Raw genomic sequence first — 144,179 nt, 5'->3', positions numbered from 1 at the left:
TCTCCGTATCTCTGCAGATTGTTTATTTTGTCATGTGAGAGAACCTTTAATAAATGGGCGTTAATGAATGGGTGCGTATGTAAATATCTGTAGTGAGAGTACCTTGAAGAAATGGGTGTTTACTACTGCAGTGATGTCAGAGTGTGGGTGGAGCTGGGCTGTCTGTCAGCTTTTTACTTTTGTTTTATGCTGTTTGCTGCAGGGTGTGTTTTAGTTTCGTTTTCAGTGTTGGAGCTGAAGCCAGACCAAGCAGGTGTACTCTCTGCCATCAAAAGACTATCTCTTGATCATTTGGTGAATTCAGAATTATAAATGTTTTCAGTAGTGATTTTAACCTGATGTGCTTCTGGTAAAAGGTGTTTTAAGTCGTATGGATGTTAAAAGGAAAGCTTAAAGGGTTACTTAGTGTTGTAGTCTTTAGGGGTTGTATTTGAATTAATGGTTGCTAAGATGTTCGCTGTATGTTTTAAAAAGGTTAACTTGAGTTCATAGAATAAACAGTGTTTTATTTTTTTAAATACTTTTCCATTTCTGCTGTACCACACCTGCAGAGTGGGCCGTGTGCTCCCCGTACCACAATCTATTAAAAGTTGTGGGTCAGGTGAACTCCATGATACACTTTGGGGTTCTCTAAACCCTGGCCCATAACAATTTACAAATAGTATTCTCATTCCTTCTTGAATACCTGGATTGAACCTGCTTCCAGAACAGTCCCAGAAGTGCATTCCGGCACCAAACCATTCGCTGCATGAAAAAGGTTTCTCTCACCTTGCTTTTGTTTTCTTCTGCCAATCACTTCAAATCTGTGCCCTCTCATTCTCGATTCTTTGCGAGGGGGAACACAGTTTCTCCCTGACTACTCTGTCCGGACTACTTGTGATTTTAAACATCTCTATTAAACTTCCCCTTAGCCTTCTCCTCTCCAAGATCTCAGTCCCAACCTCTCCAATCTTACATGGGCAGCACGGTAGCACAGTGGTTAGCTCTGTTACTTCACAGCTCCAGGGTCCCAGGTTCGATTCCCCGCTGAGTCACTGTCTGTGCGGAGTCTGGACGTTCTCCCCGTGTCTGCGTGGGTTTCCTCCGGGTGCTCCGGTTTCCTCCCACAAGTCCCGAAAGATGTGCTGTTAGGTAATTTGGACATTATGAATTCTCCCTCTGTGTACCCAAACAGGCGTCAGAATGTGGCGACTAGGGGCTTTTCACAATAACTTCAGTGCAGTGTTAATATAAGCCTACTTGTGACAATGAAAGATTATTAATTAAAATTTCATAATCTATAGTTCATATGGAATCGTTCTCGTAAAGCGCATCTGCGTTCTTTCCAATACTTTCACATCCCCTCTATAGTGTGGCGCCCAGAACTTTAGGGCAGCACGGTAGCATAGTGGATAGCACAATTGCTTCACAGCTCCAGGGTCCCAGGTTCGATTCCCGGCTCGGGTCACTGTCTGTGCGGAGTCTGCACGTCCTCCCCGTGTGTGCGTGGGTTTCCTCCGGGTGCTCCGGTTTCCTCCCACAGTCCAAAGATGTGCAGGTTAGGTGGATTGGCCATGATAAATTGCCCTTAGTGTCCAAAATTGCCCTTAGTGCTGGGTGGGGTTACTGGGTTATGGGGATAGGGTGGAGGTGTGGTCTTGGGGAGGGTGCTCTTTCCAAGAGCCAGTGCAGACTCGATGGGCCGAATGGCCTCCTTCTGCTCTGTAAATTCTATGTAATCTATGTAAACTGTACACAATCCTCCAGCTGAGGTCTGTGGTATCATCATAACTGTAAGAACTGCAAGGGTTAATGAAATGTCTAGAGTAGCCACTAGAGGGAGCTACAGATACGTGCTGACGGAGTCTACTAAGATGCAGGGGCAAGACCATGTGGGATTTGAAAGCAGAAATGTGAATTTTAACATCAAGGCATTGCCAGGCTATGAGTCGGTTTAGGTTAGCGAGCACAGGGATGAGTTGGGATACGGAGAGCAGAGTTCTGGATGAACTGAGGTTTGGCGAGCCTGAAAGGTGAGAGGCCGGCCAGGCGTGCATTGGAATAGTTGTCCAGGGGTAGCAAAAGCGTGGATAGGTGTTCCACCCGGGGACAAGCTGAGGCACCAGGTCTCAGTGATGGCGAGGGATACGGGCCCAGCATGGACTTGCCCCCTGCATCTTCGTAGACTCCGTCGGCACGGCAACACTCAAAAATCTCTGCGCTCCTTCAATTCTGGCCTCTTGCACTCCCCCGATTTCCATCTCCTCCCCCATTGGCAGCCATGCCTTCAGCTTCCTAGGCGCTAGGCTCAGGAACTCCCTCGCTAAACCTCTCCACTTCTCGACCCCGGTCTCCACTTTTAAGTCCCTCCTTAAAACCTAACACTTGAACCACTCACCTCTCCTGATACTTCCTGAAGGGAGGGGGGGTTCAGCGATGATACCTCTTAAAACTTTATAGTTAGCATGCCGCTCGAGTAGTTTTACATAAGTTACTTTATTAAGGATGGAGATGAATTATAGGACTGAGTAACCATTATTAACCATTAAACATGTATTTTTAGGACATAGCAGTAATAAGTAATCAAATGGGATTTAGGAGAGCTAACATGCACAGAAGGATGTCACTTCTGATATCTTGGCTGGGATTCCCCGGTATCCGGCGGGGCAGGCCCTACCGGCGCCAAGGAGTGGCGCGAACCACTCTGGCTCGAGCCGCCCGGAAGGTGCGGAATCCTCTGCACCTTTGGGGGCTAGGCCGGCGCTGGAGTGATTGGCGCCGCGCCAACTGGTGGCGAAGGGCCTCTGCCGGCTGGCGCCAGTATGTTCCCAGAACCGCTGCCGTGAATACTGCGCATGCGCAGGGGGTTTCTTCTCCGCGCCGGCCATGGCGGAGCTTTACACAGGCCGGCACGGAGGGAAGGAGTGCCCCCACGGCACAGACCTGCCCACAGGTCGGTGGGCGCCGATCGCGGGCCAGGCCACTGTGGGGGGCCCCCCGGGGCCAGATCTCCCCCCCCCCCCCCCCGAGGACTCCGCAGGCCGCCCTCAGAGCCAGTTCCCGGCGGTACGGACCTGGTCTAATCCACGCCGGCGAGACTGGCCGAAAACGGCCAACGGCCCCCGACCGGCGCGGCACGATCCCTGCCCCCGCCAGAAATCCGGCGCCGGAAAATCTGGCAGCTGGCGTCGGAGCGGCGGGGCGGGATTCACGCCCCCCCCCCCCCCCCCACCCCCGGCGATTCTCCGACCCGGCAGGGTGTCGGAAAATCCTGCCCCTTGTCCTTGTGAAACAATGATGTGGAGATGCCGGCGTTGGACTGGGGTGAGCACAGTACGAAGCCTTACAACACCAGGTTAAAGTCCAACAGGTTTGTTTCGATGTCACTAGCTTTCGGAGCGCTGCACCTTCCTCAGGTGAATGAAGAGGTCTGTTCCAGAAACACATATATAGACAGATTCAAAGATGCCAGACAATGCTTGGAATGCGAGCATTAGCAGGTGATTAAATCTTTACAGATCCAGAGATGGGGTAACCCCAGGTTAAAGAGGTGTGAATTGTGTCAAGCCAGGACAGTTGGTAGGACTTTGTGAAACAATGCAGGATGCGGGGTTTGCCGTCCTGCTTCTCACAGACAATGAATGCACAGCACATTACTCGTCAGCATAGATGTCAGAATGAGGATCAAGCATGCGCCGCTTGCAATTCTATTGGGTGTTGTTTAAACATTCCTTGCAATTCTATTGGATAAGATTAAACATAGCAGCTTCAGGGATTGGATCGCGTCCACCTGGGGTGGGCTATTGATTTTTGAAAATTGTATGAGTACTATGTTCTGACCTTTGATCAGCGGAACAGATCTTGGCAGATATCCAGGTCTGTTCTCCGTGTACACGTAACAAGCTTGATTAAATAGCCATCTTGTCCAGGTTGTCGATGTGTTTTTTTCCCTCTCTGTACTGAGTTGAGCCACAGGGAATAACCCCTCATGGAAGCTGACTCAATACACAGGTCTTAAAACCGCACCTCATGTCCTTATGTCAAATTTTGTCTAATAATCACTCATTGATGGTTTATGAAGTTAAAGGCGTTATATAAATGAAAAATGTTACTTGGATGCTTGTAGGATCTTATCCGTCCCTCTGCTTCTGTTCAAACGTTAGACACCAGAACCAAATTGGCTGCCTCGACATCTTGCGAGGGCGAAGAGAGAGAAATCCAACGGAGACAATCATGTATCCCTCATTTTAATAGAGTTCCCAAACTCCTCCAGTCTGCTGGTAAGAAAATGGACCCCGAGGTCCTGTTTGCCCCAGGTCCCACCAAAGAACTAGTGCAGGATAGGCACAGAATGCCAGGCCAGTTAATCTCAAGCTGCACTGACATGTGCAATAAAATAGAAACAGCCAACGGCACGTCAAGGGGAAACAAATGAGAGTGAAAAGACATAAAGAAAAGGAGCAGGAGTAGACATTCAGCCCCTCAAACCTGCTCCGCCATTTGACAAGATCATGGTTGACTGGATCGTGGCCTCAACTCCACTTTCCTGCCCTTCCCCTTTCCTGCCCGTCCCCTTACTTTTGACTCCCTTGTCCATCAAAAATCTGTCAACTCAACCTTCGATATATTCAACGGCTCAGCCTCCAATTCACCCTGGGATAGAGAATTCCAAATGGCCATGACAATCTGAGAGAGGAAGTTAAGTGGCGTTACTGGGTTGCGGGCATGGGTGGAGATGTGGGCTTAAGTGGGGCGCTCTTTCGAAGGTGCAGACTCGATGGGCCGAATGGTCTCCTTCTGCACTGTAAATTCTATGATTCTATGATCCTCATCGCCATCTTCATCTCCATCTTTATTTTGCAATTTTGCCCCCAGCACCCCCAGTCCTAGAGTCTCCCCCAAAAAGAAAGGAAACATCTTCTCAGCGACCACCCTGTTAAGCCCCTTCTGGATCTCATCAGATCACCTCTCGTTCTTTGAAACTCCAATGAGGACAGGCTGAACCTGTTCAACATTCCCTCATCAGGCTTTTTCCCCAGGATTCAAATTAGTGAGCGTTTTCTGAGTTGCCGTCAGTGCGAGTATAGCCCTCCTTTAGTAAGGAGATGCGAGGCCAAACTTACCCCCAAGTTAGTTGCCTCTTGTCTCCAAGAAGAAGATGGCAGGGTTCAGAAGCGTTTCGGGCACCGAGCAGTCCCAATTTATTGGATAAGTGCAACTAACCGTCGTTTTTTCTTTTTAACACAAAGGAAGTCCCTATGCTCCGAAACCCACTGTGCTTCCTTTCCCAGACACCGGAGGCCTTTGAAACTCTGTGCAGAACAGAGGAGCTTCACAGTGTCTTGTCCGACTCCCCTGCCTCGTTCATTCTGCTGTGAGGGGAAAGGGCGTGAACTCTCCTCTAAGGGGACATTTCCTTATTGATTGCAGGGTGGCTTACCGAGGTTGGATAACATCAGTAATATTGTGTAACCCAGCAAACAATGAGATGCCACGGCCATTCCGAACATTCCAGCAATGATTCCAGACAATGGCCACTCAATTCCCTCAGGGTATTCCCAAGATGTCATGGGAACCGGCAGCCTATTCTCATTACAGCAAGGTTCTCATGATTATTTTTGGCAAAGCATTTTTAAAAATATATGTATTTATAAAATAAAGCTGTGTGGTAGGTCAGCCTCAATGCCACAGTAGATAGCGATGTTGTAAATTTACCCTCAGCCCTGACAAGGCAAGCTGCAGCCGCCAATCAGGCGTACTACAGCAGCTTAGCCGTGGGGGCCTTAGTAATTGCGCTTCGCAAGCCCTGGCGAGGGCAAGGAGCTTCTGTTGTCCAGGGCTGAACGGGGCTCAGGAACCTAATTTTATTACTGGAACAACAAGGCCAGTGCTCAATCCAGCCGTCTTAAATAAAAGGCCTCCGGCAATTTAGCAGTGGCCCCGACTATAAAAAAAAGATGTCATAAAAATGATATCGAGGCCATGGTGACTGGCTGGGAAGATTCACAAGGATAATACCAGAAGTGTAGGTTTTGACTATCACCAAACAGTCTGGGGTCTCGTTTCTCTTGAAACAAATAAGACAAAGGGGTGGCCTAAATATAGGTCGTAATATAGCGCTAGTCCACCCCCAGCTGGAGTATTGTGTCCAACCCTTGGTCACCACACCTTTGGGTGGATGTGAAGGATTTAGAGAGGATGTGAATAAGATTTACGCAATTGGTTCCAAGGATGAGGGATTACAGTTATATGGGGTGTGATTTAATGGCCTCATCCCGCCCAGCTTGGTGACACGATGAGGCTGGTGAATCTTGCGAGGGGCCTCTCGCAAGATTCAGGTCGCTCGAAACGCCCCGCAAGGTTGAGCAAAATCTTGCGCGACATCGCGATCTGGATCTCGCCCTACAGGGCCTTACCTGGGGAACCTCGTCATGGCGTCGTTTAGCACTGGTTTCACAAACGTGGGCCAGGTGTAATGGCACCTGGCCGGGGGGGGGGGGGGTTCTCCTAAGCCATTAGAGACCCCTGAGTAGTCGGGCTCTGGGTAAGTAGGGTGGTACCCTCCCACTCCCGCTGACAACTGAGCATCTTGGCACTGCCAGGTTGGCAGGGGCACTGCCAGGGTGCCAGGCTGGCAGTGCCAAGGTGCCTGGGTGTCAGGTTGCCCCCGCCAGGGATCGGGCCCAAGGGGTGCCTTGCCCGTAAGAGGAGTGAGAGGGTGCTCAAGGACTTCGCAAGAGATATGTTGGGTGCAGTAGGAGGGTCCAGAAACTGCAATGGGGTGGCTGAGGGGGTCAAAAGATCGGGAAGTCAATTAGAAATGGCGCCCCCATCCGTGACTGCTCTTCAGTGCAGGAAACGAGGTAAGTGCGGCCATGGCAGGGCATTCCACACCGAGGCCAAAACATGAGCAAATTGCCATTAAAAAGCAATGTTGTTCTCGGCGCCTGCCCTGCCAAAGGTGCCCAAAATGGGACTGTTTTTTGCCCATTGAATCATGCCCCTGGACAATGTGGAAAGCTGGTGTTGTTCTACTTAACGCAGCAAATTTTGAAAGAAGTGTTTAAAGTTCTGAAATATTCAGGTCGAGTAAATAAAGAGACACTTGCATTGGAGTGGGGGGTGGTGGTGGTGGTGGGGGGGGGGCTAGGGTGGGTGGAGACTTACCCAGACTTTTCCCAGTTTGGAGCAGGCTCTGAGGCAAGGGGGTGGAAAAGTCCCAGAGAGCAGCATCGGATTCGGATCCTATTTTGATCCCGCCCGCTTGCGGCATTGCCGAAGTTGGGATTTAAGGAGATGAGAGAATTCAAGTGGGTCTGATGATAAGTTGTTGAGATTGTTAAGAAACCACCTGAGAGGTCATTTAGCACTGGAACCCCCATGTCCCAACTGTGTTTCCCGATCTGGAACCCCAATGTCCCAACTGTGTTTCCCGATCTGGAACCCCCATGTCCCAACTGTGTTTCCCGATCTGGAACCCCATGTCCCAACTGTGTTTCCCGATCTGGAACCCCCATGTCCCAACTGTGTTTCCCGATCTGGAACCCCCATGTCCCAACTGTGTTTCCCGATCTGGAACCCCCATGTCCCAACTGTGTTTCCCGATCTGGAACCCACATGTCCCAACTGTGTTTCCCAATCTGGAACCCCCATGTCCCATCTGTGTTTCCCAATCTGGAACCCACGTGTCCCAACTGTGTTTCCCGATCTGGAACCCACATGTCCCATCTTTGTTTCCAGATCTGGAACCCACATGTCCCAACTGTGTTTCCCGATCTGGAACCTCCATGTCCCTGCAGTGTTTCCAGATCTGAAACCCCATGTCCCAGCCGGGTTTCCAATGTGAAACCCCCATTCCCCAGCCGTGTTTCCAATATGGAACCCCCATGTCCCAGCCGTGTTTCTTGATCTGGAACCCACATGTCCCAACCGTGTTTCCAATGTGGAACCCCCATGTCCCAGCCGTGTTTCCAATGTGGAACCCCTATGTCCCAGCTGTGATTCCAATGTGGAACCCCCATTTCCCAGCCGTGTTTCCAATGTGGAACCTCCATGTCCCAGTCGTGTTTCCCGATCTGGAAGCCACATGTCCCAACCGTGTTTCTCGATCTGGAATGCCCATGTCCCAGCCATGTTTCCTGACCTGGAACCCCCATGTCCCAGCTGTTTTTCCCGATCTGGAAACCCCATGTCCCAGCTGTGTTTCCCAATCTGGAACCCCCATGTCCCAGCCGTGTTTCCCAATCTGGAACCCCCATGTCCCAACTGTGTTTCCCGATCTGGAACCCACATGTCCCAACCGCGTTTCTCGATCTGGAATGCCCATGTCCCAGCCATGTTTCCTGACCTGGAACCCCCAAGTACCAGCCGTGTTTCTCGATCTGGAACCCCCATGTCCCAGACGTGTTTCCCGATCTGGAACACCCGTGTCCCAGCCGCGTTTCACGATCTGGAACCCACATGTCCCAACCGTGTTTCCAATGTGGAACCCCCATGTCCCAGCTGTGATTCCAATGTGGAACCCCCATTTCCCAGCCCTGTTTCCAAATGTGGAACCTCCATGTCCCAGTCGTGTTTGCCGATCTGGAACCCACATGTCCCAACCGTGTTTCTCGATCTGGAATGTCCATGTCCCAGCCATGTTTCCTGACCTGGAACCCCCCATGTCCCAGCTGTGTTTCCCGATCTGGAACTCCCATGTCCCAGCCGTGTTTCCCGATCTGGAACCCCCGTGTCCCAGCCGGGTTTCCAATGTGAAACCCCTATTTCCCCACTGTGATTCCAATGTGGAACCCCCATGTCCCAGCTGTGATTCCAATGTGGAACCCCCATTTCCCAGCCATGTTTCCAATGTGGAACCTCCATGTCCCAGTCGTGTTTCCCAATCTGGAACCCCCGTGTCATTGCTGTGTTTCCCGATCTGGAACCCCCATGTCCCAGCCGGGTTTCCAATGTGAAACCCCCATGTCCCAGCCGTGTTTCTCGATCTGGAAGCCACATGTCCAAACCGTGTTTCCAATGTGGAACCCCCATGTCCCAGCCATGTTTCCAATGTGGAACCCCCATGTCCCAGCTGTGATTCCAATGTGGAACCCCCATGTCCCAGCCATGTTTCCAATGTGCAACCCCCATGTCCCAGCTGTGATTCCAATGTGGAACCCCCATGTCCCAGCTGTGATTCCAATGTGGAACCCCCATTTCCCAGCCGTGTTTCCAATGTGGAACCTCCATGTCCCAGTCGTGTTTCCCGATCTGGAACCCACATGTCCCAACCGTGTTTCTCGATCTGGAATGCCCATGTCCCAGCCATGTTTCCTGACCTGGAACCCCCATGTCCCAATCATGTTTCCCAATCTGGAACCCCCATGTCCCAGCCGTGTTTCCCGATCTGGAACACCCGTGTCCTAGCCGTGTTTCTCGATCTGGAACCCACATGCCCCAACCGTGTTTCCAATGTGGAACCCACATGTCCCAGCCGTGTTTCCAATGTGGAACCCCCATTTCCCAGCCATGTTTCCAATGTGGAACCTCCATGTTCCAGTCGTGTTTCCCGATCTGTAACCCACATGTCCCAACCGTGTTTCTCGATCTGGAATGCCCATGTCCCAGCCATGCTTCCTGACCTGGAACCCCCATGTCCCAGCCGTTTTCCCGATCTGGAACCCCCATGTCCCAGCCGTGTTTCCCAATCTGGAACCCCCATGTCCCAGCCATGTTTCCCGATCTGGAACCCCCATGTCCCAGCCGTGTTTCCCGATCTGGAACCCCCATGTCCCACCCATATTTCCTGATCTGGAACACACATGCCCCACCGTGTTTCCTGATCTGGAACATGGGAAACCCATATGGGTTTGGGAGAATCCCTGAGGCACCATTAAATCCCGGTGCGCTCTGGCGTAATGGCCTTTGAGTAACAATGAGCCATAATTAGTCAGCGGGTGGGTTCCCTACGTCAACCCAATCTCAATACTGATTTAATTGGTGGGTCAATTTTCCCACCAGCGGGAATGGGATGCATCGCTTCCCATCGATTATGAAATCCCACCCACCACCGAGTCCACTTGCAGAGAGTTCCGTTAAATCCAGCTCCACAAATCAACATAAAAGCTCGTCCATCATTCAGCCATGGGAGGATGGGGGGGGGGGGGGGAGGCGGGGAGGGGGGGGGAATTACAGCCAAATCTATTCCTGACTTTGTCGTATGGTCGGCTGATCCCTGGATCAGGGTGAGCAGTGATTCATCACGAGCCTCAATGCCGAGGTTATGAACCGACTAATATTCTGACCTGAACATTTGCTTTGACTGCCCTGCCTTAGATGCTAAGCCCACGTGTGTGACGAGCTGTCACATGCATGTAACGTCATCATAGAGTTTACAGTGCAGAAGGAGGCCATTCGGCCCATCGAGAATATGGAGTTCGGCATTGGTCCAGCACTCTGTGAGAGAGGCAACAGCCAGCGACAGAAAACTGCCAGCCCGAGATCTTCCTCATCCACTTCATGATGTGGAGATGCCGGCGTTGGACTGGGGTGAGCACAGTAAGAAGTCTTACAACACCAAGTTAAAGTCCAACAAGTTTGTTTCAAATCACTAGCTTTCGGAGCACTGCTCCTTCCTCAGGTGAATGAAGAGGTATGTTCCAGAAACATATATATGGACAGATTCAAAGATGCAAGGCGATGCTTTGAATGCGAGCATTTGCAGGTAATTAAGTCTTTACAGATCCAGAGATGGGGTAACTCCAGGTTAAAGAGGTGTGAATTGTCTCAAGCCAGGACAGTTGGTAGGATTTTGCAGGCCAGATGGTGGGGGATGAATGTAATGCGACATGAATCCCAGGTCCCGGTTGAGGCCGTACTCATGTGTGCGGAACTTGGCTATAAGTTTCTGCTCGGCGATTCTGCGTTGTCGCGGGTCCTGAAGGCCGCCTTGGAGAACGCTTACCCGGAGATCAGAGACTGAATTCCCTTGACTGCTGAACTGCTCCCCGACTGGAAGGGAATATTCCTGCCTGGCGATTGTAGCGCGATGTCCGTTCATCTGTAAAGACTTAATTACCTGCAGATGCTCGCATACAAAGCATCGTTGACTTTGTCTACATTCACCTGAGGAAGGAGCAGTGCTCCGAAAGCTAGTGATTTGAAACAAACCTGTTGGACTTTAACCTGGTGTTGTAAGACTTCTTACTGTGCTCACCCGCCTCACACTGGGGGACATTCATTCCCACACTTTCTATGTCGCTGCATTCCTGGGCTGAACCATTCGGTCCCCAACGATGACCGGATAGAGCAAAGAGGAAACAATTGGGGAACAGCTCAGCCAGGTCCAGATGCTCCGTGTTGTTTTCTATGGAGGGTGGCACCAGGGAGAGAGAGGAACCTAAAGCATTCGTGTTCGCGTGTCGGCGCATACGTGCAGCACTCTTGCTATACGCCTCTTTGCTTGGGAAATGCCTCGACCATGGCTCAGCGCTCTTGCCTCCGGGCTCGAAGATTGTGGGTTCGACTCCCACGCCTGACACTCGATCACAAAGTGGAAGGTGATACTCACAGGGAATACCGAGGGAGTGCTGTACTGTCGAGTGTGACAACCTGCAGCGGGGATATTAATCCAAGGTTCTGACGACCCTCTCTGTTGGATGTAATAGATCCCATGGTTCCATTTCAAGGAAAAGCAAGGGTATCCATCTTGGTGCCCTGACCTATAATCTTCCTTCAACCAGCATCATTAAAAAATGGACAAATCATAACAAACCATACAGTGCAGAAGGAGGTCGTTCGGCCCATCGGAATCTGCACTAACCCTCCAAAACAACGCCCTACATCGGCCCAATCCCCAGCCCTATCCCCACCTAACCTTTGGACATGAAGGGGCAATTTAGCACGGCCAATCCACCTAACATGCACATAGAATTTTTCTTTTACAGTGCAGAAGGAGGCCATTTGGCCCAACGGGGCTGCACCAGCCCTTGGAAAGAGAATCCTACTTTAGCCCGAGCCTCCATCCTATCCACGTAACCCAGTAACCCCACCCAACAGTTTTGGACACTAAGGGGCAATTTATCATGGCCAATCCACCTAACCTGCACTTCTTTGGGCTGTGGGAGGAAACCGTAGAACCCGGAGGAAACCCACGCACACACGGGGGGAAAGTGCAAACTCCACACTGGGAGGAGTGGGATCAGTGAGTGGGGGAGGGGAGTGGGGTAAGTGAGTGGTGGGAGTGGGGTAAGTGAGTGGGGGGAGTGGGGTGAGTGAGAGGGGGGGAGTGGGGTACGTGAGTGGGGGGGTGGGGTCAGTGAGTGGGGGGGAGTGGGATAAGTGAGTGGGGAGGAGTGGGGAAGAGAGGGGGGAGTGGGGAAAGTGGGGGGAGAGTGGGGTAAGTGAGTGGGGGGGTGGGGTCAGTGAGTGGGGGGGGAGTGGGGTAAGTGAGTGGGGGGGAGTGGGGTGAGTGAGTGGGGGGTTGGGGTCAGTGAGTGGGGAGAGTGAGGTAAGTCAGTGGAGGGAGTGGGGTAAGTGAGTGGGGGGAGTGGGGTGAGCGGGGTGTGTGTGCGGGGGAGTGGGGTAAGTTAGTAGGAGGGAGTGGGGTAAGTGAGTGGGGGGGGAGTGGGGTAAGTGAGTGGGGGGCAGTGGGGTAAGTGAGTGGGGGGCAGTGGGGTAAATGAGTGGGGGGCAGTGGGGTAAGTGAGTAGGAGGGGAGTGGGGTAAGTGAGTGGTGGGAGTGGGGTAAGTGAGTGGGGGAGGAGTGGGGTAAGTGAGTGGGGGAGTGGGGTAAGTGAGTGGGGGGCAGTGGGGTAAGTGAGTGGGGAGGAGTGGGGTAAGTGAGTAGGAGGGAGTGGGGTAAGTGAGTGGGGGGCAGTGGGGTAAGTGAGTGGGGGGCAGTGGGGTAAGTGAGTGGGGGGAGCGGGGTAACTGAGTGGGGGGCAGTGGGGTAAGTGAGTGGGAGGGGAGTGGGGTAAGTGAGTGGGGGGAATGGGGTAAGTGAGTGGGGGGAGTGGGATAAGTGAGTGGGGAGGAGTGGGGTACGTGAGTGGGGGGAATGGGGTAAGTGAGTGGGGGAGTGGGGTAAGTGAGTGGGGGGGAGTGGGGTAAGTGAGTGGGGGGAGTGGGGCAATGAGTGGGGGGAGTGGGGTAAGTGAGTGTGGGGCAGTGGGGTAAGTGAGTGGGGGTAGTGGGGTACGTGAGTGGGGGGAGTGGGGTAAGTGAGTGGGGGGCAGTGGGGTGAGTGAGTGGGGGAGGAGTGGGGAGAGTGGGGGTGAGTGGGGAGAATGGGGGAGAGTGGGGTAAGTGAGAGGGGAGGAGTGGGGTAAGTGAGGTGGGGGGAGTGGGTAAGTGAGGTGGGGGGAGTGGGTAAGTGAGTGGGGGGGCAGTGGGGTAAGTGAGTGGGGGAGGAGTGGTGTGGTGTGGGGGGAGTGGGGTAAGTGAGTGGGGAGTGGGGTAAGTGAGTGGGGGGGAGTGTGGTAAGTGAATGGGGGGAGTGGGGTAAGTGAGTGGGGGGAGTGGGGTAAGGGAGTGGGGCAATGAGTGGGGGGAGTGGGGTAAGTGAGTGGGGGGCAGTGGGGTAAGTGAGTGGGGGGAGTGGGGTAAGTGAGTGTGAGGAGTGGGGTAAGTGAGTGGGGGGAGTGGGGAATGTGCGTGGGGGGCAGTGGGGTAAGTGAGTGGGGGGGAGTGGGGTAAGTGAGTGGGGGCAGTGGGGTAAGTGAGTGGGGGGCAGTGGGGTCAGTGAGTGGGGGGCAGTGAGGTAAGTGAGTGGGGGCAGTTGCGTAAGTGAGTGGGGGGGAGTGGGGTAAGTGAGTGGGGGGAAGTGTGGTAAATGAGTGGGGGGCAGTTGGATAAGTGAGTGGGGGGAGTGGGGTAAGTGAGTGGGGGGAGTGGGGTAAGTGAGTGGGGGGAAGTGTGGTAAATGAGTGGGTGGCAGTTGGATAAGTGAGTTGGGGGAGTGGGGTAAGTGAGTGGGAGAGGAGTGGGGTAAGTGAGTGGGGGGGAGTGGGGTAAATGAGTGGGAGGGCAGTTGGGTAAGTGAGTGGGGGGGGAGTGGGGTAAGTGGTTGGAGGCAGTGGGGTAAGTGAGTGGGGGAGGAGTGGGGTAAGTGAGTGGGGGTGGAGTGGGGTAAGTGAGTGGGGGGTGTGGGGTAAGTGAGTGGGGAGAGTGGGGTAAGTGATTGGCGGCAGTGGGGTAAGTGAGTGGGGGGAGTGGGGTAAGTGAGTGGAAGGAGAGTGGGGTAAGTGAGTGGGGAGGAGTGGGGTAAGTGAGTGGGGGGCAGTGGGGTAAGTGAGTGGGGGGGAGGGGGGTAAGTGATTGGAGGCAGTGGGGTAAGTGAGTGGGGGAGAGTGGGGTAAGTGATTGGGGGCAGTGTGGTAAGTGAGTGGGGGGAGTGGGGTAAGTGAGTGGGGGGGAGTGGGGTAAGTGAGTTGGGGGGAGTGGGGTAAGTGAGTGGGGGGGAGTGGGGTAAGTGAGTGGGGGGCAGTTGGGTAAGTGAGAGGGGGGAGTGGGGCAAGTGAGTGGGGCGGAGTGGGGTAAATGAGTGGGGGGAATGGGGTAACTGAGTGGGGGGGAGTGGGGTAAGTGAGTGGGGGGAGTGGGGCAAGTGAGTGGGGCGGAGTGGGTTAAATGAGTGGGGGGAGTGGGGCAAGTGAGTGGGGGGAGTGGAGCAAGTGAGTGGGGGGAATGGGGTAACTGAGTGGGGGGGGAGTGGGGTAAGTGAGTGGGGGGAGTGGGTTAAGTGAGTGGGGGGAGTGGGGTAAGTGAGTGGGGGGTGTGGGGTAAGTGAGTGGGGGGAGTGGGGTAAGTGAGTTGGGGGCGGAATGGGGTAAGTAAGGGGGGAGAGTGGTAAGTAAGTGGGGGTGGAATGGGGTAAGTGAGTGAGGGTGGGATGGGGGAAGTGAGTGGGGGGAGTGGGGTCAGTGAGTGGGGGGAGTGGGGTAAGTGAGTGGGGGGAGTGGGGTAAGCGAGAGGGGGAGTGGGATAAGTGAGTGGGGGAAGTGAGTGGGGGGAGTGGGGTAAGTGAGTGGGGGGAGTGGGGTAAGTGAGTGGGGGGGAGTGGGGCAAGTGAATGGGAGAGGAGTGGGGTAAGTGAGTGGAGGGAGTGGGGTAAATGAGTGGGGGGCAGTGGGGTAAGTGAGTGGGGGGAGTGGGGTAAGTGAGTGGGGGGAGTGGGGGATGTGAGTGGGGGGGGTGGGGTAAGTGAGTGTGGGGAGTGGGGTAAATGAGTGGGGGGCTGTGTGGTAAGTGAGTGGGGGGAGTGGGGTAAGTGAGTGGGGAGAGTGGGGGATGTGAGGGGGGAGTGGGGTAAGTGAGTGGGGGGAGTGGGGTAAATGAGTGGGGGGCAGTGGGGTAAGTGAGTGGGGGGAGTGGGGTAAGTGAGTTGGGGAGTGGGATAAGTGAGTGGGGGGTGGATTGGGACAAGTGAACGGAGGGGGGGGGGGCTGAAACTTGGGGGTAGGGTTTGCTCCAATATTGTTCTAAACAGGTTGGTCCTTTTTAGCAAACTTGAGTTAACATTTAGTTCCACCACACCTTGGCATTGATGATAGTGTCTGATTGGTGGCAGTCTGTGGCTCCAGGTAACCACAAAAACCAGCGGCCTACCAGGTGGATTGTTCCGAGCTGGTTTGGTATGCTGGCCAGTTTAACTAGTTAGACCGGCTCTTTGACCCACCCTTGACCCCTCTGATTTGATCCATTGCTGCCGTTTCTGCTGTTCCCTCTGACCAGATCCTTCCATTCGTCCCAAACCTGTGGTAGCGAGTTTCACATTCTAACCATTCTGTGAGTAAAGAAGGTTCTCTTTACTGATGATGTGGAGATGCCGGCGTTGGACTTGGGTGAGCACAGTAAGAAGTCTTAAACACCAGGTTAAAGTCCAACAGGTTTGTTTCGAAACACTAGCTTTAAGAGCACAGCTACTTCCTCAGGTGAAGGAGCAGCGCTCCGAAAGCTAGTGATTCAAAACAAACCTGTTGGACGTTAACCTGGTGTTGTGAGACTTCTTACTGTGCTTCTTATTGATCAGTGGCAAAAAGACTTACATAGAACATAGAACAGTACAGCACAGAACAGGCCCTTCGGCCCTCGTGTTGTGCCAAGCATTGTCCGAAACCAACATCAAGCTATCCCACTCTCTGTCATTCTGGTGTGCTCCGTGTGCCTATCCAATAACCGCTTGAAAGTTCCTAAAGTGTCCGACTCCACTATCACAGGCAGTCCATTCCACACCCTAACCACTCTCTGAGTAAAGAACCTACCTCGGACATCCCTCTTTTATCTCCCACCCTGAATCTTATAGTTATGCCCCCTTGTAACAGCTACATCCACCCGAGGAAATAGTCTCTGAACGTCCACTCTATCTATCCCCCTCATTATCTTATAAACCTCTATTAAGTCGACTCTCATCCTCCTCCGCTCCAAAGAGAAAAGCCCTAGCTCCCTCAACCTTTCCTCATAAGACCTATCCTGCAAACCAGGCAGCATCCTGGTAAATCTCCTTTGCACCCTTTCCAACGCTTCCACACCCTTCCTATAATGAGGTGACCAGAACTGCACACAATACTCCAAATGTGGGGCGACATTCTCTGACTCCCCGCCGGGTCGGAGAATGGCCGTTGGCCGCCGTGAATCCCGCCCCCGCCCCCGCCGAAGTCTCCGGTACCGGAGATTGGGCGGGGGCGGGAATCGGGCCGTGCCGGTTGGCGGGACCCCCCGCTCAATTCTCCGGCCCGGATGGGCCGAAGTCCCACCCAGAAATTGCCTGTCCCGCCGGCGTAAATCAAAGCTGGTATTTACCGGCGGGACGAGGCGGCGTGGGTGGGCTCCGGGGTCCTGGGGGGGGCGCGGGGCGATCTGACCCCGGGGGGTGCCCCCACGGTGGCCTGGCCCGCGATCGGGGCCCACCGATCCGCGGGCGGGCCTGTGCCGTGGGGGCACTCTTTCCCTTCCGCCTCCGCCACGGCCTCCACCATGGCGGAGGCGGAAGAGACTCTCCCCACTGTGCATGCGCTGGGAAACTGTCGGCGGCCGCTGATGCTCCCGCGCATGCGCCGCATTTTCGCGCCAGCTGGCAGGGCAACAAATGCCATTTCCGCCAGCTGGCGGGGCGGAAATCCCTCCGGCGCCGGCCTAGCCCCTCAATGTTGGGGCTCGGCCCCCAAAGATGCGGAGCATTCCGCACCTTTGGGCCGGCGCGATGCTCGTCTGATTGGCACCGTTTGTGGCGCCAGTCGGCGGACATCGCGCCGTTGGGGGAGAATTTCACCCGTGGTCTCACCAGGGTCATGTATAGTTGCAGCATAACCCCGCGGCTCTTAAACTCAAGCCCCCGTTAATAAACGCTAACACACTATAAACCTTCTTCACGGCTCTATCCACTTGAGTGGCAACCTTCAGAGATCTGTGGACATGAACCCCAAGATCTCTCTGTTCCTCCACATTCCTCAGAACCCTGCCGTTGACCCTGTAATCTGCATTCAAATTTTTTCTACCAAAATGAATCATCTTGCACTTATCAGGGTTAAACTCCATCTGCCATTTTTCAGCCCAGCTCTGCATCCTATCAATGTCTCTTTGCAGCCGACACCAGCCCTCCTCCTCATCCACTACTCCACCAATCTTGGTGTCATCAGCAAATTTACTGACCCACCCTTCAGCCCCCTCCTCCAAGTCATTGATAAAAATCACAAATAGCAGAGGACCCAGCACTGATCCCTGTGGTACACCGCTGGTAACTGGTCTCCAGTCTGAAAATTTTCCATCCACCACCACCCTCTGTCTTCTATGTGATAGCCAGTTACTTATCCAATTGGCCAAATTTCCCTCTATCCCACACCTCCTTACTTTCTTCATGAGCCGACCATGGGGAACCTTATTAAACGCCTTACTAAAATCCATGTGTACGACATCAACTGTTCTACCTTCATCTACACACTTAGTTACCTCCTCAAAGAATTCAATCAAATTTGTGAGGCAAGACTACTGTTCTTGACCGGCCCTACCCTCACCCTGGTCATTCTTTTATTTCTCACATAAAAGAGTAAAAAGCCTTGGGGTTTTCCTTGATCCGACCCGCCAAGGACTTCTCATGCCCCCTCCTAGCTCTCCAATTCCCTTTTTTCAGCTCATTCCTTGCTACCTTGTAACCCTCAAGCGACCCAACTGAACCTTGTTTTCTCATCCTTACATACTCTTCCTTTTTCCTCTTGATAAGACATTCAACCTCTTTTGTGAACCATGGTTCCCTCACACAGCCATTTCCTCCCTGCCTGACAGGGACATGCCTATCAAGGACACGCAGTATTTGTTCCTTGAACCAGCTCCACTTTTCATTTGTGCCTTTACCTGACAGTTTCTGTTCCAATCTTATGCTCCCTAATTCTTGCCTAATCGCATCATAATTACCCCTCCCCCAATTATAAACCTTGCCCTGCCGTATGGCCCTATCCCTCTCCATTACAATAGTGAAAGATACCGAATTGTGGTCACTATATCCAAAGTGCTCTCCCTCAAACAAATCTAACACTTGGCCCAGTTCACTACCCAGTACCAAATCCAATGTGGCCCCCCCTCTTGTTGGCCGATCCAGGAAACCCTCCTGCACACACTGTACAAAAACTGCCCCATCCGAACTGTTTGACCTATAGAGGTTCCAATCAATAGTTGGAAAGTTAAAGTCACCCATGATAACTACCTTGAGACTTCCTCACCTATCCATAATCTGTTTTGCAATTTCTTCCTCCACATCTCTATTACTATTTGGGGGCCTATAGAAAACTCCTAACAATGTGACCGCTCCTTTCCTATTTCTAACTTCGGCCCATATTACCTCAGTAGGCAGATCCCCTTCAAACTGCCTTTCTGCAGCCGTTAAACTATCTTTGATTAACAATGCTACTCCTCCACCTCTTTTATCACCTTCCCTACTCTTACTGAAACATCTATACCCCGGAACTTCCAACAACCATTCCTGTCCCTGTTCTAACCATGTCTCCGTAATGGCCACAACATCGTAGTCCCAAGTACCAATCCACGCTCCAAGTTCACCTACCTTATTCCGGATGCTCCTTGCATTGAAGTAGACACACTTCAACCCACCTTTCTGTCTGCCGGTACACTCCTGCGACCTTGATACCCTCCTCAGTACCTCACTACTCTTAACACTGGCTTATGGACTACAGCTTGTTTCCCAGCCCCCTGACAAATTAGTTTAAACCCCCCCGAATAGCCGTAGCAAATTTCCCTCCTAGGATATTGGTGCCCCTCTGGTTCAGGTGCAAACCGTCCTGTCTGTACAGGTCCCACCTTCCCCAGAATGTGCTCCAATTATCCACGTACCTGAAACCCTCCCTCCTACACCATCCCTACAGCCACGTGTTTATCTGCACTCTCTCCCTCTTCCTCACCTCATTAGCACGTGGCACTGGCAACAAACCAGAGATGACAACATGGTTTGTCCTGGCTCTCAGCTTCCATCCTAGCTCCCTAAATTCCTGTTTTAAATCCCTGTCCCTTCTCTTACCTATGCCCTTGGTACCGATGTGTACCACGACTTGTGACTGCTCCCCCTCCCCTTTAAGGATTCTGAAAACACAGTCTGAGACGTCACGGACTCTGGCACCCGGGAGGCAACATACCATCCGTGAGTCTATTTCGCTGCCACAGAACCGTCTATCAGTCCCTCTAACTATCGAGTCCCTAATAACTATTGCTCTCCTGCTCCCCCTCCTTCCCTTCTGAGCCACAGGGACGGACTCAGTGCTGGAGATCCGGTCACCGTGGCTTACACCTGGTAGGTCGTCCCCCTCAACAGTATCCAAAACAATATACTTGTTACTGAGGGGAACAGCCACAGAGGATCCCTGCACTGACTGCTTCCTCCCAGCCCCTCTCACCGTCACCCATCTATCTTGATTCTTCGGGGTAACTATATCCCTGAAGCTACTATCTATGACCACCTCTGCCTCCCGAATGATCCGAAGTTCATCCAGCTCCAGCCCAGTTCCCTAACGCGGTTTCTGAGGAGCTGGAGATGGGTGCAGTTCCCACAGGTGAAATCAGCAGGGACGTTGACGGCGTCCCTCACCTCAAACATTCTGCAGGAGGATCATTGCACTGCCTTCCCTGCCATCCCCTCTAGATAAAAAAAGAAAAAGAAAGAAAGAGCTTACCTGTTATTCACTCCACCCCTTAGGTTAAAGGAGGTGGATGGGTGGGGGACACTACAAGTGTAGTGTCTAGGGTTTAGAAACTGCCCAACTTAAACACAGGTAAAAATAAAACACTTAACCAGCAACCACTGCGCCCCACATGAGAACAGCAATCAGCTGTTATGGGACTGCGCAAACAATTTAAATCTTTACTACATACCCAGCAGTCACTCTCTCCTCACTCCAACTGGATTCAGCTGGAAACTCCCAACATTAAGTTTAAAAAAAATTTATTCCCCTTCTCAGCAAGCACTCACTCAGCAATCACTGCGCCCCGCACAATAACACCTCAGGGAAAAGAAAAACTACTTACCAGTCACCAGCCAATCACTTACCTGCAGGCTGTGACATCACGGTTCAACTTCTTTCTACTTCTACCTGCCCTCGAGTCTCCCTCTGGATCTTTACTCGGCTGGGATCCTTACAGTGATTGTCTTTTTCTTTGGTTGGAGGAGGCAGTAGGGAGGGAAACACTGAAGAAGTGTTTCGGGTTTAACTGTCACTTGACAACAGCTCCTCCACAAACCACCTTCAAGATACGGTGACCGCAAATTTTCCCCGCAACAGCCAATCAGCAGCTCCGCTCTACTGCCCTCTGCTGGATGCTTGCCTTCACTTGAACACCTAGGGTGTCTTGCTCAGGTACACTTTCTGGATGCAGTGACCGCAATGCACTGATGCAAATTTTCCCCACAACAGCCAATCAGCAGCTCCGCTCTACTGCCCTCTGCTGGACTTGCATTTATGTTGCACCTTTCATGATCATCAGATATCTGAATATCCACGACAGCTAATGAAATACTTTTAAAGAGAAGCCATTTTTGCGATGTAGAAGTGTTTGATTTATTAGTAATTGTCTCTTATTTAAGTCTCTTAATTTTGATGCCCCATAAGTGGGAACATATCACTATAGCTGCCCTACCATGGTAGCACAATGGTTAGCACTGTTGCTTCACAGCGCCAGGGTCCCAGGTTCGATTCCCGGCTTGGGTCACTGTCTGTGCGGAGTCTGCACGTTCTCCCCGTGTCTGCATGGATTTCCTCCGGGTGCACTGGTTTCCTCCCACAAGTCCCGAAAGATGTGAATTGGGCATTCTGAATTCTCCCTCAGAACCAAATGCAATACTCCAGTTGGGGTCAGACTCGGGTTTTGTACAACTGTATCATTTTTTCCTCCACCTTTACAGTCTAGCCCACTTGAGATAACGTCCAACATTCCATTAGCCTCAGGGTCACTTTTTGTACCTGCCCACTAGCTTGTAATAATTAGTGTTGAAATGGTTACCAAACCTCTTTGGTACTCTAAGTTTTCTTCCAGTTCGGAAATTCCTAGAACTCGCTCCGGAAGTCACAGAGGCCACACTGCCAGATTTCTCGAGGGGTATCAGGAATCCACAGATTTCCTCAGTTTAACGCAGCACTCTTACATCAAGGGTTTGATTCCCCCTAGTGCAGTTCTTGAGCAGGCAACCTGGGCTGAGAATGCTGCGTGATGGCGCTGAGGGAGGAAGCATTGTATTCTCAGAGGTGTTGCCCTTTGAACGACACGCCAAGTTAAGACTCCGCCTGCCTGCTCCCGTGCTACAAGATGGACATTATAAATCCCCAGCTGCTTGGAGATGAGCAGGACTTTCTCATGGTGTCCCAGCCAACATTCCTTCGACAAGGAGAAAAACATAGCATAGATTCTCTCATTTTATGGCTATTCGCAGTCTGAAGCTAGGGTAACAGGACAACAGTCAATGTCCTTCAAAATAAATTTACGGTGTATAAAGGCTTTGATCTATGTGAACAGCCTGGGTTATTGAAACGCACGCATTGTGTAAATGTTGGGGGAGAATGTCCGTAAACGCAGGAGGAAATTACATAGATATCTGTCAGAGAACGACCAATGGGAGTACATTTTTCCAACGGAGGTAAGTCCATTGGCTGATTGACTGTGTCCTCCGTTTGGAAAGCAGTGGTGTAATCAGACAAAGTCAGCATGGATTTACAAAAGGAAAATCACGCTTGACAAATCTACTCGAATTCTTTGAAGATGTAACTAGTAGAGTTGACGAGGGAGAACAGGTAGATGTGGTTCATTTAGACTTTGAGAAGGCTTTCGACAAGGTCTCACATAGCAGATTAATATGTAAAGTTAAAGCACATGGGATTACGGGTAGTGCCTTGAAATAGATAGAAAGCTGGTTAGCAGACAGGAAGCAAAAAGTTGGAATAAATGGGTGTTTTTCTAATGAATGATTTGGACGAGGGAACTAAATGTATTATCTCCAAATTTGCAGATGAGAGTGGAAGGGTGAGCTGTGAGGAGGATGCAGAGATATTCCAGTGGGATTCGGACAGGCTGAGTGAGTGGGCACATGCATGGCAGATGCAGTATAATGTGGATATATGTGACATTATCCGCTACGATAGAAAAAAATAGGAAGGCAGATTATTATTTGAATGGGTGCAAATTGAGAAAGGTGGGTACTCAGCAAGATCTTGGTGTCCTCGTGTATTAGTCGCTGAAAGTAAGCACGCAGGTACAGCAGGCAGTAAAGAAGGCAAATGGTATGTTGGACTTCATAGTGAGAGGATTTGAGTATAGGTATAGAGTGGTTTTACTGCAATTGAATAGGTCATTGGTGAGGCCACACCTGGAGTATTGTGTGCAGTTTTGGTGTCCTTACCCGAGGAAGGATGTTCTTGCTCTAGGGGGACTGCAGTGAAGGTTTACCAGGCTGATTCCAGGGTTGACAGGACTGTCATGTGAGGAGAGACTAAATTGGTTAGGATAATATTCATTGGAGTTTAGAAGAATGAGGAGGTGACCTCATAGAAACTTACAAAATTCTAACAGAATTAGACAGGGTAGATTGAGAACGAATGTTCCCGATGAGGGAGTCCAGAACTAGTTTGAAAATAAGGGGTAAATGTTTTGGGACTGAGGTGAGGAGTAATCTCTTCACCCAGAGAGCGGTGAATCTGTGGAATGCACTCCCACAGAAAGGAGGTGAGGCCGAACATTGTGTAATTTCAAGGATTTAGGTATAGCTCTTGGGGCTAAAGGGATGAAGGGATATGGGGGGGAAGGCGGGATCAGGGTACAGAACTTGATGGTCAGCCATGATCAGGCTCAAAGGGCTGACTGGCCTCCTCCAGCTTTTATTTTCTAATGTTTCTATGATAGCTTGTCCATTTACGGGGAAATCGCTCTGCTACTCTTTGAATAGTATCAGGCAGGCACGGCCTTGATTTAACGGTCCCTGAGACAGTGCAGCATTCCCTCAACACCTCATCTGGGCCTTGAAATCTCAACCTTCTGATCCAGATGTGACAGCACTCTTAATTTCAGTCAAGGTAGAACTGTTCCCACTCGCCTAAGCCAGCTTCAAACTGGGCCCCAGAAAGCAGACTCTCATTGTTAGTTTGCAGCTGTTGTTATTTTTGTGAATGTTCCCATCAAACGCTTATCTGTACCTTCCTCCGGCCTGCAGAGACCTCTGCGTTCCTCCATTTATGGCCACTTGCACGTCCCCGATTTTAATTGATCCCCCCATTGGTGGAGGTCTCTGGAATTATCTCCCATACACCTCTCCACTCTCTGCCCCCTTTTGTCCTTCTTTAAGATGCTCCTTAAACTCCATCGCCTTCACGAGGTGAAGCACATTGGGACATTTTCCCAAATTACTCCCACTGTATAAATGCAGCATTGATGCCTGTGAGTGAAGTGACACAGAGAGTGAGTTGTAAAGGGTTGGGGAAGAGGATCAAGGTGGTCAGTGCAGAGAATCTTGGGTTGGCTTCAAATCCACGGTCAACCTAGACCATTTCTCTGGGCTGTCCGTGCATCATTTTGACAAACGACCAGGACACATTCCAACAGGAATTCAACCCCCCTGTCCATTGTCATCTAAATAGAGAATCATAGCTTGGTTACCAGTGGTCTTGTGGCGCAATGGGTAGCATGCCTACCTCTGGACCAGAATCTCATGGTTGACGTCCCACTTCGGGACCCGATGACCACCGAAGGTGCATTTGTAACTTGGCCAAACAGCCTGTTCATCAGCCCGTAAATCCTTCCAGTATGCCTGACAGAAGGTGGTAAATGCAGGAGAGTTCCTGGTCAGCCAGACTGCAGACGTCAACGGTAGACCACTGCAGTACTTTGGATCAATCCAAAGGAAGTCCATGGTTGCCGATGCCCTCTTCGGGCAGGGTACACGAAGGAGAAGCGGAATAGCCACAGCACAGAGAAAGCCCATTTATGTCCATTCTTGCTCTCTGCGTGGGCAATTTAGCCGGTCACTTTCCCTATGACCGTGCAATTTATTTTCTGTTCAGGTTTTTATTCAACGCCCATTGGAAAGCCACAATTGAATCTGCCCACACCACAGTGGTCAGGCAGCGTGACCCAGATCCCAACCACTCACTACTCAAAAAACAAATTTCCCCCATGTTGTTTAAGCGTTCTTCAGCAAATCAATTTTGATCAGTGTCGCCTCCGGCTTTCGAGCCTTCCACCATTGGGTACCTTTTCTTTCCATCTACTCGGTCTAGACCTCTCATGATTTCAAACACCTCGTTTATGAGTCTGCGTTGGAGTTCACACAGAACTATTTTACTTTACAGAATGTAAGCTATATCACAGACTGTCATACAGGGTAGAAGGGCTTCTACACCGGGACATTGAGCTCGATCTGTTTACATTCCAGGGTGTGCACAATATTTTAGAATACGCTAACAGAGTCGATGACCCATATTGTCCCCTCGTGATAAGAGTTCGCACAGTTGATACTTGCGTCAGTGTCTTAATATAAGCAAAATGCCCATGAGCTGATTTCACACCATCCAGAAAGCAACAATGCACGCTCATGAGGATTTGTACCCGCTGGCGAGGAATAATATTGTCGGGAGAAGAATGCTTTTGCAAAGAAATCTTGTCACAATATCCTGCTAAACAGCCCTGTTGTCTGATGGCTGATTGGTTGACAGACACGGCCATGCCATACCAACATAGCTTTGGTTCTTAAATATTTTTGATGGAAAAATGCACTCAGTCTCGGCCTTTGACATTTTCTCGCGGATCTTCCAGTCGCTTGATGTTTGAGATTATTTCCATCTTTGCGTTGGGTCTCGCATATTTGTTTGAGGGATTTGCAGGAGCAGGCAATGTCACTCTTGCGGCCTCAAATTCCCTGCACAATATTTACATACGCAAGGCTTGGCTCAGCTCCTAATTGGTATGGGTTCACGACGTTATAAAATACCTAATTTGACCACAATCATCACACAGATTAACACCCACAAAAATGTCAGCCTTCGACCCTTGATGTCTGGGACTTGCCTCGGTTCCCTTCCTGCGGAGGATATGGTGCTGTGGGTAACATGGATAGAGAACTCAAGAAGAAGAACGTTGAGCGTGTGCTGGGAGATATTTAACGGGTTGTAAATGAATTAATTTTCAGTTAAGTTTGCACATTGCTATCCCTTTCATTTGATCATGTACACTCTATTGCGGCCTACTGGGAGTGCAGTCAGATTGTCCGCATTCAGGCTCTGCCGATGCGGCTTGAACATTTCCAAAAACCCACATTCCCGAAGACACTGCAGCTTAGCGTCTCTCAAAATAGTTCAGGCCTCCCTGCGGAGTTTGGGCCTGGCCTCTCTCAGCACCTCCCCACGTCATTGTAACCAAAAGCCAGAAAACATCCCGTGGTAAACTTTATGCACAAGGGGACTGGGGTGAATGTCCGAGGCCAACAGGGTTGAAGACTAGGAGGGGAAATAGAAACACATGAAAGGTGAAACTGCGGAACAAGCTGGTAGAGAATCAGCAGGTTTTATTTTCCTACGACTTGGAAAATGTTGATATGATTTTTAACTTAAAACCAACAGTGAGACTACGAAACATGTTTGCAAAAAAAGTTTGAACTAGTTTGAAGTAGCATTTGAAAAGAGTTTGAAGAGCGTAAACTTCATAGAAATTAAGTTTGATGCAGTGAAAAATTGTCTGTCGATTTGCGGCAAACCCTTTTCGTAACATTAGCGTGGACCAATTTCACCCTAAAGAATTTTAAAAGACCATTCACCCCTGCAATCATGCCTTGTTTCAAATATCTCAACCCTGTCTACTCACCTTCTAAGCAAATCCCTCAAAGCTTTTCCCTCCAGAAACATGTTTTACCAGTTAAATCCTCTTACATTATCCGCATCTGTAACTTTCCTGAGTATTTTAACTCTCTGTGTGAAAATTGCCTCCCTCTTGCCCCTGCCTTCATCGTTTTAAGATTTAACCCTTCTCCACTACGGACAATTTCACTGAACCGTTTTGCCAGTTCCCTTCACATGTTTGAACATACCAACATAGTCACTTTAAAATCCCTTTCCTTTCCAAAGTTTAAAAGTATCAACTTCCCCAAACCTCCCTCACAACTTACACTCCAGATCTTTGGAATCATCTTTCTGGTTTTCCTCATGAGTCTCACAAGGACAGTGTGACATTATACAAATGTACAGCATGCGAAGAGTTAATGTTATGTTAAGCCTAGCCACTAGAGGGGGCTAAGGGTGTTGCTAATTGCGTTTCTCTTAATTTGGCTCTGAAGATGGTGGCCAATTTCATTTCATATGGTCGCCTTCCTTAATTCTAATTACGTTTTGCTCTAGAGTCGCCAGGTATCTCTCGATACCGCCACAAGGTTCAAAACCGAATACTGATCAAAGACTTGATACACCAGTTAGTAAGTTCAAACTCAATGCTCATTTATTTACACACAGTCAAATATACTCATGCACAAAATCTACAGACTAAACTATCACTACTGCTAAAGCCTATACTTAGCTTCGGGCGCCCACTCAGTCAGAGGAACAATGGCTGTTGTTCGGTCCTGCGGCTGCTGGGGTTGAACTGGTATGGAATAACAGCTAGGAGCGTCTGTCTGGTAGCGTGCGTTGACCTTGGACTTACTTGTTCTGTTGCAGCTTTGGCAGGTCTCTCCATGGTGAGAGCTGGAGCCAAGAGAGCGATTCTCGCTTGGGGGATTCTTCTTATACCCAAAAGGGGCTTTGCGCGCTTTTGGGCGGGCCTTGAACTTGGCTCCAATTAATTGGGCCATTTCCCAATCGTTCCTATCGATTTCCTCCAATAGAGGGGTGGGTGCCCTGATGGCTGGGCGTGTCCTAGGTGGCCGTTGCCCTGCTTTGTTCTGGTCTCCTCTGGCGCCGGGGTGTCTGCCTTGGTATCGTTTACTTAAATGTTACTCTTTTGTCCCTGGGTTTTGTAAGGGCCACGAAGAATCCAGCACGAGTTTTAAGGATACAAAGTAATAACATTTATTTACTATAACATGTATACATAACAGTAGCAGTAACTTCCCTTGCTACATACTCCTTCCTGCTGGTTCCTGAACTGGCCAGCTTTATTTATACTAGGAGTTTACTAGTGGTTTCTCCGCCCCCCTCATTGGGGAAGCTCATACTCCCACAGGATTGTGGGATAGTCATTAGTCCCCAGCCAATGGTAAGTAGGCAGGTTATAACACCGGGGATGGCTCATTAGTATGGTAATGGCTTTGCAGTTTCGGTCTTGTCTGGGAGCTGCGGCCCCAATCAACAGACAAACCCTGTACCTGCTTGCTTTCTCAGTATTGTCCATTTTCCCTGCAATCTTGTAATCGGGAAGTGGCCATCCCAGATGGCTACAGGGACAGTACTATAAATTGCACTGGCTCTTGGGTTTGGGGGAGGAGATTAGACTGGAGCTGAAGAAGACAAGACTCATAGTGTATTGCAGAGTTAGTTAAGATATAATAGTTATAGTTAGTAGATAGAGATAGTGTCAGTGAGTGGAGTTTAATTCTTACATGTATGTTTGCTATTTAGAATAAGTGTTGAACTCAAATTTAGTAGTGTTAATAAAATTAGTTAAGTTCTTCAAAAGAGCTTTGTATGTCTTTGTGATCACTATGCCTTCCATCCTGGAAATCCCTTACAAAGATCACCACAGACAACACTAAATCTTGAAGGTACTACTTCCTGTTCTGTGTCAAGATGTAATTGGTGCAAAGGTGAAGAATCGTAGCACCCAGAGGTGACATGGGAGGGAACCTTTTTATACAGTGAGTGGTTAGGACCTGGGGTGCGCTGCCTGAGACCGTGGCGGAGGCAGATTCAATCGCGGCTTTCAAAAGGAAATTTGGATAATTAACCAAAGAGAAAAGAACTGCATGGCTATGTGGAAAAGGTGCGATAGTGGAACTAGCCAACCGCACACAACGATGGGCTGAATGGCCTTCTTCTGTGCTATTCCCGGTTTGGGTCACTGTCTGTGAGGAGTCTGCACGTTCTCCCCGTGACTGCGTGGGTTTCCTCCGGGTGCTCCGGTTTCCTCCCACAGTCCAAAGATGTGCAGGTTAGGTGGATGGGCCGTGCTAAATTGCCCCTTTGTGCTCAAAAAGGTTAGGAGGGGTTACTGGGTTAGGGGGAATAGGGTAGAGCTGGGGGCTTAAGTTGGGTGCTCTTCGCAAGGGCCGGTACAGAATCGATGGGCCGAATGGCCTCCTTCTGCACTGTAAATTCAATGATTCTATGATAACCATACCATGATGCAATGGTTCTACCGAAGTCAGGACGTAGCAGGGACTGGATCTCGGATTTTCTTGGTCTATATGAGACGCACTATCTCGGGATGTAGCAAGGATTGGGTCCCATGCAGTATCACCCTGTGCCTTCCATTTATCAACTGAGCTTTTCCGGGTGAAGGAAGTTGCCTAGTTTCAATCCCGGTGATATATCGGCCCGGAAGGTATTAGCTCGTTGGAGCTGTTGGCCATGACCCATATTTGGCAGATTGTTGATTTGGGATATTAACTGAGGTCACAAAATGATTAGGTTGGTGGGCGAAGGATTGGGGGCAGGATATAGTGGGAGTGCCACTTGCCCCATTCATCTATAATTACACTTCAATCCCCTTCACCACGGCAACCAATGAACCTCCGAATGCTTCCAGTGTTCTGAACACCCAGGCCTCCACTATTCTAATGGAGGGAATCTAATCCACGTTTTAGTCATTCCAGAGACATATACAATGATACAGGTGATGGTGAGTCAGCAGCTCCATCTCACATCTCTCTCGGATTTAACCTCCACACCGGAAAAGGGAGGGAGGAGGAACTGACTATCATCCATTTTACCCTAGCCCACATCGAGCTGGAGGTCAGTCCCTGAGTCGCAATCTCGCTGCCAAACTGAATCCTGGGCTGGGAACCCAGAAGTGGCTTTGCCGCGATCCGAGAGGGGATTCGAGAGATATAGCGGCCGCCTGGGGGAGCCCTGTCCAACTAAGAACCATGGGTGGGTCCCGCAGCTGGGTGGGCCGACGAGAGTACCCGGGGCTGTGGGCGGCCAGTCGCGAGATGGAGGTTGCCGCAGTTGGTGGGAAACCTAGAGGGCGGCTCAAGGTGGAAGCTCCCTCCGGACACTTGGAAATGTTTCAAAATAATACGGGGACCATAGTTGCCTGTCCGTCCTTCTACTGGCGACCTTGCCCATGCTACCTGCAAGTTGCATCCACACCAGGGAGGCCCGATTACCAGAGAAGTGCCCACAGTTGGCACTCTCATTGGCCTAATCGGTTATCTGCGGCTAGCAGGTGGGTAAACATTACCAACCCCCCACCCCAAAAGATATCTCCTTGAAAATAGGTCGGAAGTGACTAGATGCTGGGGCTGGTTTAGCTCTGGGGCTGGTTTAGCACAGGGCTGAATCGCTGGCTTTGAAAGCAGACCAAGGCAGGCCAGCAGCACGGTTCAATTCCCGTACCAGCCTCCCCGAACAAGCACCGGAATGTGGCGACTAGGGGCTTATCACAGTGTGGTATTGTGGTATAATTAATAATTATAATTATTACGATACTTGAGAGGCTAAAGCACCATTGGTAGAACCTGTGTGCTTGCTATTGGCTAGAGTGTATAATAGCTCCGCCCTGATAGGCGGGGTATAAGAACCCATGCCGCCCCAGCAGCCCTCATTCTGTACCTGAGCTGCTGGGGGAAACATCTAGCTTATTAAAGCCTTCAGTTGGACTACAACCTCGTTTTAGTGGCCATTGATCGTGCATCACACAGTAACTTCATTTGAAGCCTACTTGCGACAATTAGCGATTTTCATTTCATGCTGACAAGACTGGCATTGCCCACCTCTGAACCCACCGCGGGCGCGGAATTCCAGCCCAAATTTATCCCTCCTTCCTTCCGTGATATGAAGCCAAAAATGTGAAAGAGAAAATGAGGAGAAAATGTAGAAAAAAATAACTTTGCTGTTACAAAAACAATAACTGCCTGGCAATCAGTCACTTTCTGTCAACGTGCTTGGAATGAACGTATCGGATTTTGCCAACCCACCAGTATTCGGAAGTGCAGTGTCCGCAAATTCTTCAACTTCTAGTTTTGTGCAAATGGAAACTTTGTTTTTCTATTCATTCCCTTGCGACATGATCGCTGTCGGAATGTTTTCCTAAATAAATGTACAGCAGCGCAGGAATTCAGGAAATGAGAATCTCTGAAATTGTTTGAAGTAGGTCTAGAGGGAGCAGACTCGATTGGACAAGCCCAGCCCAAACAAGGCCTCGCATCCAGGCCAGGCCCGGGTCAATCACTCCTGTGGGCCAGAGATGTTCGCGCACCCACCAAGGACCACTTACCTCCTCCGCCCATCCTTTAGCTCCTGCGGAGGTTCTGCCTTAGTTATGGGAATGATTTTCTTACCAGATTCTTAAATTGGCAGCACGTTCGCCTCTGGGGCAGAAGGTGGTGGGTTCAAGCCCGACTCCAGGACTTGTGCGCAAAAATCAAGGCAGACCCTCGGTCCTGCTGTCTTTCAGATACGAAGTTAAACCGAGTGACTTTCAGCCCTCTCAGGTGCCTGTAAAAAATTCCATTGCTTTGTTTCAAAGACGAGCAGGAGACAGTGGGTTGTATTCTCCGTTCTGGAGACCAATTGCTGCCATCGGAGTAGAATTGCAGGGACTGCGCGTTCTCGCTGGGAGCACGGCCTGGAGAAATTCAGGTCACGTGACGTCCACCTGATTCCTGGCCCCATTGGCATCTGATTTGCGTTGTACGCCTGACAAGCTGGAGCAGCGATTAAGCGCTCCACTCACCACAGACTGTGTCATTCCAGCCAAGACGGTGGCTGCACGAAGATCTTCACCAAGGTCCCGGGAGTCGGAGATCGACCGAATGCTGGATGCCATTGAGGAGAGGAGCGAGACCCTCTTCCCCAGGGTGGGGTGGAGACTCAAGCCCACCCTTCTCAACAAGGCCTGGCATGAGGTGGCAGGGGCGGTCAGTGCTGCCAGCCTCACCAGGAGGACCAGCACCCAATGCTGAGAGAAGATGAACGACCTCCTTCGAGTAGCTCAGATGAATCCTGCCCCTGTGTCCCTGGAATCATTCCCCTCCCTCACCGCTCACATCAGTTAATTAAATTTTAAATTTAAATTTACAATCCTGGGGACTGCAATGATTGGGCAGCCGAAAACCTCGGGTATTTTAAAATAAAAGTTCATTTCAACCACGCTGTGGCTCCTGGTCAAATTGGGCTGGAGTTAACTGCGGACTGTCCCAGGGGGTCCTGACAACCTAACATTTCCTACAACAGTGCCGACACGTTAAAAAAGTACCTCCTTGATTGTGAAGTGCCTTGAGCTGTCCGATCATCATGAAAAGCTCCACATAAACGCAAGCCTTCTTTTTCCTCCTCTGTTTTCACAAACATTGGGACAGCAGCAGCCTGTCCTGCTGACCAGGCCTCTTAATCCCATTTCACATCCCCTAATACCCTGACCTAACAAAAATCTATCAATCTCAGCTCTGAAATCTTAAATTCCAACCCTCCCCATACCCTCCCCATTCCGCGGAGAGAGTTCCCGATCCTTTGTGTGAAGGAATGCTTTGTGATATCCCCGAGCAGCCTTACTCTAGTTTTAAGGTTATGTTCTCTTGTTCTAAATCCCACCCCCCCCAACCTAACCAGAGGAAATAGATTCTCTTTATCTGCGCTATCATTGCCTTTAATTGTTTTAACAAAGACTAAAACATACGGTTGAAGTGTTTTTTCTTAAAGCGATAGTTGATCTCATAGAAAAAATAGAATACCGGATTTAAGGATTTAAAAAAGAAAATTCTGAAAACCTATTTCCCCTTACGAAATGGGGAGCTCCTCCCTTCAATCACGCCATCAATCGTGCAGATTGCCTATTGTTGCTGGCATCAGACACCAACCCCTAACGCCAGGCCTGCCAAACACGACAGAATTAGGCTACACAGGACATCCCAACTGGGATAGAGGGCATAGCCTGATATCGAGTGAGCCTTGCATTTTGGAATGAGTTAGAAATGGTCTTCCGTCAAAGCACTCAAAGTTTGCCAGCCACTTGTTGGATTTTTTACACACTGGTTTCTCGTGTTATGTACTCTGGGATAACACAGGCTGCAACTGGACGCAGCTTTAACCAAAAGATGCTCCAGATCTTGAAGTTAGTTCAATCTGATTTATTGAACCAGTAGCACAGTTAGCACAGTTCTCTATGAGTTCGACTCTCTGCTAACCTAAGTGTGGTTACTCTGTCTGACTGAACCAGACTAGCTCTTAGCCACGTGCTGGAGGTGTGATACTGTACATACACCCTGACTCACTCTGTAGATGTTCATCAGTGGAAAGAGGTGGAGTGTGAGTGCCTCGTGCCTTTTATAGTGAGATACCACCCCTGAGTGTCCTGCCTGCTCATTGGTCATGTCCTGTTCTCTGTGTTCATTAGCTGCTTGTCTATGCCTGTCTGTATATAATTATCTGCATATCATAACATGGTTCATAGCCTGCACCTCCCCTGCACCCATCCTCCTCCCCCACCAAACCAACCCCCCCCCCCCCCGCCACCCCGCCCCCCCCCCCCAAAAAAAGCTTTTCCTTCTCACAGGGTAGTATTGCACAAAGTGAAAAAGAAAGCTTCAGCTGTGAAGGTAGATTGGAGAGGCTGTGACTGTTCTCGGTGGAGAGAAGAAGGCTGAGAGGAGATTTGAAAGAGATGTTCAAAATCACGAGGGGGCTGGACAGATTAAACGGGGAGAAATTGTTCCCGCTCGTAAAAGGATCGAGAACGGGAGGGCACAGATTTAAAAAGTGATTTGCAAAAGAAGCAAATGCGATGTGAGAAATAAGTTTTTCCCACAGCGGAGGTTGGGTTTGGAATGCACTGTCTGATAGCGCGGTGGAGGCAGGTTCAATCGAGACATTCAGGATGACATTAGATGATTTCTTAAATAGAAACAATGTACAGGGGTACAGGGAAAAGGCAAGGGGTTGGCACTAAGTCATTCTGTGCAGTAACAATTCTGTGAATCTGTGAAAGCAAAATCATCAGCCCTGCCTGCTGGTTGAAGCAGAGATATTGGGCTAGAAACTGGGAGAACTCCCCTATTCTGCTTCCAGATAGCACGCTGAGAACCTTTGCAGCCAATTGGCTTCCCTCTCTAGATAATTGGGCACAGTACCTTACTGAGAGAGTGTTGCACTGTTGAAGGTGCCGCCTTTCTGATGAAACATTGAACGGAGGTCCAGACTGCCCTCCCATGTGGCCATAAAGGATCTCACAACACTATTTCGAGGAAGGACAGGAGTTTAATGCAGGAAAGTGCGAGGTGATACATTTTGGAAGGAATAACAGGAAGACAGAGTACTGGGCTAATGGTAAGATTCTTGGCAGTGTGGATGAGCAGAGAGATCTCGGTGTCCATGTACATAGATCCCTGAAAGTTGCCACCCAGGTTGAGAGGGTTGTTAAGAAGGCGTACGGTGTGTTAGCTTTTATTGGTAGAGGGATTGAGTTTCGGAGCCATGAGTGTCATGTTGCTGTACAAAACTCTGGTGCGGCCGCATTTGGAGTATTGCGTGCAATTCTGGTCACCGCATTATAGGAAGGATGTGGAAGCATTGGAAAGGGTGCAGAGGAGATTTACCAGAATGTTGCCTGGTATGGAGGGAAGATCATATGAGGAAAGGCTGAGGGACTTGAGGCTGTTTTCGTTAGAGAGAAGAAGGTTAAGAGGTGACTTAATTGAGGCATACAAGATGATCAGAGGATTGGTTAGGGTGGTCAGTGAGAGCCTTCTTCCTCGGATGGTGATGTCTAGCATGAGTTGACATAGCTTTAAATTGAGGGGAGATAGCTATAGGACAGATGTCAGAGGTAGGTTCTTTACTCCGAGAGTAGTAAGGGCGTGGAATGCCCTGCCTGCAACAGTAGTGGACTCGCCAAGACTAAGCGCATTCAAATGGTCATTGGATAGACATATGGACGATAAGAGAATAGTGTAGATGGGCTTTCGAGTGGTTTCACAGGTTGGCGCAACATCGAGGGCCGAAGGGCCTGTACTGCGCTGTAATGTTCTATGTTCGCGGTCCCTGGTCCAATATTCATCTTTCTGAGCAGCATGGCTGAAAGCACACAGATGATCTGCTCATTATCACAGTGTTGCAAAATTTACTGCATGAATACAGAGACCGAAAGTATTTAGCTGACGAGTACGTGCTTTGAGAGGGGCGGGATTCTCCGTTGCCCAAAGCCGATATTGTAATTGGCGATCAGGCGGAGAATCGATTCTGACGCTGAAATCGGCGCCGGTTTGACGCTGGTCAGCCATGCTCCGAAATGGCATCATTGCATCGGGCGCCATTGTAACGGCGTTGGCGCGTCATTGGCCAGCCCTCCCGCGATGCTCCGCGCCAATGGGCCGAGTTCCTGATGCCGCGGGACACATGTGGTCTCAGCTGTGTAGGAACCCGGCGTGGCAGCTGCGGACTGTGTCCAGCGGCGCCGTGCACGGCCGGGATCCATGCCGCTGACTGGGGGGAGGGCTTCCGTGAGTGCTGGGGGGACTGGTGGTCGCAGATGGTGGGTCGGGTCCGCGCAAGGCCGGCGCCGTGTCGTACATTGCGACCACCGCAGGTCGTCAGCCGTGCGCATGCGGGGCCAGGGACCCGTCCATTCTCCGGCCGTTTTCAGCGTGGAGGCAGGAGTTTCACACGGGGCGGGTGCTAGCCCCTCACCGGCCCCGGAATCGGGATTTGGGGGTCATAAAGGACCACACATATTCTGCTGGCGTCAGCACGTAGTCGCTGAAACGGAGAACCCAGCCCCTGAGGTTGGGAAAGGTGCTACAGAAGTGCAAACCTTTCTTTATTTCTTTTTTGTCTGTCTTTCTTTGTCAAGAGGAGCAGTAAAACTGGACAAAAAAAAATCTATCAGGTGCTTTCCTCTCTCTCCCAACATGTTGTTTGACAGGCTGGGCCGTCGGAGGAGAAAAGAGTTCCACTAGCTCATTGAAGCAAGGTAACGCTTTTCACATTTGTCTGCCGCTGGAACTAAATCTTTCTGTCCGGGCTTCAGAGCATGGATCAAAAAGCCATTAATAACAGGGGAGCAAAGAGGGCTTGCAATGTTCCATTTGCACTTTCTTCATAAAACTGATTTATTTAGCCAGTGGTTGATTGACAGTTTTACAATGTGCTCGCACATTAATCAGTCTGTGTCAAGGTGGGAAAATTATCGTCTGGCTTTGCTAACCATTGTTTCAATGTCCCATGGTCTGAAGTGTTTGATTAACACCTGTGCAGTATCGCTCAGTCGCTCTCATTCTTGCACGCGAGCGGTCGCTGTGGCTTAAACCTCTGGAATTTGAGTTCCAAACCAAGCCTTAACTGATGGGATGGACGAAAAGCTGTTTCATCAGCTGGTTGCAAGATTTGGCAAAGCGTGATCTCACTCCAAAAATTGAAGTATTAACTAATTTGACAAAGGCTTCCAACCTAAAACGCCCCTCAGAGAATTTTCTGCCCTCCCTACCTCCGACAATGTAAGGGCTTGATCAAACTGGACACCACTCAAGGAGCACCATGTCCTCCTTGACCCAAACCCCTGTCCTTTATTTTTCATGTGGTTTCCTGCACTAAAAACAGGCTTCTCAGTAATAAAACAAAGCCTTACAATAATTTGCCATGTTTAATGTTGGTCCCTTTGTGATTTTGATGCTGGTACAATCTCTTGTTCATTGGGGATCACCCACTGAAGATTCTCACAGTGGGATGTGTCATGGGTACCAACGAGTCTTATCTATTTTTCCCCACGGTGACGGGATTATCTCTCAGGGCCTCTGAGGTAGCTAGTTTAACTAGTACGCTGAGGTAACTAGCTTAACCTACGTTTAACTAGTCATCTGAGGTAACTAGTTTAACCTACATTTAACTAGTAATATGAGGTAACTAGTTTAACCTGGGTTTAACTAGTCATCTGAGGTAACTAGTTTAACCTAAGTTTAACTAGTAATATGAGGTAGCTAGTTTAACCTGAGTTTAACTAGTACTCTGAGGTAACCAGTTTAACTTGCCTACCTGTGCCGAGGCTGTTGTGAATATTGAAATCCGTGATGTTCGTTTTGGGAAAAAGACTGTGCACTTTGGCCAGTGGGCATTTTCCACATTGAGGGAGGGGTCAGAATCGACAGGGATTGGGATAGACAATAGCACATTGTGTGAGGGAGTTAATGTGTCATCTTCCGGGGAAAACGTACTGCTGGAGATGTGTGGAAGGGAAAGATGTCAGACTTAAGAAAACTGAATTCATCACAAAATCGCCTCCGTGCTTTGTCAATGGAGCCATTGTGGGGCCCTTGTCAAAACAAATATATCTGCTCAGCTTCGGTGAACTTTATGAAATGTTGGCTCAAGCTGAAAGTCAGTGTCTGCTTCATAGAAGAAAAAGGCAACGTTTTAAAATTGGCAGAGTTCCAAGGATTGTTATAAACTAGAGGTAGCAGGAAGGGACAACACAAGAATCGAAAATAAGAACATCACTGCAGAAGGAGGCCATTCGGTCCATCGAGTCTGCACTGACCCACCTAAGCCCTCACTTCCACCCTATCCGAGTAACCCAATAACCCCTCCTAACCTTTTTGTCACTAAGGGCAATTTATCATGGCCAATCCGACTTTGGAGGGAAACCGGAGCACCCGGAGGAAACCCACGCAGACACGGGGACAACGTGCAGATTGTTAGGGGTACGGCATCTCCTCCAGCTGCCTGAATCACTCAGTGGGAAGATGGCGACTCCGACAGTGCGGCACTCCCTCAGCGCTGCGCTGGACTGAAGCATCAATCTGCTAACGCGCTCACTTCTTCGGAGTGGAGGTCAACCCACAACTTTCCGGCTCAGAGGTGACAGTGCCGTCCACAGAGGGGTTGGACGGGTGTGTGGGTTGGCTATGGAAAAGATTTGCATGTACAAATCTCATCCTCAGAATCGCTAGCTGGTCTGCAAGCGCATATTACCTCACCCATAAAACAAAGTCAGCTCATCAATACAGATCTGCTCCAGCAGTGTCCAGTGTACCCAAATTGAATGTAACAAATTAAAATTGTTCATAGGTGTTGATATGTTTGATCTGGAGCTAAGGTTCGAAGCCCATAGGTGTGATTCTCCCAACCCCGCGCCGGAGAATCGCCGCAACCGCGCCACGCCACCCCGACGCCGGCGAGCGATTCTCCGGGGTGCGGAGAATCGGCGGCATTTGCGTCGGCGTGTTTGGCGCGGCGCCGGTCGCGGGCCGCTGTACGAGGCCGCCGATTCCCCGGCTCGTATGGGCCGAGCGGCCGGGTGGAAAAAGCAGAGTCCCGCCGGCGCTGCTGGCGGGAACTCTGCGCGAAGGGTCGGGGGGGCGGCCTGTGGGGGGGGGGGGGGGAGGGGGGGCGGCCTGTGGGGGGGGGGGGCTCCGTCCCCGGGGGCGGGGGGGGGCTCCGATGGGGTCTGGCCCATGATTGGGGCCCACCGATCGGCGGGCTGGCCTCTCCTACCCCAGGCCCACTTTGTTGCCCCAGGATCCCCGTGCCATGTTGCGTCGGGGCCGGCGCGTTCCGTAAAGCCACCGCGCATCCGCGGGTTGCCGCCGCCCCCAGTGCGCGGCAGGAAGTGAGGTTGGAATGGCGTGAACCGCTCCAGTGCCGAGCTGGCCCCCTGTGGGGGACAGAATCGCTAGTGCCCGCCCCCGTTTTGCGCCGTCAGGACGGCACGGACACTCTGTCCCGTGATCGGAGAATCGCGCCCCATGTCTATCTCTGTCACAACAAAAGCCTATTTCTACCTCGGTGGCAATGCCCACTGTCATATCCTGCATACGGAGTGCGAATGATTATCTTACCCGTGGTTTTCGCGGGGTACAAGCTCCCTCACTGAGGGGCGGGAGAACTCCATTCAGCTGCGTGTAAAAGATCAGCCAGTAAGGCACCCACCAGGGGAGTCCCGGTGGGGATCTACCGGGAGTGGTATACACACTAACTGCAAATGAACCAAAGTTCTTTGTTCTTATTCGGCACGGACCTCCTGTGTCCATATTAAACCTACATCCACCTCTAACCCAACCCACCCCTTGTTGAAAGTCTCATGCGTCTTTCCATCACCTTCAGAGTTAAAAAGCAGGTTCAGCTGGAAGGCAAGTGGACAGAACGCGCTGGAGATTGACCCGACCTCTGACCCTGGGACCCCCACAAACCAAGGTCAGTCTCATTGCTGTGGGGGCACACACACACAAGCAGGTAGATCCTAACCAGGCGATGTGAGACAACAGGTTAGAAAACGGGCTGGTCGCCTGTTTCAGATTTGCGCCCCCACACCCACCACCACCACCACCCCCACCATTTTTATCCACCACTGGGACAAGTGGTGAATTGTAGAGGGAAGGGGTCACGCCTCCATTGCTGCCCTTTGCTGACCACCCACCCGGTGGTCGCACAAGGATAATGGCAGAGGCTGAGCGAGCGGTTAGCAATGCCCGTTCTCCGGGCTGGGAATAATGTGTGGCACAAAGAATAAGTGAAATAACGGGCACAGAGGCGTAAGGACAGTCTGGCGGAGCAGTGGGTGAGTGCCCCCTGCCTCTGAGTCCCGCCCCAGGACCTAACGGTCAAGGAAGGTGGTCCATACGCGTCCGAACAGGTTGAATGTCAACGTGCAAAATCCTTCCACCACACGGCAGAGACACGAAGAAAGAGCGGGGGAGATTCCTAGTCAGCCATGTAATGGAAATATAGTCTACCATCACTATCTATAGTCTACCATCACTATCTATAGTCTACCATCACTACCTATAGTCTACCATCACTACCTATAGTCTACCATCACTACCTATAGTCTACCATCACTATCTATAGTCTACCATCACTATCTATAGCCTACCATCACTATCTATAGTCTACCATCACTACCTATAGTCTACCATCACTACCTATAGTCTACCATCACTATCTATAGCTCCAGGCTTCGCCATGCACCTAAAAATACATGCTCCCACAGCAAATCAAACTTCCTGAGTGAACTGTAACACAGCACCACGGTGATTACATTACTGGACCCATAATCATAGAATCCCTACAGTGCAGAAGGAGGCCATTCGGCCCACCGAGTCTGCACCATCCCTAGGAAAGAGCACCCTCCCTAGGCCCACTACCCCACCCTATTCCCGTTACCCAGTAATCTCACCTAGCCTTTTGGATTCTAAGGGGCAATTTAGCACGGCCAATCCTCCTAGCCTGCACGTCTTTGGACTGCGGGAGGAACCCGGAGCGCCCGGAGGAAACCCACGCAGACACGGGGAGAACGTGCAGACTCCGCACAGACAGTCACCCGAGGCCGGAATTGAACCTCGGTTCCTGACACTGTGAGGCAGTAGTGCTGACCACTGTGCTGCCGTGCCACCCTGAAGCCTGGACTAATGATCCAGAGACATGTATTCAAATCCCACCATGAGAGTTGGGGAACCTCAAGTTCAGTTATTAACTAAATCCGGAATAAAAGGTTTGTATCAGTAATGGCAGCATGAAGCGACCAGACTGTCATTAATAGTCATGTTCTTCAGGGAGGGAAATTTGCCACCCTAACCTGGTCTGTCCGACAGTGACTCCAAACCCACAGTAATGTAGTAGACTCTTTAACTTCCCTCTGAAATGGCCCAACTAGCCGCTCAGTTGTATCAAGGTGACAAAGAAACACTTTAATCCAGCCGACTGCTATGGCTCTCTGCCATCTCCTCTTAGAGACGGGTAAGAAAAACCAGTCCCACCATCCTTATGAATGAAGAATACAAAAACCAGGTCCGAATCCAATCGATTCTCCCTTCCCACCGAACCCCTGGAAACATTTGAAGAGGTGGGGTGGAAGGAAATTCAGGTTAGAGAGAGGCTTCTGGTAGACTTTTGTGGGTGAGGAGTATGAAGGGAGGCGGGTTTAGGGCGGACAAATGAAGTTGCGATGCAGCTCTGTCATGGCGTAATCGAGTGAAGGAGCAGGCTTGAGGGGCTGAATGGGCTGCTCCACGATGTGTTATTAGGATGAGGGAGGAGAATCGAAGACGTTGAGCTGTCGGATGAAAAGAGAGACAGCGAAGACAAGAAGAGCAAAGAGTGAAGAACTGAAACACAGGGCGGGGCTTTACGCCACTGTCACAGCAGGGCAGGGCTGAAAAATGCGGCGATCTGTGCAAAGCGTCCATTGGCGGGACTGGGAGACCCTGCCAGTGGGACAGGGGGGGGGCGGTAAAATCCCGCTGGGATGCCTCATATGATCTGAAGCACTGTGTTGCCATGGCAGCTCCTTGAACAAAGCCATGAACTAGACAGGAAGCAAAGCTGCAACAATCGACCGCTGAGATTCTGACCTACGTGTGGCCTGGCTGTCCCGATTCGCTCACTAGGTGACGGATGCTGCAATTCCAGATAAGTCCTTTTAAAAATGTTAAACCGTGCAGGGCTGTGACAGGACATGTCAACGCTCAGGGGGGGGGGGGGGAGATTACGTGTCCATTCTGCTCCACAGGTTACAGCACCAGAGAGTGGATATGTAACCTCTGACCCCAGCGAGTGCCTTAGCTAGCTTCTCTTAACCCTCTTAAAAGTTGCCGGGAGCTTAACAGACAGAGAACATTTACCCTCCTGAGGCTAATCCGTCATTCAATAGGATCATTGTTGATCCGTGGCCTAAATTGATAGAGCCACCTTTGCATCATATACCTTTCGTTAACAAATATTTATCAATCTCCGTTTTAACATTAGCAACCGATCTAACATTCATTGCCCTTTGCAGAAGAGAATTCCAAACTTCTACCATCCTCTCTGTGTAGGAATGTTTCCAAATTTCACTTCTGAAGGATTTGAATCTATTTTCTCGATTGCTTTCCCAAGCCCGGTGCTCCCCAAAGAGCAGAAATACTTTCCCCACGTCTAACCCAACAGCTCCCCTTGAAATCTTTGGTCAGGTTTTCCCTTAACCTTCTAATCTCTGAGCAAAAAGGAAAACCTTGGTTTCCTGGCAGCCGCAGGGTTTATGGGATGTGCATCTAAGTCCTGGTAACTCTCGATCAATATTCTGTGGGTCCGTTAGAACAGTGTTTTTCAAACTTTTTTACCCGAAGCCAATTTTAAAAAAATATAAATTTAGAGTAGCGAATTGTTTTTCTTTTCCGATTAAGGGGCAATTTAGCGCGGCCAATCCACCTAACCAGCACATCTTTGGTTTGTGGGGGTGAAACCCACGGGGAGAATGTCCCAACCCCACACGGAGAGTGACCCAGGGCCGGGTTTCGAACCCGGGTCCTCGGCGCCACAGTCCCAGTGCTAACCACTGCGCCACGTGCCACCCTCGCCCAAAACACATTTTTACCAACCACCCGAACTTCACGACCCACCATTTTCGCTGACCTTTAATGTGACAGGTGAGCTGCTCGGTCCTCACGATCTCACTCGCTCTGATATTCAATGTTACATTTCTGGTAATGGCTTCAGCTGGTGATTTAAGTTCTCGCTGCATCCGTTGAAAAAAATCAGGAGGTTTGCCCTTGAACTCGCCATGCCTATTCTTCAAATGCCTTTGAAGTTTTCAGGGTCCTAAGTTTTCATTTGCCAGTGCTTCCCTGCACCTAACACACATGGGCTCTGCACCCTGATTTACAGTGGCACAATTAATAACCCACATTCCAAGTAATGATCCTCATGCTGCTTTGTTCCTGTTTTCAGATTCTTCTTCATGGGCTGTTCACCAGAGGCCCTGGAGCTCACACCAGCGCTGCTGGCAGCTTCAAAATGGAGGAATCTCTCTCAGAGCACCTTTCCCAGAGCAAGTGACACCAGTCTACGGGGTGCGTGCCCTGCTCTCTGCCGCCGCTCCAAGCGGGAAGACTCCAAAGATTGAATTTAAAAACCTGCCCCTGGGTCAGCGTGCTGACCTCAGGAGAAGGCGGTCTGCCCCGCTGGGCTCCGGGCCTGTGCTCTGTGAAAGGGGAACGCACGCCCGGAACGGCCAGCATTCTGGAAGCCGGCATTTTAAAAAAGCCGTTGGGCGCTGTTTCCCGCGATCGGGAACATCTCGAGGTATGGCCTCGCGGTCGGCAACGCAGCGACGCAAGGCCCCGCAACCCTCCCGACAGTCCCCCCCCCCCCCCCCCCCACCCCACCCCGACCCACCAGCGGGTCGCAACCCCGGGTTTGAAAATGACTGTGTTAGAACGACGGTATGAGATGTTCCGCAGTGTTAGTACACATAACCGCGAGTCAGCTGGCTGCAGGTTCAAACCTCACTTGATGCTTATTAGGGCACGGCATTTGAGCACAGTAATTCATGTTTTGACTCAGACAGTAGTTTTCTCGTCTCTTGTGAATTTAAGTCCAACTGCAGAGACATGAGCGTGTGTTCTAGACTGTCACTCCGCTGCACTACTGAGGGAGTGTTGTTCTGTCAGAAGTGTGCAGCACGGTGGAACAGTGGGTAGCATTGCTGCCTCACAGCGCCAGGCACCCTGGTCGATCCCAGTCTTGGGTCACTGTCTCTGTGGAGTCTGCACGTTCTCCCCGTGCCTGCGTGGGTTTCCTCCGGGTGCTCCGGTTTCCTCCCACAGCCCAAAGATGTGCAGGTTGGGTGGATTGGCCATGCCAAATTGCCCCTTAGTGTCCAAAAATCTGCAGGTTAGGTTGGGTTATGGGGATAGGACAGGGGTGTGGGCCTAGGTAGGACACTCTTTCAGAGGGTTAGTGCAGACCCGATGGGCTGAATGGCCTCCTTCTGCACTGTAGGGATTCTATGAAGTGCAGTCTCGGCACGGCCTGCCCTCCCTGGCGGACATTAAATATTCCACGGCACTATTTGAAGAGAAGGGAACCTTTCCCTGGTGTCCAGGCCAATATCTCACTGAAGGTAGCCAGATTATTGGATTACTGTCACATTGCTATTTGCCGTATATTCAGATCCAGTGTTCTGAAAAGGGGTGGGAAGAGTCATTGTTAGTTATTCCAATGACAGGACAGGTGAAAGAAGGCGTCTCAAAAAGTGACACCACATGATAATTGGTTGAATCCTTTCTGGAATCATTGCTTCAAGGTTGGCACAAGTTGTGGAAAAGGACCCAGTCCCGATAGCGCCTCGGGGCCACTGCATGATCCAGATGTTGGAATGTGCCCTGTCTGTGCCCGCCGCCAGTAACCTTGTGAGGTTTACGAGTCAGGGATGGGACCAAGAGGACTTCCGGTTGCGGCAGGGATGAGCTAGCCACACGTTTCGGCGGCTCCAGCTCCGACGGAACTTCAGGCTCTTTTAAGAGCCCCAACGGGGACTTGGACGGCCGTAAAACCCGGTGCGAGGCGCGAGGGAAGGGAGTCCCCCTCGAATGACGGAGGGAAAAACCGGCGCCGGCGGCTGCAGCCTGAAGAATCTGCAGCCAGAAGATCAGAGAGAGAGAGGGAGTGAAACAAAATGGCGGCGGAGAAACCACAGGTGACATGGGGGCCTGAGCAGGACGAGGTGGTGAGACGGTGCGTGGACCTGCTGAAGAAGGAGGTAATGACCCCGTTGTTACAGGCAATTGAGGGGCTTAAGGAGACTTTAAAGACCCAGGAGACGGAACTTCGCGTGGTGGAGCAGAAGGTGTTAGGTATTGAGGACAAGGTCCTGGGCCTGGCGGTCAAGACTCAGACGCACGAGGCACTTCATAAAAAGTGTGCTGACAGGATTGAGGCCCTTGAAAATGGAGCGCGAAGGAAGAACCTTAGGGTACTAGGTCTCCCGGAGGGTGTGGAAGGAGTGGACTGTGGCGCGTACGCAAGTAAGATGCTGAGCTCACTGATGGGTGCTGAGGCCCCTGCGGGCCCCATGGAGGTGGAGTGGGCAAATCGGATCCCGGCGAGAAGACCAAAAGCGGGAGAACCACCGAGGGCGATAATCGTGCGATTCTACCGCCTTAAGGACAGAGAAGAGGTCCTGAGATGGGCCAAAAAGGTGCGGAGCAGCAGATGGGAGAATGCGGTGGTAAGGATCTACCAGGATTGGAGTGCGGAGGTGGCGAGAAGGAGGGCGAGCTTCAACCGAGCCAAAGAGGTTTTGCACAAAAGGAAGGTGAAGTTTGGGATGCTGCAGCCGGCAAGACTATGGGTCACGCATCAGGAGAGACATTATTATTTCGAGACGGCAGAGGAAGCATGGTCCTTCATCAATGAAGAGAAACTGGACCGGAACTGAGGGACTGATGCTGCAGGGAACTGTTATTGTTGTTATTATTGTTTTTGTTAATGGGATGGTGAAAGTTAAGCGAGAAGTAAACAGGGAAGGGGGGGGACACTGGGGAAATGTGGGCGCCGGTGAGGGGGGAGAGGCGGGACATAGTCAGAGAATGGGGAAGGAGAGGGGGAGGGGAAAGGGAGCTGCGCCATAAGAGGCGGGACAGGTAAAGGGATGTTCCCGCGTCAGAAAGAATAATGCGGGAAAACAGGCGCAAGGCGGATGGGAGTTCCCTCACACCGAGGGGGCTGAGGAGCGAGCAGGAGTAGCCGGGGTCAGTTGAAGTCAGCTGACTTACGGAAGTGATATGGGGGGAGCAATCAAGCTAGATAGGGATCTAGCGGGGGGGGGGGGAACAACTGGGTTGCTGCTGCGGAAATCCAAAAGGAAATGGCTAAAGAGAAGGTGGTCGGGGGCGGAATGCGACGCTGGGAGAGCGAGCGGGAGCGCGGAGGCGGGATATGGGACTGGCCTAGAGAAGGTAATGGCTAGTCGACACGGGAGGGGGGCAGGTAGCCCCCCAGTGAGGCTGATCACGTGGAACGTGAGAGGCCTGAATGGGCCGATAAAAAGGGCCCGAGCGCTCGCGCATTTGAAAGGACTAAGGGCAGACGTGGTTATGCTCCAAGAGACACACCTAAAGGTGGCGGACCAAGTTAGGCTAAGGAAAGGATGGGTGGGACAGGTGTTCCACTCAGGACTGGACGCAAAGAACAGAGGAGTGGCCATTTTGGTGGGGAAACGGGTAGCATTTGAAGCAAAGAACATCGTAGCAGATAGTGGAGGTAGATATGTAATGGTGAGTGGTAGGCTGGAGGGAATGGAGGTCGTGTTGGTTAATGTGTATGCCCCAAATTGGGACGATGCGGGGTTCATGAGACGGATGCTGGGACGTATTCCGGACCTGGAGGCAGGAAATTTGATTTTAGGAGGGGACTTCAATACGGTGCTGGACCCGGGGCTAGATAGATCCAGCTCAAGGACTGGAAGAAGGCCGGCAGCGGCCAAGGTACTTAAGGGGTTTATGGACCAAATGGGGGGAGTGGATCCAAGGCGATTTCTTAGACCCAGGGCTAGGGAGTATTCCTTCTTCTCCCACGTCCGTAAAGTGTACTCCCGGATAGATTTTTTTGTTCTAGGAAGGTCGTTGATCTCTAGGGTGGAAGAAGCTGAATACTCAGCCATAGCGGTTTCGGATCATGCCCCACATTGGGTGGACCTGGAAGTAGGAGAGGACAGGGAGCAGAGAACACTCTGGCGATTAGATGTGAGACTGATGGCGGATGAGGGAGTGTGTGCAAGAGTGAGGGGGTGTATCGAGAGATACCTGGAGGTCAATGACGACGGCGAGGTCCCTGTGGGAGTGGTCTGGGAAGCACTAAAAGCGGTGGTCAGAGGAGAGCTGATTTCTATTGGGGCCCACAAAAGGAAAACAGAGGCCAAGGAAAGGGATAGATTACTGGGGGAGATTTTAAGGGTGGACAGGGAATTTGCAGACACCCCTGAGGAGGAGCTGTACAGGGAGAGGAGACGACTCCAGACCGAGTTTGACCTTCTGACCACCAGAAAGGCGGAGGTACTGTGGAGGAAGGCACAGGGGAGGAGGTATGAATATGGGGAAAAGGCAAGTCGCCTGTTGGCGCACCAACTGCGAAAGAGGGCAGCAGCGAGGGAGATAGGAGGAATTAGGGATGAAAGGGGAGACACCGTGCGAAGGGCAGGAAAGATAAATGAGGTGTTTAAGACCTTTTATGAAGAACTGTATAGGTCTCAGCCCCCAGAGGGAGAGGAGGGGATGCGGCAGTTCCTGGATCAGTTGAGGTTCCCAAAAGTGGAGGAGCAGGCGGTGGCAGGCCTGGGGGCGCCGATTGAGGTGGACGAGGTTATTAAGGGACTGGGAAGCATGCAAGCAGGGAAGGCCCCGGGGCCAGACGGGTTCCCGGTGGAATTCTACAGAAAATATGTGGACTTGTTGGCCCCGTTGTTGGCGAGGGCGTTCAATGAGGCCAGGGAAGGGGGGACACTACCCCCAACAATGTCGGAGGCGACAATATCGCTAATTTTGAAGAGGGACAAAGATCCGATGCAGTGTGGGTCCTATAGACCTATTTCACTATTGAACGTGGACGCCAAACTGCTAGCAAAGGTGCTGGCATCGAGGATAGAGGACTGTGTCCCAGGGGTGGTGCACGAAGACCAGACAGGTTTCGTAAAAGGGAGACAATTGAATGTTAACGTGCAACGGCTATTAGGGGTGATAATGATGCCCCCAGTGGAGGGGGAGGCAGAGATAGTGGCGGCAATGGACGCTGAGAAGGCATTTGATAGGGTGGAGTGGGAGTATTTGTGGGAAGTGTTAAGGAGTTTTGGGTTTGGGAACGGATTTATTCGCTGGGTTAGACTACTTTATGGGGCACCAACGGCAAGCGTAGTTACAGGTCGACATAGATCGGAGTATTTCCGATTATATAGGGGAACAAGACAGGGATGCCCGCTGTCTCCATTGTTGTTTGCGCTGGCAATTGAACCTCTGGCCATGGCGCTGAGAGACTCCAGGAAATGGAGAGGGGTGACTAGAGGGGGAGAAGAACACCGAGTCTCGTTATACGCGGATGACCTATTGCTATACGTGTCGGACCCAGCGGGGGGGATGATAGAGGTTATGCGAATCTTGAGGAGGTTCGGGGAATTTTCGGGGTATAGGTTAAACATGGGGAAGAGTGAATTATATGTGATACATCCAGGGGACCAGAGTAGAGAGATAGAAGGCTTACCGCTAAGGAAAGTGGAAAGAAACTTCCGATACTTGGGGATTCAGATCGCTAGGAGCTGGGGAACCTTGCACAGACTTAATCTGACACGGCTGGTAGAACAAATGGAGGAGGACTTTAGGAGGTGGGACATGCAGCCTTTATCGCTGGCGGGCAGGGTGCAGGCAATTAAGATGATGGTCCTCCCGAGGTTCTTATTTGTATTTCAATGTCTCCCTATTTTAATCACCAGGACCTTTTTAATAAAATAGATAGGAGCATTACGAGCTTTGTGTGGGCAGAGAAAGTTCCGAGAGTAAGGAGGGGGTTCCTGCAGCGCAGTAGGGACAGAGGAGGACTAGCACTACCGAACTTGGGAGATTATTATTGGGCCGCCAATGTGACAATGATACGTAGATGGATGATGGAGGGTGAGGGAGCGGCGTGGAAAAGGCTGGAGAGAAGGTCCTGTAAAGGGACGAGTCTAGAGGCGCTGGTGACGGCGCCGCTACCATTCTCACCGAAAAAGTACACCACGAACCCGGTGGTGGCGGCAACACTGAACATATGGGGACAGTGGAGGCGACAGAGAGGGGTGCGGGGAGCCCTGGTGGGGTCCCCTATCAGGAACAACCATAGGTTCGCCCCAGGAAGAATGGATGGAGGATTTCAGAGCTGGTACCAGTTGGGAATTAGGAAGGTGGGAGATTTATTCATAGATGGGACTTTTGCGAGCTTGGGAGCACTGGAGGAAAAGTATAAGTTACCCCAGGGGAATTTCTTGAGATATATGCAGGTGAGGGCGTTTACTAGACAACAGGTGAGGGAATTTCCGCGGCTCCCGACACAGGGGATACAGGACAGGGTGCTTTCAGGGGTGTGGGTCGGAGAGGGCAAGGTGTCAGAGATTTATAGAGAGATGAGGGAAGAGGGGGAGGAGTCGGTGGGCGAACTAAAAAGAAAGTGGGAAGAAGAATTAGGGGAGGAGATAGAGGAGGGTATGTGGGCTGATGCCCTAAGCAGGGTAAATTCCTCTTCCTCATGCGCCAGGCTTAGCCTGATTCAATTTAAGGTGCTACATAGAGCACACATAACGGGGGCAAGATTGAGCAGGTTCTTTGGAGTGGAGGACAAATGTGGGAGGTGTGGCGGGAGCCCGGCAAACCATGCACATATGTTTTGGGCGTGCCCGGCACTGGAAGGGTATTGGAAGGGAGTGACGGGAGTGACTTCGCAGGTGGTGAAGGCCCGGGTCAAACCAGGCTGGGGGTTAGCTCTATTTGGAGTTGCGGAAGAGCCGGGAGTGCAGGAGGCGAAAGAGGCCGATGTTGTGGCCTTTGGGTCCCTTGTAGCCCGGCGCAGGATCCTACTCATGTGGAAGGAGGCGAAACCCCCGGACTGGAGGCCTGGGTAAACGATATGGCGGGGTTCATTAAACTGGAGCAGATAAAGTTTGCCCTGAGAGGATCGGCTCAAGGGTTCACCAGGCGGTGGCAGCCATTTCTCGACTACCTAGGGGAACGTTAGAGGGAAGACAGATGACCAGCAGCAGCAACCCAGGGGGGAGGGGGGGGGGGGGGCGGTGGAGGCAGTTGAGTATAGGGCAATAGAGTACGAGGTTTTGTTACTTGTATATTATTATTGTTAAAAAGTTTAAACATTTCTGTTTTGTTACTGTTATCGTTTCGCTTGTTTTGTAAGCGGGAAAAATGTTGCTCAGGGAAAAAAATTTCAATAAAATATATTTTTTTTAAAAAGGGATGGGACCAAGAGGGCCTCTGATGACGTGAGGCAGCCTCCTGTCAAAGGCTGGAAAGTTCCGGAACTAGCAAAGGGAATAGTTCAAAACCTTCCACCCTCTTCACTTTCCTAACCTCCCCCTGATGTGTTGGGGACTCTGGATCTGTGGCGAGTGTGTTTGCCTTAGCAGTAACATAGACAGGCTACCAACACTTGTAATAGTACAACTCTATTTTATTTAACGAAGAGCTGTTAAACATACTTGCACTGTGGGTCGACACTATGTTAGATTGACTGAAGACCTATGCCTAACCTGACCAGCCTATGCTGCTAGCACATGGTGGATGTTTGTGCTACTGACTGCGGGTTCTGTCTCTCTCAGAGGCTGCATCCCGAATGAGCGGGAAAACTAGTGCCCTCTGTCTTTATAGTGACCGTGCCCTAACTGGTGATTGGCTGCTGTGTTGTGTGTGTTGATTGGTCTTGCAGTGTGTGTCTTTGCACCATCATATACTGATGTGTATATTATGACATCCCCCCACCCCCCCTTCCCTGGCCAGTTTAAATTCCTCCTCATAACATTCCGCACATCTCGGGGCTCCAAATCCCAATCCTGCCCTTTACCCTCCGATTGGCCTGGCTTCTAACCCAGTGAAACTGGGGCTACCCAATCCAACTGAGCATTAGAATGCAGGAGAAGGGCCTAAACACAAGGCCAAATCTAGCTCCATTTCCTAACCTTGAGGGGGGTTCAATAAAGTCTCTGTTCCCTTGAGTTTCTTTACTGGAACCATGATGGAAGTTTGCGACACAGGAACTTACTGGAGTGCCTGTCGATTTTTACACCCATTATGTATCAGCCTTGATGAAATGTTTGAGATGCTGTTACCAACGTATTGAAGATAGACCAATGTCATGTTGTACATATCGTGTATACCTGAAAGGACGTTTGACCATAAACACATCCTGAATAATGGACTGTATAATGGAAGAAATCACTGGAGCATTTATATGCTTCACTTATTTCATCAACGTTATATGCCATGATTGACATTCCTAATTATAATTAAAGGTTGCTGTGGTGTGGAATGCTGGGAATAGTCTGCTGGTCTCCTTTCCAAAATGGTAACCGTGGGAAACAAAAGGGAAACGGAAAGAGGAAAGACTTGCATTTGTATGGCACCTTTCCCGACCCAAAGTGCCTCGGATAGTCTGCTGGTCCGGAGTCGCCTTGCTAAAATGTGACCATGGCAATGTTGGGAAAGAAAAAGAGGAAAATAATGATAATAATCAAGATAATCTTTATTATTGTCACAAGTAGGCTTAAGGAATAATAATAATCTTTGTTGTCACATGTAGGCTTACATTAATACTGCAATGAAGTTACTGCAGTGAAAAGCCCCTTGTCGCCACACTCCGGCGCCTGTTCGGGTACACAGAGGGAGAATTCAGAATGTCCAAATCACCTGACAGCACGTCTTTCGGGACTTGTGGGAGGAAACCGGAGCACCCGGAGGAAACCCACGCAGACACGGGGAGAACGTGCAGACTCCGTACAGACAGTGACCCAAGCTGGGAATCGAACCTGGGACCCTGGCGCTGTGAAGCAACAGTGCTACTGTGCCATTTCACGCCAAGTTAGGAAACTACAGTCTGGACAAGCAGTTTGAATAGTGAGCTGCGGTGATATGAATGGACAAGTTAAAGTGTTTCTACAAAATTGCGCCATTCGCTATTTGAACTTGGTTAGGTTGGGAAGGCCTTTACTGAAATTGTAGACAGAGTAATGACATAGAACATAGAACATAGAAAAATACAGCACAGAACAGGCCCTTCGGCCCACGATGTTGTGCCGAACCTTTGTCCCAGATTAATCATAGATTATCATTGGATTTACAGTGCAGAAGGAGGCCATTCGGCCCATTGAGTCTGCACCGGCTCTTGGAAAGAGCACCCCACCCAAAGTCAACACCTCCACCCAACACTAAGGGCAATTTTGGACACTAAGGGCAATTTATCATGGCCAATCCACCTAACCTGCACATCTTTGGATTGTGGGAGGAAACCCGAGCACCCGGAGGAAACCCACGCACACACGGGGAGGACGTGCAGACTCCGCACAGACAGTGACCCAAGCCGGGAATCGAACCTGGCACCCTGGAGCTGTGAAGTAATTGTGCTATCCACAATACTACCGTGCTGCCCTTAAGAACAAATTAATCTACACTATATCATTCTACCGTAATCCATGTACCTATCCAATAGCTGCGATTTACATGCATGCCTTGCCTTAGCCAGTACCACTCAATGCCCTGCCAGCATTTTCAAACCAATTGGCTTGAGGGTGAAGAGGTTTGCAATCAACCACCATTGCAGCAAGTGAGAGACCGTGGGGTGAAAGTTCCCACTGGGTCGCTGCTTTTAACAGCGCATTTCATCAGAAACCGGCTGAATCAGCACAAACGATTGGGGAATCCAAACCGGAAATTAGCGCGATTAAGGCTTCACTAAAATCTGGCCTGGGTCACAAAAGTAAAAATACCCCCACGTAATCACCATTAGGGGCTGGTTTAGCACAGGGCTGAATCGCTGGCTTTGAAAGCAGACCAAGGCAGGCCAGCAGCACGGTTCAATTCCCGTACCAGCCTCCCCGAACAGGCGCCGGAATGTGGCGACTAGGGGCTTTTCGCAGTAACTTCATTTGAAGCCTACTTGTGACAATAAGCGATTTTAATTTTTCATTTCATTGCAACTTTCAATGAAGCGTATTCATTTGCGAGTCTCTTGAGGAGGCCTTTAAAAGCTAAGCTTCCTTCTCCTGGCCCAAAAGCACAATTTTGTACCTTTACAAGGTTTAAAGTATTACACTTTAAAAATTTTTACGAAGAAACTGACTACCATCCTCCAATGAAACTGCTGAGAGCTTCTGTATGGTTCCTTTTTAAAGTCATTTCGGGCTATTCCAAATCAGGTTTCTCACAGGTGGCTTTTATTTTCCATTGACTTGGAAAAGCTTGCCAAGATATTTAGTTCAAAAACCAAGTAAAGCAAAGGTGAATTGAGGAAATGGGTCCCCAGCTGGAGCTACTGCTGGAGGATCATCAACTCGCTGAAAGACGCACCTTGATCTGCCCGAAACCTGTTGGTCACCCAGAGCAAAGACTGGACCCTGACCGAGTGTTGCACATTTCCAAAGGCCAGGACTACATGCCAGAAGGGACGCAGTGAAGTTTGGGCCAGCCGCCACAGAGGCACAAAGGGGGAAGGTCTAAGACCTTTTTGGCCAGTGAACTGAGGGACTGGGAATCGTATAGAACTCCGTTGGACTGTACGACTCAGATTGAATCTATAAAGTGAATATTAAATGTGTCCCAATTGTGTTGAAGCGCCTCAGAGTGCGACTTGATTGATGTGGAAAACTTTCACTTTCTGTGAGGGCCAGTTTGGAATGTTTGCAATGTTCTGGTCAGAAAATCCTACTCCATCTCCAATCCTCCTACCATCTCAAACTTCTCAAGAACAGCAACATTTAACCAACTAAATGAAAGGAAAGATCAGCCAAATTCATTTCATCCTGTCCTCAAACTTGAAGCTGCTGGCTCATGTTATCCCCTAAGCTCCACATACCCCCTCCCCTCCCAATCACCAATTCGACAAACTCACCGTCTGCCCCACTGTGTTGAAAGCATCAGGACATTCCCTGGATCATTCTACCCCAAGATATCAAAGCCTCCTCAACAGCCTTGGCCTTCCCTTCCTCCTGCAGCCTGCAGGCAGTTCAAATCCCAAACTTGGTGCCCTCCTGGTCATTGCTTCCCGATGTGTGGTCTTCAGCTCAACCTTGCTGGAGCCCCAGTCCTTGATCCAAGTTTCTCGATTAATGCTGGGGAAGGTTTATCTGAAATGCTGTAGATAATAAACAGAGCTTAAAAATGCCAGGTGTTGCAAATAGATTATTGCAAGGAAAATAAGCAAGTAGTCTTTGTTAAAATTATTGATATCTCACAGCTAAAATTATAGTAAAACTGCATTGTCAATTCATTGATGATGATTTCAGGCATTTGTGATTCTACGGCAGAGGTTATGGTGAATATTTCAGACTGAGAATTAATGTGATGGGTTGTTTCATAAATAAGACAAAAATACTTGTGTGTGACATGCTGGCACCAGGAAAGTCAAGACGGATTGTCCATTAGGGTGGAAGAAAGATTAAACCTGACAACTGAGTCGTCTCTGTTACTTCTTCAAACGGCTATTTTGGAACGAGCTGGGGCGTCTACAGCCAGCCCAGAACATGATTTACACGCTGCCATGTCCGAAGATGGATCAGCCCTTCTTCAGGGAAGTTCAACTTCTGACCCAATTTGGTCCAGCTCTCATGGGCTCTTTCTTTCTTTCTCTCTCACATTAGGACTGATACGGCGAATATTTTTATACCCCCGGTTCTGCGACATGCTCAATCCAGCTGTCTCAAACATGCTCAGCCCATCTCTCTCACATAGGTTCTCACACTCAATCCATCTTCGAAGTGCGACACTCACACACACATATTTTCTCCATCTTTCATGCGCACTGATATAGACCCTCTGTTCATCTCTCTTTATCAACATACTTGCACACAAATCTTCCTTAACCTGCACGTATTCCGTCCACAAGGTCAATTCTTGCTCCTCTCCATTTTCAGAGGCGCCCGTTTGGTCTATCCTTGACAAATGTGTTGATGGTCCCTCTCTCACATTGTGTAAACAAAGCTTGGGGAAGTCTTTTTTATCTAACCCAAGAGGCACATGGATGAGCTAAGAAAGATTGCGTAGCGGGCTATCAGATAGCTCCCGAGAAAGAAAAGGTAATTTGTAGTTGTGGCTGAATGGTTAAGGCGATGGACTAGAAATCCATTGGGGTTGCTCCGTGCACGTTCGAATCCTGCTTACTACTTGTCTTGCTTTTATGGGCAGCATGGTAGCACAGTGGTTAGCACTGTTGCTTCCCAGCGCCTAGGTCCCGGGTTCGATTCCCGGCTTGGGTCACTGTCTGTGCGGAGTCTGCACGGTCTCCCCGTGTCTGCGTGGGCTTCCTCCGGGTGCTCCGGTTTCCTCCCACAAGTCCCGAAAGACGTGCTGTCAGGTGAACTGGACATTCTGAATTCTCCCTCTGTGTACCTGAACAGGCGCCGGCCGGAGTGTGGCGACTAGGGGATTTTCACAGTAACGTCATTGGAGTGTTAATGTAAGCCTACTTCTGACAATATCCAAAACTATTATTAAATTAATTTGTGGCAGGTGGAATACCAAACATCTCTCTCCAAGCACTGTATGGGAAAACCAGTGCGTGAGAGTTCAATAATCTGACCAGGGCAGGTAAGGTATCTCTCTGGCACTCCTGGTCCACCCTTCACCCTCTGAGAGTAACAGCTGTGACCAAACCTTGGGTAATCATGGGAATTACTGATTATCATTTGGAATTACTAAGTGCCAGTTGGAATCAACTCGCTTGGTTTCAGCTTTGTCTCTGATCTGCTCTTTTCCAGATCATTCTTTGATTCAAAGTTCTCCTCCTTCATTCCATGGTCCTCACAGGTACAGGTGCACCCATGTTGAGAAGCAGCCACGTCTCCCACGCCGCTCACTCAGATGCCAGCTGGCCTTCCCCCCACTCTTTGCCTCCTCCATCGCCATGGATGGGGCGTGAGCTCGGTGAGGGGCGTGGTGGTGGAGAGGTAGTGGAGGGGGCAAAGCTATTGAGAATCTTGAGAGGAACTAACTTCTCAGGCGTTTAAGGCTTGTGAAAAATGGATGAGCCATGGAGGAATGTGTCTGGCTTCATATTTGGAGGAAGAATCCAGTGTTGTACTGACACCCTGTGGTAGGTGAATGTAATTGTTCTCTTCATGTTTCCATAGGTTGAATTCAAACAGTTTCTCTACAGTATTGGACTCCGCCCTCCTTCCCCCTTGATCACCCCTGTTGCTGAGTGACAGGAACCATTGTTTTTCTTTAACGGGATATGGGCATTAGTGGTAAGCCCAACATTGGTGCACGTCCTATGTTATTCCCTAAGCCTGACTAAAGGTTGTAGACTTCCAGTTAACACAAATACTTTATTCAGTAGGTTTGTTCTGTCTCCAGAGCTCAACCAGACGTAATACAGTCAAGAGGCAAAACAAGAGGAGCTAAGGTAAGCTGCCTATGCTGAGCTGTCTCTGTGTGCTGCTGCTCACTAGCCCTGTGCTTCTGAAAGAGGCGGATCCTCCCTTGGGTCTGACCCTTTATACCCGCCTCTGGTGCTGCCCTCTAGTGATGCTGTGGCTGTTACATCTGTGCTGTAGTCCTTGGTGTATGTGCAGATATACAGATCACTACATCCTCCCCTTTTTATTTGACATTAATTCATTGCCACAGGAAGTCGTTGATGCTGAAACTTTGAATATATTCAAGAGGCGGCTGTATATAGCACTTGGGGAGAATGGGATCAAAGGCTATGGGGGGAAAGCAAGATTAGGCTATTGAGTTGGATGAACAGCCATGATCGTGATGAATGGCGGAGCAGGCTTGAAGGGCCAAAAGGCCTCCTCCTGCTCCTACCTTCTATGTATCTATGACATGCTTTCTGTGCTGGTATCAAGAAAACTGTACATAAGAGGTTGAGTAGGAATATGCATATCTGTACACTTTGAAAACAATAATGGTTATACTGAGCCAATTAACTGTGTTATGAGTCCATTGTGAGAAATGTCCGTTGTCTTGATTTTGTTTTGCATTTCCTTTATAAATCTAATTGGTCGGGTGCCTTGCTGCTTGTGCATCTTAACGGTTGGATTGGTGATGATGGTTTGATGTCGTTGAGAGTGTTGTCTGACATTGTGTGGTGAGGGACGTCCTGTTGACGAATGGACCCATTCAGGTCCACTGTAGGAAATACCGGTGTTTGGGGTTGAACCTTTAATAGATCCCGATGGTTGCGCCAAAAGAGTATTCCCGCTGCCGACTTGACAATGTAGGACCGCGCTGCCGCCTGTCTGGTCACCGTGGCTGGATCAGACCATCCTCCTTCTGGGTCCCTGATTCTGATGGTCTCACCTATTGCCAGTGGCTTTATGGGATCGCGTGTTGATCGTAGTATCGTTTTGGTTTGAAGCGTAGTTCCCGCACTTTGTCGAGAACCGGTGCGTTGCCGGGGTCTCGGAATTGCATTGCTGGTAGGGTTGTCCGGATGTCTCTGCCGAAGAGCATTTGTGCTGGCGACAGTCCTGAGCTCAATGGGGTTGCTCGGTACGATAGCAGAGCGAGGTTGATGCCAGAGCGTGAATCGGTTGCCTTGCTGATGAGTCGTTTAATGATGTGGACACCTTTTTCCACTTTCCCATTTGACTGTGGGTAGCGCGGACTGGATGTTACATGCCGAAAGCTGTAGCTGTCTGAGAACTCTTTCCATTCCCAGCTCGCGACGCAGGGACCATTATCCGACATCACCGCGTGCGGGATTCCATGTCGCGAGAATGTCTCCTTGCACGCCTTGACTACAGATGAGGATGTGAGATCAGGGAGTTTCATTACCTCCGGATAGTTTGAGTAATAATCCATGATCAGGACGTAATCGCGACCTGTGGCATGAAATAGGCCGTTGCCCATTTTGTCCATGGCGATGTTGTGAGTTTGTGTTGCTGCAGTGGTTCTTTGACAGGTGTCACATGTCATGACCATTTCAGTGATGCCTTGTTTCATGCTGGGCCAGTACACAGCCTGTCGTGCTCGCCTTTTGCATTTTTCGATTCCGAGATGGCCTTCATGAATCTTGCATAGCATCTCAGTGCGTAGAGTGGACAGAATGACAATCTGCGCAGCAAGGAGGCCACCAGCCGCAGTCAGCTCGGACTTGACATTTTGATATTGTGGACATTATCCCCTCGTCCAACCATGCTGGAGTAGGTGCAGCACTCTCCGTAAGGTTGCGTCTTTCTGCGTCTCCTGTCGAATTAGTCGGAGCTTCTCATCGGAAGCGGGAAGATTTTCCGTGCATAGCTGTGTTTGGGCCTCGATTTCTCTGATGAATGCTGGTGGTGAGCTGTCTGTGTCGATTGATCTGGACAGTGCGTCGGCAATGGCGAGGTCTTTTCCTGGGGTGTATACTAGGGTGAAGTCATACCTTCGCAGCTTCATCATGATGCGTTGCAGACTAGGTGTCATGTCGTTCGGATCCTTGTCTATGATGTGGACTAACGGTCGGGGGTCTGTTTCCACTATGAATGTGGGAAGGCCGTGTCCGTAGTCATGGGACTTCAGAATCCCCGTGAGGAGTCCGAGACATTCTTTCTCGATTTGTGCATAATCTGCATTCTGTTGCAGTCATGGCCCTGGATGCCCTGGACCGGGACCCAGTCAGACTGATCGTTCTGTTGGAGAAGAACGGCGCCAATCCTGTCCTGGCTGGCATCAGTGGAGATCTGGGTCTGGTTGTGTTGAAGAAGGCGAGGGTCGGTGCCTTCATCAGTTGCTGTTTGAGATCCACCTATTCATTCTGGTGACGTTGCGTCCACTCAAAATCAGCGGTCTTTCGTATGAGGTTGCGTAAGGCGTCTGTCCGCGTGGACAGATTTAGAACATAGAACATTACAGCGCAGTACAGGCCCTTCGGCCCTCGATGTTGCGCCGAACTGTGAAACCACTCTGAAGCCCATCTACACTATTCCCTTATCGTCCATATGACTATCCAACGACCATTTGAATGCCCTTAGAGTTGGCGAGTCCACTACTGTTGCAGGCAGGGCATTCCACGCCCTTACTACTCTCTGAGTAAAGAACCTACCTCTGACATCTGTCTTATATCTATCTCCCCTCAATTTAAAGCTATGTCCCCTCGTGCTAGCCATCACCATCCGAAGAAAAAGGCTCTACTGTCCACCCTATCTAATCCTCTGATAATCTTGTATGCCTCAATTAAGTCACCTCTTAACCTTCTCTCGAACGAAAACAGCCTCAAGTCCCTCAGCCTTCCCTCATAAGCGGCAAAATTCTCTGGTATCAGTGCGATGTCCGCCGACCGGCGCGAAAAACGGCGCAAATCAGTCGGGCATCGCGCCGCCCCAAAGGTGCGGAATCCTCCGCATCTTGGGGGGCCGAGCCCCGACCTTGAGGGGCTAGGACCGCGCCGGACTAATTTCCGCCCCGCCAGCTGGCGGAAAAGGCCTTTGGTGCCCCGCCAGCTGGCGCGGAAATGACATCTCCGGGCTGCGCATGCGCGGGAGCGTCAGCGGCCGCTGACGGCATTCCAGCGCATGCGCTGTGGAGGGAGTCTCTTCCACCTCCGCCATGGTGGAGACCGTGGCGAAGGCGGAAGGAAAAGAGTGTCCCCACGGCACAGGCCCGCACGCGGATTGGTGGGCCCCGATCGCAGGCCAGGCCACCGTGGGGGCACCCACCGGGGCCAGATCGCCCCGCGCGCCCCCCCCCCCCCCCAGGACCCCGGATCCCGCCCGCGCCGCCTTGTAAGGTAGGTGGTTTAATCCATGCCAGCGGGACAGGCATCCTAGCAGCGGGACTTCGGCCCATCCGGGCCGGAGAATCGCGGGGGGGGGGGGCCCGCCAACCGGCGCAGCGCGATTGCCGCCCCCGCCGAATCTCCGGTGCCGGAGAATTCGGCAACCGGCGGGGGCGGGATTCATGCCAGCCCCCGCCGATTCTCTGACCCGGAGGGGGGTCGGAGAATCTCGTTCCTGATCTTCCCTCCATACCAGGCAACATCCTGGTAAATCTCCTCTGCACCCTTTCCAATGCTTCCACATCCTTCCTATAATGCGGCGACTAGAATTGCACACAATACTCCAAGTGCGGCCGTACCAGAGTTTTGTACAGCTGCAACATGACCTCATGGCTCCGAAACTCAATCCCTCTACCAATAAAAGCTAACACACCGTATGCCTTCTTAACAACCCTCGCACCCTGGGTGGCAACTTTCAGGGATCTATGTACATGGACACCGAGATCTCTCTGCTCATCCACACTACCAAGAATCTTACCATTAGCCCAGTACTCTGTCTTCCTGTTATTCCTTCCAAAATGAATCACCTCACACTTTTCTGCATTAAACTCCATTTGCCACCTCTCAGCCCAGCGCTGCAGCTTATCTATGTCCCTCTGTAACTTGTCACATCCTTCCGCACTGTCCACAACTCCACCGACTTTAGTGTCATCTGCAAATTTACTCACCCATCCTTCTACTCCCTCCTCCAGGTCATTTATAAAAATGACAAACAGCAGTGGCCCCAAAACAGATCCTTCTGGTACACCACTAGTAACTGGACTCCAGTCTGAACATTTCCCATCAACCACCACCCTTTGTCTTCTTCCAGCTCGCCAATTTCTGATCCAAACTGCTAAATCACCCGGAATCCCATGCCTCCGTATTTTCTGCAGTAGCCTACCGTGGGGAACCTTATCAAACGCTTTACTGAAATCCATATACACCACATCCACCTGTTTGGTCACCTTCTCAAGGAACTCAATAAGGTTTGTGAGGCACAACTTTGTTGACTATCTCCAATCAAATTATTCCTTTCCAGATGATTATACATCCTATTCCTTATAAACCTTTCCAAGACTTTGCCCACAACAGAAGTAAGGCTCACTGGTCTACAGTTACCGGGGTTGTCTCTACTCCCCTTCTTGAACAAGGGGACCACATTTGCTATCCTCCAGTCTTCTGGCACTATTCCTGTAGACAAAGATGACTTAAAGATCAAAGCCAAAGGCTCAGCAATCTCCTCCCTAGCTTCCCAGAGAATCCTAGGATAAATCCCATCCGGCCCAGGGGACGTATCTATTTTCACACTTTCCAGAATTGCTAACATCGCCTCCTTATGAACCTCAAGCCCTTCTAGTCTAGTAGCCTGAATCTCAGTATTCTCCTCAACAACATTGTCTTTTTCCTGTGTGAATACTGACAAAAAATATTCATTTAGCACCTCTCCTATCTCCTCAGACTCCACGCACAACTTCCCACTATTGTCCTTGACTGGCCCTACTCTTACCCCAGTCATTCTTTTATTCCTGACATATCTATAGAAAGCTTTAGGGTTATCCTTGATCCTACCTGCCAAAGACTTCTCATGTCCCCCCCCTGGCTCTTCTTAGCTCTCTCTTTAGGTCCTTCCTAGCTAACTTGTAACTCTCGAGCGCCCTAACTGAACCTTCATGTCTCATCTTTACATAAGCCTCCTTCTTCCTCTTGACAAGTGTTTCGACTGCTTTAGTAAACCACGGTTCCCTCGCTCGACCACTTCCTCCCTGTCTGACAGGTACAAACTGATCAAGGACAGGCAGTAGCTGTTCCTTGAACAAGCTCCACATTTCCATTGTGCCCATCCCCTGCAGTTTTCTTCTCCATCCGATGCATCCTAAGTCTTGCCTCATCGCATCATAATTGCCTTTCCCCCAGATATAACTCTTGCCCTGCGGTATATACCTATCCCTTTCCATCACTAAAGTAAACGTAATCGAATTGTGGTCACTATCACCAAAGAGCTCACCTACCTCCAAATCTAACACCTGTCCTGGTTCATTACCCAGTACCAAATCCAATGTGGCCTTGCCTCTCGTTGGCCTATCTACATACTGTGTCAGGAAACCCTCCTGCACACATTGGACAAAAATGGACCCACCTAAAGTACTCGAACTATAGCGTTTCCAGTCAATATTTGGAAAGTTCAAGTCCCCCATAACAACTACCCTGTTGCTTTCGCTCCTATCCAGAATCATCTTTGCAATCCTTTCCTCTACATCTCTGGAATTTTTCGGAGGCCTAAAGAAAACCCCTAACAGGCCTCTATAGGCCTCCGTTCCTGTTTCTAACCTCAGCCCATACTACTTCAGTAGACGAGTCCGCATCAAATGTCCTTTCTGGCTCCGTAATACTGTCCTTGACTAACAATGCCACCCCTCCCCCTCTTTTACCATCTTCCTTGAGCTTACTGAAATATCTAAACCCCGGCACCCGCAACAACCATTCCTGTCCCTGCTCTATCCATGTCTCTGAAATGGCCACAACATCGGTCCCAGGTACCAATCCATGCCGCAAGTTCACCCACCTTATTCCAGATGCTCCTGGCATTGAAGAAGACACACTTTAAACCACCTTCCTGCCTGCCGGTACACTCCTGCAACTTTGAAACCTTACTCATGACCTCACTACTCTTAACCTCCTGTAGATTTGGGGTGAACTTGCCCAGGAAATTGACGAAGCTCAGAAATCCTAGCACTACCTTCTTGTCATGTGGCGTCTTCATGGTCTTCATGGCAGCGATATTCGCCTCATCTGGGCTGACATCCTGAGATGATATGGTGTCGCCCAAAAATGTTACAGATGTCTGTGCAAATGTGCACTTTGCTTGGTTCTGTTCCAGACCGTATTGATGAATCCTTTGAAACACTTTCTTCAGGCGACAGATGTGGTCTTCTTCTATGGTGGACCATATGATTCTGTCGTCCACATAGACTCTGACACCGTCGATGCCCTCGGTCATTTGCTCCATTATCCTGTGGAAGATCTCTGACGCAGCGATCATGCCAAAGGGCATGCGATTGAAGCAGAAACGTCCAAAAAGCACCTTGAACGTGCACAGCAATCTGCTCGAGTCATCGAGCTGTATATGCCAAAATCCCTGCGAGGCGTCCGGTTTGGTGAAGATGCGAGCATTCGCCATCTCGGACGTGATCTCTTCACGCTTGGGGATGGGGTAGTGCTCCCGGCGAATGCTCTGGTTTAGGTCCTTTGGGTCTATGCAGATGCGGAGATCTCCAGAAGGTTTCTTGACACAGACGATAGAACTGACCCAGTCCGTTGGCTGCGTGACTCGCGATATGATGCCTTGTGACTGCAGTCTTTCGAGTTCTGATTTCAACTTCTGTGGTAGCGGAGCTGGAACCCTCCTGGGCGGCTGAATGACGGGTGTGGCGTCTGTTTTCAGCAGAATCTTGTACTGGCAGGGTAGGGTACCCATGCCTTTAAACACATTGGGATATTCTTGCAGCATGCGGTGCATTTCATCTTCCAGGCTTGATGGATCCTGAGTGTGCATGTAGATGCGTTGTACCAGCCACAAATCTTTGCAGGCCTGAGCGCCTAGCAGTGAGGATTTATCATTGTCCATGATCTTGAATCGTAGCTGCTTGCGTATCGTCTGGTTGTCCACTTGGAGATGGCATGATCCCTTTGAGGCAATCTGATTGCCATTGTAGTCCTTCAGCCTACATGCAGCAGGTATCATTGCGTGGTCTCCTGGAATCGAGTGGAGATCTTTGCTAGTGAGGAGGTTGGCTGAGGCCCCAGTGTCAAGCTTGAACACTAACAGAAAGTAGTTGACTTGCACAGTTGCAGTCCACTCACTGCTGGAGTCAATGCTGTTGACCGGTTGAGGCGTGGTGATCGTTGCGCAAGGTTCCTCAATTTTATCAATCGTGTCCACGGCAAGCGTGCTGTCACAGGCGAGGTTGTCCTCATCTGATGAATAATCACCGTTGGGTTTTTTGTGCTCCGTTGATTCTACGTTTCTTACATTGAAGTTCATGTATTTTTGTCTCGTGGTTTTCATTTGCAGTGCAGCTCTGCACTGTGAGGCAATTGTGTTTTAAACACTGTTTGCCTGAAACCGGACATTGCCCTTTTAAGTGGGCGTGGCCGCAGCGGTGACACGTCATGATGCTGTCTCTCCATGCTTGCGCATGTGCAGTAGGCTTTTCGTCTGTTTCAAATTTTCGGGCGAACTACGCATGCGCGTGCCCCGCATCCTGGTGCGTGCGTGCGGGATTACCGAGGTAGGAGTGCTTTCTGGGCCACCATCTTGACTGGTTCGACCTCGTGGTGAAGGCCTTGATCCCGGTAAGCAAATTCTTCGTACTCTTCTTTACTTTTCTCATGTATAGAGCATTTTTGCATAGCCATTTTCAGGGTTAGGTCTTTGCGTTTTAACAACCATTTTCTGAGTCCTTCATCAGATATGCCATTTACTATTTGGTCTCTGATGAGGGAATCACGCAAGTTTTTATAGCTGCAGGACTGAGCCAGCAACTTTAAATCAGTTACAAAACTATTGAAAGATTCTACAGGTTTATGCAGACGCTTGGTCAACTTGAATCTTTCAAAGATTTCATTTACTTTAGCAGTGGTCTTCAAATTTTTTTACTATTATTTCCAGCTTGCCCTTGTCCTCCCTTTCTGGGTAAGTGAAAGGATTATATATTCCTAATGCCTGCGGCCCTGCCAGGGATAAAAGCAAGGCTATTTTTCTGGCATCAGACGCAGTGGTCAGATCCTTAGCTTCCAGATAGATATTAAACTGTTGTATGAAATGTTTCCAATTGGAATGAATATTACCGGTGGTTTTGAGCAGGCGTGGAGCTTGAATTGGATCCATCTTGCCGATTGGTCTCCGAAGGGTCCGAATGCTGCGAAGCCTTCCTTGTTTGAATGTCCGGTGCAAGTTTTTCTTCTTTTGCTGGTGTCTAGCTAGCTTTTCTGAAATCACTCCTGGTACCATATGTTATTCTCTAAGTCTGAATAAAGGTTGTAGACTTCCAGTTAACACAAATACTTTATTCAGTAGGTTTGTTCTGTCTCCAGAGCTCAACCAGACGTTATACAGTCAAGAGGCAAAACAAGAGAAGCTAAGGTAAGCTGCCTATGCTGAGCTGTCTCTGTGTGCTGCTGCTCACTAGCCCTGTGCTTCTGAAAGAGGCGGATCCTCCCTTGGGTCTGACCCTTTATACCCGCCTCTGGTGCTGCCCTCTAGTGATGCTGTGGCTGTTACATCTGTGCTGTAGTCCCTGGTGTATGTGCAGATGTACAGATCACTACGCGTCCCTATCTACCTTGAACTGAATAGCCTGTTGGGCCATTTCGGAGGGCAGGTAGGAGTCAGCCACATTACTGTGGAAGCGGAGTTAAATGTAGATTTCCTCCCGCAGAATCCCTACTGCGACCTAAAAGTCACTAATGAACCAGATGAGTTTTTACAGCACTTGGTGGTTGCAATTCGCAGCAACCAGCACTTGGTGGTTGCAGGTAGGATCAAGGATCAAGGAAAACCCAAAAGCTTTCTATATGTATGTCAGGAATAAGAGAATGACTAGGGTAAGAGTAGGACCAGTCAAGGACAGGGATGGGAAGTTGTGTGTGGAGTCTGAAGAGATAGGCGAGATACTAAATGAATATTTTTCGTCAGTATTCACTCAGGAAAAAGATAATGTTGTGGAGGAGAATGCTGAGACCCATGCTATTAGAATAGATGGCATTGAGGTACGTAGGGAAGAGGTGTTGGCAATTCTGGACAGGCTGAAAATAGATAAGTCCCCGGGGCCTGATGGGATTTATCCTAGGATTCTCTGGGAGGCCAGGGAAGAGATTGCTGGACCTTTGGCTTTGATTTTTATGTCATCATTGGCTACAGGAATAGTGCCAGAGGACTGGAGGATAGCAAATGTGGTCCCTTTGTTCAAAAAGGGGAGCAGAGACAACCCCGGCAACTATAGACTGGTGAGCCTCACGTCTGTAGTGGGTAAAGTCTTGGAGGGGATTATAAGAGACAAGATTTATAATCATCTAGATAGGAATAATATGATCAGGGATAGTCAGCATGGCTTTGTAAAGGGTAGGTCATGCCTCACAAACCTTATCGAGTTCTTTGAGAAGGTGACTGAACAGGTAGACGAGGGTAGAGCAGTTGATGTGGTGTATATGGATTTCAGTAAAGCGTTTGATAAGGTTCCCCACGGTAGGCTATTGCAGAAAATACGGAGGCTGGGGATTGAGGGTGATTTAGAGATGTGGATCAGAAATTGGCTAGCTGAAAGAAGACAGAGAGGGTGGTGGTTGATGGGAAATGTTCAGAATGGAGTTCAGTTACAAGTGGCGTACCACAAGGATCTGTTCTGGGGCCGTTGCTGTTTGTCATTTTTATCAATGACCTAGAGGAAGGCGCAGAAGGGTGGGTGAGTAAATTTGCAGACGACACTAAAGTCGGTGGTGTTGTCGACAGTGTGGAAGGATGTAGCAGGTTACAGAGGGACATAGATAAGCTGCAGAGCTGGGCTGAGAGGTGGCAAATGGAGTTTAATGTAGAGAAGTGTGAGGTGATTCACTTTGGAAGGAATAACAGGAATGCGGAATATTTGGCTAATGGTAAAGTTCTTGGAAGTGTGGATGAGCAGAGGGATCTAGGTGTCCATGTACATAGACCCCTGAAAGTTGCCACCCAGGTTGATAGGGTTGTGAAGAAGGCCTATGGAGTGTTGGCCTTTATTGGTAGAGGGATTGAGTTCCGGAGTCAGGAGGTCATGTTGCAGCTGTACAAAACTCTGGTACGGCCGCATTTGGAGTATTGCGTACAGTTCTGGTCACCGCATTATAGGAAGGACGTGGAGGCTTTGGAGCGGGTGCAGAGGAGATTTACCAGGATATTGCCTGGTATGGAGGGAAAATCGTATGAGGAAAGGCTGATGGACTTGAGGTTGTTTTCGTTGGAGAGAAGAAGGTTAAGAGGAGACTTAATAGAGGCATACAAAATGATCAGGGGGTTAGATAGGGTGGACAGTGAGAGCCTTCTCCCGTGGATGGAAATGGCTGGCACGAGGGGACATAGCTTTAAACTGAGGGGTAATAGATATAGGACAGAGGTCAGAGGTAGGTTCTTTACGCAAAGAGTAGTGAGGCCGTGGAATGCCCTACCTGCAACAGTAGTGAACTCGCCAACATTGAGGGCATTTAAAAGTATATTGGATAAACATATGGATGATAATGGCATAGTGTCGGTTAGGTGGCTTTTGTTTCGGTGCAACATCGTGGGCCGAAGGGCCTGGACTGCACTGTATCATTCTATGTTCTATGTTCTAATTCCTGATTTATTCACTGATCTTAAATTCTGCCATTTTGTGATTTGAACCCATATCTCACCCCGCCTCCCCCTCCCCCGCTCCCAAAGAATTAGGCTATATTGTAATACTAGTCCAGTTACCGCTGCACCACATGGCTCCATCACTGCTGGCTTTACAAAGAGAGAACCCATTGTCGCCCATTATCCACTCACTGCTGGTTCCATTGTAGAAAGATCGGGATTACGGAATGATCTTGTCTAACATTTCCCTTCCTTCTCCCTGCACCTTTCCCTTCTGTGTGGGAAAAATAGAGAGGGTGAGGAAGGGTAGGGGGTGGTGGGAAAGGGTCTTCTTCGCTGTTTCATTCCTTGCCAGGACCAGAAAACCGCAGAACTCCTTATCTCTCCCATTTTCCCATCTCTCCCAGCATTCTTGTCTCTGAGCCAGGGTCCACAAATTTGAATCTCACTCACGAGAGTTAAGCACACGGTCTCGACTGGCACTCTAGTCAGTATTGAGTGAGTGTCAGTCTGTTAGATGAGATGCGAGACTAAGGCCTCCATCTGCCCTCTCAGGTAGATGCAAAAGGTCCCATGGCACTATTTCAAAGAAGCTCAGAGGAGTTATCCCCAAAGTCCTGCACAATATTTAGCTCTCAATCGACATCACAATACAGACCAGAAGACAAATGAAGAGGTGCTTGAAATGGCAACAGCAAAAAGAACCCTAAAAAAAGTGACATCCAGAAATGAAGGTGTCGGTATTTTGACCATTTCATAGATTATCATAGAATTTACAGTGCAGAAGGAGGCCATTCGGCCCATCGAGTCTGCACCGGCTCTTGGAACAAGCACCCTACCCAAGGTCAACACCTACACCCTATCCCCATAACCCAGTAACCCCACCCAACACTAAGGGAAATTTTGGACACTAAGGGCAATTTATCATGGCCAATCCACCTAACCTGCACACCTTTGGACTGTGGGAGGAAACCGGAGCACCCGGAGGAAACCCACACACACACGGGGAGGATATGCAGACTCCGCACAGACAGTGACCCAAGTCGCAATCGAACCTGGGACCCTGGAGCTGTGAAGCAATTGTGCTATCCACCATGCTACCGTGATCAGAGCTGAAAAGCTTCAGTTATCTCTTGTCAAGAACAATGTGGAGGGCAGCAGAAAGTGGGGTTGTCCTGGGCCTAGTTGGGCGGTTGACATCACAGAGCTGTGATGTAGCCGAGCTACAGTGGATGTGTGAGGGTGGCGCAAGATGGACAAGTGAGACATACATCTCCTGACAGGAGCAGCTATAGGGCGACGCCACCAAGCTGCCTGTTGTGTCCCCTACATTGAATCAATGACCACACTCCAAAACACACGCCATTGGCTCCAAATCACCAAGTGACGAGCTGCGGTTGCGAAAGCTGCTACATAAATGCAAATTCCTTCTTCATATCCTACAATCTTCAGACTTGAAACCCAAGCCCGGCCTTGTCTCACCGTTATCTCTTGATTGATGTCATTGCTTCGCCTACGCTTTTGAACCTTGGTGGTGTCTCTCTGTATGGAGGCTTTCTCCCTTAGAACACAATTAACCACCAGCTAAATCAATAAAGGGGAGTAAGTATATTGCGTGGGATCCTTTCATGCTTAGAACACAGCGTCCAAACAAACAGCTGTTGAAACTGACAATGCTCCGTTGTGGTTCAAGTGCTCGCTCACTCCCCTCGTTGACACAGACCAGTTCTTTGTAGTGTCCAGCATTCCTATTAGGATTTGGAACAGGTAAATGTTGATGCTTAAATCACATCTGAAAGGCAAGATCTCCTTTCACGGAATGCGAGCGATTCCAAATAACAACTTCTCGGATGCCGGATAAATAACCCCAGCACTTTGGTCATCTCCGAAAGCCAATAAAAAAAAAGGTGGAAATGTTAAGTACCCTCTTAAAACATCATGGTAATGGAAGTTCTGGCAGTACTTTGATTGTGTTGAGTGCACGCATCTTGTGGATTGTTAAATCTATCCGCGGTATCCTGTTTAACTTCAGTCGTGCTGTAATCTCATCGGAATTCATTTGGGCTTCAGACAGATTTCTGATTCCAACTTCGAATTGTCCGCAATTTTTAAAACTCCTCAAACCATGAGTGCCGGCGTGCCCGGTAGTAATGTTACTGGAGTAATATTCCAGAGGTCCGGATTAATGCTCCGATGTGAGCTCAGATCCCCTTTGGCAGGTTGAAGCGGCATGGGGGGGGGGGGGGGGGGGTTCAAATTCAATTAATTTGTCTCATTAACAGCGATCGTGAGACTACTGGAGTGTCGTAACATCTGATTCGTTAATGCCCCCTTGGGGAGGGAAATCTGCTGTCTTTACCTGGCCTGGCCTGGCCTACATGTGACCCATGGTCACAGCAATGCGGTTGACCATTTAACTATGTCAGAAATGGCCTAGCACTATTTGTATTGGTTTAAAAAGGTGAACCAACCTCCAAATTCCCCAGCGGCGGACAATAAGGAACCGGAGCAGTAGGCCATTCAGCCCCTTGGTATCTGCTCTGTCATTCATTGAGATCATGGCTGATCTTCCAATTCAACACCATTTCCCTTCAGTATTCCCGTATCCCTCGATTTTAAAATGCAGAAATCTATCGATCATACTCAACAACTGATCCTCCACTGGCCTCTGGGACAAAGAATTTCAAAGATTCAGCTTCCTCTTGAGTGAAGAGAGTCCTCCTCATCTCATTACCCCACATTCTGAGACTGTGTCCCCTGGTTCTCGGTACCGCTCCCCCCCCCCCCCCTCACCCCCTACCCCTGCCAGGGGAAGCATCCTGTATTGGCCTGCATGGGGTCTACAGGACGGGACTGATTATCTTCCCCATGCTCCTTACTGAGTACAAGCTCCCCACCTAGGGGCGGGCGATCTCTATTAACCTCTGTAAAGGTCGGCCAATAAGGCACCGACAGATGGAGATCTAATGGGCGGTGTATGTATCGTTTGTGTAAATAAAGCAACGTTTCTTTTTTACTCGGTGTGAACACAGTGTCCTGATTAAACATCTTTCCTGCGTCTACCCAGGGCTGGGAATGAGCAATAAATGCTGGCCTTTCTAGTGGGCACCCAAATCCTGTGCAAGAACTTTTTAAAAAATGTGTCTGTTCCAACAACAGGATCGCTAGCGAGCAAAACACAACCGGCAAGTGTTGCTTTTTGATCCGAGGATCCTCCTACGGTCGTGGTTCGAATCCCTCGCTACGGACACAGAGCAACAGGTGAAGAATTCTGCGCTGGATCTCATTGGCGTTGTGTGTTTAAAAGATGGCGGGAGAGCAAGGAAAGAGTGAGGGAGTTGAGGTTTGAGGATGAGTTACACCCTAGCCAGAGGGGTAGGGGACAATGGTACGTGCCTTGATTTTAATACAATGAAGAGAGCAGTTGATTCTGTATTTGAGGAGAACAAGGAATATCTGTGTATGAGAGAATTGCTAAAGCATTGGAAACACATGTCCCTTTAGCCTCTGTCCCCATTGCCTGTTACCCCTCTTGGAAAACCCCTTTTCTGACACTGTTCACTCCAAGGCCTTACCTCAGTTAAGTTCCGAGTTTCATTATCTACAAAATTTGCCAGTACCAAACTTGAAAGCTTTTCCCCCAGAGTGGGGGACTCAATTACTAGGGGTCACGAGTTCAAGGTGAGAGGGGAAAAGTTTAATGCAGATAGGCGTGGAAAGTTCTTTACGCAGAGGGTGGTGGGTGCCTGGAACGCTTTGCCGGCGGAGGTGGTAGAGGCGGGCACGATAGCGTCATTTAAGATGTATCTGGACAGATACATGAATGGGCAGGGAGCAGGTGGATACAGATCCTGAGAAAATAAGCGACAGTTTTAGATAGAGGATCTGGATCAGCGCAGGCTTGGAGGGCCGAAGGGCCTGTTCCTGTGCTGTAATTTTTCTTTGTTCTTGTTCTTTGTTCAATAGAGGGCACCAATGGAATGCAACAGGACATAGATAAGCTAACAAGCAGTATATTGAATGAAACATAGAGAAGCGGGGGGAGAGGTGGGACAATTCCAAATACCATGCAGGTGGCGGAACATCCTGAATAAATAGTTAAAAAAGCACTTGGGACCTTGGGCCTCCATAATGTGAGACGTCAAGTACCAAACAGGGAAGTTATGCTGAACCCTTATCAGGCTCTGATCGGGCTATTGCCAGAGTATTGCAGATAGTCCTTGTCAGCACACTTTACGAAGGCTCTCGAGGGGGTGCAGAGGGGATTTACCAGAATGGTTCCAGGAATGGGCGATACAAGTGGTGAAGCTGGGGTTGTTTTCCTTGTAACAAAAGCAATTGGGAGGAGATCGGGCGGAGGTGCAAAAGATGATGACAGGTTTAGACAAGGTGGACAAAGTAAAGCATTTCCCATTAGCAGAGAGCATGAGGGCTATAGGGGGACACAGGTGGAAGGTTTTGGGTAAGAACTGCGGGGGGTGGGGAGGGGGACACGGACACATTTTTATGCAGAAAGTGGTAATGACTAGGAACCCACTGCCCATGAGGGGGATGGAAGTAGAGACGAGGAATGATTTCAAAAGGAAATTGGATGTGCATGGTAGGAAATAAGCATGGAGGGTTATGGGGATAGAGCTGAGCAATGGGAGTGACTGGATTGCTCTACAGAGAGAGAGAGAGAGCTGGCATGGGCACATTCGAGACGAATGGCCTCCTTCTGTACCCTAATGATTCCATGACACTAAGTTACTGTGATCTTCCTGCAGCCCTCGTGATCCCACTCAACCCCAGCCTTACACCCCTGCCTTCGAGTGCCATGCCATTGTGGCCAGCACCTTAGAGTTGTGACATTAAAGTAAAGTTCTGGCTCAAATCTATGTTGGTTATCTAGAATCCAATCAACGTGGGCAGCACGGTGGCGCAGTGGGTTAGCACTGCGGTCTCACGGTGCCGAGGTCCCAGGTTCGATCCCGGCTCTGGGTCACTGTCCGTGTGGAGTTTGCACATTCTCCCCGTGTCTGCGTGGGTTTCGCCCCCACAGCCCACAGATGTGCAGGGTAGGTGGATTGGCCACGCTAAATTGCCCTTTAATTGGGAAAAATGAATTGGGTACTCTTAATTTTTTTTAAAAATCCAATCAACACATAGTGGAGGGAAAAGTAGCATAGTGTTTAGGGTTTGAGTTAATAGTGCTGGGGACTAGGCTAATGATCCCCAAAACATAAGTTCAAATCCCACCATCGCAGCTGGGGACCTTAAAGTTCAGTCAGTTAAGTAGATGTGAAATAAATAGTTAAAACTAGTAATGATGACCATGAAACCAGCAGATCACCATTTTTTAAAAAACGGTTCCCTTTAGGGGAGGAAATCTGCCATCCATACCTGGTCCACAGCAGGCGGGGCCAATGACAGCCGAGGCCACCGACACATCAGTTGGCGGCCAGCCTCCTGCTGCGTCCGAGTCTGACGGCAATTGTAGGTCAGAGCTCTGTGGGTTTAAACCCCAATCCAGAGATTTGAGCTCAGTGCAGAATCCCATCGGCCGGAAAATTGCGGTCCCAATTCACCCTCCGTAACTCCCGCTGGATGCGCTTGCCTGGATGAGCGCAGCTCCAACAACACTGCCAACACTGCTCAACACCATCCAGGACAAAGCAGCCCGCTTGATTGCTCCCCATCCATCGCCTTAAACATTCACTCCCTCCACCACCAATGCACAGTGGCAGAGTGTGTACCATTTACCAGATGTAGCAACTCACACAGTCTCCTTTGACAGCCCCTTCCAAACCTGCGACCTCCATCATCTTGAAGGACAAAGACAGCAGATACATGGGAACACCATCGCCTGCAAGTTCCCCTCCAAGCCACTCAACATCCTGATTTTGAAATATATCATCGCCCCTTCACTGTCGCTGGGTCAAAACCCTGGAACTCCCTTCCTGACAGCACAGTGGGTGTACCTACACCAATGGACTGCAGCGCTAAAGAAGGCAGCTCCCCACTCTCTCTCAAGGGCAATTAGAGATGGGCAATAAATGCTGGCTAGCCAGCGACGCCCACATCCCCGATTAAAAATTAACTGGAGGAGAACCTCTCACAGCATAAACCAACATTGCCCCTTCCCACAAGACATTGGTATGGCCTCTCTGAAGAACATAGGGACTAAGAGTGGCCATACATCTCTTGAGCTTGCTCCCCTATTTAACATGAGCACGGCTGATTGTCTACTCCACTTGCCTGCCCCCTCCCCATATCTCTGAGTCTATCGATCTCAACCTTGAACACGCCGAGGCACCCCCAGTTCCCTGGGATGGAGAATTCAGAACCCTTTGAGAGGAGAAGATTCTCCTCATCCCAGTCAATGGCCAATCCCTTGCCCTGAATCTTTGGCCTCATTCTAGACTGTCCATTCGGGGGAAATAGTCTCTCAGACCTTGCCATTCAGCCCCTCGGGCCTGTCCCCTCCATTTAATGAGATGATGGCTGATCTGTATATCTGCATTTGGCCCGTCCCTTAAACCTTAGCTTAACAAAAACCTATCTACGTCAGATTTAAGATTAACAACTGTTCTAGCTTCAACTGCTGTTTGTGGGAGAGAGTTCCAAACCTCTACCAGCCTTTGAGTGAAGGGGTTCTTTCTAACATCTCTCCTGAACGGTTCTCCATAGTTTTTAGACTATTCCCCCTAGTTCCAGTATCTCCAACCAGTGGAAACAGTTTCTCTTTAGCTAACCTGTCTTTTCCTGTTACTAACTTGAAGACTTCGATCAGATCACCCCATAAACTTCTAAATTCTCCAGAAAACAGGCTCAATTTCTACATTCTCTCCTCGTAACCCAAACCCTGATGTCCAGGTATCGTTCTTGTAAACCTATGTTACACTCCCTCCAAGGACAAAATATCCTTCCCACAGCTAGCCCCAAATCCTGAATAACCTGCGACACAGGCACCCAGTGGTCTGAGAATCTGAATTGCACTGGCCTGAATCTCCTGTGTGAGCTCCATCTGGTGGTCGGAGGTCAGAATAGCGCTGGCCTGTATCTCCTCTGTGAGCTCCATCAGATGGTCGGAGGTCAGAATTACACTGACCTGAATCTCTTATATAAACCAATTCCCCAGAGGGTCGGATTTGGAGAAGACCGGCACTTATAGAGGCCACAACTGCGGCAGCGAAGATTAAACTCAACCCTTCCCCTCCCGTTCCTGTTATTCTAACCATTTTCCTTTCTCTTCACCGTGTGTTTGGTTTGTGTGTGTCTGGGTGGAGGGTGGGACGGGGCTCTGGGGAATAGGTAGACTGGTAGACCACAGTGCCAATTATCTCCTTCATTTGTTCATCTCTTACTCTTGTTATAAGTAAACAGTTTGTTAATGTTTTACTTTTAAATCTGGTGTCCAACTCATTGGAGCAGTGAAGGGTTAAGGATCTCAGGAAAACACACATTATTGGTTAATTCACTTATGTTGGGATTCCGGAGGGTCTGTGGGGCTGGAAGTGACCGTGCACTCGCCCAGGATGTCGTAATGTTAAGAATCAACTTTTGTCCCCATAACATTCCCCAATTTATCCTCAACTTATTTATGCATTCACGTGGTTATGTAAACAGTTGTTGTTCATCGCTAATTGACCTGGAGATGATAGCGTGTGCTGCCTTATCGAGTCACTGCAGTTTATGTGGCATAGGTACACTCATTCTGCTGTGAGGGCTTTCCAGGATGACACACATTTCAGAACCGAGATGAAATGAGGGGAAAAGAATGCTTTCTGAATGAGTGCCGTCTGAAAGGGTGGTTGAAGCAGATTCCAAAGTAACTTTGAAAAGAAAATTGAAGACGTACTGAATGGGAGAAAATGTGCAGGGCCATCAGGAAAAATAGTCAAGTGGGCCAAATTGGGATAGCTGCTTCATGGGCTGGCACAGCTATGATGGGACGAATGGTCTGCTGGGTTGAATTCTATGATGAACTGATTATTCTCATACAAAAAACAGGAAATGTTGGATAATCTCAGCAGGTCCAGCAGCATCTGTAGGGAGAGAAAACAGAGTTTTGAGTCCACATGGCCCTTCCTCAGAACCGAAGAGAGGGAAGACGTTGCTTTTTTATAAGAGAGGGTGAAACGGCTAGAGCAGCGATTAGTAGGAGCTGGGAGAGATTTCAACAAAGGTGCAGTGAAACCGAAGAACGAGTGACAGGTGGTCCTCTGGGGGGTGGGTGATGGGAGGGAGGGTTTTTCCATCAGAAAAAAAAGTTTGTGATATAAAAAAGGGGGTTTAAGATGGAGGAAAAAGGTTAGAGTCTAAAGCTGCTGAACTCAGTGTTGACTTCTGAGGATTGTGACGTGCCCAATTGGAAGACGAGATGCTGTTCCTCCAGCTTGGGTTGGGAACATTGCAGCAGGCCAAGGACGGGCATGTGGGCATGAACCACAGAATCCCTACAGCGCAGACGGAAATCGTGCGGGCCCTCGAGTCTGCGCCGACCCTCCGAAAGAGCACCCCGACGATGCCCACACCCCTGCCCCATCACTGTAACCCTATAAGCCCACCTAGCCTTTTGGACATCAAGGGGCAATATGAACAAGATCAATCAGTCCACCTAACCTGCACATCTTTGGACTGTGGGAGGAGGGGGGGGGGAATCTGGAGCACCCGGAGGAAGGTGAGGTGCTGAGGCAAAATGGTGGGCAGCGGGAAGGTTAGGGTCATGCTTGCGGGCTGAGCAAAGACGTTCCGCAAGGCGGTCGCCCAATCTGAGCGCAGTCTCCCCACAGCAGAGGCGGGGGAAGGGGGTGTGGGGGGGGTATAGCATTGAGAGCTGGTGCAGAATGCACAGGTCATTCCCTGTTGGTGCCACCTCTGGCTGCGCCCAGCGGAAATTAGTGGCCTGTCCAGCGCAGTGAGGAGTTGGTTAAAGGCAGGAAGGACCCTGTTGTTGTTTTTTAAATGCATGAGCGTCGGCAGCGTTTTGCACCCATCCACCCGGCCATGTGGGCGCTGATTGAGCCGTACCGCCAGGGGCTGTCAATCAATCAGTGACGCGGTTAGCCGGAGGGGAATCCCCGGGCGCCGGCTGTCAATCAGGCGGCCGGTTGCCGGGGTGGCGGAGGGGAATCCCTGGGCGCCGGCTGTCAATCAGCTGGGAGGAGCAGGAAGCGGCCGCCCGGGCTCCGGGCATCGCGCTGCGGAGATGGCCGAGGTAAGGAAGCGCTTTTCTGCTGGATCGCAGCCGGTGCATGCATTCCCCTCAATGCAACCCCCCCTCTCCCAGGGGCGTGGGGAGGCAACATTAAAAATAAAACACCTCCCACGCCGGGTGCAGCCATCGCTGCAAATGCAGCCGGCGACAGGATCTCATATCACCGGGAAGGGATCGTCCCATCCCTGTCCCTCCTGCTCGGGGAATGAATCCAAAACGCGGCCTGTCTGGACAGTCCCAGCATCAAATACAATTGCACACACCCCGCCCTGTCAGTGCGTTTCAGATTTTGCCCATTTCAGAAATAAAAAATACATCTGATCAGCAGGGCGCTTTATTTCCCAGAGCAAAGCGCATTCATTGATTTGGTATCCCCCCCCCCCCCCCCCCCCCATTCATATTCATCATTACCCCGATTGGCCTGCATCTATTGCTGTAGAGATATAATTAATTGAGATTACCAATCAAACATTCCTTCTTTTAAAAATAAAAACTAATAGCTGTTGCTTACAAAGGTCTAGAGAGACACAGAGAGAGACAAGATGATTGTGTCCAGACACACAAGGCCATATTTACTGCAATGGGTCTTAACAAATATAACCTTTGTACTCGTCCACAGCATGTGATTCATAAGGAGTGCAACAGTCAGGCTCCATCGAAGGAATTTTTTTCTTTCTGTAATTGCAAGCAGGCAATTGGTAGCCAATGTTGTTGCACCAGCCACCTGGTCTGGCTCAATGTGGGCAGAGCATTTGGTGGTTTCAAGAATTAGCATTTGCATCCACACACTACCTTTCTTCAAACACCTTAAAAGTTGGGTGACGGTGGCATTATCACTAGACTAGTAATCCGGAGACCCCAGGATTCGGGTTTGAAGAAACACCCAAGATCCATTTAGTTGGGTTCGAATCCCACCACGGCCCGTGATGCAATTTAAACTCAATAAAATATCTGGATATGGGTGGCAGCGGTTAGCACTGCTGCCTCAGGACGCCGAGGACCCGGGTTCGATCCCGGCCCTGGGTCGCCGCCCCGTGTGGAGTTTGCACATTCTCCCCGTGCCTGTGTGGGTTTCACCCCCACAACCTAAATATATGCAGGGTAGGTGGATTGGCCGCGCTAAATTGCCCCTTAATTGGAACAAAATGAATTGGGTACTCTAAATTTTTAAAAAATAAGTAAATAAACAATCTGGAATGAAACCATTGTTGATAAAAACGCCACCTGGTTGACGAGGGAAAGAAATCTGCTCCTTACCATGTGACTCCACAGATGTGGTTGACTCTTAACAGCTGGGCAATTAGGGATGGGCAATAAAGGCATGTCCAATGAATAATTTTTAAAAGGGCAAATATGGATGGGCAATGAATCCCATGAACAAATTTTTTAAAAACTTGCTGAGGACTCTGCAGTCACATGTGGGTCAGACCAGGGGCACATTTCCTTGTCCAAAGGACATTAGTCGATGACAGTTTCACCATTACTGAGACCGGATTTCAATTCCAGATTTTATTAATTGAATTTACATTCCATCAGCTGCCGTGGTGGGATTTGAACCCACGCGTGACCTCGGACCCCACCACCATCTCCTAGCCTGCATGTAAAGTAGACAGAAAGATAGAAGTTACAGTGCAGAAGGAAGCCATTTGGCCCATCGAGTCTGCACCGGCCCTTGGAAAGAGCACCCCACTAAATCCCACACCTCTGCTCCATACCCGTAACCCAGCAACCCCACACAACCTCTTTGGACACTAAGGGCAATTTAGCATGGCCAATGCACCTGACCTGCACGTCTTTGGACTGTGGGAGGAAACCGGAGCACCCGGAGGAAACCCACGCAGACACGGGGAGAACGTGCAGACTCCGCGCACACAGTGACCCAAGCCGGGAATCGAACCTGGGACCCTGGAGCTGTGAAGCGACAGTGCTACCCACTGTACTACCGTGCCACTCTGAAACAGGAATGGCCGTTAAGATTGTTTACAGATGATGTAGTAGCCAGCTGGCTGATACCTGGGATATATCTAAGTACAGAAAGGGTTGCGGTCATCATAAAGTTACATTGTTAAAATGTTTTAAAAACACCCAAGATCCATTTAGTTGACCTTATACAATGCTGAGAGTGGTCATCTCATATAACGATAATAGAGTTGCTGATCAATCTCCAGCAATGAGTGTACAACAGACCCAGACCAGACATGTGGGTGGCACAATGGTTAGCACTGCTGCCTCACAGGGCCAGGGACCCAGGTTCAATTCCTACCTTGGGTCACTGTCTGTGTGGAGTTTGCACGTTCTCTCCGTGTCTGGGTGGGTTTCCTCCGGACGCTCTGGTTTCCTCCCACAGTCCAAAGACGTGCAGGTTAGGTGGATTGGCCATGACAAATTGTCCCTTAGTGACCAGAGATGTGCAGGTTAGGTTACGGGGATAGGGTGGGATAGACGGGAGAATAGACCTGGGTAGAGTGCTCTTTCGGAGGGTCGGTGCAGGCCAAATGGCCTTGTTCCGCACTGTAGGGATTCGATGAGGTGAGGAACCCCCACTCCCGAAAGGAATCTATCTCGGAGAGGGGTAACCGGAGAGTTGAGGAGAGGCACAGATTGAGATACTGGGAAGGGCAGAATAGTGATGAACGATGAGGCCTGAGTTCGGCCCAAGGAGGAAGAAGACCATGGCGACAGAATTTATCTCACAAAGACCCATAACATAGGAAAACGGCAAGATTGAGAGGAACAAAAGGGGGAAGAAAACAAGGTAAAAACTGGGAACTAGCGATCAGGCAAGGCCGAGAATGGGTCAGAATGTCTCCACATTGTAGCAGGGAAACTCTTCAATAAAAGTAAGAGGTGTTAAAAAGAAAAGAAATGACTTACATTGATATAGCCTCAGATTGTCCCAAAAGAACTTTGCAGCCAATGATGTGGTCTTGAAGTGCAGCCACTGTTGTAGGCATTTTAGGCAGTCCAATTTGTGTGCAGCAAGATCCCGCAAACGCCAATGAGATGATGACCATATCATTTATTGGGATAATTAGCAACTCCAGAGCTCTGGGGAGAATTCCCCTTGCCCTCCTTCCAAATAGTCCAGCGGAATCTTTTACACCCGCCTGCGAGGGCAGACCCAGGGCCTCGGGTTTAATGCCTCCTCCAGGAGATGCCACCGTCAACAGTGCAGCGCTCCCCAAGTTATCTGCTCTCGTCTCTGGAGTGCGACTCGTACCTAGGACATTCTGATTCAGAGGTGAGAGCACCGCCCCCTCAGTCATGGCCGGTATCCCGCCAACACTGCAGCTAACGTTCAAGAAAAGATCTTGTCCGTGATCACATTGGGTAATATTTTGAAAGAATCTAGTTGTCTAAAGACATTTTGCATAATAAATACTCTTAATTTTCAATTAAAATTTTAAAGCTAGTTTGCATGGAGGAATCCACTAGTCAAACGTTAGATGATGATTTTTAATTTGATGATTAATAATAATAATAATAATAATCTTTAATATCACAAGTAGGCTTACATTAACACTGCAATGAAGTTACTCTGAAAATCTCCTAGTCACCACATTCCGGCGCCTGTTCGGGTACATGGAGGGAGAATTCAGAATGTCCAAATTACCTAACAACACGTCTTTCGGGACTTGTGGGAGGAAACCGGAGCACCCGGAGGAAACCCACACAGACACGGGAAGAACGTGTAGACTCCGCACAGACAGTGACCCAAGCCGGGAATCGAACCTGGGACCCTGGCGCTGTGAAGCAACAGTGCTAACACCGTTGCACATTGCATTCTGCAGGGATAGTCAGTCTCCATCATCAATTCACATTATCTGCAAGAGTTAATCTGGTTATTTTTATTTTACAATTATGCATCTACAGTCTGTCATGTGAGTTACAGTATGTCATGTGAGTTACAGTATGTCATGTGAGTTACAGTATGTCATGTGAGCAGGAATATTCCAGAATAGGCTTATTTTTGTGCTAAAAGAAATCACAGTGAATCGTGTGTTCGGCAATGTAAACCACAGCAGGGCACACCAAGAATCCACAAAGTGCGCAGCCAGAGGCCAGCAGTCTCAGTAACAGAAGCTGTGTCTCCAACTGGCAATCCCGCAAAATTACTGTGGGTTTGCCGCCAGCTGGGCGAGGCTAGGGCATCGGGCGCTGCCGCACCAACAAGTGACTAAACCTCAGTGTGGACATAACCACCCACTTGCTCCCACTGCTGGTCAGTTCTGTCTCCTGTTAGTTTTTGTTCAAATTCCGGTAGTTTGGTTACACCTTGCCCGATCTCCTTGCTGGGAAATGTGGAACAATTAGGGCTGGATTCTCCAAAAATGGGGCTTTGTCCCCACGCAGGTGTAAAAACGCTGGTGTTTCACTCCAGACTTTCCTGAAAAAAATATAGAGCAATTCACTTACCTGCAGGGGGCTGGCAGTGACCCAGGGTAGTTCACGCAGCTTTGGCTGCGGATACGGGCCCCTGCACCTCCGGTTCCGAGTCCGTGCATGCGCACGGCGGCGGCCTCCAGCGGCCATGCCGAACGCGATGGCGGACTCGAACCGCGGACCAGGACCAAGAAACAAGGCCCCACCGATCTGCCCCGCGCCGCTTAATCTGACCCGCCTGGTCGCTGCCCCGGCCGCCCATGAAGCCCCCAACCCCGGTGCTGGACTCCCCCACCGGGGCGGCCGCGTCTGAGTCCCGATTGGCCAGACGTGTTTAGAACCACGCCGTTGGGAACTCGGCCGGTCTGGACCTCTGGCAATGGCCCCCCCAGCCGCACGCTGTGACCCGCGGGCGAGCGATTCTCCGTGGACCGGAGAATCGCGGGAGTGGCGCCGGGCCCGATTCTCGCGTAAAAGTCAATTCTCCACCCCTACGCCAAACACGGTTTCGGCGTGGGCCTGCGGAGAATCCACCACAAACAGTCCTCAACTGGAGCAGGTGGGTATCCAACTCGGAGCACCACATTTTCGGAAGGATGTGAAGACATTGGCGAGAGAGCAGAAAAGACTCACGAGAATGGTTGCAGGGGTTGCAATTGGAGAAGAGAAGGTGGAGAGGAAATTTGATAGAGGTGTTCAAAACCACGGATAGCGTAGACAGGGGGAAAGAGTTCCCATTGGGGGAAGGATCAAGAACTGCGTGGCACAGATTTGAGGTATTTGGCCAAAGAAGCTATGAGGACACGAGGAAAAACTTCTTCCACAGCGAACGGTCAAGATCTAGAATCCGCTGTCGGAGGGTGTGGTGGAGGCCGGGTCAATTAAGGCATGCAAGAGCGAATTGGATTATAATCTGAAAAGGAAGAATGTGTCGGGTGGCAGGGAGAAGGCAGGGGAATGACACTCGATGCGTTAGCCACTTGGAGAGCGAGTGCATACACAGCGAATCGAATGGCCTGTACTGTAACAAATCTGTGGTAAGTCTTCCCCTTTCACTCCCCCATTGAGGAGCCTGCAAACAACCTTCAAAAGAATCAAAATTGAATAACCCCCCCCACCCCCCCATGCACTTCTAATGTCAAGGCCAGTGAGTGAGACAAGCAAACCTACCCTGCCAGACGGCAGGGGTGAAATGAGGCATGGGGACGTACATGCCCTGTTCGTACATCTTGAGGAATTTACTCTGGTCTCTCTCGTTCGGTCTTACTTCATCCAACCTTTCGAAAGCTGTGAGCAAAATGCCGCAGGTGCAGAAAATCTGAAATAAAAACGGAAAATGTCGGGGATGCACGGACGGTCGGGCAACATCTGTGGAGGGAGGAAGAGCGAACGGCTGATGAGCTGAAACGTTAACTGTTTCTCTCTGCACAGGCGCTGCCTGACCTGCTGGGTCTTTCCAGCATCTTCTGCTTCTGTTCCAGAAGATCAACTTGCTGTTGGGAGGAAGGAAGGTGAGCCCTTATGGAAGAGTGCGGGCAGGATTCTAGGCTAAATTTTGCAACTCTTCTGAGATGTACCAACTGTGTGTCAGGGCCCAATCTGTAGCAAGGACCCTGGTCCAGGTCAGCTGTAAAGCATTTATCTAAGAGTGTGCCCAAAGGCCCTGCACCCTCTTCACTCTCTGATTTGGTTCCCTCTCCTCCAGGTGCACAATCTTCAGGAGTTACGGCCGAGCGCCTCATTGGCAACGAAAGTCTTCATCCAGCGAGACTACGCGGATGGCATCCTGTGCCAGTTTCAAACCAAGTTCCCACCAGAGCTGGAGAGCCGGGTATGTTCAATGTTCTCTCCTTTCCAAACGAGCACATAAGATATAGGTGCAGGAGTAGGCCATTCGGCCCCTCGAGGCTGCCCTGCCATTCCATTCGATCATGGCCGATCTGATTTTCAGCAGAGAGAACTGGGCTAGGGAGCTTAATGTTGAGCAGAGGTTGACTCGCTAGGGGAAAAGAACGAAAGCTAACGTATTTTGGATTGCCGTGTTTGAGGGCAGCCATCGCTTACGCTCACACTCTACCTAGTTGATCCCAGTGACTTTGACCGATTCCTGGTCTGTGCTGGGGTAACTAGTTACCACTGATGTAATTTGGGTGCAATTGATCCCTGAGACAAGGCCCATACTGGGGATTTCAAATCCTTGAGCATAGCAGGTTACGTGGTGATCTATTTGAGGTGTTCAGAATAATTAAAGGATTTGAGAAGGTTGTTAAATAGAAATGATTTTGCGATATGGGTAGTCCAGATCAGGGAGGAGTCATAATCGTATAACCTGGTACAAGAAGGACACCAACACCTGACACGCCCCTCCAGCAACTGACCAACCCATCCGCTTCCTCCAGAGAGCCGGACGGGAGAGTCTGCAGCCAACAGTGCACAGGACCCTCCTGACCCAGGGACTGGATTACTGAGCAATCCTGTTGCTAGCCCCTATCAGCAAACATCTCCTTTCTAAGCTGAAGAGACCCCTTCCCAAACAAGGGGAATAGTGCAGAGCGCACCCCGACTGGTAAATTGATATCTGCACCAGGCTGGTAATGACACCGATCTGGAGGGTGGGTCGATAACTCCTCTGCAGCATTTTCGAAATGGGGGAAAGGTTGTTGGGTTGAAAAAAGGCTTTTTTGCGTTCAAAGAACCCCTCAGCTCCATCTTCTCACACCGCCCTTCAATCGCCTTTCACTCCAGATTCTCGTTTCATAGAATCATAGAATTTACAGTGCAGAAGGAGGCCATTCAGCCCATCGAGTCTGCACCGGCTCTTGGAAAGAGCACCCTACCCAAGGTCCACACTTCCACCCTATCCCCATAACCCAGTAACCCCACCCAACACTAAGGACAATTTTGGACACTAAGGGCAATTTATCATGGCCAATCCACCTAACCTGTACATCTTTGGACTGTGGGAGGAAACCGGAGCACCCGGAGGAAACCCACACACACATGGGGCGAACATGCAGACTCCGCACAGACAGTGACCCAAGCCGGGAATCGAACCTGGGACCCTGGAGCTGTGAAGCAATTGTGCTAACCACCATGCTACCATGCTGCCCCACTTTGTCACCCTGTTCCTCAGTAGGTGTTTCACTCCCGTGTTTCCCCCTCCCTCGCGACCCGCACACTGCCCGTTTCCGATTACCCCACTCTCGTGCCCTCCAGTTAAGGGGAGGCTTCGCTTTGCTCCTTCTGACTGGTGCACCTTGCGCCAACCCCTTGCTGCTGCCCCTCCGGAGGGGGTGGGTGTGTCTGGCACTTTGGTGGCATTCCTTCCACGCCGTCCGATGACGCAGACAGTTCGCTTGGCTGCCCGACTCCGGGGTTCAAAGCACATCAACCCTGAGTTAAACAGACTGAAAGTAAGTCACAGACCCAACTGGCTAATTGCGACTTTCCCAGTCCTGATGAAACTAATGGATCCCTTATTGAGATCATAAACTTCAAAGGCTCGATGGCCCTTGGTTTCACTGCCAAGTTCTGCCAAGGCCGGCCTCTGATCATCGCTCTGGTCACTAATGGGCCTCGATGTTTGGGAGCATTGAAAGCTTTGCATCCAGTTGCCACTCATTCTGCCGTGTGATTCTCCTCAAAAGACTTGGCACTAACCTAACGGAAGAAACTTTAAACTTTGTTTGTTATTGCTCCCAAGCAGTGTTTAATATGCTTGAGACATGTTATAAAATTCTTAGACTTGCTGAATAGTTAATTTTCTGCAGTGTTTTTTTGTTTTGGATACTAACAATAGGCTGATTTCCCTTAAAGACTCTGAAGTTGATCTTTAATCTTTATCGTTGTCGCAAGTAGGCTTACGTTAACGCTGCAATGAAGTTACTGTGAAAAGCCCCTAGTCGCCACTTTCCAGCGCCTGTTCGGGTACACTGAGGGAGAATTCAGAATGTCCAGTTCATCTAACAAGCACGTCTTTCGGGACCTGTGGGAGGAAACCGGAGCGCCCGGAGGAAACACATGCGGACATGGGGAGAACGTGCAGACTCTGCACAGACAGTGACCCAAACGGGAATTGAGCCTGGGATCCTGGTGCTGTGAAGCAACAGTGCTAACCACTGTGCTACTGTGCCGCCCCCCCCATTAGTGGATTGCTGGCCCAGTAACAAAACTGCTCGCTGCCATGAAACAACGGACTGGGGTTCCTGGTCCTGTACATTCATATTTCTACAGATTGAGGGGAGACGGTGGTGTCGTGGTAATGCCACTGGACCAGTGATCCAGAGATCCAGGGACGTGGGTTCAAATCCCACCATGAATAACTCTGGAATTGAAAAACTGGTCTCCAGTAATGGTGACTATTAAACCATTGTTGATTGTCGTAATGATTCACTATTCACGAATGTCCCTCAGAGAAAGAAATCTGCTGCCCTTGTCTGGTCTGGCCTACACGTGACTCCAGATCCACAGCAATGTGGTTGACTCTACCCACTGAAACGGCCTAGCAAACCACTCAGTTCAAGGCCAACAAACTGGAGGTTAAAACAATACTGGGAATAGCAGCACAGTGGTTATGTTAAGGCACCTGTAACGTAAAGCTCAGGTAAATGATCTAGAGACTTGGGCAGCACGGTAGCACAGTGGTTAGCACTGTTGCTTCACAGCTCCAGGGTCCCAGGTTCGATTCCTGGCTTAGGTCACTGTCTGTGCGGAGCCTGCACGTTCTCCCCGTGTCTGCGTGGGTTTCCTCCGGGTGCTCCAGTTTCCCCACACAGTCCAAAGGTGTGTGGGTTAGGTGGATTGGCCATGCTAAATTGCCCTTAGTGTCCAAAAAATGTTAAGTGGGGTTACTGGGTTACGGGATAGGGTGGATACATGGGCCTCAGTAGGGTGTTCTTTGTAAGGACTGGTGCAGACTCGATGGGCCGAATGGCCTCCTTCTGCACTGTAGATTCTATGATATGAGTTCACATCCCAGCAGAGCAACTGGAGCAATCTGAATTCATTTTGTTAAATAAATCTGGAATAAAAAGCTAGTAATGGTGACCACAAAGTGGCTGGATTGTCGTAAAAATGCCAGCTGTGTTTGCTCATGACCAGTCCAATGTTTATGTGACTCCAGACCCACGACAATGTGTTAATTGGCCACTGAAATGGCCCGGCAAGCCACACAGCCTTATTCAGGAAGGCCAGCTTCTTCAGGGACAATTATGTCTGGACAAGAAATCCTGTCAGTAAACTAAAAGAAAATCTGAGTTGCAGATAAGAGAAGCTACAAATATTCATGCACAGGCTCATGTCTTCTGCAAACAAAAGGAACAGGACCAGGCATTGCACCTTTTTTGAAAGCGTGGGGTCAATAGTTCCCTGATGAATTCTCCATGGCAACAAATTTAGAGTACCCAATTTGTTTTTTCCAATTAAGGGGCAATTCAGCATGGCCAATCCACCTACGCTGCATATTTTTGGGTTGTGGGGAGTGAGACCAACGCAGACACGGGGAGAATGTGTAAACTCCACATGGACAGTGACCCGGGGCTGGGATCGAACCCGGGTCCTTGGCGCCGTGAGGCAGCAGTGCTAACCACTGAGCCACCATGCCGCCCCCGGCAACAATCAAAGTTGACTTGACAACAAATCAGCAGTGTAAATAGTTGCTTCCTTTGAAATTTGGCATTCTTGAATTTGTCCTGATCGCACGATGAAATGCTTCGACAGCATGCCCCTTCTTTCCTCAATCGATACAGAGTCTTAAGAAAAACTCTCAAGCAGAGCTTCCTCTCTCTCTCTCTCTCACTGAGAGAAATCCTCCAGTTTTCACCCAATAATAGCGTTGCTCTCTCCGGCCAGGGTGATGTTTAGGAGTTGTATGTTGTGGGTGCTTTCTGCCTGCTCTGCCACAGAGGCTGAGAGTCTTATCTTGTTAGGTGTGACTACCACCGAACGTCAGTTGTCTGCTATAAGCAGCAGGTCAGAGAGTGAACGGGGAAATAGGACCGAGAAATTGCCCCACTCTTGCTGATCCTCATTGGGAATGGCTGAGAAACGCACCTCCGTCCTGTTTTCCCAACAGTGGGAGGTGCTTGCACAAGGAGATTGTGAAAGTGGTTCATTGCGACCTCCAAACTATCTGTTTCAATTTCTCTACATTTCAGGTTGAAAGACACTACTTTGAGGAAACTGTGAAGACCTTAAACAATTATTATGCAGAAGCAGAGAAGATCGGGGGAACGTCCTATTTTGAAGGCTGCCTGGCGTGCGTTACTGCCTATGTCATCTTCATATGCATGGAGACCCGATATGAAAAGGTATCAGAGGAGAGGCTTCGATTTATTTTCCTACGAGCTTGCAGCTAAGCAACTATAGTTGTGCTGGTCGTGAATCGGGATTGCTTTGCGTTCGATGCTGGCCTTTTTCAGCCGTTTGACATGGTGTCGTGTCCCCCCCCCAGCCCAGTTCAGTCTCCTTTCTTGGCTGTCAGACTCAGTTTATTGAGTTCGAAGAAAAGGACGTGTCCCCGGTTTGGCACAGCCAGGCTGCAGGATGCGAGCAGTGCCACAGTGTAGGACCATGGGAACAGGGGTAGGTCATTGTGCCCCGCAAGCACGTTCTGCCAAGGTATGGGGCCGCTCTTGAGGTGCGAGTTTGAAATATTTTGGGTCGATGCAGCCGGAACCTCGGGCCCGCATTTTGCTGTGCTGCACACAATTTGCAAAGTACCACTCCAGATTGGGAAGGTGTCCTATTCCCGGGACTAATGCCCCTTCATAGAATCATTGACTTTTAGGAGGGTAGAAGGAAGCCATTCAGCCCATCGTGCCTGAGACAACACCTTGAAGGCTCAGTCCAGTTAATCCCACTTTCCTTCCCTGGTGCACTGCAACCTAAACACAAAATGTACCAAAATGGGAAACCTTGAAGGGCACAAATATTCCTGCTGCACAGTTTAGGATCGATGTGAAATGGAATTTGCAAAGGGGGCCAAACACTTATTGAGAGGTCTGAATAGTAAAACCAGGCAAAACCTCAAGAGGCACCCTGAAATGGTGGGAAATCGCTAAACTACCTACTTTCCGCAGCCTTTAGTGTATCGTTTTGCATTTTGGGCCTCCGTCTCCAACTTTGACCGAGTCCGGATCACTGGCATCCCCCTCACTTGCAGCTTAATTGCCCGCTGTTTCCGGAAGCGTTGCCGAGTCACTGTACACCGATCGGTGTGAGGCAGGAGAGTGGGATGGTGAGCTTTGTACCCAGCACCCATTGGGGCAGAGAAACCTCCCTATCTCTGGGATGGTAGCTTGTTCAGTGCAAGTGGTTTCTATGCTGCTATGGATACTGCGTGAAGAACTCCCATTTTATTGAAAATCTTTACAGTGAGCAATTTTATTACAATCCAGGACCAGACCCCAACAGTTGCTAGGATACCGGACAGAAACCCCAATATCTTTTAATTTGTAAGACTGAGAGGAAAGGATACATGTCTCCACACACAAATAGGGATAAGATGTATCAAAACAAACTTTATTACTAACACAATATTAAACTCACTTTAACATGAAATAGCTCACAATTACCAGTTAAACAATGCTTCACAATAAAATGAAACAGTTTAACTCCTAGCTGCCAAATTCTTTATTTCCAATCAAGCAAAACCCATCTCAGGTCAGAATCCACTTTTAAATCAGTTAGCAAACACAGGAATACATGCTGGATAGAGATGTCTTGGAGAGACTGCTTTGAGAGAGAGAGAAATCCTCCAGGAAACAGCTTGTAGATTCTTGTCTGTGTCAAACTGCTATTTAACTTCACAGCATTTGGCAAAAGCTACCGTCTGTTCACAGCCAAATAGAACATACATAGAACATAGAACATAAGGTGCAGAAGGAGGCCATTCGGCCCATCGAGTCTGCACCGACCCACTTAAGCTCTCACTTCCACCTGATCCCCAATAACCCCTCCGAACATTTTTGGTCTCTGAGGGCAATTTAGCATGGCCAATCTACCTAACCTGCACGTCTTTGGATTGTGGGAGGAAACTGGAGGACCCGGAGGAAACCCACGCAGGCACGGGGAGAAGGTGCAGACTCCGCACAGACAGTGACCCAGCGGGGAATCGAACCCGAGACCCTGGCGCTGTGAAGCCACAGTGCTAGCCACTTCTGCTACCATGCTGCCCAAAATCTAAACTGACTGACTCAAAACCAGACTTCCTCAGCCCGTGGCTCCTCCCATTAATTAAATTAATAGATATATACACAGACAAACCAAGGCTTTTAACCATCACTGCACCAGATAGATATAATATAATATATCTGAAATTCCTCCATTCATCATGTTTTGAACACCAGGGTATCTGAAGCAAAAGGACAATTGATACCCTTACCTAAGGTATCTGGAGTGCCCCAGTGTTGTGTTTGCTGATTCAGGCACGTGAGTAGTTAGGTTTATGGAGTAGATTGCCAATGGTGAAGTCAACGGTACGACTGTGTTGTGTTAGAACTGGATTGGGGTTACATCTTTGATCCTTGGCGCCGGTTTCTGGTCCTGCCTCGGGCCTAGATGGAGAGAGAGTTAAACATTTCCTCGCGTCCTTTCTTCCACATCCACCCCCACCCCCCACCCCCACAAGGAGGCTGTGGGGGAGGGCTACCCGTGAAGGAGAGGTCACAGTGCGACACGGGAAACTAGGCCGAGAACCTTGCGTTCTTGGGTGACAGTGGTATGCGACAGCGAGGAAGGCCTTGAGGCACACACAGGTGGGCGATGGCTTATACCCAATTGTGTCTGCCTAGTATCGTGCCGTCCTGCAGTGTCACCAGATTCCTTCATGAGAGGCCACTGTTGATTAAATGGAGAACGTTACTGCAGGAAACCAGACACTTTAGAAACTTGTGCTACCTGGTGGTCACAGCTGAGTGGCTCCTCACTGATGATATCCTTGTAACTGTTTCAGTTCCTTTAATGAAGAGTCACTGGAGAAGGCCTGTTGGCACATTGAGGCCTAGTCAAGGCAGCGAGGCCACGGCTGTGGGTGTAAAGTAGCCCATTTGATCTCCTTCACAGCATCTCAGCTTTCTCCGGGAAACAGACGGCCATTGTTGATGGGCATACAATCTGCATGAGAACTTCCTTGTCTTTTATCCCCCCTCATTTTGAAAAGTAAGGTTTTAATTTCTGGATGAAGCCAAATGTGATATGGATCAGTTGGGGGTGGGGGGGAGCTTGGCTGAGAGGCTGAAAAATTAAAGGGGAACCCAGGTTTGATTTTGTTCCTCTTGAGATGAATAACATTGATACGTTATATTGCCAAGATTTCGGAACAATTAAAAAGTTTTGTTTTAAGTAGTGAGAAGGAGATGGGTAAACACTGGCTTAGACTTTACAGCAAAGAAACAGGCCATTCGGCCCAGCTGGTCCATGCTGGTTTATGTTCCACACGAGCCTCCTCCCAGTCTACTTCAAATCACCCACCAACATATTCTTCTGAGACATTTATTGCTGAGTGACAGATGTTCCTTTAGGGTCTTCATTTGGGTTCCAGGTTGTGGAGGGGGTGGTTCTCTGGCACATTTTATTCACTGGTTTCAGTACCGGTGCATCAATCGGATTCTCACCAGAATGTGGAGGGACCCTCGCACATGTTCGTGCGTTGGTGAATGGAGAACGATGGGAAGGGTCATCAACAGTCCTATCAAGTGGCGCCTGCACAGCAATAAACCACTCACGGACGCTCAGTTTGGGTTCCGCCAGGGCCGCTCAGCTCCTCACCTCATTGCAGCCTTGGTTCAAACATGGACAAAAGAGCTGGACTCAAGAGGGGAAGTGAAAGTGACTACCCTGAACATCGAGGTAGCATTTGACCGGGTATGGCATCAAGGAGCCCTAGCTAAACTGGAGCCGATGGGAATCAGCGGGAAAACTCTCTGCTGGTTGGAGTCATACCTGGCTCAAAGGAAGATGGCTGTGATTGTTAGAGGTCCGTCATCGTAGTCCCAGGACATCGCTGCAGGAGTTTATCAGGATGGTGTCCCAGGCCCAACCTTCCTTCCATCGCAGAGTCAAAATTGGGGATGCTCACCTATGATTGCACAATGTTCACTATTTGCAGTAACTCCGATACTGAAGCAATCTGTGCCCATATGTAGCAAGACCTGGACAATATCCAGGATTGGGCTGATAAGTGGCAAGTTACATTTGCGCCACACCTGTGCCAGGCAATGACCATCTCCAACAAGAGAGAATCCAACCACACCCCTCCACATTCAATGGCATTACCAACGCTGAACCCCCCACTATCAACATGCTGGGGTTACCATTGACCAGAAACTGAACTGGACCAGCCATATAAATACTGTGGCTAGCAAAGCAGCTCAAAGGCTAGGTTACCACCAGCGAGTAACTCACCTCCTGACTCCAAAAAGCCTGTCCACCATCTGCCAAAGCACAAGTCAGGAGTGTAATGGAATACTCTCCACTTCCCTGGATGAGCGCAGCTCCAACAACACTCGAGGAGCCCATTACCCTCCAGGGCAAAGCAGACCGCTTGATTGTCAGCGCGTCCACCAGCCTCAACATGCATTCCCGCCACCACCGATACACAGTGTCAGCCGTGTGCACTGCAGTAACTCACCAAGGCTCCTTCGACAGCACCTTCCAAACCAGCATCCTCCACTATCTAGAAGGACAAGGGAAGCAGATACATGGGAACAGCGCCACCTCCAAGTTCCCCTCCGAGCCACATACCATCCTGACTTGGAAATATATAGCTGTTCCTTCAGTGTCGCTGGGTCAAAATCCACAAACCCCCACTTCATTAGAGCACTGTGGGTGTACATACACATCATGAACTGCAGCGGTTCAAGTTGGCAGCTCACCACCACCTTCTAGAGAGCAATTAGGGATGTGCAATAAATGCTGGCCGAGCCAGCGAAGCCCACATCCCATAAAAGAATCAAAGAAATGAATGTGCTATTACACTCCAGAATGGATTTTGTGCCTTAAAATGAGTAATTCGAGAATAGGTTTTCCAATTTGGCTGACCCAATGCGAAGTTCCCATTAACGAAAGTCTCTATTGGCTCCCTATCCATCAACGTCTCCCATTTGAAATCCTCATTCCTTGTGGCTCAGATCCTCCCATGCTTCCACGCTCTTTTCTATCTCTGTAATCTCCTTCAACCTTGCTGCAATCCTCAGGAAACTCTGTCTGCCTCCAATTCTGGTCCTTGCCCCTTTCCCACCTACATTGCTCCACCATTGGCGGCTGTGCCTTCAGGAAGCCTAGACCTGCATTGCACCCCGAGTCCTCTCCGTCCCTCCACCTTTCCTTCTGCAAGTTGCTCCTTCAAATTTTCTCCACACGTTCACCTTTTTGTAACTTGCCCCCCTTTACGTTTCTCTGGACAGGCTTGCAACATTTTCCTACTTTAACTGCTAAATCAATACAAGTTATTTTATTCAGCCAGCAGGTTGGTGGGGTTTGCGGGGGTGGGGGTCAGATGAAGTATTGAAACATAACATTTATCTTTTCGAAATGTCCGCGGTGCTGCATACATTGGTCTGGTCTCCGAGAAAAAATCATAATTTTATCTTTCCTCTTTCCAACACTTTTGTTGTCAAAATCACACCTGTTCAGCAACCGAGTTGTCATGATATTTTCCTGGACGATAACCTCTGTGTAGCCAATGATGGATGATTGCTGTAGCAATCAATGCCAAATGATAATTAGTGTGTTAGAAATGGACCACACCTCTTTTTGTTCTGTGTCGTGGGCGACACACATCTCTTGGGAGCCCCGAGTGAAGGACCAAAACCCCAAACATCCCTAATAACAGGGATGTGCAGGTTAGGTGGATTGGCCATGCTAAATTGCCCTTAGTGTCCAAAAAGGTTGGGAGGGGTTACTGGGTTACGGGGACAGGGTGGAGGTGTGGGCTTGGGTAGGGTGCTCTTTCGGTGGGCCGAATGGCCTCCTTCTGCACTGTAAATTCTATGATTCTATGAACCGCATCTTCTATTTGTGTAGCACCTTTAATGTAATAAAACACCCCAAGATGCTTTGTAGGAGAGCTATAAAACTAAATATAGCACAGAGCCTCAGAAGGAGCGAGTTGGTCATCTGGCCAAACATCTGGCCAAACATCTGGTCAAAGAGGTAGGTTTTTAGGCAGCATAGTAAAGGAAGAAGACAAAGTCAGAGAGGCGGAGAAGGTCAGGGCAGCTGAAGGCACAACCATCAGTCGTGGAGTTGCTCAAGAGGACAGAATTAGAGGAGAACAGATAACGCGGAGGATTGAGAGCTGGAGGAGATGGTGGGTGGAATGGTTAGGGCATGGGGGTGGGTAAGGGGTGGTTTGAACATGGCTTCAGGTTAAGAGACAGATGGCAGAGATTTGGCTCACATCAAACTTACCAAGAAAAGGAACGTGAGGGAGTGGAAATTAGGAGTCGCGATAAATCAAGTCTCCGTGGTTGGGTGGCACCAAACCTTTTAAAACCAACTCTTTGAGCTTGAGTTTTGAAAGCTTTGCAGGTTGACGGGAAAGGACAAACCTGTGAAGGGTCCAGTGCTCAGAAGGTGGTCATGGATGAAGAAAGCACTTGGTTCATTTCCACTTCATCCTTCTAACTGTGCCAGCTGCCTATTGCAGCCTCTCCCCTCCGACCCACATTGCCCACGTTCCAAAAAAAAAAAAATGTTGTTCATCCGCCAGCTCTTTCGAAGAGCCAACAATCAGTTCCACTTCCCCTACAACCCTGCAAATGTTTGCTCTTCAAATATTTATCCAATTCGAATTTGGAAGCTGTTATTGAGACTGTTGCCAGGCAGCGCGTCCCGGATCACCACATATATTATACAAAGAATGTTTTCTTGCATTGCCTGAGGTTGTGTCCTACGTACAGGCCTGTGGGTTGACTGTACTTTTAATTGCCACTGTGGACCCCTGTTACCTCCTGACGGGTTCAGTGACCACTGCACTAGTGCAGCCGGAGCTACTGTGCACTTGCTTCTTTGTTATGTGTTTTCTTTCCCCTAGGTTCTGAAGAAGATTTCTAAATACATTCAAGAACAGAATGAGAAAATCTATGCCCCCCGAGGATTGTTGGTCACAGATCCCATCGAACGGGGGCTGCGAGTCGTATCCTTTCAGAGATTTATTTCGCGTTTGATCGGTGGGTGGGGCAAATTCGACTCCTGATGCGGCCAAAGCAGACGGGAATGTGGATCGATAGATTGTGTTTAAGGTTCAGCTCAACCGATCAATGCCGCTGTTTGTGGTCCATTGTACTGCATCTAACCCAGTGCTTCCCAAACTGATTGTCCGATGTGACCCCATTTTAGTGCCTCAAAGCTCATGTGATCCCAAAGTGATAACTGTGGGGGTGTTGGGGTGGGGTGGGGTCCGGTGGTTGGCAGAGAATTAGAGAGTTGTTGAGGTTTTATTGTATACCGTCATGGGATGCGAGTGTTGCTGGCTGATCGTTAATTGCCCTTGAACTGAGCACATGTGGAGGCGGTGGCATAGCGGCATTGTCGCTGGACTAGTTATCCAGAGACCCAGGATAATGACCTGGGGAGCCGGGTTCGAATCCCACTCAGGAATTTAAACTCAATAAAATATCTGGAATTAAATGTTGACCATGAAACCATTGCTGATTGTTGGAAAAACCCCATCTGGTTCACTAATGTCCTTTAGGGAAAGAAATCTGCCGTCCTTACCTGGTCTGGCCTACATGTGACTCCAGACCCACAGCAATGTGGTTGACTCTTAACTGTCCCTGCAAGAGCAATTAGGGTTGGGCAATAAATGCTGGCACAGCCCGCGACGCCCACATCCCGTGAGCGAACCTTTAAAAACCATTTTGGGACTGTGGGAGGAAACCGGAGCACCCGGAGGAAACCCACGCAGATACGGGGTGAAAATGCAAATTCCACACAGTCACCCGAGGCTGGAATTGAACGCAGGTCCCTGGCGCTGTGAGGCAGCCGTGCCGCCCATGGAAGAGATATTTATCCGGTTCCCTTTACTCCTGAGCCTAATAAAGGCTTAACGTGATTTCCTTGCTTTTGTAACCTGCTCCTCTTCACAGAACATAGAACTTAAGTGCAGAAGGAGGCCATTCGGCCCATCGAGTCTGCACCGACCCACTTAAACCCTCACTTCCACCCTATCCCCGTAACCCAATAACCCCTCCTAACCTTTTTGGACACTTAAGGGCAATTTAGCGCGGCCAATCCACCTGACCTGCCCGTCTTTGGACTGTGGGAGGAAACCGGAGCAGCCGGAGGAAACCCACGCACACACGGGGAGAACGTGCCGACTCCGCACAGCCAGCGACCCAAGCCGGGAATCGAACCTGGGACCCTGGCGCTGTGAAGCCACAGTGCTATCCACTTGTACTACTGTGCTGCCCCATAATCACTAATAAAGCTGTGCTAGCACCATGTATTGCAGAACCTGAGAGGCTGATGACCATTGGTTAGACCCAGGAGTCTACTATTGGCTGTATTACATAGCTCCGCCCTGAAGGCGGAGTATAAGAGATGGTGCCGTCCCAGCAGCCTTCACTTTCTGTACCGAAGCTGCTGGGGAAAAGGTTCTAGTAGATTAAAGCCTTCAGTTATGAAATCACTTCGTCTTGAGTGTAATTGATTGCGCATCAAAAGCCAAGGCTTCCACGTGGCCATTGGCAGCTGCCTCGAGCTGTCCTCGACCCTCCATTGTGGTCCCGCTTTCCTTCACCCTACTTGTCTCCAGATTGAGATTGCGATCTACGAAGACCGGTGCAGCAGCGGCAGCGGCAGCAGCAGCAGTGGGAGCAGCACCAGCAGCTGCAGCAGGGGTTGACGTTGGACGGCGGGACGGCCTTCACTAGACCCGAGCTCGGTTCCCTCTTCCCAAAACAATAACAAAAACAATTCTCGTGCAATAACGAGTTTATTACATTTGACACCATTTCTGTATCATATGAGCCCTGCCTCCCGCCGTCTGCCGAGGGTTTTTGCCAGAAGAGAAGAGGGCACCAGGCAAGTGAGCCAAGATCATCCACAGTGTCCTGTTGAAGAAGAGACTTTTGTTTGACCCTGAACACAATGCTGGAGGTTACTGCGTATTCAGAATGTTTGCAATGTCAATAACATTAAGGAACAATAACTGGATCTCCCTGACTGCTGATCTCAATGTGCTCCACAGCAGTTTTCCTCCATTTCTGACACCCCCCGCCCCTCCCAAACCACCCCCCCCCTCCAATCAGCAGTTGAACAGCCCAATGATGCCACCCAGGATGTTGCAACAATCGCAGCTTCTCTCCGTCAATGGAATTCCTGGGACAACACAGCAGCATTGCCTGAGAGCCTCTGGGACTAGTCTCCTGGGTACTACATGAACATAGAATCCCTACAGTGCAGTAGGAGGCCATTCGGCCCATCGAGTCTGCACCGACCCTCTGGAAAAGCACCCCGCCTCGGCCCACTCCTCCCGCCCTATCCCCGTAACCCCACCCAATGTCCTTGGACACTAAGGCCAATTTAGCGCGGCCAATCCACCTAACCTGCACATCTTGGGACTGTGGGAGGAAACCGGAGCACCCGGAGGAAACCCACGCAGAGACGGGGAGAACGTGCAGACTCCGCACAGTCACCCAAGGACGGAATTGAACCCGGGACCCTGGCACCGTGAAGCAGTAGTGCTAACCACTGTGCCATGGGAGGCGGGGAGAAAGAATTAACTAACCTGACCATGCTGCGGATTGTCTTAAATTGAAACATCAAAGCCCAGTCGAGACTGTTGGCCTTCTGAGGGGGAAGAGTTGGTGTAAGAAGCTGGCGAAGTGTGGTCATGATCCATGTTTAGTCCACATTGGCTATGTATGGTTTTCCGGTGATTGTGTTTTAACAATGTTGCCCAGACATCAAGAGAAGGATCTCTTGGTGGAACAGAGGTCATAAAGGATAGAAGTGAGTGACTGATGAAAATAATCCATACAAAATTATCAGCATGCTAAACCAAGAGCTGCATTTATATCGCGCCTTACAGCCTCTGGATTCTTTACAACCAACAAAGTATTTTGCATCTTCACATTTGTAATGGTTGTTGAGAGTGGAAGATTGGCCCAGGATGCCACTTCCAAAGGGCAACCCAGGAGGCAGATGGTGTCTTGGCTTAACGCCTCATCCAGCAGGTGGTACTGCTGGCAGTGTAGCCCACCCTCAGCAACAAACTGGGTGACCCTGAATCAACCTGCGATTGGAATTCCTCTCTTAAATTAAAGATTAAAAACTCCTGTCCGAAAGCCTATGAACGGAGTTGCTAGCCTGGCCTGGAGTGAAAATCTGTGGTCCTCCAAAGCCGTTTGACCAACCTCAGCTATTTGAAGAGGGGCTGGTTTAGCACACTGGGCTAAATAGCTGGCTTTTTTAAAGCAGACCAAGGCAGGCCAGCAGCACGGTTCAATTCCCGTACCAGCCTCCCCGAACAGGCGCCGGAATGTGGCGACTAGGGGCTTTTCACAGTATCTTCATTGAAGCCTACTTGTGACAATAAGCGATTTTCATTTCATTTCAAGATGAGGGGTCCCATCCTTCCGTAACCTCACTTCTCCCCCCCTCCACCCCCCCCCCCACCCCCCCCCCCCCCCACCCCCCCACCACCACTGGATCTGTGCCACTTTGGTGATTCCAGATTTCCATCACTCCACCACTGACGGCAGTGCCTTCAACCTTGTATTCTGGATTCCCTCCCTAAACCGCTCTGCCTCCCGACAGCTCTCTTTTCCTCAAATGGTTCTTAAAACCTACCTCTTGGACCAAATATTTGTCTTAATATCTCTATCTGGTTCGATATCCCTTTGCCCACCGTTCCCGTGAAGCACCCTGCCATGTTTTTCCATCTTAAAGGCCCTATATAAGTGTAAAGCTGTTGTGGCTTAGTCGCTGCCTTATTTACATATGATTGGTCAGTTATTATAGGCTAAGAGAGAGTTAAGAGTCTCTCTTAAGTGGCAGCAATCAGTGGCCTTCATCGGGAGTATTTCTCTATGGATAGTGAAGAGCAAGGTTGGTCAGAATGTCTTCCATTTAATATACCTGGTGTGTCCCGGAAAGCTATGACATTATCAAATATCAATCATATCTTAACTTCAGCTCCGATAGTTTTGTTTGCTAAGTGTGTTGTTCAGTGTGAAGGCTATTCGGACTGATTAGTAGCTCCCCAATGGTCAGTCCCTCATCTATGGCTTTGTTACCAGGTGAGGGTAAGATCAACCTCAACTTTGATGCCAACTTCTGTGGTTGAAGAGCTGGCCAGCACTCAGTTTTTCTGGCATGAGTCAAGAGTGAGTGAGATGCTGAATGCCGGCCCTGTTGGCACAAAGCCGTAGTATTTGAATGGGCTGTTCTTTGTTGACACGTGCCAAAAGAGTTTTGATATTCAACAGCGTTGCCAATGTTGTATCCCCTCCATATACATCCCCGGGGTGACACCCTGTACCAGAAATTTAACCAGACTGTCGATATAAATACTGTGCTGATTACACAAGTCAACTTGTAACCTCCAAAGCCTGTCCACCATCTACAAGGCACAAACCAGGGGTGTGATGGAATACGCTCCACTTGCCTGGATGAGTGAAGCTCCAACAGCACTGGAGAAGCTCAAAACCATCCAGGACAAAGCAGCCCCGCTTGATTGGAACCCCATCCACCATTTTAAACATTCACTCCCTCCACCACTGACGCACAGTGGCAGCCGTGTGTACCATCTACAAGATGCACTGCAGCAACTCACCAAGGCTCCTTCGACAGCACCTTTCAAATCCACGACCACTACTATCTAGAAAGACGAGCGCAGCAGATACCTGGGAACATTGGGTTCCCATCCAAGTCACTCACCATCCTGACTTGGGAATGTATCGCTGTTCCTTCATTGTCGCTGGGTCAAAATCCTGGGACTCCCTCCCTGACAGCACTGTGGGTGGACATACGTCACATGGATTGCAGCGGTTCAAGAAGGCAGATCATCTTGATGGCAATTAGGAATGGATCTTGTAATGCCAACACCCTGAGAATGTATTTGAAAAATGGTTCAGGCTGATGGATGTGAAAAGTCCTCTTATGTCAGATTAGAAGTTGTATTAACTCAAAAGTGCAAAATGCTCCTTGCAAATCTTAAACCTGGGTTTAAGTGCTCTGTCCGTCACACAATGCTGTGAATTAGCATGGACACTGTTAGCACACTGACACTTTAATGTATCACAGAACTGTTACAGCTCTGAAGGAGGCCATTCGGCCCACCGTCTTTGTACTGGCTCTCCGAAGGAGCAACTCACCAGAGTGCCATTCTCCCACCTTCTCCCCATGACCATGCATGTTCTCACTTTTCAAATAGCAGCCTAGTTCCATTTTGAGGACTTTAATTGAACCTGCCTCTACCACACTGCCAGTGCTTTCTGAACATATCCACTCACTGCGTGAAAAAACTTTTACTCATAACACGTTCATTTCTTTTACCAATTGCTTTAAATCTATGCCCTCTCGTTCCCGAGGGGGATCGGTTTTTCCCTATTTAACCGGCCCAGACCCCTCGAATTTGAAAGACGCTGAACTTAACATCTCTGTTAAAATTGTGCAGAATGAATGTGCATATTGCCCAATAACTTACTGTCAAGATTGTCTGTAATATTAAGATGACTAATATAATCTCTGTGTTTGTCGGTCACAGTTAAAGCTGCATGTTTCTCTATTTGTATCATGTAATCAGCATGTGCTGTGGTCCTGTGCTGTAAAATACAATGAATAAATTCTGCGGGTTAGTAATGCTCTCTGTCTGACGCAGCTGATGATATTGCATTTTGAGCATGTGATGTTTGTGATATTCTCTCGCTGACCCATTCTTTATTGATCAGTGTCTCTGTAACAGCATCTCCCAGGCCTTTTGCCCCTGTCCCCTCTGTATCGGGAAGCGAACCTTTCACTCGGTCCCTTCAGACCTGCTTAAAGCAAACAACATCGGCCATGTCTTCTGCCCCGTCACCAACCTTTTCTAGCTCGTGGGATTGCTCTCTTCCTCTCCCTTGCCCCTATGCTCTTCCGCCTCTCGCTGCTGTCTGTGTCTCCCTCTTTCTCCTTCCCTCGCTCCCTTGCCCCTCCTCCTCCCTCGCCACCTCCGTCCCCTTCTCCCAGAACAGTGCTCCTCCGCAATCCTCTAGCCCAGCCCTCAGTAAGTATAAATCCCGAGGGGGGGGTGGGGGGGTGGAGGGGGTGGGGGGGGGGGGCTGAAGTTGCAAGGAAGACCCTTCAGGCAGGATCTGGAGTGGCATGGGAATTCAGCCTGCCGGCCCCTGAGGAATGCTGAGCTCAGACTAACAAACATTCTTCATTCCTCTTCATGTTATGTGGTACGAACCACTCTATATTCTTCCCATTGACTTCAATCTCCTTCTCACTGGGAATCAAAACAAGATCCAATTCTCATCACCCATATAACTGACAAAGAAATTCTTTCATTCTGGATTTGACTTGAGCCAAGCTCAAGATGTGCATGTAGGAACAGAGGAACCCAAGTGGGACACTTAGCCCTCAAGCCTATTCTTTGGGCTGTGGGCATCGCTGTCCCATACTTGTTGCCCATCCATCGAATCCCTACAGTGCAAAGGAGGCCATTTGGCTCACCGAGTCTGTACCGACTCTCTGAAAGAGCACCGTACCCTGGGCCCACTCCCCCACCCCGTCCTCGTAGCCCAGCGCATTGATCAAGGCCAATCCGCCTAACCAGCACATCTTTGGACTGTGGGAGGAAACCGGAGCACCCGGAGGAAACCCACGCACACACGGTAGCATAGTGATTAGCACAATTGCTTCACAGCTCCAAGGTCCCAGGTTCGATTCCCGGCTTGGGTCACTGTGCGGAGTCTGCACGTTCTCCCCGTGTGTGCGTGGGTTTTCTCCGGGTGCTCCGGTTTCCTCCCACAGTCCAAAGATGTGCGGGTCAGGTGGATTGGTCATGCTAAATTGCCCTTAGTGTCCAAAATTGCCCTCAGTGTTGGGTGGGGTTACTGGGTTATGGGGATAGGGTGGAGGTGTGGGCTTGGGTAGGGTGCTCTTTCCAAGAGCCGGTGCAGACTCGATGCAGAAAGCCACCCCAGGCCGGAATCGAACCCGGGTCCCTGGAGCTGTGAGGTAGCAGTGCTAACCACTGTGCCGCCAAGGGTATCCCTAATTGCTCTTGACCTAAGTGGCTTGCTCAGTCATTTCAGGGGGAAGGTTATGCCTCAACCACGACGCCGTGAGTCTGAGCTCACAGGTAGGCCATACCGGGTAAGGGTGGCAGATTTCCTTCCCTAAGGAGCATTCTTGAATCCAGTGGGTTTTCTGATAATCAGTGATGGTTTCATGGTCGCTGTCACTGAGACCAGCTTTCGATTCCAGATTTATTAATTGAATTTCAATTCCCCAGCTGCCGGGATGAGATTTGAACTTGTGATGTTAGCGTTAGCCTGGGCCTCTGGATTACTATCCAGGGACATTACCCCGTGCTGTTTTTGACAAAGCCAGGCAGGCACCTGATTAAATGGAAGGCTTAACAAATCTCAGAGCAGCAGGGTAAGATTCTTTTCACCGCAGTCCAATGTTGCAAGTTTCTTTGTCAAACCCGCGACTCCTTCAACAGAGTTTTTCTTTGCTATTTGCAGTCTCTGTTTGTATCCCCTGGTCTTGGAGAAATCATTGCTCCCGGTCTGCCATTTCAATCCCATTAACTATCTAAAATTCTTCTTGCAAAATCCCCTTCTGAGGGTCGATGCTTACCATTCTTTCCCCTCACAGATCCCTCTAAAAATCGATAAGAGAACTATTTTGAAACTGCACCCTCTGCTGGGGCTTCATAAGACCATTAGCCATGGGAGCAGAATTAGGGGGAAATGAGAGTGAAAGAACAACAGGATTACAAGAGAGAGAGGGAGAAAGATGAAAGTCAACAATTTTTTTTCAAGTAAATCCGCCGATAGCAATTGCATTCAGAAGGAATGAGGCTTGCGATTAAACTTTCAGGGCCAGACTGGTGGGTGGCAACATTAAGATTTAAAATTCACTTTCACCCCAATTCACTGGCTCTAATTCTGCCTGGTGGGCGTTTTGTGTGTGATTCACACTCGTACGTGTGTTTTAATGCTGCATCTCTCATTGAGGTCCCGGTGTGGTGCAGCTTGTGTGGGGGGTAAGGGAACTCAGGCAGAAGCCTCCAATCCCCATTGTTGCATCTGTCCAATTCAGCCACTTCAACCAGCTCCTTAATCAAAGTTTACTCAGGTGTCTCTATTTATAAGGAGAAAAAAGTACGGACACAGATCTAATAATAATAATCTTTATTATTGTCACAAGTAGGCTTACATTAACACTGCAATGAAGTTACTGTGAAAAGCCCCTCGTCGCCACAATCCGGCGCCTATTCGGGCACACAGAGGGAGAATTCAGAATGTCTAAATTACCGAACAGCACGTCTTTCGGGACTTGTGGGAGGAAACCGGAGCACCCGGAGGAAACCCACACAGGCACGGGGAGAACGTGTAGACTCCACACAGACAGTGACCCAAGCCGGGAATCGAACTTGGGGCCCTGGAACTGTGAAGCAACAGTGCTTACCAGAGATATAGTGCAACACACTTTATTAAATATAGTTGACCCGTAAATTACCCATTATATGTACAAGAAAACCCAGGATTCGACTATATTACCCGTAAAGCTGGCTTGAAATGAAATGAAAATGAAAATCACTTATTGTCACAAGTAGGCTTCAAATGAAGTTGCTGTGAAAAGCTCCTAGTTGCCACATTCCGGCGCCTGTTCAGGGAGGCCGGTCCGGGAATTGAACCCGCTCTGCGGGCCTGCCTTAGTCTGCTTGAAAAGCCAGCTATTTATCCCACTGTGCTAAACCAGCCCCTTTGGTATGCTGTAGGTCCGATCCCTGAGTTCCTCCTTGTGAAGGTGCTTCTCGCTGGCTGTTTCTTCCTTGCTTGCTTCCTTCCTGGTCTGGTCTGCTCTCGGTCGCCTCTCGGCCAATAGAGTCTCAGGAGGCGGGGTCTCAGCACCCAATGGTCTGGTTGATGACCTCTTGACAGGGCACCTGAGCCCGCCCCAGGAGGAACGATGATTGCTCGATGGGTTATCAGGAACTGTGGACAATAGGCCAATGCTTCTCAAGTAGGGGCGATAATTAGCCCGTCTGAGGTCTGTTGATTTGGATATTCGGATTCTTCAGGCTTCTTGTTGGAGCGGACTGTGATTTTAATTTAAAGTGCCCACTTCTTTCATTTAGGATATCCAATTTAATCGGCCTTAAAGGTAGGCCCTGATTATATTACCACACCGTGTTTAACTGCACATGTGGTTTTGCTGTCGGTGATTTACTTCATGGGGATGGGGAGTGCTGACAGCCTCACTATTATTCTCACTGCAAAATTTGGGCTATTGCCTTTTAGGAAGCAGAAGACTCTCAACCTGTGTAGGTGTTTCTCAAAGCGTGTCGCTCCCGCCCCTAGGGTGAACTTCCGGACTCTCTCCCGCACACTTTTGTTCCAGAGCTACGCTCAGAAGCGACTGATCCATTGGTTCAAGTTGCATTTTCAATACTGAAATTAATCCGTGATCACAAGTAATATGGAAGAATTTCTGTATCAAAAGAACTTAAAAATGCCCAACGCTGTTTCAAAAGGCCTCCACCTTGCCTGACGTTGGTGCCTTGTGTTTGACTCGGAGATGAACTTCCAACCACAAATCTGAACCACCACTTGGGCTGCTCACTTCCATAACGTTGACAACACTGCCCCTGCCCCAGGTCACGGAATTCCTAACATAGAACATACAGTGCAGAAGGAGGCCATTCGGCCCATCGAGTCTGCACCGGCCCACTTAAACCCTCACTTCCACCCTATCCCCGTAACCAATAACCCCTCCCAACTTTTTTGTCACTAAGGGCAATTTATCACGGCCAATCCACCTCACCTGCACGTCTTTGGACTGCGGGAGGAAACCGGAGCACCCGGAGGAAACCCACGCAGACACGGGGAGAACCTGCAAACTCCACACAAGCAGTCACCCAAGTCCGGAGTTGACCCCGGGTCCCCGCGTTGTATTGCAGTTGTGCTAACCACCGCGCTGCCCGTGACGCCATCTGCTGCTGAACTCTCAGCCAGCTAATTGTTACCTCGAATGCTATTCTAATGTTATCCTTGCTGGTCTCCCCTCTTGCGCGATTCCCCTGCCTGTGAATTTATGAATCCCCATTTGCTCGTCCATCACCCCTGCGTCCACTGGTCTGTAGTGACCTCTGTTCATCATTGCCTCCAATTTAGATTCTCATCCTCGTTTTCAAATCCATCCATTGCTTTGTGCCTCCTTATCTCTGTAACGTCCTTCAGCGCTGATGTGTTGGGTACTCTGCTACACAGACGAACCAACACGGTTGCGAATGGTACAACTCAGTTTTATTACTAACATTTATTTACAGTGGTAAACTGGTTACTGAGGTTCGATCATAACCCTAGAATCTGTGGACCTATTCCTAATACTATCTTGTGGTGGCACTCAGCACATGGTGGATGTCTGAGTGGCTTGCTATGAGCTCTGTGCCCTGAGCTGTCTCCTGCTGGAATCGCCAGGAAGTGTCGTGTTCCCTGTTTTGTACTGTGTATGCTCTTGCCTGTGATTGGCTGTGGTGTTGTGTGTGTGTTGATTGGTCCGTTGATCTGTCCATCAGTATGTATGTATGTTTGTGCTATGATGTTTACCTGAATATCATGACGAGCGCTACACCTCTGAGAATTCCACATTCCTCCAAGTATGATCTCTGGCCCATCGTCTACGCCCTTGGCTCCAAATCAGCCAACACTGAGATGTTTGCAATAGACCAGGCAGACAGGAGCTCAATGTCTAATTGAAGCTGCCTGGGCCCGGAAATGACCTCCCTCAACTTCCTTACAGCCTACCCCTTTGACAAAGCTTCTTGCCACCCCGTCTAGTATCTCCATTGGCTTGGTTTCAAATTTGTTTTGTCAGATTGTTTCTGTGAATGGCCTCGGGATGTTTGCCTACAGTAAGGGATGATGTGGAGATGCCGGCGTTGGACTGGGGTGAGCATAGTAAGAAGTCTTGCAACACCAGGTTAAAGTCCGACAGGTTTGATTCAAATCACTAGCTTTCGGAGCACTGCTCCTTCCTCAGCTGAAACCTCAGGAAGGAGCAGCGCTCCGAAAGCTAGCGATTCGAAACAAACCTGTTGGACTTTAACCTGGTGTTGTAAGACTTCTTACTGTACAGTAAGGGGGTCAGAGGAGTGCAGTACAATAGAAACCCCTGGCCACAGGGACTCTTGTTTTAGCCACACTGTTCTGTTCGTTCATGGGAAGAAACTCTCTGAGGCTCAGTCATTGACATTTGCCGAAGTGCCTCGCAGGGGAAGAAACAGGAAACAAAGAGAGAAGGAAGGGACGGAATCCATAAAATTGGCAAGTGCGCACCAGGCTTTTTGTTGATATAAAGGCTTGTCTGTGACTATTAGATGCACAGAGAGAGACTCAGCCATATCTTGCACCGTCTGCTCTGCATCATAGGTCACCTCAGCTCTGCTCTCAGGTGTTATGTGCACCTGCAAACCTGCATAAAGGTCACATCGCGCATGAACGCAACACCCAACCTTCAGCCAAAGCCGCCAACACTGAGCTATTTATGCGAGACCTGGAGGACAAGAGCTCTATTATAACTGAAGGGCCTTCACTGGAAAGGGATCAGTCATTTTGGGGAGTGTTGGGGGGAGGGGGGTGCAATTCAAAGTAAATCGAGCCTGGCCTATGGCATGGCGTGCTCAGGACGTCAGCGAACGGCTGCCCGCTGCACCACTGCCTGAATACCTGTCAACACAATACAGAAGGTTCAGCGTGTGAACGGCTGGCCGTTCCCTGCCTAGTCCGGAAACAGAACAGGAGGAGGACAATCAACCCCTTGTACCTTTCCCCTTTCAGCCATCCAATTAGACCATGACTGATCTGTATCTTAACTCCATCTACTCACTTTGATTTTATAACTAACGTGCCGAACAAAAATCTAGCAACCTCCACCTTTCCCATTTTCAATTTACTCCGGCCATACAATCACTTGGAAAAGAGAGTTCCGGATTCCTCTGACCCTATGCGTGAAGAAATGCTTCCTAACATCAGCCTTTAACGGATATAGGGATGTCACTGTTGGATATGTAACTCTGGTATACTGTCCAGTAGGATCGTAGCAATGCAGAGGAGTAGGGATCATGATTCTTCCTGAACCTGGGATTGATCCTACTCCATAGCGCTCAGCTACACATCGGGTAGAGAGAACCTCGCAGAGGAGGGAGAGTTCCAATGAATAAATTTATTATTTCACATTTTAAAACACTCACCTCCAATTCATGGAGTCAAAGCGTTATTCAAGATCCCAAACCCTGCACAAACGAGTGTTAAAAATTGTACATATCCCGGATCAACGCAGAGATGACACTAGTTTCTATGCACAATCAGCCCATTGTACCTTTCCTCCCTTCAATTAGACCATGACTGATCTGTATCTTAACTCCATTTACTCATTTTGATTTTATAACTAACGTACCTGCCGAACAAAAATCTAGCACCCTGCACCTTCTGTTCAGTGCTTTAAAATGTCTGCTCCATGCTTCCAGCTCTTTCTGCCTGCAGCTTTGTTTACTTTGCTCTCAGCCCACACCCAGGCTTAACTAATCAAGCACAGTGAGCATCAATTGCAAACGGACTCATAACGAGGCCGGATTCTCCCACCCCGCTCGCGCAGGGATTCTCCGGTCCCGATGCAGTAAATGGAGTTCTGGCTGAGCGCCAAATTCTCCGCTCTCGTTGACAGCGGTGGCGGGGCGGGTGAGATCGGCGAATCCCGGCCAGAGCTAACCACAGAACAGTTGAATATCACAGTGAGCACTGATTTCACTGCCTTGGCGGTTTCCATTCTGAAAAGCTTGTTAATGTTTTCCACCACTGGCTGTTCTTTCATCTCTGCCTTCTGCTGCTTAATGATGTGACAGCTGGGATAGGAGCTCTTGTTAAGAAGTAGGTTCTCCCACAGAGAGACCCAGGCAGGCACAGTCAGAACCAAAATATCATTAACCCACAACCCCTTCAACACACCACTGCTCTGATACAAACTCTGATGGCTGCAACCTTTCTTCTGTCAATTTATTTAATTTAGTTTCAAGTTACCATTGAGTAGCAACTCTTGCTCTGACACTCCCTGTCTCCTAGGAACCAAGAATAGGGGGCGGGATTCTCCACTCCCACGCCGAAGTGGCCGCGCCGTTGTGAACGCCGTCGAGGTTCACGACGGCACGGAACGGCCCCGGTCCCGACCGATTCAGGCCCTGACAATGGGCCAGGATCGGGGCCGCGTCATCTACACGCGCCAGGCCTTGTCGCCCGCGTAAAAGCGGCGCCGCATAGATGACGCGCATGCGTGGTTGCCGTCCTCTCTAAGTCCGCCCCGCAAGAAGATGGGGGACGGATCTTGCGGGGCCGCGGAAGGAAGGAGGTCCTCCTTCAGAGAGGACGGCCCGACGATCGGTGGGCACCGATCGCGGGCCACCCCACATTTCAGGTAAAGCCCGGTGCAGGATTCCCCCTCGCCCCCCCCCGCAGGCTGCCCCCCCCCCAGCGTTCACGCACCGCTCACGACTGCAGCGACCAGGTGTGGAGGGCGCCGGGGGGAACCCGCCGTTTTGGCCTGGCCACTCGGCCCATCCGGGCCTCAGAATAGCGGGGGTGCCGGAGAATCGCCATTTTCGGTGTCTCCGGCGATTCTCCGGCCTACGGCCCGCGAAACTCGACCGGGCCGTTCCCGCCGCTTGGGAGAATCGCGGGAGGGCGTCGGACCGGCGTCCCCGGAAATTTTGGCGGCCCAGGCGATTCTCCCAACCAGCGTGGGAGTGGAGAATCGCGCCCAGGAACTTTGATTTAGTTGACTGCTGCCCAATATGTTATTGTAGATAAAAATGATATGTTGATTCAAGTGAGGGATGCGCATATCCTGTTGAAATATTCAGCACCAAGTCCAGCAGGTGGGTCTTACTCAGAGTTACAAAACACATACAGTGCAGAACCAGGCTGTTCGGCCCAACAGGTCCATGCTAGCGCATTTGCTCCACATCAGTCACCTACCACTCATCTTCATCTCAACCTATCAGCAGATTCCTTTCTCCTTCATGTCTTCATGCATCCTTCCTTTAATGCACCATGTGGTAACAAGTGACACATTCAAAACACTCCCTGGGTAGAGAAGTTTCTTCTGAGATCCCTATTGGATCTGTTAGTGACTCTCTTATATTTATGGCCCCCTAGTTCTGGTCTTCCCTGCAAGTGGAAACATCTTTTCTGTGTCAATCCTATCAAATTCCTTCATAACCCTTAAAGAGCTCTATCAAGAACGTATATGGCTAGTGGCGGGAAGCCACAGGCCACTGATTTTAGAGAATACGGCGCGCTTACCTGCGCTCGGATGATGCGTCCAACCTTTCCCTGCGCACGCTCCAACACAGCGTAGGAGGAGTGCAGCCTCACCCCCTTATGACGGGGCCAGCTTGGGAATGCCCATTGAGGGCAGGCATTTGAACAACATTGAAGAGAACAGGCAACTATTTTAACAAGTGTTTTAAAGGTGTGTAGAAGTATTGTTTAAGCCGCTGAGTAATCTTTATTGCCACGAGTAGGCTTACATTAACACTGCAATGAAGTTTCTGTGAAAAGCCCCTAGTCGCCACATTCTGGCGCCTGTTCAAGTACACAGAGGGAGAATTCAGAATGTCGAAATTACCTAACAGCACATTTTTCGGGACGGTGCGGTGGAAGTCAGAGCACCCAGAGGAATCCCCCGCAGACAAGGGGGAACGTGCAGACTCCACACAGACAGTGACCCAAGCCGGGGAAATTTAACAGTTTCTTTTCCTCTTTTATACAGACATTACTGTTGTTGTTGATTCTTATAAAGTAGTTTTTAAGGTTTTCTTTATGATTAAAGGTAACCCTACCTAACCTTTGGACACTAAGCGATAATTTAGCAAGGCTAATCTACCTAATCTGCACATCTTTGGACTGTGGGAGGAAACCTGAGCACCCAGAGGATTCGGCGGTGGAACAGTGGTTAGCACTGCTGCCTCAGCGCCAGGGACCCGGGTTCAATTACGGCCTTGGGTAACTATGTGGAGGTCTCCCTGTGTCTGCGCCGGTTTTCTCCGGGTGCTCTGGTTTCCTCCCACAGTCCAAAGATGTGCAGGTTAGGTGGATTGGCCAAGTTAAGTAGCCCATTAGTGTCCAGGGTTGGACAGGTTAGGTTCCGTAGATAGAGCAAAGGAGTGGACCTAAGTAGGGTTCTCGTTCAGGGGGTTTGTCCAGCAGACTAGATGGGCTGAATGTCCTCCGTCTGCACTGTAGGAATTTTATGTTTATATTGCATGGTTCTCGGAAACCCATGCAGACACGGCGAGGATGTGCAAACACCACACAGTCACCCAAGGTCCAAATTGAACACGGATCCCTGGTGTTGTGTGGCTGCAGTGCTAACTACTATTTCTCACATCTAGTGGTCTCTCTGTTTAAACTTCCCCAACTCTGTTACGTTAGCACTAGCTTTCTGTTGTGGATTTATGGACACTAGATTGAGCCGACTCAAACACCTCCAGAGGAGTCTTTCATTCACGTGTTTGGACCTCCGTACCAGAGGTCAAAGTCAGAACTTAATCTCCAGGGTGAGTCAGTTTTCACTGGGAAAGACGGTTAACATCAAGGAAATGGAAATGCAATGCCCTGGGGCCACGACTGATTCCTGCGATCAGTGGAGCATTTTTTAATTCCGTTTTTTCCCCGATGTGAGCGTCGCTGGCTTTGCCAGCATTTATTGCTGGCCCACAATTGCCCCACAGAAGGTGGTCGCGAGCTGCCTCTTGAATCTCTGCTGTGCATGTGGTGTAGGTACACTGTAGGGAGGGAGGGAGTACTTTGACACTGCGTCAGTGAAGGACAGGCGCTATATTTTCACGTCAGGATGTTGAGTGCATTGGAGGGGGACTTCCAGGTGATGGTGTCCCCATGTGTCTGCTGTCCTTGTCCTTCTGGATGGTCGTGGGTTTAGAAGGTACTGCCTAAGGAACCTTGGTGAGTTCTTGCAGTGCATCTTGTAGTTGGTACACACAGCTGCCACTGTTCGTCGGTGGTGGAGCGAGTGAATGTTTTTTATGGAAGGGGTGCCAATCAAGTGGGCTGCTTTGTCCTGGATGGTGTTGAGCATCTTGAGTGTTGATGGAGCTGCACTCACCCAGGCATCAGAGAGTATTCCATCACACTCCTGACTTGGACCTTGTCGATGGTGAGCAGAGTTTGGGTGGTCACCGCAGGATTCCTAACCCCTGCCCTTCTATTGCAGCCACGGTTCTGTTTCTGGTCAAGAGTAAACCTCAGGATGTTGATTGTGGGGGATTCAGCAATGGTAATGCCATTGAATGTCATGGGGTGGTGGTTAGATTCTCTCTTATTGGAGATGGTCACCGCCTCGCACTTTTGTGGTGTCGTCAATGTTATTTGCCACTTTCAGCCCAAGCCTGGAAATTGTCCAGGTCTTGCTGCACTTGGAAATGGAATGTTTCAGTATCTGAGGAGTTGCAAATGGTGCTGAACATTGTGCAGTCATTCGAGAATATCCCCACTTCTGACTTTATGATGGAAGGAAGGTCATTGATGAAGCAGCTGAAGATGGCTGGGCTGAGGAGACTTCCCTGAGGAACTCCTGCAGTGATGTCCTGGAACTGAGATGATTGATCTCCAACCGCCACAACCATCTTCTTTCTGCCAGGTATGACTCCAAGCAGCACAGGCCTTTTCCCTGATTCCCGTTTACTCCAGTTATGCTGGGGCTCCTTGATGCCACACTCGGTCAGTTGCTGCCTCGATGTCAAGGGCAGTCACTCTCACCTTTCCTCGGGAGTTCAGCTCTTTTGTCCATGTTTGAACCAAGACTGTAATGAAGCCAGGAGCTGAGTGATCCTGCTGGAACCTGAACCGGGTGTCAGTGAGCAGATCATTACTAAGCAAGCTTAATATGATAGCACTGTTCATGACCCCTTCCCCCACTTTACTGGTGATCGAGAATAGACTGATGGGGCAATAGTTGACCAGTTTGGATTTGTCCTGCTTTTTGTGTACAGGACATACTTGGGCAAATTTTCCACATTGCCGGATAGATGCTGGTGTTGCAGTTTATCATGTGTTGTGAGGAAATATTGAGCAGGCAGATCTATACCCATTAGAGTTTAGAAGAATGATAGATGATCTTACTGAAGATTCTGAGGTAGCTTGACACGGCAGATCCTGAGAGGGCATTGGTCCTTATGAGGGAATTCAGGACTGGAGAGGGTGGGGGCATCATTTGAGTATAAAGACCATTCAAGACCGAGATGAGGAGAAATTTCTCCGCTGAAGATGGTGAAACTTTGAAATGCTCCTGCTGAGGCCGGACCATTGAATATACTCAAGGCCGAGTTTTCAATTATCTGGGAGTTAGGGTTTTGAAGAGCAGGCAGGAAACTGAAGTTGAGGCCAAGATCAGATCAACCTTTATCTTATTGAATGGTGGGGAAGGTTCGAAGATCTGAATGGGCTCCTCCTGCTCCAGTTTCTTATTTTTACTTCGACCCAAATTGGATCATCTTCGCGTAATCATTGAAATCCACAACACAGATATACATTCAACCATAGAACATAGAACATAGAACATTACAGTGCAGTACAGGCCCTTCGGCCCGTGATGTTGTGCCGACCTGTGAAACCACTCTAAAGCCCATCTACACTATTCCCTTATCGTCCATATGTCTATCCAATGACCATTTGAATGCCCTTCGTGTTGGCGAGTCCACTACTGTTGCAGGCAGGGCATTCCACGCCCTTACTACTCTCTGAGTAAAGAACCTACCTCTGACATCTGTCTTATATCTATCACCCCTCAATTTAAAGCTATGTCCCCTCGTGCTAGACATCACCATCCGAGGAAAATGATCTCATTGTCCACCCTATCTAATCCTCTGATTACCTTGTATGCCTCAATTATGTCACCTCTTAACCTTCTTCGCTCTAACGAAAAGAGCCTCAAGTCCCTCAGCCTTCCCTCATAAGATCTTCCCTCCATACCAGGCAACATTCTGGTAAATCTCCTCTGCACCCTTTCCAATGCTTCCACATCCTTCCTATAATGCGGCGACCAGAATTGCACGCAATACACCAAATGCGGCCGCACCAGAGTTTTGTACAGCTGCAACATGACCGCATGGCTCCGAAACTCAATCCCTCTACCAATAAAAGCTAACACACCATACGCCTTCTTAAAAACCCTATCAACCTGGGTGGCAACTTTCAGGGATCTATGTACATGGACACCGAGATCTCTCTGCTCATCCACACTGCCAAGAATCTTAGCATTAGCCCAGTACTCTGTCTTCCTGTTATTCCTTCCAAAATCAATCACCTCACACTTTTCTGCATTAAACTCCATTTGCCACCTCTCAACCCAGCACTGCAGCTTATCTATGTCCCTCTGTAACATCCTTCCGCACTGTCCACAACTCCACCGACTTTAGCGTCATCTGCAAATTAACTCACCCATCCTTCTACACCCTCCTCCAGGTCATTTATAAAAATGACAAACAGCAGTGGCCCCAAAACAGATCCTTGTGATACATCACTAGTAACTGGTCTCCAGTCTGAACATTTCCCATCAACCACCACCCTTTGTTTTCTTCCAGCTAGCCAATTTCTGATCCAAACTGCTAAATCACCCTGAATCCCATGCCTCCGTATTTTCTGCAGTAGCCTACCGTGGGGAACCTTATCAAAAGCTTTACTGAAATCCATATACACCACATCAACTGCTTTACCCTCATCCACCTGTTTAGTCACGTTCTCAAAGAACTCAATAAGGTTTGTGAGGCACGACCTACCCTTCACAAAACCTTGTTGACTATCTCTAATCAAATTATTCCTTTCCAGATGATTATACATCCTATCTCTTATAAACCTTTCCAAGACTTTGCCCACAACAGAAGTAAGGCTCACTGGTCTACAGTTACCGGGGTTGTCTCTACTCCCCTTCTTGAACAAGGGGACCACATTAGCTATCCTCCAGTCTTCTGGCACTATTCCTGTAGACAAAGATGACTTAAAGATCAAAGCCAAAGGCTCAGCAATCTCTTCTCTAGCTTCCCAGAGAATCCTAGGATAAACCCCATCCGGCCCAGGGGACTTATCTATTTTCACACTTTCCAGAATTGCTAACACCTCCTCCTTATGAACCTCAAGCCCATCTAGTCTAGTAGCCTGAATCCCATTATTCTCCTCGACAACATTGTCTTTTTCTTGTATGAATACTGACAAAAAATATTCATTTAGCACCTCTCTTATCTCCTCGGACTCCACGCACAACTTCCCACTGTTGTCCCTGACTGGTCCTACACTTACCCCAGTCATTCTTTTATTCCTGACATATCTATAGAAAGCTTTAGGGTTATCCTTGATCCTACCTGCCAAAGACTTCTCATGTCCCCTCCTGGCTCTTCTTAGCTCTCTCTTTAGGTCCTTCCTAGCTAACTTGTAACTCTCGAGTGCCCTAACTGAACCCTCATGTCTCATCTTTACATAAGCCTTCTTCTTCCTCTTGACAGGTGTTTTGATTGCTTTCGTAAACCACGGTTCCCTCGCTCGACCACTTCCTCCCTGCCTGACAGGTACATACTTATCAAGAACACGCAGTAGCTGTTCCTTGAACAAGCTCCACATTTCCATTGTGCCCATCCCCTGCAGTTTTCCTCTCCATCCGATGCATCCTAAGTCTTGTCTCATCGCATCATAATTGCCTTTCCCCCAGATATAACTCTTGCCCTGCGGTATATACCTATCCCTTTCCATCGCAAAAGTAAACGTAATCGAATTGTGGTCACTACCACCAAAGTGCTCACCTATCCCCAAATCTAACACCTGTCCTGGTTCATTACCCAGTACCAAATCCAATATGGCCTCGCCTCTCGTTGGCCTATCTACATACTGTGTCAGGAAACCCTCCTGCACACATTGGACAAAAACTTTGAATTATTAATTTCCCTTTGGAGTAATAAACTAGTGTAAGTCGTGGCTCAGCAGGCAGCACTCTGGTCTCTGATTCAGAAGGTTGGGGATTAAAGACCCAGTCCAGAGACGTGAGCACAATATCGAGGCTGAAGCTTCCGGTACAAATCGCAGAGAGTGCCGCACAATTGATGGTGTCACATTTTGGATTAAGGAATACATTGAGTCTCTGGATGCCCCTCGGGTGGGTAAAAGATCCGATGGCACTATTTTGAAGAAGGGCCAGTGCAGAGATGATGGGGCGAATGGCCTCCTTTTACACGGTAGGCATTAGAATTCCTACAGTGCAAAAGGAGGCCATTTGGTCCAACAAGTCTGCACCGACCCTCTGAAAGATCACCCTATCTAGGCCCACTCCCCCACCCTATCCCCGTAACCCCACCGCATCTTTGGACACTAAGGGGCAATTTAGCACGGCCAATCCACCTAACCTGCACATCTTTGGACTGTGGGAGGAAACCGGAGCACCAGGAGGAAACCCACGCAGCCACCAGGAAAAAGTGCAAACTCCACACATACAGTTACCTGAGGCCGGAATTGCACCCGGGTCCATGGTGCTGTGAGGCAGCAGTGCTAACCACTGTGCCACCACGCCGCCCCTATGATTCTGTGAAGAGTAGGGGAGTTCTGTCCCCAGTCTGCCGGTCAATAGTTATCCCTCAACCAACATCGCTAATACTAATTATCTGTCCATTATCCCATTGTTGTTGTGAGGGCTTGCTGAGCGCTAATTGGCTGTGACGTTGCCTACATTCCAACAGTGACTACACTTCAGAAATACTGCATAGGCTGAAGGGCTTTGTCCTGAGATTGCAAAAGGCGCGATAGAAATGTTTGAAGATTCCTTCACAGTTCGACTCTTCTCAATAGTTATGTCGGTGGATTCAATTAAAGTGGAGTGAGTCGGGCATCATTCATTGCTGTCCTATTTAAACCATGAACTAATCATAGCTCATGGAAAGCCAGTGTATTAATAGAAAGTGCTCGCGTTTGAAGTGACCCATAATTAGAGCTGCTTTCTGGTGTCAAGTTGCTATTGGAGGGTGTGAATGCGATGGGTGGTTATAATGTTTGGACAGAGACTGGAGCAGTCCCCCATCTTGGCAGTGCTACAATGTCGCTCCTATTCTCTTCCCAGCTGCAAGGTGAAGCCAGCACTTTCTTACCTCTCTGCCAGTTCATTGACAGCACGTACAACAGGTGCTCTTGTCAAGTTTCATCTTGCTGAAGTGCGCGCAAGGTTTGTTTTTTAAATTTGCCGACTAGGGCGGTGAGTTTGTATGATTGTACGTTAATGGGCAAATTACGTTTATAAATACGTTAGGTGGAGTTACTGGATTACGGGGATAGGGAGGAGGTGTGGGGCTTAAGTAGAGTGCTCTTTCCAAGGGCCGGTGCAGACTCGACGGGCCAAATGGCCTCCTTTTGCATTGTAAATTCTATGATCTATGATAATGCTCTTTTGTATATCGAATCGTAGAAGGAGGCCATCTGGGCCACTGCATGAGCCCTATTTCTGGCTCTTCAGCTGTAGCTGTCCAACCCCCTATTGTTTCCCCCACCCCTCCCTTAACATTCCCACACAGTGTGTCGGGCTCTGCCCCATTGTGTAGTCTTTCTTAATGAGAATATAAATCAGAGAATCCAATGTGGAAACTTGCAGCATTTTGATTTTGCGAGAGTCGGTTGCTTGATTTCCACTTTTTCAATTTTCCTGCTGTTGGTACTTGGTAAGAGAGTTTTCCTCCTGTCAATCCTCCTCGGAGATTTTCACAGGACGTGCGGAATGAGTGCAGTCGGCGGACGCATCAATTAAAGGAAGCTCAACAGATTTTCTTCAAATTAGTTCATAGAATCCACGGAATTCCTCCAGTGCAGAAGGAGGCCATTCGGCCCATCGGGTCTGCACCAACCTTCCGAACGAGCACCCTACCTAGGTCCACATCTCCCGCCCTATGCCCGTAATGCCAACTAACATTTGGACATCAAGGGGTAATTTATCACGGCCAATCCACCTAACCTGCACTACGTTAGACTGTGGGAGGAAACCGGAGCACCCGGAGGAGACCCACCCAGACACGGGGTGAACATACAAACTCCACAAAGCCACCCGAGGCCGGATTTGAACCCGGTTCCCTGGTGCTGTGAGGCAGCAGCGCTAACCACTGTGCCACTGTGTCTTAGAGGGCACAGAGATTAACGTTTATGTGTTCTAGTGCCAAGTTGACCGGGGCTGGGGGGTTGGGAGGGGAGAGGGGGAGGTGGAAAATGGAGTCAGCAAAGACAGCACATGGGGATGTGTACTGTTGGGCTAATGTTGGATACAATGGTATTTGGGTGCAAATAGTAAGGGGTGGAATTTGGACTATGAGGGATAAAGTAGATCGGCTGCCCATTACCTATCACTTGCCAGCTTCCTTTATTTTGATTTCAAAATTACCCCAAAAACGTAACAAACTGCAGGGAAACATGAAATGGGTGAATTTCCTCTTAATGTTGATGTGAAGTCGCTTTTGAAGTTGTTCGGGTATGTCGTCTTCTGAGGAGTCTTGAACTCGGTCTATCATCTTGTAGACTCGACTAGATGGCTTCAGTGTTTTCTTTCTCTTCCACGTCTTTGGCGTTGGTCAAGTTTTCTGTGAACAACGCGCTTTAGCAATATGGCCCCTTTTGACACAGTTCCTGCACTCATTTTCTCTACTCCAGCATCCCCGCTGAGTGTCCAACTGATGCACATCGATGACATGGTTGTATCTTTGGTTGTAACTTCAAGAGCTGAGACTAGGCATCTTGTCGGTGAGGTGAAGGGCGATCAACAACGTTTCTGGGCATTCCCAAAACTTGATGGTAACCAAGTCAAAATGGAAGTGGATACGGGTGCAGCTGTATCATTGATAATGGAGACAATCTATCGTCAGAAGTTAAAGCATCCACCACCAAAACCATTAAATGTTTCCTACGGATGTACACAGAAAAGGCCATACTACTAAACGGATACATTACGGTAAAAGTGGAAGTAAATGGACAAACAGCGGTGTTACCTCTCCATGTTGTCCGGGAAAACGTCCCTGCTTCATTTGGTGGAGCATGTTTGGGAAAAATTACACTCAACTGGGAGCGGTGAATTAACTGTTTGATTCAAAGAATAACCTCCAGCAACTTCTGGAAAAGTATAAAAAGGAGCTTTAATACTCACTGGGTGAAGTTCAACTCAAAATTAAGCCATATTTGTTTTTGGCGATCTTCATCTTGTGGATCTTCACTCGAGCTCCTCTCTATAAAGTCTCTTTTTCTGCTCACTCCATTGGCGTGGCAATTCCTACAGCTGATTTAAGAGTTACATCGCTTACAGTAAGCAGCTTCCTCTGAATAGCTTCATTGCGGATTCCAGATACCAGCCTATCACAAAGGATGTCATCTAGTGTTGCATCAAACACACAGGGCAGGATTCTCCGACCCCCCGCCGGGTCGTGAATCGCCGGGGGGCGGCGCGAATTCCGCCCTGACGCCAGCTGCCGTATTGGCCGGTGCTGTTTTTCAGGCGGGGGCGGGACTCACGCCATGCCGGTCGGGGCCGTTGGCAGCGGCCCCCCAGCTATTCTCCGGGCCCGGATGGCCCAAGCGGCCGTCCGTTTTTGGCCAGTCCCGCCGGCGTGGGTTACGCATGGTCACACACGGCGGGACCTGTCAGGTAAGTCATGTCCTGGTCCTTGCGGTGTGCGGGGGGATCTGACCCCGGCGGGGGGGGGGGCCCCCACGGTGGCCTGGCCCACGATCGAGGCCCACCGATCTGCGGGCAGCCCAGTTCCGTGGGGGAACTTCATCCTTCCGCGCCGGCCCCTGTAGAAATCCGCCATGGCCGGCGCGGAGAAGAGAACCCCTGCGCATGCGCCAAAATACGACAGCCAGATCCGCGCATGCACGAGATCACGACGGCCGTTCTGCGCATGTGCGAACTCGCGCAGTCCCTTCGGCGCCGGCTGTAGCGCCGCCATCCCCTCCGCCGTCCACCTAGCCCCTGTGACAGGTGAGAATTCCTCACCTTGGGGGGCCCGTTGACGCCGGAGTCATTGGCAGCGGTTTTCCCGCCGACGTGGGGACTTAGTCCCCGGAAGGGAGAATCCCGGCCACAGTATTTTGCTAACTTTCTTTACGTCGCCACGAATTGTAGAACGCTATCACCTCCTTCCTGGCTATGGCGGTGGATCTGAAAGCATTCTGCAATTAACTGCAGTCTTGGTGAAAAATGCCCTTCTAGAATCTTCATCAATTCATTGTTGGTCTTATTTCTCGGCTTTGCTGGATGGACTAAGTTTTGCAGTAACATCAAAGTTTTATGCCCTACTAAACTGAGAAATATTGCAACCTTTAGGTCCTCCGGTGTTTGATTTGCGTTGAGATGAAGTTGAAATCCCTCCTCATATGAGTTCCAAATCTCACCACCTTTATCGGATCCATCCTCGGTGCCATCTTTACCCACCATTTCGGATACTGGCTTCCAGGGTCTAAACTTTTCTTCAGCCTTCCTCCCTTCTGACTTTTTTGATGTATGAAACAAGAGGTCTCTTGTTTTTTTCTTCTGCCTGGACTGTGGTTTTTCTAATTCGAGCAGCACTGTGCACAGAATCAGAAATCCCCGTTCCCGTAGCCCGCTTCACTTCGCCACGTGCAGGGGTCCCCGCCGCCTCGCGCCTATCCACTTCCAACGGCAAGCAGGTTTTTGAAACTTTTGTTCTGCTTATTCACGGTTGTGCTTTGTGTTTTCTTGTTCAAACCTTTCTGCGTCAGTGACCCGGTGCCGAGAATCTCCTCCGCTCTCCTCGACGTTTTCACTTTTCTCGTCAACAATTTTGGTGCCTGGTCAGTTTTCCCTCGCTTCACTCCTCGTCGCCAGTCTTATCTTTTGTTAGATTCTCGATGTGGTGCAAAGAGAAAAGGTCGGGAGGCGCCACACACTTGGGGTTCTTCCAAACACGATGCAAGGTTTATTCAGGAGATGTTGTTCATGCAGTACAAGGTGGAGACCTAACGGCCGGGCAAACACTCTGCTGACGTCACCTGCAGATCATGTGACGTTCCGCCACCAGGGATGTATCACTTAAATGCGTAACAATAAGCACATGAAGGGCAATAGGGTAACCAGGGAAGGAGTAGGGGCCATTAGGGAGAAAAGAGGCAACCTGTGTGTGGAGCTGGAAGATGTAGGTGAGATAATAAATGAGTATTTGCATCTGCGTTCACCATGAAGAAGATCGACATAGGTATGGAAAGCAGTGAGCGGAACTGTGATATAACCGAACAGATTAGCATTGAGAGAGAGGAGGTGTTAGCAGTTTTCGAGGGCTTAAAAGTGGATAGATCCCAAGGCAAGAGCAGAGATTGCGGGGGCGCTGACACTAGGTTTCAAATCCTCTCTGGTCACAGGTGACGTGCCAGAAGAATGGAGGACAGCGAATATGGTGCCATTATTCAATAAGGGAAGTAGGGAAAAATATAGGTAATTACAGGTCAGTGAGTCGAACATCCGTGGTAGGGAAATTATTGGAAATAATTCTGAGGGACAGAATGGATCTCCACTTGGAGAGACAAAGATTAGTCATGGCTAGTCAGCATGGCTTTGTCAAGGGAAAATCAGGTCTCACAAATTTGGTTGAATATTTCGAGGAGGTGACCAGGTGTGTGGATGAGGGCAGTGCGAGGTGTGTGGATGAGGGCAGTGCAGTTGATGTACTTCACATGAATGGAGCCCATGGGATCCAGGGCAAATTGGCAAATTGGATCTAAAATTGGCCTGGTGGCAGAGGCAGAGGGTGTTGGTCAAAGGTTGTTTTTGTGACTGTAAACCCATGTCCAGTGGTATTCTGCAATGATCGGCGTCAGATCCATTGCTGTTTTTAGTGCGCATTAATGGTCTAGACAGGAGTGTTGGTGATATGATCAGTAAGCTCGGAGATTACACAAAAATTGGTGATAGATAGTGAGGAGGAAAGCTTTAGATTACAAGGCAGTATAGACGGGCCGGTCAGATGGACAGAACTGTGGCAAATGGCATTTAACCCTAAAAAGTATGAGATGATGCATTTTGGGAGGACTACAAAGGCGAGCGCGTATACAAAGAACGGGAGGATGCTCCGAAATATAGAAGCCCAGAGGGATCTTGGGGTGCATGTCTATATGTCCCTGAAGGCAGCAGGACAGGTAGATAAAGTGGCTTAGTAGGTATATGGAATACTTGCCTGTATTAGCCAAGGCATAGAATATAAGAGCAGGGAGGTTATGATGGGTCTGCATAAAACACTCGTTAGACCACAGCTAGAGTACTGTGTGCAGTTCTCGTCGCCACACTATAGGAAGGAAGTGATTGCATTAGAGAGGGTGCAGAGGAGATTCACCAGGATGCAACCTGGGCTGGAACGTTTCAGCGATGAAGAGAGGCTGGTTAGGCTGGGGTTGCTCTCCTTGAAGCAGAGAAGGCAGAGGAGGGGGGGACCTGACTGAGGTGTACAAAATTATGAAGAAAATAGATAGAGTAGATAGGAAGAAGCTTTTCCCAATAACCAGGGGGCATAGATTTAAGGTAAGGGGCAGGGGATTTATGGGGGACGTGAGGAAAATCGATTTCACCCAGAGGATGGTGGGAGTCTGGAACTCTCTGCCTGAAAGGGTGTTCGAGGCGGGAGACCTCACGACATTTAAGAAGCATTAAGATGAGCACTTGAAACACCATAGCGTACAAGGCCAAGGACCATGTGCTGGAAAATGGGATTGGAATAGATAAGAGCTAACACAAACACGATGGGCCGAAGGGCCTCTTTCTGTCCTGTAAAAACTCTATGACTCTTATGACTTAAGACTTAAATGTTTAAATAACTTATACTCATGGCCCAGCTCGTCACAGCCCTATCTCGTTTAAACAGTCCATCTCTGCGGATCGTATCTCCAGCGCTTTGAAAGGCCTCAGTGAAATCTCCGCAAGGGCCAGGCTTTTGGTAAAGTAGAAACATCGGCTCTCAAACCTATCGCGATAACCTGGGAAAGCATCGCAGGCTGGAGCCTATTTGAAGATGGTTTCTGTACAAAATCATACCTAGCAGTGAAGAACAAGGATTGAGTCGCACTGAGGAGTTCAGATGGGTTACATACATGAAGAACTAGAAGTGACTATGAAACAGTCTAATCAGGAGATGCCAGGACCCAGCACGAGTGTGCTCCACACTTCTGGCATGGAGAAAGAGCAACTCAGTCCCTTATTTCTGTTGCAGTCATTTCCTGTTGATACTCTGTCACTGGTTAAATATGGTCAGACTGAGCGAGATCACAGGACATTTTCCCATAAGACCATAAGTCTTAGGAGCAAAATTAGGACACTCGGCCCATCGAGTCTGATCCACCATTCAATCATGGCTGATATTTTTCTCATCCCCATTCTCCTGCCTTCTCACAATAACCCCTGATCCCCTTATTAATCAATTTATCTCAGAGATAGATATTAATCTATCTCTGTCTTGAAGAGACTCAGTGATTTGGCCTCCGCAGCCTTCTGCGGAAAAGAGTTCCACAGATTCGCCACGCTCTGGCGGAAGAAATTCCTCCTCATCTCTGTTTTAAAGGATCATCCCTTTAGTCTGAGATTCTGTCCTCTGCTTCTAGTTTCTCCTACTAGTGAAAATATCCTCTCCACGTCCACTCTATCCAGACCTCGCAGTGTCCTGTAAGTTTCAATTAGATCCCTCCTCATCCTTCTAAACTCCAAAGAGTACAGACCCAGAGTCCTCAACCGTTCCTCGTACGACAAGCTCTTCATTCCAGGGATCATTCTTGTGAACCTCCTCTGGACCCTTTCCAAGGCCAGCACATCCTTCCTTAGATACGGGGCCCAAAACTGCTCACAATACTCCAAATGGGGTCTGACCAGAGCCTTATACAGCCTCAGTAGTACATCCCTGCTCTTGTATTCTAGCCCTCTCGACATGAATGGCAACATTGCATTTGCCTTACTAACTGCCGACTGAACCTGCACGTTAACCTTAAGAGGATCCCAAGCTAGACTCACATGCGACACAAGATGTGAGGAACAGAGTCGGATCTCGGTGGCCAAAGCACAAAATGACCACAGAGAACTGGCAGCTCGTCACAGAGACTATCGTTGCATGGAAGAAAACCTCATTGCTGGTTTTGCTTATGGAGCCAAGGAACTGGCTGAGCTCAGAAGGTCAGTGTTGCATCTTTGAAGTGAATAATCAGTTTTTAAACAAATCAGCACTGTTGACCCCCTGCAGGGTCAACTCAGATGCCATGGTGAATTCGAATTCAATTTAAAAAAGTTTGGAATTAAAAGTCGAGGTACGGCTGTGTAACTGTTGTTGCAAAAAAACATCTGGTTCACTAATGTCCTTTTAGGGGTTGACTCTTAAATGCCCTCAGGGATGGGCAATAAATGCTAGCTCAGCCAGCAACGCCCACATCCCATGAGCGAATAAAACAACAAAAGAAAAGCTCCCCCGAGGAGACATTTTATAATAACTACACCTAAATATGGAGCATCTTTCATATAAAAGTGGGCAAGTGGCCGTATGGACCAGTCCAGGAAAAGGAGGGAATCGGACGTGCCACCAAAGGTTTGCCACAACAGAGGATGTCTGGGTAGACTGTGCTGGAAGTGAGGCAGCCAATGTGTAAACAGCCAAGTGCTACAAATAATAATGCGATCATTAGAGCTGATTACCTGAATGTTTGTCTCATCGCTGTTTGGGCGATCCTGCTGATCTCCGTTTTAGCGGCCCTCCCCACCCCGATTCATTTTTAACACTCGCCCTGGGAGTTGTCCCCCTCACTGCAGTGAACTGTTTGTCTGGAGTGACTTCATTGATCACCTGAATAGCTGGTGTGGAGCTATGCATCGCTGTATATACACAAGGGGTTAATGTAAATACACTACAACTGAGTAACCACTAGAGGGAGCACCAGAGATGTCATGACATGCAGACATACAGCCAATGGATCATTACAACAGGATACAACCAATGAGTAGTCAGGACACCCAGAGGTGGCATTACCACAAGGGGGCACTTCACAACCCATATAAAAGGACAGGGCACACATGCTCTGCCTCTTTCCACAGACAGGCATCTAGAGAGTCCATCAGGGTTGATCAGCAGTGTGGTGTTGGGTGTTCTGACACACAGATGAGCCAACACAGTTGCATATGGTACAACGCTTCTTTATTTAAACTTGCTATTTACAGTTTGGTCTTTGCACTCTGCACGTGGGGGGCTCCCTGCTTGTGGTGTTTTAACAGCTCTTTCTTGTTCCCTTCTCCCCAGACCTACTGACCACCAGGTGTCGTGCTCGTGCTTTTTATGTGGTTGGTGTTCTTGTCTGTGATTGGTTGTGGTGTTGTGTACTCTGATTTGCCTGTTAGTGTGTCCATCATGATGTGTGTGTTTGAATATCATGACATCCCCCCTTTTTACAAAGATATGTGCCTACGTGGTAATAAATATGATCGTGACGTGAGTGCATCTAAGAGTGTGTGTGTGTGTCGTGTGCAGCATGTGCATATGACGGAACTATGTACATGGGGCGATGTCGGGTGCGTCACATGAATCAAGTTGTACCATAACATAACAGAAATGCGAACGAGAGAAGAAGAAAAAAAAAACTTGAACAGTTGTCCAGTCAGACGACATCTGGAACGATAAACAACAACAGGTTATCATGTAAAATTGTGCAACTTGTTAAACATATGAACTGTATTATAAGTCCAGTCTAATGGGCTTGCGACGAATTCGGGTTGACCGTCAGGGTGGCACACCACTCATCGGCTGGATTGATGGCATTGACCTTGTTGACATCAATGACGGAAACTCGGAAGGCATCCTGGTCATCTGCATCACTTAACTGGAAGTCTTGATGCGTGGGCTGGACGGTCCTGACTCGTCTGCGAGGTTGTCGAGGATGCGCCGGATCCATGGGTTGAGCCGCACGACAGCGGGCTGCGTAGTGGCCCATCGTGGCACATCTGCGGCACTGTCGGTTTTTTGCAGGACATTGCCCTTTTAAGTGTAGACCTCCACAATTGCCGCACGTCATGACGTCACGGCGTTCGTTGCGCCACTGCGCATGCGCAGTGCGATCTTGCGGTGGGCGCGCCTGCGCAGTGCGTCCCTCGTTGTGGCCGTTATTTTTGGCGCGCACCTGCGCGGGAGACCGCGAAAAGCGCGGGAAGCGGCCGCTGTCGTCCGGGCCGTGGGTCGGGAAGTAATCGACGGCCTGGATGCGTTCGACGTCGTGGGCGGCCTGGCTTGCCGATTCGACGGCTGGGGACCCCCTCCGTGCCAACTCGGACGCCTGAAATCGGGCAAAACGGCAGGTAGCATTTTCATGGAGGACACAGGCTTCCACAGCAGACGCTAAGGTGAGGCTTTTCATTTTAAGAAGCTGCTGGCGTAGGCCACTAGAGGCAACGCCAAAAACAATCTGGTCCCTAATCATGGACTCTGTAGTGGTGCCGTAACCGCAGGACTGCGCTAGAATCCGGAGGTGCGTCAAAAAGGGTTGAAAAAGCTCCTCCTTACCTTGCAGGCGTTGCTGAAAGATGTATCTCTCAAAACTTTCATTTACTTCAACTTGAAAGTGCTGGTCCAGTTTGAGGATGACCGTGTCATATTTGGCCTGGTTTTCGCCTTCTTCGAGCACCAGTGAGTTAAAAACATCGGTTGCGTGCGGACCTGCGTAGAAGAGGAGCATTGCAATCTTCGAGTCATCCGAGACATTCTGTTTTTCGGTGGCACGGATGTACAGGTCAAATCGCTGCCTGTAGAGCTTCCAGTTGGTACCTAGGTTCCCCGTGACTTGCATCGGCTGCGGTTTGCCGGTGTGGTCCATGTCCAGAATGGCAGGTTAGTAGGCAGGTATCGATCCACTCCTGTACCATGTGGTGTTGGGTGTTCTGACACACAGATGAGCCAACACAGTTGCATATGGTACAACGCTTCTTTATTTAAACTTGCTATTTACAGTTTGGTCTTTGCACTCTGCACGTGGGGGGCTCCCTGCTTGTGGTGTTTTAACAGCTCTTTCTTGTTCCCTTCTCCCCAGACCTACTGACCACCAGGTGTCGTGCTCGTGCTTTTTATGTGGTTGGTGTTCTTGTCTGTGATTGGTTGTGGTGTTGTGTACTCTGATTTGCCTGTTAGTGTGTCCATCATGATGTGTGTGTTTGAATATCATGACAAGCAGCATCACACCCAGCACGTGGCTTAGAGCAGGCTGGTAAAGATAGACTGAGTTACTACAGTTAGATTAGCAGAGAGTCGAACTCATTTAAGAACTGTGTTAATAGTTCAATAACCAAGTTGAACTCATTTCATAATCTGGAGCTTCCTTTGTCAAAGCATACATCAAGGAAGCAGTTTATGCTACACGAAGCAGTATAACACAACAGTTGGGTTAACTCTGAAGATCCGACCCTTGGTCGTTCAATGAACAGTTTGTTCCCTTTAAAGTAGATTGAAAGCCAAGGCAGAATAAGGAATGCTGAACTTGCTGTCTGGTGTCCAAAACGGCAGAAGATCCTGGCCTCGTTCACACGAGGGAAGAACAGGTTCATGTTTGGTTCAAGAAACCACAGGGCCCTCAGCCAAAGGCTGCAAACCATTTACTCGTCGTTCCTGACTTGCACGATGTGGTTTCCTGTGGGCACGCCAAACATCTAGACACGATTCGTACAGACTTACAGTCTGTCCCCACAGAAGCAAGACTGGCATCATAGTATCAGAGTCTTACCGCACTGGAGGAGGCCATTCAACCTGTCATTGCTCTGCTAGCTCTTCAATTCAGTGCAGAAATTGAGTGTCATTCCACAGCTTTTCACCAGAACCCTGGAAATGTGCCTTTTTCAAAGACCTGTCCAATTACCTTGCATAAGTTCTGATTTCACCACCTTTTATGGTAATGCATTCCAGACTTTAGAAACCCATCGTTTGAAGCCATTTCTCCTGTTTTCACCTTTAGTGGGCAGCACAGTGGTTAGGACTGTTGCTGCACAGCGCCAGGGTCCCAGGTTCGATTCCCCGCTGGGTCACTGTCTGTGCGGAGCCTGCACGTTCTCCCTGTGTCTGCGTGGGTTTCCTCCGGGTGCTCCGGTTTCCTCCCACAAGTCCCGAAAGACGTGCTTGTTAGGTGAATTGGACATTCTGAATTCTCCCTCTGTGTACCCGAACAGGCGTCGGAGTGTGGCGACTAGGGGATTTTCACAGCAACTTCTTTGCAGTGTTAATGTAAGCTTACTTGTGGCAATAAAGATTATTACAGTTCCGTTGCAAAAATATTTTAAATCGGCTGACCTGTGGTTATCAACCTTCTGAACAGTTGGTCTCTACCAAAATCACTCAACATTTTGAATATCGCTATTTAAGCCTCTCCTTAACCTTCCCTTTGATCCTGAGCATTGACATCAGACACAAGTAGTTGTTTCATTCATGGCCTCAGAACGCTCTCCTTACCACCCAGACTGACGTAGACCTGTGCTGAGACATATCCTACAGCACCCATTGTGAGATCTTACTCTCAGAAAGTCAGTCGCAGATCAGTAGAGGTGGAAACGTACATCAGGTCGGTGTGCATCTACGGAGAGATAAAACCCATTTAGGACCAGGGATGCTCCCCAGGAACTAAGTGAGCAGGAGTGTTATTGCAACATTCCCCCAGCAAGGTACAGGGTTGATAGGAAGGGCAAGGGAGATATTGTTATTAATCATCAAATCATGGTAGCACAGTGGTTAGCACTGTTGCTTCACAGCGCCAGGGACCCGGGTTCGATTCCCGGCTTGGGTCACTGTCTGTGCGGAGTCTGCACGTTATCCCCGTGTCTGCGTGGGTTTCCTCCGGGTGCTCCGGTTTCCTCCCACACGTCCCCAAAGCCATGCTTGTTAGGTGAATTGGACATTCTGAATTCTCCCTCCGTGTACCCGAACACGGAATGTGGAATGTGGCGACGAGGGGAATTTCACAATAACTTCATTGCAATGTTAATAATAATAATCGCTTATTGTCACAAGTAGACTTCAATGAAGTTACTGTGAAAAGCCCCTAGTCGCCACATTCTGGCGCCTGTTCGGGGAGGTCGGTACGGGAATTGAACCCGCGCTTCTGCCTTGTTCTGCATTACAAGCCAGCTGTTTAGTCCACTGTGCTAAACCAGCCCCTAATGTAAGCCTACTAGTGACAATAAGAAAGATTATTATTAAATCATCCGCAACTTACGCTTCTAAAAATTGAAGCCCTTTATGCATCCAGCAAAATTATTCCTGTTCAATCTTAGCAATGTCAGCTAACTCTGCCTTTTGCTAACGTTGCAATTGGATCATTTTCATAGCCCACTGGTTCACTTTAGTCTGACTCCAGGATATTAAGATTGAAAATCTTATTGAGAGGTTGAGCAGTGCTCTCCGGGTCTTCAAAGAGACTTCCTAAATGACTTGTCCAGCACCAACTTCCCTCCTGACCTCTCAGCCCGTGGAGTGAATGACTTGTCCTGGACTATGAACGGGGTTGGGTTCACCTTCCTACACCACTTCCCATTCCGGATTCAACCATAAAGAGGAGATTTAAATTCAGAGGGGCATCGATAGAGTTGACAGGGAGAAACAGTTTGCCGGGGCAGTGAGGTTGGCGACCCAAGGAAGCAGGTGGAAGATAATTGCCGCAAAGTCTAAGGTGGAGGCTGTTTCAATAATGGCTTTCAAAAGAAAATTAGATGAATAACTGAAAAGGAAAATAAAATACAGCGGCGACTGGGAGAGAATGGGGTTGGTGTTGGGAATAATTGGATAGCTACTTCAAAAAGCAAGTATAGGCTCGATGGGCCCTTTGCTGAATGATTTCACTCAGAATCCATATAACGAAAAGGAAGAGAAGACTGGGCGAGAGGTGAACCTAGGTCACAGAGGTGAGAGGTCAGAGGTGAACGCACAACGTTCCAACTCCTTGGAAACACGTCACTGATAAAAGTTTGAGGGTCAGAGGGTTTTCCGTCCCTCCTTTTTTCGGGGTTTTGTTGCCAAGCTTAAAATCAAAGATTTTTTTCCTTGAAACATTTTGGATGTTTAGGTTATGCCGCTCACATCGGTGGACTATTGAAGGAGCAAGCACCAGATTCTTTCACTGAATGCTTAAGATTGCATTGGGTATGAAGCTTTGAACACCAATAAAGAACAAATGATTGGATACCATTCTCCAGACAAATGAGTTGCTACCCCAGAATAAATGATTTAGTAGCATTCACTATGCATGAAGACACTTTATAAGGGGAGCTGATGGAATGGTAGCATTGTCACCAGAGCACTGATCCCGAGACCCAATGCGCTGGGGACCAGGTGGTGGAAATTGAATCCAACAAATATCTGGAATTAAATATCAAATGATGACCATGAAACCACTTGTTGCAAAAACCCATCGATCCTTTAGGGTTGTGGTTCCCAACTGTGCTGTGAGGACCCCCCCCCCCCCCCCCCAATGTGTGCCATGAAAAAAGATTCAAAGATCATGTAATTAAACTGAAACTAATCTTTGTTTTCAGCTCTGTTTTGGCGTCGCCAAGATCTGATGAATCTTGGGCCTCGTGTGGTGTGTTTTATGTTGGTCCATGCCCATGACCACAGCACCCGAACACAAAGGTCCCATTGCACCTGCGCAAAAAGGGAAAACTCAAAAAGGGTGCAAAAACCCTGGGAAAAGCGAGAGAGAGGGGGAGAGGTTTAGAAAAAAACAGGACAAAGGGCAGGGAGAAGGTTAAAAGCAAAGTTCCCAGTAAGGGAAGAAAGCAGAGAAAATGTGAGGTGTGCCTCAAATGTCTTTACAGTATTAAGTGTGTCAAGACTTGTAAAGGTTGGGGAACCACTGCTCCCGGGAAGGAAATCTGCAGTTCTCACCTGGTCTGGCCTACATCACACAATGCATCGACGCAACACACAAGCTTGCCACCCTCCCATTGATTCCGTCTACTCCCGTTGTTTTGGAAGGCAGACAACAGTGTCAGTGACCCCACCCACCAGGCTTTGCCCTCTTCCAGACCCTTCCATCAGGCAGAAGGTACAGAAGTCTGAAGACCCGCACATCCAGACATAGGAACAGCTTCTTCCCCACAGCTACTAGACTCCTCAACGACTCCCCCTCAGACTGATCTGTTCCCTGTAAGACCAGTATTCACAACACCCTATGCTGCTCTTGTTCATGTATTTGCTTTGTTTGGCCCTTGTTCCACACTGTAACCAATTAATTATTTGTCGATGTACTTTGTTGATTATTCTTTTTCTCTACTGTATACGTATTGTGTACATCCCATGCCCGCAGAAAAATACTTTTCACTGCACCTCAATACATGTGACAATAAATCAATCAATCAATCAATCAATCAACATGTGTCTCCAGATCCACAGCAATGTGGTTGACTATTAAATGCCCTCTGAAATAGCCGAGCAAGGCACCCAGTTGTATCAAACGCTTAAAATGTCAATGAAAAGGAATGAAACCAGACGGGCCATCCAGCATCAACCTTGGCATTGGAAACAACAACGGCAAACTCAGTCCTGTCACCCTGCAACGTCCTTACTAACATCTGGGGGCTTTTGCCAAAGTTGGGAGTGCTGCCTCACAGACTAGTCAAGCAACAGCCTGACCTAGTCATACTCACGGAATCATATCTTCCAGATAATGTCCCAGACACCATTCCTGGGTATGTCCTGTCCCACGGAGGTCCTGGCCGCACAGTGTTATACAGTCGGGAGGGAATTGCCCTGGGAGTCCTCAACATCAACTCTGGACCCCATTAAGTCGCATGGCTTCAGGTCAAACATGGGCAAGGAAACCTCCTGCTCATTACCACATACCGGCCACCATCAGCTGATGAATTAGGACTCGTCCATGTTGAACATCTCTTGGAAGAAGTGGTGAGGGTGGCAAGGGTACAGAATATGCTCTGGGTGGGGGAATTCAGTGTCCATCACCAAGATTGACTTGGTAGCACCACTAGTGAGCGAGCTGGCCGGGACCTAAAGGACATAGCTGTTAGACTGGGCCTGTGACAGGTGGCGAGGAAACCTCGCCCTCACCAACCTGCTTGCCGCAGATGCATCTGCCCATGACAACATCGGCAGGAGTGATCACTGCACAGTGCTTGTGGAAATGAAGTCCTATCTACCATTGAGAATACTCTCCATCATGTGTGGCACTACCACCATGTCAACTGGGATAGATTCAGAACAGATCTAGCAACTCAAGCCTGGGAATCCGTGAGGCTGGGGGCCATCAGCAGCAGCAGAATTATACTCAACCACCACCTGTAACCTCATGGCCCGGCATAGTCCCCACTCCACCATAACCATTAAGCCAGGGGATCAACCCTGGTTCAAAGAAGGGTGCAGAAGAGCATGCCAGGAGCAACATCAGGGATAGCGAAAAATGATTTGTCAACCTGGTGAAGCTACAACACAGGACTACTTCATATCAGACAACATAAGCAGAAAGTGACAGATAGAACCAAGCGATCTAACAACCAATGCATCAGAATTAAGTTCTCTCATCCAGCCACATCCAGTCGTGAATGGTGATGGACAATTAAACAACTCACTGAAGGAGGAGGCACTACAAATATCTCCATCCTCAATGATGGAGGAGCCCAGTACATCAATGCAAAAGACAAAGCTGAAGCATTTGCAATAATCTTCAGCCAGAAGTGCCGAGTGAATGATCCATCTCGGTCTCCTCCGGAGGTCCCCAGCATCACAGATGTCTGCCTTCAGCCAATGTGATTCACCCCGCGTGATATTAGGAAGGAAACAGCTGAAGGTACTGGATACTGCAAAGGCTATGGGCCCTGACAATATTCTGGCAATAATACTGAAGATCCGTGCTCCAGAACGTTCCACAACCCTAACCAAGCTGTTCCAGTACAGCTACAACACTGGCTCCTCCCCGTAGTGTGTGCAATTGCCCAGGTGTGCTCTGTACACAAAAGCAGGACAAATCCAATCAGGCCAATTATCATAGAATTTACAGTGCAGAAGGAGGCCATTCGGCCCATCGAGTCTGCACCGGCTCTTTGAAAGAGCACCCTACCCAAGCCCACACCTCCACCCTATCCCCATAACCCAGTAACCCCACCCAACACTAAGGGCAATTTTGGACACTAAGGGCAATTTAGTACGGCCAATCCACCTAACCTGCACATCTTTGGACTGTGGAAGGAAACCGGAGCACCCGGTGGAAACCCATGCAGACACGGGGAGAACGTGCAGACTCCGCACAGACAGTGACCCAAGCCGGGAATCGAACCTGGGACCCTAAAGCTGTGAAGCAATTGTACTAACCACCATGTTACCGTGCTGCCCCTACGTCCTTATCAGTCTACACTCAGTCATCGGTAAAGCCAGTGACCCGGGTTCAATTCTGACCTTGAGTGACTGTGCGGAGTCTGCACGTTCTCCCCGTGCTTGTGTGGGTTTCCTCCGGGTGCCCCGGTTTCCTCCCACAGTCCAAAGATGTGCAGGTTAGGTGGATTGGCCATGCTAAATTGCCCCTTAGTGTCCAATGATGTGCAGGTTAGGTGGGATTATGGGGATAGGGCGGGACAGTGAGCTTAGGCAGGGTGCTCTTTCAGAAGGTCGGTACAGACTTAATGGGCCGAATGGCCCCCTTCTGCACTGTAGGGATTCTATGGTTCTATGCTTTTCAAGGGGAAATTAGGGATGGACAACAAATGCTGGCCGAGCCAGCGAAGCCCGCATCCCGTGAGGAATGAATTTTTAAAAATTAGACAATGCCTTTCTGCTCCACACAAAATATCAACAACGCAATGCAATAAGGCTTTGTCCTTGAATAGATTATTGTTCTGAAAGAGAAGCTTGCATTTATAAAGCAACTTTCACAACCTGAGGATATACCAAAACAAATAACACCCAAGAAGTATTTTTATTTTGTGCAGTTCCTGTTGTTGGAAATAGGGGAACCAATTCACACACAGCAAGCTCAAGCAAGCAGCAATGTGATAAATGATCAGTTAATCTTTCTCATTAGTAATGTTGATTGAGGGATAACTATTTTTTTTGAACTTTTCCAATTAAGGGGCAATTTAGCGTGGCAAATCTACCTACCCTGCACACTTTTGAGTTGTGGGGGTGAAACCCACGCAAACACGGGGAGAATGTGCAAACTCCACACGGACAGTGACCCGGGGCCGGGATCAAACCTGGATCTTTGGCACCCTGAGGCAGCAGTGCTAACCACTGTGCCACTGCACCACCTGATTGAGGGAAAACTATTAACCAAACATATCTGTGCCGAAAGCACCCAGCCCCGCCCACTGTGGGTGGGACGGATAATTTGATGGACCGGCACGAGTTGACCGTGGCGGATCTGGAACATATGGTCTGGGACTGTTTAGCACAGGGCTAAATCGCTGGCTTTGGAAGCAGACCAAGGCAGGCCAGCTGCACGGTTCAATTCCTGTACCAGCCTCCCCGAACAGGCGCCGGAATGTGGCGACTAGGGGCTTTTCACAGTAACTTCATTTGAAGCCTACTTGTGACAATAAACGATTTTCATTTCACATATCACCGTTGCTCTTTTCCCAATAGTGTCAGGAAAATTGGTTCCCCTGTTTCTAACAATGGTAACTGCACAAAATAAAAATACTTCTTGGGTGTTATTTGTTTTGGTAAAACCTCTGACACTGCAGCACTCCCCTTCACCACTGGGAGTGGGGCATAAACGATCTGGAAGAAGGAACTGAAGGCACTGTTGCTAAGTATGCAGATTATATAGAGATATGCAGAGGGACAGGCAGTATTGAGGAAGCAGGCGGGCTGCAGAAGGACTTGGGCAGGCTAGGAGAGTGGGCAAAGAAGTGGCAGATGGAATACAATGTGGAAAAGTGTCAGGTTATGCACTTTGGAAGGAGGAATGGAGGCATATCTATTTTCTAAATGGGGAAATGCTTAGGAAATCAGAAGCACAAAGGGACTTAGGAGTCCTTGTTCATGATTCTCTTTAGGCTAACGTGCAGGTTCAGTCAGCAGTTAAGAAGGCAATTAGCATTCATGTCAAGAGGGCTAGAATACAAGAGCAGGGATGTACTTCTGAGGCTGTATAAGGCTCTGGTCAGACCTCATTTGGAGTATTGTGAGCAGTTTTTGGCCCTATATTGTGTTTTTATGGTCAACTTTCGTTAAGACTAAAGATATTAATGCTTTCTGAATTACTATATCCTATAACTTCTTAACTAGTTGGCCACTCTAAGGTCTTCTATCCCTTAGACTCCCTTGCTGATACCAGATGGGAACTAATCTATTTCAAACTATATTTCAAGTTATAATAGGATCCCAAATCTACAAGGAAGAATTCTAACTCACTTCCCACTCAATGTCCTCTAAGGGTCTGGATCTGTTGAGGATGGATAGGTGAGTCTTATGGGAAAACCGCTATTTCAGGTTTAGACTTTCTTTTTTAAAAAAAATATATTTTATTCAAATTTTTTGGCCAAACAAAACAATAAAGGTTTTCCCTTTTTACAACAATAAAACAATATAAATAACAGTGACCGTTTTTAACAAATAAATAAATAATATATAAACTAAATGGCAACTGCCATAACAAAAATAATAACTCTCCCCGATAATAAAATCAAACAGTCCAATATACATAGCCTAATACAAATATCTATACAAAAACACCCCTGAGGACCCTCCCGAGCCCTTCCCCCCCCCCCCCCCCCCCCCCCACCTCCCCCCTGGGTTGCTGCTGTTACCTTCCCATTTCCTTTATCGTTCTGCGAGGTAGTTAATGAACGGTTGCCACCGCCTGGTGAACCCTTGAGCCGAACCCCTTAGTGCAAACTTTATTCGTTCTAGTTTTATAAACCCTGCCATGTCATTTATCCAGGTCTCCACGCCCGGGGGTTTGGCTTCCTTCTACATAAGCAATATCCTTCGCCGGGCTACTAGGGACGCAAAGGCCAAAACATCAGCCTCTCTCGCCTCCTGCACTCCCGGCTCTTCTGCAACCCCAAATATAGCCAACCCCCAGCTTGGCTCGACCCGGACCCCCACCACCTTCGAAAGCACATTCGCCACCCCCACCCAGAACCCCTGCAGTGCGGGGCATTACCAAAACATGTGGGTGTGGTTTGCTGGGCCTCTCGCGCATCTCCCACACCTATCCTCTACCCCAAAAATTTACTGAGCCTTGCTCCGGTCATATGCGCCCTGTGCAAAACCTTGAATTGTATCAGGCTTAGCCTGGCGCACGAGGACGAAGAGTTTACCCTACGTAGGGCATCTGCCCACAGCCCCTCTTCAATCTCTTCCCCAGCTCTTCTTCCCATTTTCCCTTCAGCTCATCCACCATGATCTCCCCCTCGTCCCTCATTTCCCTGTATATATCCGACACCCTACCATCCCCCACCCATGACCCTGAGATCACTCTACCCTGAATCTCCTGTGTCGGGAGCTGCGGGAATTCCCTCACCTGTTGCCTCGCAAAAACCCTCAGTTGCATGTACCGAAATGTATTCCCTTGGGGCAACCCATATTTTTCCGTCAGCGCTCCCAGACTCACAAACGTCCCGTCTAAGAACAGATCTCTCAGTTGCACAATCCCAGCTCTCGGCCATGCTCCAAATCCCCCGTCTATTCTCCCCGGGACAAACCTATGATTATTTCTTATCGGGGACCGTACCGAGGCTCCCGTCCTTCCCCTATGCCGTCTCCACTGCCCCCAAATTTTCAGTGTTGCCACCACCACTGGACTTGTGGTGTATTTCTTCGGGGAGAACAGCAACGGCGCCGTCGCCAGTGCTTGTAGGCTGGTTCCCTTGCAGGACGCCATCTCCAATCTCTTCCACGCCGCTCCCTCCCCTTCTCCCATCCACTTACACACCATTGAGATATTGGCGGCCCAGTAGTACTCGCTTAAGCTCGGTAGTGCCAGTCCCCCCCTATCCCTGCTATGCTGCAAAAAACCCCTCCTCACTCTCGGGGTCTTCCCAGCCCACACAAAACTCATGACACTTTTCTCAATTTTCTTGAAAAAAGCCTTCGTGACCATCACCGGGAGGCACTGAAACACAAAAAGGAATCTCGGGAGGACTACCATTTTGACCGCCTGCACCCTACCCACCAGTGACAGGGGCACCATGTCCCATCTCTTAAAATCCTCCTCCATCTGTTCCACCAATCGTGTTAGATTAAGCCTATGTAAGGTTCCCCAACTCCTGGCTATCTGAATCCCTAAGTACCGGAAATCTCTTGTTACCTTCCTCAGCGGTAAATCATCTATTCCCCTGCTCTGCTCCCCCGGATGCACCACAAACAGCTCACTCTTCCCCATATTCAATTTGTACCCCGAGAATTCCCCAAACTCCCTGAGCATTATCTCCTCCACTGGGTCCGCAACATACAGCAATAAATCATCTGCATACAATGATACCCGGTGTTCTTCTCCTCCCCTGAGTACTCCCCTCCACTTCCTGGAGCCCCTCAGTGCTATGGCCAGGGGCTCAATTGCCAAAGCAAACAGTAACGGAGACAGGGACACCCCTGCCTCGTCCCTCTATAAAGACGGAAGTAGTCAGACCTCTGCCTGTTCGTGACCAAACTTGCCACTGGGGCCCTATATAGCAGCTGTACCCATCCAATAAACCCTTCTCCAAAACCAAATCTCCTCAACACTTCCCACAGATAGTCCCACTCCACTCTGTCGAATGCTTTCTCGGCGTCCATCGCCACCATTATCTCCGCCTCCCCCTCTGGTGGGGGCATCATCATCACCCCTAGCAGCCTCCGTATGTTCGTGTTAAGCTGTCTCCCCTTAACGAACCCAGGTTGATCCTCGTGGACCACCCCCGGGACACAGTCCTCTATCCTCGTCGCCATCACCTTGGCCAGGAGCTTAGCATCTACGTTTAAAAGGGAAATGGGCCTGTAGGACCCACACTGCAGCGGGTCTTTTTCCTTCTTCAAAAGTAGCGATATCGTCGCCTCCGACATAGTCGGGGGCAACTTCCCCCTTTCCCTGGCCTCATTAAAGGTTCTCGTCAAAAGCGGGGCCAGTAGGTCCATATATTTCCTATAAAATTCCACCGGAAATCCATCCGGTCCCGGGGCCTTCCCCACCTGCATGCTCCCAATCCCCTTTACCACCTCCTCCATCTCAATCTGTGCTCCCAGTCCCACCCTCTCCTGCTCCTCCACCTTAGGGAATTCCAGCTGATCCAGGAAACACATCATTCCCTCCTTCCCTTCCGAGGGCTGAGCCTAATATAACCTCTCATAGAATGCCTTGAACACCCCGTTCACTCTCTCCGCTCCCCGTTCCATCTCTCCCTCCTCATCTCTCACCCCACCTATCTCCCTCACCGCTCCCCTCTTCCTCAATTGGTGGGCCAGTAGCTGACTCGCCTTCTCTCCATACTCATACTGTACACCCTGTGCCCTCCTCCACTGTGCCTCTGCCTTACCCGTGGTCAGCAGGTCAAATTCCACATGTAACCTTTGTCTTTCCCTGTACAGTCCCTCCTCCGGTGCCTCTGCATATTGCCTGTCCACCCTCAGAAGTTCTCTCAACAATCGCTCCCTTTCTTTACCCTCTTGCTTCCCTTTATGTGCCCTTATGGATATCAGTTCCCCTCTGACCACCGCCTTCAACGCCTCCCAGACCACTCCCACCTGAACCTCTCCGTTGTCGTTAAGCTCTAAGTACCTTTTGATACACCCCCTCACCCTTAGACATACCCCCTCATCCGCCAATAAGCCCATATCCATTCTCCAGAGTGGGTGCTGTTCTTTTTCCTCTCCTACCTCCAGGTCTACCCAATGTGGAGCGTGGTCCGAAATGGCTATGGCCGTATACTCCGTCCCTGTCACCTTCGGAATCAGTGCCCTTCCCAAGACAAAAAAGTCTATCCATGAGTATACCTTGTGAACATGGGAGAGAAATGAGAACTCCTAACGCCTAGGCCTAATAAATCTCCAGGGGTCTACTCCTCCCATCTGCTCCATGAAGTCCTTGAGCACCCTGGCCGCTGCCGGCCTCCTCCCGGTCCTGGACCTCGACCGGTCCAGCCCTGGATCAAGCACCGTATTGAAGTCACCCCCCTTACCAACGTTCCCGCCTCCAGGTCCGGGATACGCCCCAACATACGCCTCATAAAATTTGCATCATCCCAGTTCCAGGTTTAGACTTTCAATAAACCACTATTTCAGATTCAGATTTAGAATAAACCACTATTACAGGTTTAAATTTAAAATCACGCTTATTTCTATTTGCTTTTACAAAATCTTAACAAATTACTTTGTATTTAAAAGTCTCTTGTAGTTGATCAGGAGCTTTATTTAACGGTTTTTCTTCTGTCTTGATAGCTTGTGGTTGTTCTTATTCCTCAGTCTTCCAGCGTCTTCCGATTCCCATCGACCGATGAGCTGATTCGAATTGAATCTAAGAATAAATTCGAACCGAATGGCTCGGCCTGTCCCTTCCCCTCTCTCTCTCTCTCTGCCCATTCTACCCTTTTCCACTGGCGTTCCGAGATTTTATACATTTCAATTCACCTCTCCAGTGCATGTCAATTACAAAGCATGTTTAACAAAATAGATGTGTTACATTTAAAACCGCCATTTCGCACCATGCCCAAGACTGCCGTACATTTCAAAAGCACGGGGTGCATTCTGCTCAAAGTCTAAAAAACCGTCAAGCTGCGTCTATCTTTGTCCATTTCAGCCATTCGCATTTTTTGTAAACTTCCTCTGCCATGCCTGCTGGCTTTAAGCCGTTTAACACCTTGCCCAAGATTCCCATTGTTCGAGTTTGCAATGTCTCCAAGATTACTGGTTCCTCTTTTTCCTCAAAGGTTCCAAAAACCCGTTACGCGTCTTAAAATAATTGATAGTTATTTCCTGTCTATTTTAAAACTGCAACTTTCTTAACGACCTTTTCCGATGCCCGCTATTCTTTCTCAAATTTTATCAAAATTTTGACCTTGTGTGTGCATGCTATTTTTCAAGCTTTTACAAGCACTCTGTTATCCCCTAATGTTCCTTTACCTACAATTTTATATGTTTACTTTGCTCTGTTTATTTTGTTCCAAACTACATTCTTCCTTCCAATTATTACTTACAATATCTGAGGAAGGATGTGCTGGCCTTGGAAAGGATCCAGAGGAGGTTCACAAGAATGATCCCTGGAATGAACAGCTTATCGTATGAGCAGTGGTTGAGGACTCTGGGTCTGTACACGTTGGAGTTTAGAAGGATGAGGGGGGATCTTATTGAAACTTACAGGATACTGCGAGGCCTGGATAGAGTGGACGTGGAGAGGATGTTTCCACTTGTAGGAAAATCTAGAACCAGAGGACACAATCTCAAACTAAAGGGTCGATCCTTTAAAACAGAGATGAGGAGGAATTTCTTCAGCCAGAGGGTGGTGAATCTGTGGGACTCTTTGCCGCAGAAGTCTGTGGAGGCCAAATCACTGAGTGTCTTTAAGTCAGAGATAGATAGGTTGTTGATTAATAAGGGGATCAGGAGTTACGGGAAGAAGGCAGGAGAATGGGGATGAGAAAAATATCAGCCATGATTGAATGGCGGAGCAGACTCGATGGGCCGAGTGGCCTAATTCTGCTCCTACGTCTTATGGTCTTATGAGCCCAAAACTTTCTGACTCAGCAGCGACAATGTTACTGATTGAGCCAGCGCTGACATTATCAACAGGCAATAAATTGATTTACATTCTCTTTCTCCTCCAATTTTCTCCTAATCCCCACTGAAAGTGCCCCTCGGGCAGGTGTATGACCCGACAGCCACACCCTAGTGTCCTCCGTCACACTTGAACGAGTGCCATTGGGCTATTTGAACCTGGGCATCGCAGCCATGGTAGATCCTGACCAGACCTGAATGCTCACATTGAAGGACTCATCAGAGATTGACCAAGATTAGGACCAACGTTTCCACTCCATTGATCACATCGAGATGTGAACATCGCTGGCTCGGCCAGCATATATTGCCCATCCCTAGTTGCCCTTCAGAAGGTGGTGGTGAGCTGCCTTCTTGAACTGATGGAGAACCTGAGGTGTAGGTACACCCACTGTGCTGTTGGGAAGGTGTAACACTCTTGTCTCTGACTTGTAGATTGAAAGTTGTAGGTTCAGGTCTCACTCCAGTGACTCAAGCACAGATACACCAAGACCAACACTGTTGGAAGTGCAGTTTTGGATGAGATGTTTAAACTGAGATGACTGCCTGCTTCCTCAGATGCACATGACGAACCTCTGAAACTATCTTTAAGAAGCCGGGAACCCTACTATCCTTAGCGATGTTTAAGGCTGGTCGCAATTCAAATGCTGGGTTTCCTGCAATGCAACAGTGACAGCTCTTCGTAACTTTGGACAACCCCGAAGCTACACAATTTACTTTATTTATTGAACCGTCATGCACGTTTTCTCCTCTGTTTAGAACTGCCCATGCTGGGCGGTAACCAGTTCCCTGACACCTGTCTTTGAAATGCCGGGTGAAGACAAGCCATGCAGGGAAGACATTTGCTCCCTTTGATCCTCCTCATGAAGAAGCTCCTGATTGCCAATATGTCTCCTCTCTCAGTGGCTCTCTCGAAAAGCCTTGTCAGGATTTTCAGATGCCTCCATTAGATAATTGCCGCAACTCCCAACAGACTGCCATTGTGTCCCCTCAATTCTTACATTTCCCCATCTCTCTTTTAGATATCACTGTGCAATGTACCAAAAATGAATGTTAGGTTAAGGCCCATAGAGTGGGTTGGGTTAAAGCCAATGATATGAGTTAAGGTCAACACTTTGTTAATTGTATAGTAATTGTGTACGTAATTGTATCCAGGTGTTGGGTACTAATTGGAGAGTCACTTCACCTTCTATACATACGAGCAGACTGAAACTTGCTTTATTGGTGGGAGTGTGGTGTGGTGTTGGAGGTGCATATTTGTAACGTGTATCTCTATAAACAAAAATGTGTAAGTGTGTAGAGATTAGCAGCACGGTAGCACAGGTGATTAGCACTGTGGCTTCACAGCACCAGGGTCCCAGGTTCGATTCCTTGCTGGGTCACTGTCTGTGCGGAGTCTGCACGTTATCCCCGTGTCTGTGTGGGTTTCCTCCAGGTGCTCCGGTTTCCTCCCACAGTCCAAGGACGTGCAGGTTAGGTGGATTGGCCATGATAAATTGCCCTTAGTGACTGTGGTAGCCTGTGTAGAGGTATTACGGTACCTAGTAATGCTGGAACACGATTGGTAGATATTGTATGTTTCCTATTGGTCAAGCTGTATGGTAGCTCCGCCCTGCAAGGCGGGGTATAAGAGCCCGTGCCGCCCCAGCAGTCTTCATTCTGTACCTGAGCTGCTGGGGGAAACATCTAGCTTATTAAAGCCTTCAGTTGGACTACAACCTCGCTTTAGTGGTCATTGATCGTGCATCAATGACCAAAAAGGTTAGGAGGGGTTATTGGGTTACAGGGATAGGGTGGAAGTGAGGGCTTAAGTGGGTCGGTGCAGACTCGATGGGCCAAATGGCCTCCTTCAGCTCTGTATGTTCTATGTGCTCTATTTGGACCTAGTTCTATCCTTCAGGAACTGGAACAGAGAATAGTGCACATTGGGCTTAAGCCGTTATTGAAGGGCACCACTAATCCTGAAAAGGTTAAATTCTAGCAATCTGTGCACCAATCATGGAAACTTGTTCAGTTCAAGTGCCCTGCAGTTTTACGACCTGATCTCTGACATGCATTCCGAGCAAGAATTCAAAATATGACGTCATTAAAATTACCCATGGAAAAAAAGCATCAACTATATTAGGAAAGAGTTGCACTGTGACACACAGTGGTTTGAAAGTTAGAAAATTCCAGGGAATGTGAGGGTTGAAGGGGTTCAAGGAACAGATGGTGCAATGAGGCTTGGTTGAAACACAGTGAGAACAGGTGAAGAGGGCACTCCAAGGAGTGCAGACCTCCGCCACGCTGTGTTAACTCAATGTTATTACAACTTTTGCCCGAGGCGTTTCCCTGCCTGTGGATACAAACCTGAAAAAAATATTATTAATAGCTTCCAGCTTACTAAGGGAGGCTTCAAGCTAATCCATGTCCAACAACTTGCTCTGAAAACTCGGCTCAGGTTTTGACAACCGCCACTACAGCAGCTGAGACAATCTACAACATTCAGGGGGAAAAAAGCTCAATGCACCCTGGGCGCGATTCAGCAATAGTATTATGCCCGGTGTGGACTCGGGAGTGCCGGGTGAGCCTCAAATTGGCTCCATGCCAGGCCGATCGCGAGTCAACCGACTCGGTCCACCCAGCACCATCTAGATCTCAAACTCGCTGAGCTATTAGGCTCATTTAAATATCTAGATGTTGGATTCACATGGCACCCAGGACTCAACGACCGTGCCAGCATGACCTTGCCAGAGCGCTGTTTAGCACTGGTTTCCACAGACGTGGGCCAGATGTGATGGCATCTCATGGGTGTTGCAGAGGGGTGGGTGCGGTCTCGCAGTACATTACAGATCCCTGGGTGGTCCGGGACAGGGAAGGCACCTGGGAACCTTTGCACTGCCAGCCTGGCACCCTGGCACTGCCACCCATTCAGCCTGGCAGAACCACTCTGGCCTTACCTTGTTTGTCCTGCCCAAGTGCATCGCCTAGCATTGATCTAGCCTTTCAGAAGATAGGTCCGAACATATGCCATCCCTTTGTGTGAAGTATTTCCTAATTTCGTTCCTCAATGATCTGGCTCTAAGTTTTAGACCATGGTCTTAGGTCAAGACTCCCCAACCAGTGAAAATTGTTTCTCTCTATCTACCTTATTAATTCCCCTTATTATGTCAAAAACCTCGATCAAATCAGTCTTCTAAAAACCACAGCATCAATTTGCCCTGTTTTTCTCCTGATCTTCATGCATTATCTCCTCTCGTTCTCCTTCTCTCAAATATGAGAAAGACTAATTTCCTGTAAGCATATCTCCGTAGCAAGTAACATATGTAGGTAACCTCACTGTGTGCTGTCTCTGAAACTGTGAGATGTTGGGTCATGGTCACCTTCAAACATTTATACCCAATGGCCTGAAAACATTTTGGAGAGGTAGGAAGCTTATCAAGAGCATTTTCTATTCCTCAATCTCTCTTTAAAGAAAAGCGTAACACCTCGAAAAAAAAATCTGAATTAATATTTGGAGAAGTTCTCATCATTTAGGCCAATAATCTTAAGGATTCCTTCCCTCTTTTGTTGGAATACCTCCAGTTTTTTCACTCAGGTTTGGACCAGTCTGGGAGCTGGATGTTAGCAACCAACCTCGGTGCGAGATGCCACTGTGAGACGGCCTTCCAAGGATCTGTTGGACCAACTACCAAACAAATCCAAACTTGTGCCATCCACTGAAATAAGCAAAGCTATTCTGGGACACAGAAGATCAAAGATCCTCCCGGTCGTAGCAATAGAGAAGGGATGACTCCAAATGGCTGCCTTCCAAAGGCCGAGGAAATGGAGACGTAACGAGTTGCTGAAGGAAAGTGTGGAGAGCTGTATTTTCATCTAAAAATATTAGCGAAGTAGTTTGTGGTCCAGCTAACCTTTACTGCCCTGATAAATATTTGATGTGAATTCTTGACCTTACCGTAGGGAATAGATGACAAGTGGGGAGGCTTTAACCATTGGCTGGTTAATTGGCCAAGCATGTGGACACACCATCTCATTATTGACTGGAGTCCCACAACCAAAATGCGCTCACCCCACAAAAAAATAGGTTTCCCTCGCTCTGAAACGGAAGAGAATGTGCACAGCGCACTTTGTCCAATTAAAACTTCTCACAATGACGGAGAGGGATGTGCGCTCAAAGGGGGAGGCGGCAGCACACCGTCTAATTCATGAGCTCTATTATTGTGGTGGCTTCCACTAGTCCGAAGTATGTGGGTTCAAACCCCAGACGCGGACGTACAATTTAAGCTGACTCCACCGGTGCAAGACTGAGCGAGTGCTGCATTGTTGACGATGCTGTCTTTCGGACGCGGCGTTAAAGGGAGGTCTTGTCTGCGCTCTCTGGTGAATGTAAAGATGGCGGCATTTGAAGAAGAAAGTGGAAGTTACCCCCCCCAAGTGTTCTTGCCAATCCTTCAATCAACATCATTAAAAACAAAGAATCACATGTTGCTGTTTGTGGGAGCTCGCTGTGCACAAACTGGCTCCTGTGTTTCTTACAGCAGTGTCGACATTTTAAGAAGTATTTTGTTGGCTGTAATGCATTTGAGGATACCCAATGCTTGTGGAAGGCTACATCACAGAACCAGAATCACAAAATGGGTACAGCACAGAAGATGACCATTCAACCCATCATGACTATGCTTCTGCCCCTCCAAAGGAACAATTCACCCGTTGCCACTCCCTCACCCCCCCCCCCCCCCCCCTTCAACCCCTGTAACCCTGCACATTCTTGCCTTTTCAGATAATGATCCAATTCCCTTCTGAATGTCTCTGCTGAACCTGCCTCCGCCGCACGCTCGGGCAGCACATTGCAGACCTTAACCGCTCGCTGTGTGAAGAGGTTTTTCCTAATGCCGCCGTTGTTTTCTTTGCTCGGTTACCTTAAACCTGTGCCCTCTCGTTCGCCGCTCCAGCCACGGGAGCAGCCTCTCTCGAGCTGCTCTGCCCAGATGGTTGATGATTGTGAACACGTCTATCAAATCTCCTCTCCGCCTTCCCTTCTCCAAGGACAGCAGTCCCAATTTGTTCAATCTAGCCTCATCGCCAGATACACCAAGGGTTTTTCTTGGGCAGAACAGAAGTAGGATGTGAAAAGAAAATGAAATCAGACAGGACGTCGGTAACGCTGACAGTTAGTTACAAACGTCCCTGTGTAATTTAGCGCGCAGATGGCATTATCATGTGTCCAGCGTTTTATCTGACCCCGACCAGATGGTCATTTCACAACAACAGCCTATGGCATCTTAATGGAATGATGGCATGGATTGTCAGAGGATGTGGAAATGTTGCCACTTGAAAGTCGTCAATGGAGAAAGGATTCAATTACACTGCCCACACTAATCTGCTTACCAAATGTTTGGCATGGATCTTTTGAGTCCCAGTGATTTTAATTAAACTGTGAACTGGTGAGTATGCTGTCATCTGTAAGAACATCCACTTTTAAAAGATTGTATTAAAAAAAAAAACCTTAAATGATTTCAAGGTGTGACAGCCAACAGTGCAAGTTCAATGGATCTTCTCCATTGGCGCAGAAACCTCAACAGTCTCACCCCCCCTCGGTCGTCTGGAACCCCCTTCCTCAGCTGCTGAGGCTGAGTGGGTGTCACCCTCACCTCTGGGTCAGAAGGTTGTGGTTCAAAGTTCGGAGACTTGAACAGGACGTCAAGACTAACTCTCCAGTGTCGTGTTGGGGGTGTTATCTTTCACATGTGACACAAGGCTCATCCCACCTTGTAAGCAGATGTAAACGATGTCGAGGTAATTTATTCTGAAGTAGACATCTGGCAATGTTCACCCCTTAACCAACATCAGTGACTATCTTCTCATTATCAATTTGTTGCTGGTGGGAGTTTCCGGTGTGAGAACTGGCTGCAGTGTTTTCTACGTTACAACAACTGCATTTGAGAATTGGCATTGCAACACTTTGGGGGAGTCCGCATTCACCAGATTCTAAAGGGCAGCCCGACCCCAGTTTCACAGGCGGGTCACCCATCCCCCCACAACAGAAATGGTGACCCCCCCCCCCCCCCCCCCCCGCTAACAAGGGGAACCCCTCAACAAAGAGGGGCATCATCTCCCCATCTCTAAAATAATGGGTCACCGCGCCCCCCACATCACACGGGCATGAGAGTGACCTGGTCCTGCCTCAGGCCCCTCCCCTCAGAACCCCTCCTCAGGCCTCCCTCTTCAGCCCTCCTTTCAGGCCCCACCCCTTGGTGGTACCAATGGTGTACTCCCCCCCCCCCCCACCCCCCCCCGGTGCCCTGGCACTGACATCCTTGCCTAGCCCGTTGGAACCAAAGTCCAGTGCCCAGGTACTCCTCTGCTGCTGCCAGGCTGCAGAGGTAGGGGCCTCCCATGGCACCTGGCGGTTGAGTAGCTTGGGACAAGGGGTTGACCTTGGGACTCTCCCCGGTACAGGGGTCTTGTGGCTGGACTGCTCCTGCTAACCCTGGGAAACCT

General features: G+C 49.4%; 1 protein-coding gene and 1 non-coding gene across 3 annotated transcripts; both read left to right on the top strand.

Moving 5' to 3' along the window:
- Window positions 1-54,148: 54,148 nt before the first annotated feature.
- trnas-aga (transfer RNA serine (anticodon AGA)) lies at window positions 54,149-54,230 on the top strand. Its single transcript has one exon. It is a non-coding gene; the product is annotated as a tRNA-Ser (tRNA).
- Window positions 54,231-75,051: 20,821 nt separating this feature from the next.
- LOC140393313 (golgin subfamily A member 7B-like) lies at window positions 75,052-128,368 on the top strand. Of its 2 annotated transcripts, none has more exons than XM_072479634.1 (5): window positions 75,052-75,373; window positions 81,462-81,587; window positions 85,912-86,064; window positions 92,793-92,894; window positions 127,066-128,368. In XM_072479634.1, the coding sequence occupies exons 1-5, from the start codon at window positions 75,365-75,367 to the stop codon at window positions 127,093-127,095; spliced, it is 420 nt and encodes a 139-aa protein (XP_072335735.1). In that variant the 5' UTR covers window positions 75,052-75,364; the 3' UTR covers window positions 127,096-128,368. The 2 variants fall into 2 exon arrangements, with proteins under 2 accessions (XP_072335735.1, XP_072335734.1); XM_072479633.1 differs by lacking the exon at window positions 127,066-128,368 and adding an exon at window positions 94,515-98,569 and having other exon boundaries at window positions 75,057-75,373.
- Window positions 128,369-144,179: the final 15,811 nt, after the last annotated feature.

Source organism: Scyliorhinus torazame, chromosome 16 (genome assembly GCF_047496885.1).
Source record: "Scyliorhinus torazame isolate Kashiwa2021f chromosome 16, sScyTor2.1, whole genome shotgun sequence".
Classification (NCBI taxonomy): domain Eukaryota; kingdom Metazoa; phylum Chordata; class Chondrichthyes; order Carcharhiniformes; family Scyliorhinidae; genus Scyliorhinus; species Scyliorhinus torazame.
This window is presented reverse-complemented; position numbering and strand designations above follow the sequence as displayed.

Coding starts and splice junctions, on each gene's coding strand:
- LOC140393313 (XM_072479633.1), top strand. Junction 81,588..85,911: donor CACCAGAGCTGGAGAGCCGG/GTATGTTCAATG, acceptor TCTACATTTCAG/GTTGAAAGACACTACTTTGA. Junction 86,065..92,792: donor TGGAGACCCGATATGAAAAG/GTATCAGAGGAG, acceptor TCTTTCCCCTAG/GTTCTGAAGAAGATTTCTAA.